Here is a 144,179-nt window from a genome sequence, read left to right as displayed (position 1 = left end):
ATAAAATGCGTTTTTCAACTCTTTTTTTGGGTAAGAGTGGAAAATGATTTTCTAGAGAAAGGAACTTAAAGAGACAAAGAGGTTATTTTTAAGATTCAAAGTTCTAAAAATTGGAAAATTTTTGGAGATACTTATGGGAATTGAGAAACAGTACTTCTAAACACCTTGGATTTGAGAGATTTATATATTGAGTGGTGGAGAGATCGGGAAACAATTGGGTAGAAAATAGGAGATGTTCTTATGAACTTGGAAAGCTATTTTCTTGTTACCTATTTGAATTATAAGGGACAGGGGAGTTTATATGTCCCCCAAAGTAGATTGAATTGATTGAACTAGGTAAATAAACAATGTATATACATGTTCTTTATTCCATTCTTGATCATGTGTATTTGCTTACACTACTTGATATGTTAATTTTGCTTGAGGTCATTTAATTAGTTGTCGTTATTCTTTGTCTCACGCACTAAGTTCTTAGTGAATTTTATTAAGAAATTTCACAACAAATGACGTACATCGTGAGATAAAAGAGTTAGGTTTACAAGTGGATACCGTGAGTCTAAATGGGATATCAAGAATTTTTTCGAAGACAACGATTTTGGTTTGTGAAAAGTGAAATTGAAAAAAAGATTAATTCAATAAAAATGTGTAGAAGCATTGAAACATGAGACATTGATACCGAAAAGCCTAATATAAGCAGAGAAGACTGAGATATTGGATAAGGTCAAGAGTGTCGTTATCTTGTGTTTCGGTGATAAACTCCTAAGGCTTTGTTTGAGAGTTTGGGAGGAGATGGAAGAATGGATTTGAAAGAAAAAGGAAAGTTTGAGTGAAAAGAATTGAGGGATTTAGGTGGAGAATATTTTTTAGGGTTTAATTTACTCATAATACAAAAATCTCTAATTTGGGGAACTCAAAAATTGTACTGGATGAGGGTTTGGAGGGTTTTGAAAGACTTATATAAATCCTTCAACTATAATATATTTTGTTATAATACTTTATAAATTAAAATTGTATTAGATAAACATTCATTTATCATCCTAAACAAAATCCTTCTTTCAAAAAATTTTACACATTTCTCTATTTTTTATTCAAATCCTTCCTTTGAGACCCTCTCTTCCTCTCCTAACTCGTAAACAAAACCTAAGAAAATTTGCAAGGGAGAATATTATGGTGGATACCTGGGTCAAGCTTGAATCATTGTAAATGAAAAATTCGTAGGCTCATAAATTATTATTGAAACAAGAACTCTACTTATTTCAAATGGTGGAGAACAAATCTATTATGGAGCAGTTGATATAATTTCATATGATCAATGATGATTTGTAAAATATTGAGGTGAAGCTTGTTGATGAGGACAAGCTACTACTTTTATTGAGCGTATTACCCATATCTTTTGAATATTTCAAGGATGTTATTCTTCATGATAAAAATGCATTATCACCTTGGAGGAGGTCCAATCGACTATAAGAACCAAGGAGTTAACTAAGATAAAATAGTTGAAGGTTGACAATAGTGGTGAAGAGTTGAGAGTTTCAAGAGGAATGAGTGAGATTATAGGAAACTAAAAGGGAAAAAATCCATGTCAAAGTCTGTTGCACCCCAAAATTTGCCCATTTATTTATATCCAATTGGCTTTCATATCACATTCATGTACATACCTCATGTAGGTCATTCATCTAATGCATTCATCCATATCACAGTTATTGCTCAAGAAAATTGACAAAAGAGGCTGAAAGTGGGGAATTTCTTGGTTAAGAAGAGTCAGATCTGAGGTCTTATTGAAGAGGATCATTTCCATGGGCATACTCCTAAAATCAAGGTTTCATTCTCTCCGAGTCAAAGCTCCGGTTAAAAGATACAATCCTCAAGCTCGTCAGGCTTTTCAAACTAGGGTTTTGACCAAAGTCAACCCAGTTGACTTCTCGGTCGATATTTAATCAGAAGATGATTTTTGAGCATGAAAATATGATTGCCCTGAGGAAATATTCCGTGGATTTAGGTTGATTGAAAATTGATTGAGAATCAGATCAGAAACGGATTAATCGGGGAATTCTTTTGAAATCAGAAAATCGGGAAATGTTGACTTTTGGTCAAAGTCAAAGTCAACTGTCAAATGTGGACTTTTGGTGGAAAATCGGTCAAAGAAAAGTCAACAAAATAAAGTAAAATCAAGAAATTGTTAAAGTTGCCATTTTTGGAAGCCATGCTAAAAAAGGAAAGTTCTCACACTTAGAAAATATTTTGACACTTTAAAGCATGATGATCAGTCCACTTCAGCACCAATTTACACGTGGCATATGGAAGAATTTCAAGACAAGCTCAACATAGAAAATGTTCTATTCATAGCCCTCAACAATATTGTAGTTGGGACTTTTGTCAAAAGAGGTATGAATCAAAAGATATAAAGGAGAGAAGTTTGAAGAATCACACTTGTGCAAGTCATATTGCTGGGCACAAATCCAGGTCACGCGTAAGCATTCTGTCAAACACATGGCGTGCCAACTTTGAGGATGATTATAAGGAATCACAAAAACCCATCAGGATCAAACTTGACATAAATCTCTTCTCTTCCATTCCCTCTCCATAATAAGCCAAGAAATAAGCCATTTGGACAAAAGATGAATCACTTATGATCCTCTAAAGTCGTTACTTCGCGAAGTCACGGTTGGATATCTGGCCAGGTCACGAGCCATAGAAAGAACGCGCATTTTGTCATACACGTGGTGAGCGTAATGTAAACTTAATTTAGAGGTTATACAATCCACCATTGGGTCCAAACTTGATGTCAATATCCTCTCCTCCAGGTCCTCTTTCAAATGGTACAAAAATGAAATCTTTTGGTCGAGTATGGAACAAGATACAAAACTTCAAAGTCACTTCATGGGAATGTGCATTACGACAAAGCGCCATGCTAGAAATTGTGCTGCGCGCGCGTGTTCAAGTGTTGTTGTCCTCCTTTGAGTTCCTTGCAAACTTTCTTCCACTTACAAGCGCCACCTCAAGAATTAACCAACACAAAATTTGTTCTACTACAAGTGAGCTGTGATGTGAACCCAAGAAGTAAGCATTTGAGTCATTGGTTGGCAAGTTTGAAGCTTGAGAAGTTCGCAAGTTGAAGCTGTAAGGGGTTCACGTGGAAACTTGCAACATGCATATTTTTCACCACCATTAGCTTTTTTAGAAAAAACCATGCAAAGTCTGATACATATGAAGCACGTGGAAATTCTTACCATAAATAACATAACTTGCTGCTGGTTAAGGGTAAAAGGGAAAAGATTCAGTGCAGCAAGTTGTACCATAATGCCATGTACGCCATGAACACAATATAAAAGCGAACCTGCTCCCATTTTCTCACGGCACGATTCATTTTCTTCTCACACTCTACTCTCCCATTCTCTCATCACTCTCTTCTCTCTACTCCACCCTCTCTCTCATCTTCATCTTCAACCAACCACCATAACAAACTCTTCTCTCCACCTTCCACCTCCATAATTAACCGTAACAAACACAACAACCACTTCTAACAACCATAACCGTTTTTCTATCCGCCACCATAGCAATCAACCTTACAGTTTCCTTCGGTCTTCATAGTCATCACCGGCAAGAACGACTCGTATCATCACCACCACTGAGCTACGCTTTAGAATATCATCAATATCGTATCGTTCCGCCAAGTTTCAGATCACGACAAGTCTTCGCACAAAAGCATGGCGTCTCAGAATTGAGTTCATTTTCTCATCATTCTTGTACTATATCCCGGAATCATACATCATCGTTATCAAGAATCAAAGAATCAACTTGTAGAGGTTCTCTTAAACTTTGATCCAAGAATCATTCAGGTGCGTGTTTCTGATCTTTCTCGGCATGATAGTTGAACATATTAGGGCATATTGTATGTTGCATATTGATTTTACATAATCTCTTTCTTGATTCATGCTGAGAGTTGATTGCTTCTTTTGAGTATACTGTGTATGAATTTAGCACATATGATTGAGTTGTTTTGTTAGTGTTCAATCTCCCTGGGGTGAAGCTTGTAAGAATTAGGGCTGTGAGTTTGTGTTCGTTTTGTATGATAGAGAAAGATTTAGAGGAAACTAATGGTAGATTCGTGTTCAGTGTTAAAATCCGAGCGAGATGAGGCTAGTTTCATGTTTTTCTGGGCGTGTGAAGGATCTCCGGCGTGGTGAATTCGCCGGAGAAGATGATCAGGACGGTGGTCCGGTGGCTGTTTGGTTTGTGTGTGTTAGTGCGAACGTGGCGTGCATGAACTGGGTATTACTCCACACTTTTGGCTATTTGTGTTTTGTGTTAGTGACTGGGAACGTGTGCTGCCACTGCGTGATTGGCCTGAGTTTATTTTGGCATTTTGTGACTTAAACAAGGATGACCAATTGATACTAGTTTTACTTTTACTCACCATATGATAAATAAAATACATGCATACTGATTAACTGGATGAAAAGTGAAACGGGTTGCTTTTTTTGATGGGCCATGGTTATGTTGAATGATATTGGGCTTAGGATTAGTTTACTGATCATACACCTACAATGCTAACGCCAGCGCATAGTTTGTTGTGGGCCTAATGCCAATTAATTTTTACACCCCAGGTCTTCAGGCCCAGGCGCAACACAATAGGTTTCTTTCTCTTTGTTAATTGCTAACTCACCCCTGTACAATTTTGTTAATTGTTTTGCTTTCTTTCTTTAATTTTTGTTTAGTAAATCTTTTTTTTTCCTCAAATAAAATGTGAAAAATATTTTCTTTACCATTTAGGATGTATAGATTTTTAGGTTTTTAATTGACCTTGTAATTAATTGATTTGCTTTTAATTGTGATTGGTTAATAAAAATAAGAATACATAGTTTTTTGTTTGATTCTAAAAAATAGTCTTAAAAACATGAATAAAAAATAGTATTGTTTGTGAATATTTTCTTTAATAGTTTAGAGTTTTATTTCTCTTATTTTTGTGAGTATCTTCTATATTTGTGAAATACCAAAAACGCCCCTAGTTGTTAATAGCAACTCTTTTTTAGTTAATCTCCTTTAGCTTTAGTTTAGATTTTGAATAGATTAGAATAACTCTAGGTTTAGAAAATAGGCTAGTCCCCCTCTTTTCCATTCTTTTTCTTTTCAACATTAAAACACTTAATAAATACTTGAAATAAAATCCCTTTAAAAAATACAAAGAAAACACTTAAAACATTAATAAAAAAGTGAAAATCTTAAAAAGGGAATGGAAGCTTGAACACCCCTTGCTTTAGGGAATGTTCGAGTGCTTGGATCTCCCTTGCTTTAGGGTTCCATTGGGGCGTAAGTTCCCAAATTCTAAAAAACACAAACCATAGAGTAACTCGAGTTTCCCTTGCTTTAGGGATTTCCTCGAAACGCTCAAACTCTCTTCTATCTCTCGCCCTCGTGGCATTCTTAAGAACATGTTGAATCCATTCCATAATTAGGCGTATAAGTCTCCAAAGGTCGAGCATCGTGGAGTGCGACTTTAACCTCTGTTCACCTAAAAAACACAAAAACATAGAAAATATGGAGCCGAACTACGGTCGCTCTGATTCCTTGTAAGGGATACGTAGGAATTGGGTCGCGGGGCCTAAGCGAGCACACTTGTAAATAATTCCTTCTTTTCCCCGTATTTCTTTTGCATTCATTCGCATTTAGTTTAGACATAGATACACCCTTTAGATAGAAACAAACATAGGTGGATACCATCGAGTACGATGGGCGTGAGGGGTGCTAGCACCTTCCCCTTGCGTAACCGACTCCCGTGCCCTGTTCCCTGGTCGAAAGACCTTGTTCTTATTCTGAGTTAGGTTTCCTGGTATTCCTTTCCCTTATGGGATAAATATATTGGTGACTCTGATTCCATTTTTCGCGGTAGCGACAGCTGGCGACTCTGCTGGGGACTACCTAAGCAAGTCGATCCTAGCCTTTGTTTGTTTTATTTTATTGGGTGTTTATTTGTTTTTATCTTGTATATATATTTGCATGTTTATTTTCTGCTTGCATATCATGTTTATTTCTGCTTACACATCATGCATATGGATTATATTCTGTGTTCCTTGGGGTCTTCTGTTCTGTTTTGCAGGTGGGGGGTTTTTGTGAGGTAAAAGGCCCACTACCCAGGCCAAGTGACACATAGGATTAGCGTGGATGCTCATGTTGACTCCCGTGGCCCTTGCTACGATCGAGTTCAACATGGGGTACCACAACTGGGCGAGGTTCTTTCATGGAACACTGTGTCTGGCACCCTTGCTGCCTCAAACACTTTGTACCCCATGGGAACTGTAGACCCTAGTGACCATTAGGGACCACCTGTCCGTGTCTAGAATTCATACCCGTGAGTTTGGGGTGGGACAGGATACTAGCCTTCATCATACCCGGATTTCTATATTGCAATCTGAAGCCGGAATTTTGAACCTGCATCATTCAGAAAGATCAGTATAATTCAGATATCCAGATTGCGAGGCGTTTAGTCTCACCACTTTGCATTGCATAACATCATTACTTTATCCACGTCATTTGTGGGGGATTCTAAAGTCTATTTCCAAAAAAAAAAGGAAACGAAAAAGTACAAAAAAGAAAAGAAAAAAGAAAAGATACTATATGCAAAAAAAAAGGGAATAAAAAAGAAACAAAAGTGTGAAAAGGCTTTAGGATCCCTTAGAAATGAAACACGCATTCATAATATCATGCATTTCATAGTTCTCTCGGAAGCTTATGGGGGCCCTTTCTATTCAGATTCTGACTTCGGCAACAAATTGACTTCTCACCGCTACGTGCTCGAAAGTTAATGATGGAACAACTTCGTGAGGACTTGAACGAGATGAGGACAGAAATGGGGATTGACATGAATCAGTGTATGGAGGTTATTCAAGCCTTTTTGACAATAAGAATTGAGACAAGTTCCTTAGATGCCAAATGACAATGTTAATTTCACCCCAAGGGAAGGTCTTGTGAATCGGAATGTCTGAGTACTGTTAAGATTCCTATTAATTTTACGGAGGGAACCCATCATGAGAACAATTTGGAAATTGAAGTCTTCAAGTTTCCGATTATTGAAAATGAAAAAAGGTTCTACCTCTTGGAGACAATGTTGAAATCCATAAAAGATTGTGACTCCGTTGATTTAGACATTGTTGGATTGTGCCTAGTGCTTGATGTCAAGAGCTGCAAAACTCATTCATTCTCACTCCAGATGGTTTGGACATGCAAATCAAAATGGAAATTATCCTTTGTACATGTGTGGAAGTTGCTTGGGGCTCCCGACCGAGGGATAAGCAAGACGTATTCTGGTCTTGAGCATTGCACCATTCGCGTTGCTCGAATCCCTAAAGCATTACAATTTTTTGTGCAACTTTGTCAGAATCTTTTGCCATGTGATAATAAAGAGTATTTCGCGGAGGCATTTCTCATTCTCAGGCTGTTGTTTCATATCGTGTGTCATCTCTTCTCAGAATTTTCTTCTCAATGGCTTTTGCTCGTCAATAGAGAAAGAGAGATTATGAGAAATAAATTGATGTGATTCTATTGCCTTGGGCCTATTCACTTCCCTGTTTGTTGGAACTTCAGTTAGTAGCTCTCCTGAGTTTGATAATCATACTAGCTTCTTCCATTCATGATGGTGATTATTGTTCTAGCATCTATATTTGGGGCTCCCGACCGAGGGATAAGCAAGACATTGTCTATCTTGAGTATTGCATCATTCGCATTGCTCGAATCCCTAAAGTAAGGCATAAATGCACCACTCTTGTACGCCTTTGTTGGAATATTCTTCTGGGAAGTAATCTAAAGTGGTGGAAGGAACATATGATGATGCTAAGTGGCTACCATGCTGGGGCACCTAGCCATTCAACTGAAGGTGGTAGGACATTCAAAGGCAGAATTCAAGTCCCTGTTAATTTCAAAACAACAACATCCAATTCAAGAGGTTTTATGCACCAATTGAAGTCTCGATGGAGTATTAGAACTGCAAAGAGCATTCAAGAGCAATAAGTCCATACGGAGTCAAGTCTCCTCAACAAGGGCATTCATTTAGTTCTTTATTGCATTCTCATTTGTAACATTTCATTGTTTGTTTAAGCATTGCTAGCATGTAAAAATTTGTTAATTTCTGAATGAAAGCCATAATGCATTGTTTATGTTTGTCTGGAAGTAATCCTTTCGTTTTCACTCATAAAATTTGTTTTGGCATTACGATACCAACTTTTACTTATCTCTTGCTTAGGCAACGAACGGAGGGAGAATGATGAAGAAAAATGCAAAATCCCTAATTGTGTGTTTTTGAATAAAACCCTACTGATGATGTACAGGCATTATTTCAAATCCCCGGACACCGGAGATATAAGGGAGATAGACCCTCGTTAACCCCTTTGAGCCTTGAAGGAGGAGTTTCTTTTCTGATCAGAAAAAACCCTTATTTTTTAACCCTGGGGCAGGGTAGTGTTCAGTTAATTTGACCAAGTGTTCAAAACTCACAAATGATATGCATCTGAGGATACAACAATGGTTATCCTTCAAAAGGTTGAGGAGAGTCAAAACCGTAATGGTTATCCTTCACCTACCAAGAGGACAAAAGATGACGATACCACAATGGTAATCCTTCATCAATCATGGAATAAGGCAGTCGTGATCACTTCTGACGAATCAAAGACAATGCGAGGTCACACGACTTGTTCAAAAAAAAAAGGAAAAGAAAAAAAGAAAGCAAAGAAAAAATGATGAAAAATGAAAAGAAAAGAATATAGCAATAAAAAGAAAAATGATGGTGAAAATAAAGCAAGAACAAAGTCGTGTGATAATGAATCAAAAGAATAAAAGGTGAGCGACTGCCACGTCCAAGAAAAACTCCATAGATTCCTCAACCGTTTCAAAATTCTGCGTGAGGGATGAACACTCATGTTGAGTTAACTGAATATAGGAATGGAGAACATCATGAAGGGGGTGGGCACCAAATAATTTTGAGCCTAAAAATCCTTTGTTTCTGAAAACCGTGAACCTGGCCAAATTACAACCCTTAAAAGTCCTAATTGAAGTAGGGTTTATTTCGAAGACGCACTCCCATGAGATAGCGTTTAGCTGACTCCCAATGAAGCGTAACACACATGTATGTTGGTATTGTATGCCCGCTTTATCATTTCATTCACAAGAGGTGGCCACCTCATTGTATAAAAAGTTTTAAACTTCAAGAATAGCATAGGCTTTGCATTAGAATTATCATTCTTAGAATTAACATTCTTTTGTATACAAAACATTTGCTTAAACATCAAGAAAGTTTCCATGATGAGAATCTGTAAAGAGCTTGATCATGTCAAAGTAAAAGGACTTGAGAACTCCTTAGAATAAAAAGAAATCATTTCAGAAATTGATATCAAGGGGTGTGTTGTCTGAAGACTCCATTGAGCATAATCAGTTGATACTTTCTTCGATTGGTTACCCTGAGGAGAGAAGTCTGAATACTCCGTTGAGCATATGCAGTTTGATTCCCTCGTTGTCCGATCGTTAAGGGGCATGTTGCCTGAAGACTCCATTGAGCATAATCAATCGATACCTTCTTTGATTGATTACCCTGAAGGTTTTTGAATACTCTATTGAGTGTGGTAAAGTTACCTCCACGATTTGTGGGATCTTAAGGGAAGTAAAACTCGAGGATTCTGATAAGATGTACATAATCAGGGGCAGTCACGACGAGGAATCTCTCTCGTGAGGTCAACCAATCTGGGGCAAGCAAATCAAGGTTTGACATCTCAAATTCGACCAATCAGGGTTAATCAAGCCGAGGAATCTCTCTCTTGATTTCAATCAATCTGAAGTAGTGATGTTGAGGAATCTCTCAAACTCACTCAATCTGGGGCAGTTACGTTGAGATTCGACAAGTCTCTTCAAGGATCCGTGGATCAAGAGAAAGAATATTTCAAACGCTTGAATATGCTAGGGCAGAATTATCTCAAGTAGTTGTGGTGTAGTGATCCTTTCGAGGCAAATGTCTTCGTAAACCAAATCTCTTCGTAGGTCAGGCAGCCTGGGGCACAATCTTTTGGGAACCGTCATTCACTTGTAAAGTGTAGTTGACCATCATGGAGTTGATAGGTATCACAATGCTCTTCCCCAACGAGTTAGTTCCATTCCTCAAGTGTAGGAGTTTATTTCTCCTAAGAGAAGTCTCTCCTCAAGCATAGGAGTTTATTTCTCCTGAGAATTCATTCTCTCCCCAAGTATAGGAGTTTATTTCTCCTCGGAGTTGTTCCAATCCTCCCAACAAGGGTTACTCATCAGGGTTCTCATCCCTAACATGGTAAATTGAGGGAATCTCCTCAAGCTAAAAATTCTCCAAGTCATGGCACATGGTGAGAAGTCAGAAGTATTCTTCAATTCAACGAAGAAGTGTATCTTGCAAGTTAAAGTCCAATGTCTATTGGCTCCCCCACAGAGTTCTTAACACAAAGGGGATTCTCCCTGGTGTTTACCTCTCCCGAGGTCAGAGACGAAGTTCAATCGACAAGCCAGTGCAATATTCTCTAAAGGGCCCTCGTTATCTCTACATATAGTAATCATTGCATTCGCATTGCATCCTCAAAAGCGTAGCATTTCCATGAATATGGAGCATTACGTAAAGAAAATTCAAACATGCATCAATGCATAAGCCAAGTTTGTATGTGCTCTAGAGGCACAAGATAATATATTCCCAGAAGAAGTCTTGTCCTCCTCTTCCAAGGTGGATTGGATACAAAGTTAGTCCTCATTAAGATCATGTTTCATTGGTCAGTTTTCCACTTGCCGTGTTCAATAAAGTCTAACTAAGGTTAGCACCTCCTTTTTCTAAAGTCTAACTAAGGTTAGCACCTCCTTTTTCTAAAGTCTAACTAAGGTTAGCACCTCCTTTTTTTCCAAATTCTAACTAAGGTTAGTACCTTCTTTTTCTAAAGTCTAGCTACGGTTAGCACCCTCTTTTCAAAGTCTAACTAAGGTTAGCAATTTGGTTGAGTCGTCCAAGGATGGTTCTTCCTTGTGGAGTCACGCTACGGTTGTGTCTTCTTTTCAAAGTCTAACTAAGGTTAGCAATTTGGTTGAGTCGTCTAAGGATGGTTCTTCCTTGTGGAGTCACGCTACGGTTGTGTCTTCTTTTCAAAGTCTAGCTAAGGTTAGCAATTTGGTTGAGTCGTCTAAGGATGGTTCTTCCTTGCGGAGTCACGCTACGGTGGTGTCGCCTCTTCTTCAAGTCTAACAACGGTTAGCACTCTCCTTTTCAAGTCTATCTAAGGATAGCAATCTTTTCAAAGTCTAACTAAGGTTAGCAACTTGTCTGGTCCACCTTTGATACTACTCATCACTCTTTGTTGTACCACAGAATGCAAATTTTGATGGTACTTTCGGGTATTCAATCCACTCGCACCTCAAATGTCCAGAACTTGTGTCGTTCGTACATTCAGGTTCAAGAAGATTGAATAGGGGCAGCTGTTGCACCCCAAAATTTGCCCATTTATTTATATCCAATTGGCTTTCATATCACATTCATGTACATACCTCATGTAGGTCATTCATCTAATGCATTCATCCATATCACAGTTATTGCTCAAGAAAATTGACAAAAGAGGCTGAAAGTGGGGAATTTCTTGGTTAAGAAGAGTAAGATCTGAGGTCTTATTGAAGAGGATCATTTCCATGGGCATACTCCTAAAATCAAGGTTTCATTCTCTCCGAGTCAAAGCTCCGGTTAAAAGATACAATCCTCAAGCTCATCAGGCTTTTCAAACTAGGGTTTTGACCAAAGTCAACCCAGTTGACTTCTCGGTCAATATTTAATCAGAAGATGATTTTTGAGCATGAAAATATGATTGCCCTGAGGAAATATTCCGTGGATTTAGGTTGATTGAAAATTGATTGAGAATCAGATCAGAAACGGATTAATCGGGGAATTCTTTTGAAATCAGAAAATCGGGAAATGTTGACTTTTGGTCAAAGTCAAAGTCAACTGTCAAATGTGGACTTTTGGTGGAAAATCGGTCAAAGAAAAGTCAACAAAATAAAGTAAAATCAAGAAATTGTTAAAGTTGCCATTTTTGGAAGCCATGCTAAAAAAGGAAAGTTCTCACACTTAGAAAATATTTTGACACTTTAAAGCATGATGATCAGTCCACTTCAGCACCAATTTACACGTGGCATATGGAAGAATTTCAAGACAAGCTCAACATAGAAAATGTTCTATTCATAGCCCTCAACAATATTGTAGTTGGGACTTTTGTCAAAAGAGGTATGAATCAAAAGATATAAAGGAGAGAAGTTTGAAGAATCACACTTGTGCAAGTCATATTGCTGGGCACAAATCCAGGTCACGCGTAAGCATTCTGTCAAACACATGGCGTGCCAACTTTGAGGATGATTATAAGGAATCACAAAAACCCATCAGGATCAAACTTGACATAAATCTCTTCTCTTCCATTCCCTCTCCATAATAAGCCAAGAAATAAGCCATTTGGACAAAAGATGAATCACTTATGATCCTCTAAAGTCGTTACTTCGCGAAGTCACGGTTGGATATCTGGCCAGGTCATGAGCCATAGCAAGAACGCGCATTTTGTCATACACGTGGTGAGCGTAATGTAAACTTAATTTAGAGGTTATACAATCCACCATTGGGTCCAAACTTGATGTCAATATCCTCTCCTCCAGGTCCTCTTTCAAATGGTACAAAAATGAAATCTTTTGGTCGAGTATGGAACAAGATACAAAACTTCAAAGTCACTTCATGGGAATGTGCATTACGACAAAGCGCCATGCTAGAAATTGTGCTGCGCGCGCGTGTTCAAGTGTTGTTGTCCTCCTTTGAGTTCCTTGCAAACTTTCTTCCACTTACAAGCGCCGCCTCAAGAATTAACCAACACAAAATTTGTTCTACTACAAGTGAGTTGTGATGTGAACCCAAGAAGTAAGCATTTGAGTCATTGGTTGGCAAGTTTGAAGCTTGAGAAGTTCGCAAGTTGAAGCTGTAAGGGGTTCACGTGGAAACTTGCAACATGCATATTTTTCACCACCATTAGCTTTTTTAGAAAAAACCATGCAAAGTCTGATACATATGAAGCACGTGGAAATTCTTACCATAAATAACATAACTTGCTGCTGGTTAAGGGTAAAAGGGAAAAGATTCAGTGCAGCAAGTTGTACCATAATGCCATGTACGCCATGAACACAATATAAAAGCGAACCTGCTCCCATTTTCTCACGGCACGATTCATTTTCTTCTCACACTCTACTCTCCCATTCTCTCATCACTCTCTTCTCTCTACTCCACCCTCTCTCTCATCTTCATCTTCAACCAACCACCATAACAAACTCTTCTCTCCACCTTCCACCTCCATAATTAACCGTAACAAACACAACAACCACTTCTAACAACCATAACCGTTTTTCTATCCGCCACCATAGCAATCAACCTCACAGTTTCCTTCGGTCTTCATAGTCATCACCGGCAAGAACGACTCGTATCATCACCACCACTGAGCTACGCTTTAGAATATCATCAATATCGTATCGTTCCGCCAAGTTTCAGATCACGACAAGTCTTCGCACAAAAGCATGGCGTCTCAGAACTGAGTTCATTTTCTCATCATTCTTGTACTATATCCCGGAATCATACATCATCGTTATCAAGAATCAAAGAATCAACTTGTAGAGGTTCTCTTAAACTTTGATCCAAGAATCATTCAGGTGCGTGTTTCTGATCTTTCTCGGCATGATAGTTGAACATATTAGGGCATATTGTATGTTGCATATTGATTTTACATAATCTCTTTCTTGATTCATGCTGAGAGTTGATTGCTTCTTTTGAGTATACTGTGTATGAATTTAGCACATATGATTGAGTTGTTTTGTTAGTGTTCAATCTCCCTGGGGTGAAGCTTGTAAGAATTAGGGTTGTGAGTTTGTGTTCGTTTTGTATGATAGAGAAAGATTTAGAGGAAACTAATGGTGGATTCGTGTTCAGTGTTAAAATCCGAGCGAGATGAGGCTAGTTTCATGTTTTTCTGGGCGTGTGAAGGATCTCCGGCGTGGTGAATTCGCCGGAGAAGATGATCAGGACGGTGGTCCGGTGGCTGTTTGGTTTGTGTGTGTTAGTGCGAACGTGGCGTGCATGAACTGGGTATTACTCCACACTTTTGGCTATTTGTGTTTTGTGTTAGTGACTGGGAACGTGTGCTGCCACTGCGTGATTGGCCTGAGTTTATTTTGGCATTTTGTGACTTAAACAAGGATGACCAATTGATACTAGTTTTACTTTTACTCACCATATGATAAATAAAATACATGCATACTGATTAACTGGATGAAAAGTGAAACGGGTTGCTTTTTTTGATGGGCCATGGTTATGTTGAATGATACTGGGCTTAGGATTAGTTTACTGATCATACACCTACAATGCTAACGCCAGCGCATAGTTTGTTGTGGGCCTAATGCCAATTAATTTTTACACCCCAGGTCTTCAGGCCCAGGCGCAACACAATAGGTTTCTTTCTCTTTGTTAATTGCTAACTCACCCCTGTACAATTTTGTTAATTGTTTTGCTTTCTTTCTTTAATTTTTGTTTAGTAAATCTTTTTTTTTCCTCAAATAAAATGTGAAAAATATTTTCTTTACCATTTAGGATGTATAGATTTTTAGGTTTTTAATTGACCTTGTAATTAATTGATTTGCTTTTAATTGTGATTGGTTAATAAAAATAAGAATACATAGTTTTTTGTTTGATTCTAAAAAATAGTCTTAAAAACATGAATAAAAAATAGTATTGTTTGTGAATATTTTCTTTAATAGTTTAGAGTTTTATTTCTCTTATTTTTGTGAGTATCTTCTATATTTGTGAAATACCAAAAACGCCCCTAGTTGTTAATAGCAACTCTTTTTTAGTTAATCTCCTTTAGCTTTAGTTTAGATTTTGAATAGATTAGAATAACTCTAGGTTTAGAAAATAGGCTAGTCCCCCTCTTTTCCATTCTTTTTCTTTTCAACATTAAAACACTTAATAAATACTTGAAATAAAATCCCTTTAAAAAATACAAAGAAAACACTTAAAACATTAATAAAAAAGTGAAAATCTTAAAAAGGGAATGGAAGCTTGAACACCCCTTGCTTTAGGGAATGTTCGAGTGCTTGGATCTCCCTTGCTTTAGGGTTCCATTGGGGCGTAAGTTCCCAAATTCTAAAAAACACAAACCATAGAGTAACTCGAGTTTCCCTTGCTTTAGGGATTTCCTCGAAACGCTCAAACTCTCTTCTATCTCTCGCCCTCGTGGCATTCTTAAGAACATGTTGAATCCATTCCATAATTAGGCGTATAAGTCTCCAAAGGTCGAGCATCGTGGAGTGCGACTTTAACCTCTGTTCACCTAAAAAACACAAAAACATAGAAAATATGGAGCCGAACTACGGTCGCTCTGATTCCTTGTAAGGGATACGTAGGCATTGGGTCGCGGGGCCTAAGCGAGCACACTTGTAAATAATTCCTTCTTTTCCCCGTATTTCTTTTGCATTCATTCACATTTAGTTTAGACATAGATACACCCTTTAGATAGAAACAAACATAGGTGGATACCATCGAGTACGATGGGCGTGAGGGGTGCTAGCACCTTCCCCTTGCGTAACCGACTCCCGTGCCCTGTTCTCTGGTCGAAAGACCTTGTTCTTATTCTGAGTTAGGTTTCCTGGTATTCCTTTCCCTTATGGGATAAATATATTGGTGGCGACTCTGATTCCATTTTTCGCGGTAGCGACAAACTCTAAATCCAAGGGTTTTGATAATTCGAAATTAAAATGTTGCACTTGTATAAAAACTGACTATTTCGAGAAAAAAAATTCTCGCGAAAGGGAGAAATGATGTTATGTTCGGATTCTGGTTGTCTCAGATGAAGATGTTATTATACTTTAGTAAGTATACTAAATCATTGCATGTTATAAAAACTATTAAGTACTGAGTGTCAAACTCAAAAATGTTAATTTCTATATAATTTATTAATTTCTATATAATTTATTAATTTCATGACTCGGTTAAACAAAAGTTCAGTGTTGGATTGATAGTTTTCTAAAATATAGAAATTCTAAATTTTCTAAGAAAAAGCATGATGATCAAAAGAAATGTCAAGAATGATATTGACTTTATTTTTCCTAACTAAATCAACTTTGCTAGCATAAATTGTCATCTATATTAGTATTGATTTCCTGGATTATTTATTCCTAATATATTAATGAATAAACTTTTAATTTTAATTTAATCCCTAATTTTTATAATGAATTATAAATAAGACCAAGTTATTCGATTATGAATAATTCGGTTTCAAGAATTTATCCAAAGTCCTGGGAGATAGAGAACAAGAATGTGGATGTTGGCTAGGGCGTATGTGTTGGGACGCTGCCTTGGGAGCACGTTCAAAAGCCTAATATTTTCACTAGCGTATGTATGCTACCTTGGGCATATGTATACTGGTTGGCAAAATTCCTTTTTCACTTTCATCAACATTCTAGATGGTTGTCATCTACAAAATAACTCAAGCCATTTCAAAATAGCAGGATTAAAGTATAAATGTTAAATATTTTAACAGAGCATAAATATAAATTTCTAGTTAAAATTCAAATATTAAACAAAAATGCCACAATTATTAAAAATACTTACGTAAAAATAATTATATAAGGGTTGCAAATAAGACAAGTTAGATCATATAGCCTTAGGATGCTCTTATCACATTTGTCTAAGAAAATGATACTTTAAAACTTTGTAGTTGAAAGAAGGCTGATAAGTTCGACTTAATAATAATAAATGGTGTAAATATGATATTGGTATAATTAAACTCAAGAGGTTAGATAAGCGTGAATTCCTTCTAGTTCTACATAATATGAGGTATGTTATCGAGCATAAAAGAATTTTTTGTCTATAAGCATATTCAATGATTTAGGCTAATGCACTGGAGTTACTAGTTTAATAAACATGAAACACGAGTGAAATGTTGAATGATCAAGTTCTACTATGCTATGATTGATTCTAACACTATCACAACCTTAGTAAAATTTTGTAGACTTGAAAAAATTCGATTATCTTGTATTCGACTTTTTTTCATTTACTTGTTTTGAATTCACATAATCTTCATTTGGTTGTGGGGCGTGGCTATTAACTCTCGGGTAAAGGTTTGTCATAACATAATGCGCCTGTAGGGAACGCAATGTGTCACACATTTTGTAAGGAAACACAATGTATTTTGTCTAATGTTAATAAAAGGCTTTTTTCACCCTTTTTTTGGGTAAGAGTAAAAAATAAGAAGTTTTTTTTCGAGAGAAACTTAGAGAGACAAAAAGATTTTTAAGATTATTTTTTTGAGAATCGAAAGATCTTTAGAGATATATAAGGAAAATTTTAAGTTTATGTTGGTTGAACGAAATATTGAGAAATACTTTGGTAGAACATAAGAGATATACTTATGAATTTTGAAAGCTACTTTCTTGTAACACAGCATGCAATCAGTCTCTTGTAATAACTCTTAAATCTAATATATATCTATAAAAATTAAATTATTTGAAAAAATCAAGTATACCCTTTTCACGTTAAAACTTTTCTGATTCCAGGGATCAAAATCTATTTAAAGCCTTGCTGCAACTACATTCATCTGGAATTTAATATTGCTTATGTGTCACTCCTACAATTTTTCTTATTTATTTTTATTTATTTTAATGTATAATGTATAAACTGACTATTAAACTTCATCAAGCGTGAAAACCAAATTCAAAATCGCAATCAATAACTGGGGACAATGGAAAGTCTCACATTGGAAACATGAAGAGGCACAAATAATACAATGAAAGTTGGAAAGCTATTTTACTATCAATTGGTAAAGCAACGCATGAGCTCTCTTTAAACACCAACATGCACTTCACCTTTCATATGGATACGGAAGACCGAAAGACTGAAGGATTGAGTCATGGCATTGAAGCAAGCAAATGCATATGCACTACACCATGCTTAACTCTACTTCTCTTCTTTGCCATAGTCACTGATTCCTTTTCTCTTTCCATCTCAAACCTTCAGTCATAGATTCACACTCACACATGTAATGTGATTTGTGAGTTTGAAAACTCTACCACAGAATACATTGTGTTAAATAGACCAGTTCACACAAAACAAAACAATTTGTTATTTAATCCATAAATTTTCAAGCAATCATAGAAACATCATTGACATTCATAGAATCAACATACCAATTGAATATTTAATAACAATCACAAATCCCACAATTTACAGAGTTGGGTTTTCATCAAATACATGTTCTGCATCATGAATTCCATTCATTAAAACCCTAACTTGTTTCAAATTTCGAATCCATCAAAATGTACCAAAATTTCGAATCCTTAGTGTGCAAGATTAGTACCTATTGATGGAACCTTAACCGCAGAAGACTTTGTAGCCTAGAATGAGTAAATGTTGTTGTGTGTTTCTTTTGAGTTTTGATTTTACTTTGCTCGGAGTGCAAAAGTTCAAGTGTGGGGGAATTTGATCAGTGCATCTTGATGCACGTTCTCCTATACTTTTACTTAGGCATTCCTTTACTTTATTTTGGTTATTCTTATGTTTTATTATGTTTTTATATTTTACTTTATTTTTGCCTTTAATTGATTTTCGTACTTAATTTTCAGCTTCAGCAGCTTTCACAAAAACGATCATAACTGAAGTTCCAGGAATCCGATTGAGGCGTTCTAATAATCGCCGGAAAGCTAAGAGAGAGAGAGAGAGAGCTACGACTTTCGTGTTGGAGTCAAAGTCAGATTCAGAACCTATAATTCCCAGATTTGTGTTTGAAGCTGCAACACTATTTTATTTTCAGTTTTTGGGTCGTTAAGTAGTGGGCCTGGGTTTTGTAATTTGACCCAGTTGGGTCGAAAACGTTTTTGGCTGATATACCTAGGGCTGGCCGCTACTGTTCATTGTCACATTACACTATTTCACGAATTTTTGAGAGCTTGACAATTGTAATGGAGAACTAAACCTCGAGGATCAATTCACTGTAATCAGATGTCGCTTTGAGGCTCTTTTATAATTTTCCATTAATCTGTTCCTTTGAATCAAATCTATAATTACAATTGCTTGCTTAATTTAATTGTTTTTATATGATAGAATTCTTTAATTTGATTGTTGTCTGTTCTTGAATCAATTTCGTGATTAGTGTAGCTTTTGCATTATCGCGTTCAATCATATTGTATTTGCTTAATTCACAATAGCTTTTAATCTGTTTGCTTTATCTGGAATTCAGGGACAGACTTCGTATAATTGCTATTGCGCTTATCAGTAGTTTTTATAGTCCAATAGGATCAGATCCGTTTAGGGAATTGGAATTTTATAGGGATCAATGATAAGTCCGAAGTTGATACAGTGAGTTGATTCGTTTCAGCTTATTTAGATAATCACTTTTTCATAATAACTTATTTTTTGCATTTTTATAATTGAACACGAAACAACCCCCCCCCCCTTAATTCGAATTCCAGTCGGTTAGTAATAACTAAGAATCCTTGTGAGATGATATCCGAGTTGTCGTTACCGCTAAACTACGTTTTACAAAATACTCGTTTTTGATCTGCGCGCGACAGCGGATCACCATGTTTCTTCCCAAATAGAGTTGGTGTTAGAAGTTGGAGATTTATTTGCTAGGAAAACTCAACATTTGGTGTTAGAAGCTGAAGATTTTGTAGTTTATAATGTTTGTGCTTAATGAGTTCAGTAGCTGAAATGTAGTTGGGATCTCAATATGACTATATTTTTGGTTGATTGTTCAGTCCATGATACCTCTAATGCTTATGTGGATGGTATTTGTTTAACTAAAATGATGTTTATGTATTCCTATTTAAATGAATTTATAGTTTTCTATATTAATTGACATTATAACTAGAGTCTAACACATGTATATGCCATATTAGAGTTAACCTTGCATTCTTGGACTCACACTGAAGAGAACAAAAGGCGAACATTTCAAAAAAATGATACTGCAGCAGCCATCACCAAAATTGATATGCCGCATTGACCCTCGACCCTCGGGAGGACTTGAAAGATGAAGTGCTTGCTTTAATACCAAGAGGGCCAATGCATGTTGGAGGGCCTGCTGATGGAATTCCTTATGGCATATGTCGTCTCATCATGCACAACAAGCTGGAAATCCCAGTCTCATGATGCATAATTCAAACATGTATGCTCCACAGTCTCATCCATATATGGCACCTCAAATGTGGCCTCAACCACCCGAGCAAACACCGTCACCTTCAGATCATTAGCTACTTAATATGGAAGTGTCATGCTTATTAAAGTGAACTTTGGTGCAATTAAATAGTTCTGTAAGGGTTGAAAGTTGAAGTTTATTTAGTACTGACCATTTCAATACATCATAGTAAAATTTAATTCTGCATCTTTAAAACTTCAGTAATTTTTCTTAATGGAATTGAATGTTATTGTAATGGAAATATACAGATTAATAACCAATTATGGTTCATGATTCATCAGTTATTAGCACAAGATATATATGTATACAATTGCCAGTCTCTTACTCTATTTTGATTTTGCAGTAGTGATCTTGCATTATTCCAAGGTATATAATAATTTTGTATGTTGTATGGAAACATGTGTTGTTACTAGGTGTCTATTAGGGTTGAGAAAACACACTGAACATGAAGAAGTTGATATGCCATCACTGCTTATCAACTTCTGTATTACAAAAATATATACCATCAGAAAATGAATACTTATAATTATCTCTTCTAATGTGTTTGTGGTATGCTAACCTTCATAAAATGAACACTTATAAATATCTCTTCTAATGCGTTTGTGGTATGCTAACCTTGAAAACATAATTATCACTTAATTTCTAATGACTATAACTTAATTACTATGTAATTGTATAGACATGATTGTGTATTATTGATATTATATCTTAAATTATTTAAGAAACTCTAACTTATAACAATGATTAAATTCATTCGGCATGCCAGAGCTCATCAACATGTTGTATGAATTTGGATCTTTTGCATATGCTATAAATTTTGTGAATAAGTGCAAATCTTTAATACCTAGAAACCACATTCAACAAATAATTTGTATAAAATTAGTGGAATCTATTTTTCTCTGATATTTATTTAAAAACATAATTAAAAATATGAGACACATATTTATTACTATTGAATAAATAAATTTAAGATGATATGACAAATATTTGGTTTTACAATTATAAGTTACAATAATTTTTATAAACTGGAATAAGTTACAAATACATTTATAAACGGAAAAAATTCATCTATTGGTACAATTTATAAACGGAAACAAGTTACAATTTTTTTTAATAAATATTCACACGAGTTCAAGACACTTACTATATTTGTAATTATATGATTGTTAACCAACTGAATAAATGAATGCAAATTTGACAAATGAGAGTGAGAGACGTATAACATTAAAGACTTAATACTTTATTGGTCAAGTATATTAATCTAAGAGTTCTTTTTATTGCTTATTTTATTTCAAAATTTAATAGTAGTAGATTGTTCATCATAATGAAGGTCCTTGCAGGCATAGATCCACGGGTAGATGTGAACATATCTATGATACATCAGATGTAGGCTGTTCATTTTAATGCCCATCTTTAAAAGTTTTTTGTTGTTTATATAATTAAAGTTAGAAAATCGGTTGTACGGTTTATTATAAGTACGAATCAATGCTTAAAAGTTGATACATATTATTATAAATGATGGTATGGTAGACGTATAACGTGAACCCATACGGGACTCGTGTGATAGCACGGGTTTCTTACTAGTTATAATTATAATAGATTAGAGAGTTGACTTCTCTTCCATAATAGATTGTTTTGATTGAATTGAATAAATAAATTTTATGTGTACATGTTTTTTATTTTATTCTTGTTTTTGTGAAATTGCTTGGACTATTTAATAGATTAATTTTGTTTTAGGTTATTTAATTATTTGTCCAACACATTAAATTTTTGATGTATTTGATTACTCAATTTCACAGCTAACATCTTATTTACTTTAAGGATAAAGCTAACATGTGCCTTTGGGGTACATGTTAAAAAACTTAAAGATAAAAAAATTGTATTAAGGATAAAGCTAACATGTGTTCCAAGGGCACGTGTTAAAAAACTTAAAGATAGAAAATTTATATTGAAAAACATAATAAACACATTACTTATCAACTTTTAATTATAAGAAAACATAATCTATCATATAAGAAAATTTGATGTTCTTGAAATGACCTAACTGCCCTACTGCTCAACCATGACTCCACGTGGATGCCTTCCTCATTCTTCTTTGCTTTTCTTTTATTTCTCACATGTTTTATCTCATTCACTGCAAAACTGGTGGTTGGAAAAATTAAAAAATATTATATTAATTAACTTTCTGATAGAAACACTACATTTCTCTCTTCCTTTTCCTTTTTCTCTCTCATTCTCTTTCCTAAATTTTCAACTTTTTCTCTCTCTCTCATTTTTTTTCTCAGGTCCTCTCTCTCTCCCTTCATTTTTTTCAATTATGTTCTCAGCTATTTCATCAATTTTTTGTTTAAATTTACTCATCTTTATTTAACAATATTCCATTACATATTTTTTTCCAGGTCTTACTTCATTGTTTAGAAGCTTATTTTGTTCTACTTCAGGTATGGTTTTATGGTTATTTTATTTTGTTAATGATGCACAAAGTTCTTCAAGTTATGTTTTAAGTATAAATTTCATGATTTGTACTATTTTATCCATCTCTGCTTAGATCTACGAAACTTTGGCGGCGGCTATGGCGTTTCCGGCGATTTTACAGTAGTAGGCGTTTTCACAATGGTAGATCTGTTGCAGCGATAACATGTTTCCGACGACGAGCATGGTGGAAGATATCTTGCGGCGCCAAGTATGATGGTAGCTTTGTTTGAAATGTTATATAATAATGTATTTTGGAATTTCTATTATGATTTGTATCAAATTATGGTATTTCTAAACAAATATTTGATTTTATATGACATATAGTTTCATTTTTTGCAGAGATGTTTATGGAATTTCTATTATGATTTGTATCAAATTACGGTATTTCTAAACAAATATTCTATTATGATTTTATATAATAATGTTTGATTTAAATTTTTGGGTTTTTAGTTTTATTTTATTTTATTTTTTTGTGTTTGGTTTGATTTTTTTGGGTTTTTTTTGATGAAGTTGTTGTGTGATTTTGAATGAAAATATTCTGTTTTTTTTATTTGTTATTACAGATCCAAATAAGAATAAGAAAAATGAGAAATGAGGAAAAATCTTAAAAGATAGTAAGTGAGAATTTAAAGACGACCAATAAAAAGGAATGGTTTTGGAGTAATAATGTCCTTTGATGCAAGAGATATGAGGAGTAATGATGGTCTTAAGAGATATGAGGAGTAATAATGGTCTTTGATGGAAGAGATATGAAGAGTAATAATGGTCTTTGATAGTAATAATGGTCTTTGATGGAGAACTGGATTGTGGAATGACAAAAAGACACGTGGAATAAAGAAAGAGAAAAGAAAAGAAAATTAATTATGAAAATTTGATATCCTATAATAAAGCTAATAGTTGTCTAGCATCAACAAAATACAAAATGTATTTTTTATTTTATTTTATCATTTGTTGGAAATATAATTATACATATTATTTATTAAACTACCATTATAAATACTATTTGTTACTTATTAAAACATAATAATTTTTTTAAGTTTTAAATTTATGTTTTTATTATTTTAAATCATTTATACTATACAATCATTATTATAATATTGATAAATTTTATTATTCTTTGTGAAATTATAGTTATCTTTCTCTTTTATTACCATTCAATAATTATAATATCTCTCTCATTATTACCATTCTTTATGAAAATATTGTAAAAAAATAGTAAGATAGTTCTATTTTGAATACAAAATCAAATCAAAGTCTCTCATAATAACTTCAACATTTTTATATGATAAATCTAAAAATTGGTATGTATAAATGAATTACATGAACTTCAATATATTGATATAAAATTATAGATTACTTTATAATAAAATTAATTTTTTTCTATAAATATATAGTAAAATGGTAAACTTTAATTAAAAGAATTAACATATAGTTAATTTGTAATATTATAGTAATTATTTGATATTAATACATTAAAGTCTATTTATTATGAAATAATTTATGAAAAAAATTGTAAATATGCTTTATTATAAATAAATTTTACGTGATACTGTTGTATTGATACTTAACTTTTTTTTTCTTCTTTTGTTAGATTAAATTATGGGAATAAAACAATGTATTGCATATTAAAATGTTTTTTTTTAATTATGAGAATATATTTTAACTAAGTTTAATATAAATCTCACATGTTTTTTCTATACTAAGTTTTAAAGAAAAAATAATATATAAAATGATTGTACAAATATTAAGTGTGATTGGATAATTCTATATGAACCAAAATATTAAGTGTGATTAGACAAATATATTAAGTGTTATTTATCTTCCCAATACAACTTTCTCTAACCCCATACTCAACCTTTCCAATTAAAATATTTTAATTAATTAAATTCAAATATTTTTACTACTTTACCTTATACAACTTATGAGGAGAATAATTAATTATTGTTTTTTAATTTTTTATCATTCACTATCGTAATAGTCATTTAATAAGTTTGGTAATAAGTGATTTTAAGACCAATAATTTTTGTGACAGAATAAACTTAGTCAAAATTCTTATTTAAGCAAATGGTTTTATAATAGATTATTTTTAATAAATATTTTTTACAATTTTGGATTTTAAAAATAAAATAATATATAAGAAAATTTATGCTTCTAAAATAAAATTAATAATATTTTTTTAAGTTAGATTTAGTGTATAAAATATGATGAAAAAATAAGATTAGGTTTTACTAAATCTTTTGTACCGGGAACATGAAGTTATTAATAAAAATATAAAATATTGATTATTAACGGGACATGAAACTATTGTTCAAAATATTGATTATTAACGGGACATGAAGTTACTGATCAAAATATTTTTTAAGGTTACACGGGGACATGAAGTTATTGATCAAACTAATATTTGTATATGGGAACATGAAGTTTTTTTTATCAAAATATTGATTATTAACGGGACATGAAATTACTGGTCAATTTTTTTTATTAATTACACATTCAATTATTATTTTTTTCACATGTAACTAGATATTTTTCTATTAAAAATATACATCTAAACCAAATGCGTGTCCCGTACCAGAACCCGTGCGGTTCGCACGGGTTTATTACTAGTTTTAAAAAAAAAAATTTACATTTATTTCTTAAAGGCACATGTTAGCTTACCCCATATTTTAAAGTGCAAACAAAAGTGCACAGTTCATTCTTGCATAGTAATAATTATTGTTATTACACTTGTGATGCATTGTTGTTAGTTTAGAGTATGCGAACTATTAGGTGATGAAAGTCAGTGAATAAGTGTTTTTGAGTTTGATGATAGATTTATGTATCATACTTTATATTTATATTTGATGATATATTCATGTGTGAATGTGTTTCACATATATTGTATCTTAGCAAGACAATTTATTATTTTTGTTTGATGTTCGGGATGACAGGTGCATATTACATAATTCATATGAAGTTAATGTGTTTGGCTGTTATGTATTATCGGAAATAAATTGAGTCGAGTCGAATTCGCATGAGCTCAATTTAATTCAATAAGAATTGATTCAGCTCAAAATTTAATTCGTATACACACAAACTCTTTTTTTATTTTAGACTCAACTCATAATTTTAAATTCAACTCATTAAGTTTATTTATTAAATTCAACTTCACTTTTTTAAAGTTAATTATTTTTCATATGTGATATTTTAAAATTAATATTTTTTAAAAAAGAAATGTTAAAATAAAATAAAAATTATAAGATTAGAATTTAACTGTCTAAAAAATCTATTACTTCAAAAATACACAATTTAGAAAAAAAAATCATTTAAAAGTCTAATTCAGAAACTACTCACTTGAATTTTAACTTTATTTGGAGAAAATCTATAACTTCTTCTAAATTTTTAAGAACCTTATAAATTTAATGAAATAGTACTCCAAAAAATTACTAAAAATTTATACATTCTTATCTTATTATATGATGTTGGTTTTTTTATAATTATTTTAGAAATATCTTGATGAATTGAGAACAAAATCATCCATTAAAATTAACAAAGGAAATAGAGAGTTAAGATTTGAAGTAAATCTTTAAAATTGATATAACTAATTTTTTCATATATAATCGAGTTGATTCATGAATCGAATTATGCATAGTTTAAATTAGGGTTAAATATGTATTTAGTCCCTATAAATATGCGACTCTACATTTTTAGTCCCTATAAAATTTTTCTTCAATGAATCGTCCTTCTAAAATTTTTATGCATGCAATTTCAGTCCCTGTTATTTTCTAAAATTTCAAAAACTACTTAATTACCCTTTAATTTTTAAATTTTTGAATCATTTTTTTTATATATGTTTAGAATACTGGAAAATATTTATTTACCAAGTTTTAGAATTTTTTAAAATCAGAAGAATTAAATATGAATTTTTCAAATTTCAAAAAATAATGATAAAAGTAATGAAAATCTCAACTTAGAAATTAAATTTTGAGTTTCTTTTTTTTCCAGGAACTTTTTAAAACATTATGAATACGTCTGCAAAATAATCATTCTAAAATACACATTGGTTTGACAGTAGGGACTGAAACTAGGTGCATAATAATTTTATAAGCACCATTTATTGAAGAAAAATTTTATAGGGACTAAAAATGCAGGGTCGCATATTTATAGGGATTAAAAACGTATTTAACCCTTTAAATTAAGTTTATTTAGTTAACGACCTTAATTTTTTTCTCATACTCATAAATATAGTTTAAGGATTTATTTATTGGATTAAATTTTGAATTATGTTCGAATTGCTTCAATTTATTTTTTTTTAAAATACTGTCTTTCAAAATCTCCGTTGAATTTATCTGATTTTATATTTTAAATAAAATATAAATACTATTATAAAATTGAAAGAAAAAAAAAAAAAGCTTTAAAGTTAAGTTTGGCGTAGAGAATTTTTTTTAAATAACTAAGTTTTAAAAAAAGTTATCAAACAAACTAACATTCCAAAAAAATTACCGTTTGGGTTTTTTTGTTTTTTTACATAGGCATCTTCCTATAAGGCCACCTATTTTTTAAAAAATATATTTTGTTACAGGTAGATTTAACTACAAATTCACCTGCGGAGATATTTAATATTTCATCGGCAGGTAAATCCGCAAGTGAAAAAAAATTTAAAAAAATAAGTGGCACAATGTGGAATGGCGCCTTCATAAAATTGGATAATTTTTTGAAATCTTAGTTTATTTAGTTTTTTAAAAAAAAAAATATTGGTGATAAGAAAAATATCTTCATCAAATCTAGAAGATACGAATAGGAACAATTGATTTTTTTTAATTGGCTATTAGTTGTCTTTATCTGATGTCGGAGAACTGGTATTTTTTTAATAAAATTTTGGTCCAATGTAAACAAAGGCTACCTAATTGATTTAGACATAATTTTACCTAGATCTTAATCTTCTTAAAGTCTGTTTTTAGGAGGAAGCTTTACAGATATTTAGGTCGGCAAGCTATAATATTGATCATTTTAATAATTGGTCAAAGGTGGGGAGCAGTAACAAAAAATATTTAAAATCACATAATTGTAGTCATTGAGAACATGTAAGATAGTATGGTTTAAAATTTACTCAAATCGTAATTAAATTAAATTTCATATCTTTTTAAAAAAAATGAAATTTCATAAAAAAAAAAGGTCACAACTAGATTGTGGCAAAATAAAATTCTGATTTATTATGTGGCACTTGAACCATAATTAAGTTACATAATTTTTCTATAAATTTAAGATAGTTATGCATAGTTGTCTTTTAAAAATATGTGGTCATTATTATTTTTATCTTTTATGATAAAGATAAGGAATTAATAGTGTACTCATAAATGTACACTAAGTATAACTCTACTAGAGAAGATAAGTAAAGTTACAATCAAATTCTCTTATGAGTTGTCTATATTTGCTTCTACCGTGCTCTGATCTGCCTTACATGAAAATCTATTAAAGATAATTTAATGTGATTGCTCATGATTGATATGACTTTTTAATGGTGATTGGAAATCATGTTTGATTGTTCCAAATCCTATATTGTGATATTCCTTTTATTGGCAAAAATGAGCTCTCAATCAAATATTGACATGCACTAGACTTAGGTTGGCATAGCCAATCTATCATATTAGATATTTTAACTCGGCCTTGCCAATCCATCGGGTCCGAGTTGACTCCTTCCCAATTCAGGACCCAGCCCAAGAAACCAGACACATATAGAACCCCTCAAGCACGAGTTGTGTATTGGCGAAGTGCTTTTCTAAGGCATACCACATGATTGGACATGTACGCAACCCTCAAGCATAAGTATTGTAAGTGTTATCCATTTAGAAGGCATTTTTTTCTATGAAACCAAGGAGTTAACAGGGGCAGATGGGTCTTGGTAAGTGTTATCCGCCGGATGAGCTATTTTCTCTCCTTATACATCCAAATACAAAAACTGGAAAGATAAGTTTGTCTGAATCAAGGGAAATGCTCGGTGTCCGAAGGTCATGTACGAAGAAGATGGGATTCATAGGTTCCTTTTGTACTGGACGAACGAGCCCTTGCTATAATGGGCTGTGATCTGGCCAAGTTGAACAAGACTGAGAGAAACGTGGTTGATCTTGTCATACCCTAATTTTTGACCCCCCTGAGATGGCATATCTTCAGGATTTTTCATCAGGTCAAGACAAGTTCCCAGAGCAGTCACTTCTCCATCTGGTATCCAATCGAGGATGCTCAAAGACAAGAAAGCTCAGGCAAAGGATCAATCAATACAAGGATTAGTCCCTAATACAATCATGAGGCTCAAAGACTTCACTTTTCTCATCTATGATTGATTAGACATCCAGTCATATGAGTACAGGTTTACTCAGGTCACCAGACTAGGGTTTTGAGCCTATCAAGGACTAAAATCAGGGATCATTTTTGGGAAACCCTAAAAAGCCTCAGGGAACCATTCAAAGACATCAATCATCTTCAAATAACTCATATTACAAGATCTACTGGACATCACACTTCAATTCAAAGTCTACAGTCATTATTTTCACATGGTCGACAAATTAGGGTTTTGACCTAATTCACCAAGATAGTTGACTTTTAATCAGGGCATGAATCCAAAACTCAAGACATGATTCAAGAATCTCTACTACCTCAATATAATCCATTTACATCATTCATTTGAGGAAAAGATCTTGTTTCTACACAAAAGCCCAAAAATTCACTTTGTCAGGAAAAAGTCAACTGTGAAGGATCATCATTGACTTTTAAGGTTTTTGGTCAAAAAATGACTTTCAAAGATCAATATCATCAATATATGGATGTCAAAGTCATTTGACCAAAGAAATTCAAAGAAATTCATCAAGGAGCGAAAAGTCGGGAATTAGGGTTTTTGAAGGCATGGTGAGAACTCAAAATTTCACCTACACAACTCAAAAAACTTCCAACATGAAAGTTGTAGATCTTGCAAAATAAAACAACATCTTACAAAGGAACTTTTTTCAAAAGATCAACCATTTATGAAGTTTTGGAAATTTTGAAGTTTAGGTCATAAACACTTAGAAATTTTTCTAAGTGTTTTAACCTAGTTTTCATCCAACTTTGGGCTCATTTTTCACAAATTTCCCAAATGATTCTGAAGAAGACATAAACTAATGATTTGAAGTAGATGTTTAGGGCTTTCCAAATTGTGTTCAACCTTCTCCAAATTCAATTTGAGCTAGGAGTTATGCTTGTTCAAAGTTGGCCTCATGAAGTGAAATTATAGGTCATGTACAATTTGAAACTTTGCAATTTTGTGCATTTTGCTTCACTAAATGATGCTACACGACCTCTAATACATCTGAAGACATGCCATACATTCAAATTCATCATTGCATAAGGATTAGAGAAGATTCCCAAAAACAAAGGCATGTGATTATGTAATGATTGCATTTTTGAATTTATGGCAAATGGTGAATCATCAAGGAATCTTGCTCTAAGCCAATTAGAACTCTCCTCTGAATCAGAAATGTTCCCTAAGATCATGCAAGATCAATGGTTGGGGAAGCTAGCCCGAAAATGCATCATTGCATTTGGGATATTTTCAAACTTTCTTCATAGCTAAGAAACCAAACTCACCTCATTAAGCAAGCTTACTATGATCAATTACTCTGAACCAATTCCCTATAAATAGAGGCCTCATTCTCATTCAGAAAACACACCAAAGCAACTCAATTCCTTGCTTTCTCTTTCTCTTCTCATGCTTATTGTTTTTCAAAGTTCTTTGGCAAGAAGAATCGTTTTCTTCAAACCAGAGCTCATCTTTGGAAAGTAAGCATTCTAACATCTCAAGGGAGGTCATTTGAGGTGATCCAAGCACCTGGATCACTTCTGTAAGTGGAGGAACACCATTGTTGCTCTCACTTTGGAGCATTTGCAGTTGGAGGTCCATGGAGTAATTCAGGAGGTTCTGAGCCAAGCCAATCATCCAGGCACATTCCTCAGGTCATAGTGAAGCTAACCAGATGGCTGCAGCTCATCTGTAACTCAAGAATCAACACCCTCCATGTTCACTTGAAGCTGAAATCGAGGGAGGACCATAGAGCAATTCAGGAGGATTCAAGCTCCAACAAGCATTCAGTTAGCATCATTGAGTCTCAGGGAAGCTATTGAGATCATTCATTCAAGCCCAGGTGCTCTCAATCATCCTCACGACCTCCATTTTCAGAGGTAAGTTCCTGAACCTCACTTCTCTAATTTAAGTACTCTTTGTGAAATAGCTCGATTCTATCTTGTTCAGCATCATCAGAGGATTGAAAACCCTCTATCATCATCCATTTATCTTGCAGTATAGTCATTTAATTTGATTTTGAAATTTTAGGGTTCTTCACGATTTCTGGTAAATTAGTTAGATGTAGTTAATATTAATTCATGTTAGTTACATATTTAGAATCGTGAGTGAATTTAGAGCAAGTTTCATGTTTACATCATTGCAAATGGTTGAGAGTTGAGAGAGTTCAGAAATTTGAATTGATGGAGCTTGAGGTTGAAGACGAAGATGGAGGGTGGCGCCATTTTTCAAATCTCTGAGCAAAGTTTGTTTTATTTTTAATGATAGGCATTCCCTTAACGACTGAACAAACTTGCCCTAGTGGCCTCCCATACGCCCTTAGTATCATCATGCCTCAAGTCTGGGGTTCGAATCCCCCTCGCCCCAGACTTTTTGATTCTTTTATTTTTCAAGGATTTGCAACTTGTTTTGAAACATAACCAAATGAAGGCAAGTCACTATCACCACACGCGCGTTGGCTCAGTGGTGTTTGTTTTGAGTGTGTGGCCTAGAGGGCGTGGGTTCAAACCCTCCAAGGGCCAAAACTATTTTTTTACACACAATTTCTTTCATTTTCTCACAAAACTTCACATATTTATTTAACCTATCAAATTAATTTATTTTCACTTCATTTTTCACACACTTATCATTTAATATACCTATTTTGTGAATAATCAAAAAAATCATAAAAATATTATGTATTTCTTGAATTTTAATTAGGTTTAAAATAGTATGTTTTAAGTGTTTTCTTAAATACTTTAATACATATTTTCACTTTGTTTTAACCTAAATCATTTTGTAAATAAAGTTCATGATAAAACCCTAATTGTTTAGGTCTTAATTAAGTAAAAAATCTTTATTTTTTACTTTAATTAAGTTGACTTTTGTCAATTCTCAAAACTGTTTTCAATCTCCAAATAAATCAAATGATTAGGGTTTTCAAACAACAAAACCTTGTATCATTCAAAATCATTTTCAATTGCTTTTACACCAGTACTGTAAAGTACTGGGCCTCTAATAGAGTGTAAGTCCCAAAAAAACCTTCTCTTCTTAGCTTGTTTTCAAAACTGTATTTTCAAAATCTTCTTTCTGTTTTCAAAACATTCTTCTGGTATTTGAAGGGCATTATTCCCGGTGAAACTCTTCAGATACCTATGTGACCTTTGTCCATCTTCACTTCTTCTGTTTTCAAAAAACCATTAACTGTTTATCCTATATATTCAACTGTTATCCATCAATTACTGGTAAGGCTCTGTACATACTTCTTCAATGGCCTCCACTCCATCCAGGTTAGGCTTTACAAACTTTCAATTTACAGTCTTTATTTAAATTACTGTCAAATATAAACTGTACATATATTTGTTTAGAACTACGTTTGAGTATAAACCTTAGGACAGTTAAACTATATATATATATATTATAGGAATATGGCCTAGGATTGAGAATGTCTTCCCGGTGAAGGCTCTTTCCTAATTAGAGATCTGTAGTTCAAACCCCCAAGATGAATTATTCCCGGTGAAACATCTTGGTAAAAACCTTAGAATCCAAATAATAGGACACATCCACCCAAAGAGGAATTATTCCCGGTGAAACCTCTTACCCATTTGCTTAGAGCCAAAATAAGTTCAAGACCACATAGCTTTCTCTTGTGCTATAACAAGGACCCTCGATGACCCTCGATTAGCCTCCTCTTGGGCTTTGTACAAGGACCCACAGGCTTCTTAAAAGCATTTCCAGCTTCCTCTTGAGCTTGTATACAAGGACCCATCAGGTTTCTTATAAACATAGGAACAGGTCTTTAGTCACCTTTTAGCCTACCCTGGTGAGTTTCTTCCAATTTAAACCAGACTTTAAACAAGCTAAGTTTGTCTCAATTTTGCATTGAGTACACCTTTTGGAATGAGAGACATGGATAGTGTAACACCCCATATTTTCTAAATTTAATTTAATTGGAAATTAAATTACTATTTGGAATTATTCGGTATTTTGGTGGAATTATTTGGAAAGAATTATGAGATGGGCTATTGGGCCAAGTGTGGTGTTAGTAAAGAGGGGGGTGCTATGTTGGTAAAGCCCTTTACTAATTAAAATGTTATTTTCATAAAACATTTTGGAATTTGGGAAAAGAAAGAAGAAAGAACGTGAAAGAACAGAGGTTCTGGGGAACACGAAGAACCGAAGGAGAGCTGAAGATGGAGAGACCAAAGATTGAGCACTCTTGGCTAAGGTAAGGGGGGACTCTCCGGTTATCATCTATTATTGTGTTCTTGGATAATGATGTTGATTAGGGATGTTGTTGAGTCAATTGGGTCGTATGATAGATTTAGGGATTGGGATAGAATTGTATGATGTTTGATCCCTATGTTTGAATCCATGATATCTATGTTGTTATGATCTCAATTGATGTGTAATTGATGTATTACGAAGTGGTTTTTGTGTTGTTTGTGCATTCTATTTCCCTAGGTTCGTACTGGTATGAATTGGATGGGTTGGAATGTGTAGAATGCTGTTTTCTGCAGGTTGGGGTTTCTGAAATCGCCGGTTCGCGCCGCGTGCACGGGGTTGGCGCCGCGAACAGGTGGGCATGATGCCAGGAATTTGTGATACGCACAGGTCGCGCCGCGTACCTGTGTTGGCGCCGCGAAGGCGTACTTATTTTCTCGCTTCGCGCCGCGCGCATTGGTTGGCGTCGCGAACGCGTTTGTGTGGTTCAGGTCGCGCCGCGAGCATTGGTTGCGCCGCGTGCTGTAACGTTAGTTGTTCTTGGGAAAGTTAATGATGTGTAACTTTCGAACCGTAGGTCCGTTTTTAGTGTCGTTTCGAGCATGATGAATCTTATGAGATAACCTACGTGTTTAAATGATAAATTGAGGTGTGGATCCAATTATTTTTAAATATGATTTATTTCTTGGTGATTGATGTATTGTACATATATGTGATGAGATATGTTAAAATACATGCTATGTGGAAATATTAATCATGTGACGATTTGTTTAATTGGATGGTATATTGTTGACATATATGATGAAATGTAACAATATAAGATGTTGTTTTGAGAAACATTATGATGTGATGAATTGTTGAGAATTGTATGATGTTGATTGATTTGCTTTGAAATGATGTGAATACATGTGTGTCCTTATTTTGATGATGATTGATGTGGACACTTGTATGTTCTTTAATGATGATTGATTGGATTGAATGATGCTAACGTATATAGACATACTTTGATGATGATGATGATGTTGATGATGATGATGAAATGAGTATTTGATGATGTTACTCATTAGACTTGACGAGGGTATAAGTATGTTGTATATGTTGCATTCATTCATATGCATTTGATGATGGATCCCGTGGATGAGTGGATCGTTGGTGGCTAATTCCCATTGTGCGGAGATTAGTAAGCAGTCATCGTGTGCCCATGGGGGTGTGAGCGATGAGGTTAATCGTGTGCCCATGTGGGGTGTGAGCGATTAAAGGGCAGTATCGTGGAGAGAAGTCCTGTGAATATGATTCACGAATTTTGGTACCACATGCATAGTGTCAGTTCATACATATGCATACGTTTATAACATGATTGGAAGTATTCCAGTGTTATAAATATTGATGACGTGTTGGTTGTGTGTTTTTGTTGAAATAATGTTGAGTATGCTTATCTGTTTGAAAGATGTGTTTTGTTGACGTGTGTGTAAATGATGGATGTTCCTGATAATCTGAATATGATGAATTGGGTGAATAATATAACTATGATGTGTTGTTATTTAAGATGCTATAACATTTGTTAATTGTGATGAGACTCACCCTTACTTTGATGATTTCAGATTGACGAGTAGCGGCTTTTGGCTCGGTGAGGATTAGCTCATGAGTCAGTTTGTTTAGTGTAGCGTCAGGTGTCATGCTCTGATATTGTAACACTGGGGGAACGTTAGATTAGAGTTTTATGATGATACTCTATCATGTTGTTGTATTAGATTATGTGGGATATTGCATAGATGATGTTATGCTTATCCGTCTGATGAAATTTTCCGCTGTGTAAACATGAGATGTTTGTGTATTATGACAGATTGTTCCTTAGTGAAAGCATGACAGTGAATTTATGATATTTGTTTTAAATTGAATTGTGGCACCCTTGTTATCATGTTTTACTCTGAAAATTATTTTATTAATTTCCGTGGGGTTTAGAAGGGTGTTACAATAGTGGTATCAGAGCAGGTCGGTCCGTCCGGCCAATTGTTGAGTCAGTTGAGTTGCGCGACAGTTGTATATTGTCGGCATTTTATTCCTTGGTACGCGACATGTGAGTGAATCACTGTCGATACTTGGTTGTTTGTTGCAGGTGTTGGATTGAAACAAGTGGGGGAGAAGCTTCGCTTCTCGGTTATGTTTCAGTTGAAGAAGATTGATTCAGTAGGCTGTTGTTGAAAACAGTGCGAGCGTTGTCGGAGTTTGTTGTTTCCCGAGTTGAAGGTGACTTGGAATTAAGACTTCACTGGGAATTGAGTTGGAACATCTTGAAGGAAGGTGATTAGAGGTAATTGACAGTTATTGTAAGAGAAGGAGATTGGAGAGTTGCGATGTGTCAGCTCTGCTGGTGTGCTGCGAAGTTGTCAGTTGAGTAGCCTTGCGTCTCGGAAGAGGTTCAGTTACGAGTTTGCAAGGAGGATTGTTGTCGTGATGTTGCAGAAAGCGGACTTCGGCGGGGGAATGTGTCTCTTAAGTTATAAGGGTGTTTGGAAGTGAAGAGATACGATAAGGGGCTGTTTGGAATGTAATAGAGTTGAAGAGAATGAGTTTTGGAGAAAGATTTTCGTAAGCAAAACGCAGGAAAATTGCTGGATAGCTGCGGAACTTCGAAAATTCATAACTGGAGTTCTGGACATCCGATTTGAGTTCCGTTTGAAGCGTCGGAAAGCTAACGAGATGAACTTTGTTATAAAAATGGTCGCAACAGCTGTAAGATAATTAATTGTGACAGGATGGCGTTGGTAAGAGGCGGAGTTACGGTTACTCTTGTTCCTATAACTAGACTTATTTATTGGTACTGCACGGGATGTCAGTGTCAGTGTTGAAGGGATCGAAGGAACAATTAGCAGGTTTGTTGAGGAGTAATTTTAAGAATTGAATTTACCAATTGAGGAGTTTTGGATATATCGTATAGAGTGTCGGATTAATGTGCCGTTTGAACCTACGAGGAGGAGGGATTGTGTTCTAAGTTATGGAAGAGTTATAAATACAGTAGAGAGACCCTATGAGGGGAGGTTCTGAAGTCGGTTATGGAAGTGTGAAACTTATTGAATAAGAATGCCTACTACCGTGATTATTCGGAACGAAGTTGAGTAAGACATGTTGTTGATGAATAAGTCGATGAGATATTCGGTAATAAAGATGATTTGAGTACCGATGGATTTTAGTGAAGAGTGAATTAGTAGTAAAGATGGAATAAACTTTAGAACCCTTGGAATCGTATTTGTGATGGCAAAATAACGATAAGTATAAAAGAAGAATTGTAGGGAATTTCTAACATTTGTTGACGTGAGGAAGACTTTGTTGGGATTCCGAGTGGGATGATATTTGGACGTGAAGGATGTAATGGAATTTGGAGTAAAACCGCAAGTTATGAATATTGTGTTATTGTGTTGCGTAGGGAGTCCTTAAAATGTCGGTGCTAATGATGAATGAGTTGGATTTAATTGGACAATTTAGAGACTTGAGCTGGTATGTGAAGGCACTCCTAATAGTGTTAGATTGGGTATGCTAGAAGGTGACTAGTAGTATTCTTGAAGAGATTAGAGAAGGTCAGAAAGATGATGTTGAGTTGATCGATAGGTTGATTTTGAAATTACCAAGGTAAAGGCGGTGAATTCGGAATCGACGAGAATAGTATAATGAGGTTGAGTGATTGGATTTGCGTAACTGATGTTTTGAACTTCTGAAGAATATCCTAGAAGAAGGACACCGTAGTGAATTATTGGATTATGACGATGTTAATGAGTTTGGGTGCAAACTCGGAAGGGACACTATTATGTAGTAACGACGGTTTATGCTTAAGTATGATTTTCAACTAATATTGACAAATTTAGGACTTGATCACCCTAAATCTCTTGTTGGTAGTAGATGAAATCATATAGAAGAGATAAGCTTGTTTTGTTACCTTAATAGTTCAAGATGTGATGAATACTAAGCCGTGAGAATAATCACTCACTATGTTGTGTGAACTTATGAAGAAGTGAATATGAAAGAGTGCGACATGGTGGATGATGACTTAAGATGGGTAATCAGAGTCGCGCAGCGAAATTGTGATGAGGAGTAGTGTTATGAGTACTACTCGCGGGAAGTAAGGAATTAATATGTCGGAAGCCTACATAGAGAATATGTATTGATCTATATGTTGGATTTAGAATTCAGTGGATGTAAGGATGTCGTGTCGGGGAATTATAACTCCTTTGAATAATTGCCGAGATGATGAATATGTTATTACGGTTGTGCGTAATTAACGAGTACGTATTCGGCGGAATTAAAACGAAGAGTTGATGCTATGTGACGTGTGGTATTTTTGTGTTGTTGTCAAGGGGTTATTGTAGATTCCAGATATAATGAGGAATTATACTCTATGAAGGGAGAAATTGATTTAATTCTTAGAAAAGAGCGAAACTCAAGTTGAGTTGTTTTGTAAGAAATGGTGTATTGAGGATGACGAGCGTGATTATAATTACTTGTGTGTGCACTCATTCCGAGGGTTGGAATGTTTAATAGATGAAGTAAATCAGGAATTTGGTTTTTGAGTACGAGTAAGTATTGATGAGTGGTGGATTAGTACCATGGATGGTAAAGAATGATCCTTGAAACGAATGAGTAAAGAGAGTCGGAATCAGGTAAAACTCAGAAATCTATTTGGTATAGATGATTGTGATGAGTAATCAGAGTATTGCGAAAGAAGCGGAATGTAAAGTACTAAATAATTGATGGTGTGACTTAAGAGGAGTCAGATAATTGGAATTCAATAGTATGGAAATATGAGTATTGAGTTTCTTGAGGGAAGCGGTTGGTGAAAAATGTAAGTATTACATTATCACTTAGATGGAAAAGTGTGTCTAAGGTTGGTATGTTTGGTAGATGGAATGCATTACTGCAGTGTTGATCAGTGTGATCATACTATGGATTGTGTAATTGTATTACTCAGTGGATGAGCGTATTGTATAGGTTGTACCTATGTTCTGTTGTTGCTAATCTTTTTGGAGATATAGCGGGTGGTATACTTTGGATAGTCAAAGGTGACATAAGAACTGGGATTTGAATGTGTGAAACATGCTTCCTGTTGGTTATGTCAGATGGATTTTGAGGATTGACTGATGGTACTGTTAATTGGGAGCTGGAGAGTCAGGTGAAGGACTCTTATACGAGCTGGTTACTTGAGATATGTTTTCGAGGACGAAAACTCTTTTAGTGGGGGAGAGTTGTAACACCCCATATTTTCTAAATTTAATTTAATTGGAAATTAAATTACTATTTGGAATTATTCGGTATTTTGGTGGAATTATTTGGAAAGAATTATGAGATGGGCTATTGGGCCAAGTGTGGTGTTAGTAAAGAGGGGGGTGCTATGTTGGTAAAGCCCTTTACTAATTAAAATGTTATTTTCATAAAACATTTTGGAATTTGGGAAAAGAAAGAAGAAAGAACGTGAAAGAACAGAGGTTCTGGGGAACACGAAGAACCGAAGGAGAGCTGAAGATGGAGAGACCAAAGATTGAGCACTCTTGGCTAAGGTAAGGGGGGACTCTCCGGTTATCATCTATTATTGTGTTCTTGGATAATGATGTTGATTAGGGATGTTGTTGAGTCAATTGGGTCGTATGATAGATTTAGGGATTGGGATAGAATTGTATGATGTTTGATCCCTATGTTTGAATCCATGATATCTATGTTGTTATGATCTCAATTAATGTGTAATTGATGTATTACGAAGTGGTTTTTGTGTTGTTTGTGCATTCTATTTCCCTAGGTTCGTACTGGTATGAATTGGATGGGTTGGAATGTGTAGAATGCTGTTTTCTGCAGGTTGGGGTTTCTGAAATCGCCGGTTCGCGCCGCGTGCACGGGGTTGGCGCCGCGAACAGGTGGGCATGATGCCAGGAATTTGTGATACGCACAGGTCGCGCCGCGTACCTGTGTTGGCGCCGCGAAGGCGTACTTATTTTCTCGCTTCGCGCCGCGCGCATTGGTTGGCGTCGCGAACGCGTTTGTGTGGTTCAGGTCGCGCCGCGAGCATTTGTAACACCCCAAATCTACCCGGTAATTATAATAAAAATCAGAGTATAAATTGCAAACAACATTCATTTGAGGTATCACATATTCGTCATTCAAAAACAATTATGGCTTAATTGCCTTCATATAGATACATAGCACGTAACTTAAAACGGACAATTAAATCATTATTAAAAAATCACTTTGTTTCAAATTAAATAGTTAACTCGCAGCGGAATCATCAAACTTCATAAATATTCTAATCAAATCGTAGCATCATTGCACAGTAACTTTAAGTTACAATTTAAAACATAATTCACTTAAAAATTCAGCAAACAAATTAATAAATAAAACAATCGCTTTATCCCCCCGAGTGCTACGTATCAGAGCAAGACACCAACTCGATTACCAGCAATTAAAGACTTCATAAAATCACTTCAAATTTCCACAGCTATCTTGAGTACCTGTCAATTTCCCATGGTAGGGAAACATCATTCAGAAAGGGTGAGATATCTACCAATATAAACAAACGCATGATAAATAATATATTAGAATTAAATCATACAAAATTATCATGTTACAGCTTTCAGACAATAGTTATAATAACAATTAACCTGAACAGTTATAATAACAAAATCAACAACAACATATTAATAGTTATAACAACTATTTCTCATCTCCCAGACAATACATGTCACAATACGTCATTAGTATAACAACTTATAATTTCAACTTCACATTATCACAATTCAACAACAACTCAAGTCACAACACATCACAATTAAATCACACTCATGCCACATATAATGAGACTCTATCAAATGCACATGCATGTGGTACCCAGGGCTTCAGCCCCCATCGCCAATTGCCAGTTAAACAGAGGCATCAAGGCATAAGCCTTCGTCGCTAATTTGCCAATCCAGGCCGTCACCAAAATGCATATGTATATGAATGCAACAAACACACACAACAAACAAAACAACATCACCGTCACAAAGGCATAAGCCTATATCGTCGCTATACCAATAAATAGAGGTATTCATCGTCACTGAAACATCCTGCAACTTCGCATAAAACCACGACAGTATACACATCGCTCAGAAATCACAAAGAAATAACAACACAACGTACTCATCATAATTCACAAAACAAGCCAAGCATAATCACCTACTAACATATGCGAACTACCTATACAATTTTCAATTAATTCCAGTTAATTAATTATACCGCTTAAATAGGCTAATTCGGCTAATCGATACTAATTTTATCTAAATTCAACGTACCACTTATACTGCTTCTGCTAATTTAATTAAACACTGACAATTAAATTACACCTCTAACAACTCTATCGAAATGGAAAATAATTAAAATCAACTCATTAATCTAATTATTTATCTCTAATTCCAAAAACGCTTAAAATATTATACTAATAATATTAACATAAGAAAGTAACCTGACGCTCATCACCGCAGACTAATAATATTAAAATAGGGCATCATGTCCATCGTCACACATCATGGTGACCGCCACCAACAAACCCCGCCGACCGTCACCGAACAACATGCCTATCGGCATGTCCTCTAACCACCTGTGCCGATTCAGTTTCTCTCATCCATAATTTACACAATTAATCATCAATTCCGGTTTCCAAGTATTCCAATAATTATTTTGCACCACAAATTTAACTACACTATCGATTCAACAACAACAAGATTCGACACAACAGCATAAAAATTATTGTTTTGCAACATAAATCACACACAAATAAACAAGAATAATTTCCTACGAATTTAAACCCCACATATCATTCATCATGAGTCCGGTTATAGAGTTAGAACCCCACCCCTTACCTTGTATTCGGAGTCCATTCTACAATTCTACCGATCGAAGCCATCTAGCCTTAGCTCCCAAACATTGCCTCTTTTAATCCGAATAAAAAGCTGAAAATTTTCCTTAATTTGCAGCTACAGTGCGATGATGATATCTCACAACTCAGACCTTATTTTGAAGATCCCAACGGTCAAAAGTTAGCTATAGGTGTTGCGAACCTACCCACAAAATTTGGAGACGATCCAACGGTTAACGAATCGGGGATCTTCGATTTAGTGAGACTGCTGCAAGAAAAACGGGAATGAATTTCTCTCCTATTTTCTCTCTTCACTACAACTTCCTATGACCAATTCCCCAAGACTTTTTCTCTTCTAATTAGCCTAATCCTTATCTTAACCTAATTTCATTAAACCTATTGGGCCTAACATTCACACCCCACCTTTTACTACCACCATCACTTAATTAAGTCCATATAGTAAATTTAGTATTTCTTCAATACTATTTCTACAACTTAATCAATTAATTAATCAACTAATTAATCATAAAAACTCATGTCAACAATTCTCAACACTCCACAAATTCAATAATTAAATTCGAAATAATTTGAATGTATATAATTAAATAATTAACTAAATACCGGGTGTTACAACTCTCCCCCACTTAGAATATTTTCGTCCTCGAAAATTTATCCGATACAACCATCATCAACTTCACCTCCACGTCCAACCATCCAACATAACAAACCATTAACACATCTCAAATCGATTACACATATGTCGACCATTCCGGTACTTCTTCAACATAACCGTTACTAACTTGTAAACTATTCCAACGCTATTCGAAAGTGCGAACATCGATGCCATGCGACAACACTCTTTACGGTATCTCCAAAACTTCTCAAATGGTACACTAATTCTTAAAATTTATTTTCAACAAACCTATTAATTACTCCTTAAATTCACTCAACTTTGACGCTGACGTCGTGTGCGGCACCAACAAACAAGTCCAGTTCCAAGGACAAGCGTAACCGCAAATTCCATCTCTTTCCAACATCATCCTGTTATAAATAAGTCTATTACAGCTTCTGAAACCATTTTTAAAATAAATTTTATCTCGTTAGCTTTCCAACGCTTCAAACGGGACTCAAATCGGATGTCCAGAACTCAAGTTATGAATTTTTGAAGTTTCACAAAAAATTCAGCAATTTCCTGCGTTTTGCTTACGGAATTTCCACTCCAAAACTCATTTTTCTTCAACTTAAACATATTCCAAAAGAACTCTTAACATATCTCCTCACTCCCAAACTTTTTATAACTCGAGAGACACATTCTTTCGTCGAAATTCAGTTTTCGAAACACCCAGACAACAATCCTCTTTGCGAACTTGCAACTGAACCACATCCGAGAAGCAAAGCTTCTCCCCCACTTTGCTCAAACTAATTCCTGCAACAACCAGAAAGCAATAAGTACTGACAGTGTTTCACACACTTGTCGTGTACAGAGGAATAAACAACATTAGACAACTTGGCCGGACGGACCGACCTGCTCTGATACCACTAATGTAACACCCCAAATCTACCCGGTAATTATAATAAAAATCAGAGTATAAATTGCAAACAACATTCATTTGAGGTATCACATATTCGTCATTCAAAAACAATTATGGCTTAATTGCCTTCATATAGATACATAGCACGTAACTTAAAACGGACAATTAAATCATTATTAAAAAATCACTTTGTTTCAAATTAAATAGTTAACTCGCAGCGGAATCATCAAACTTCATAAATATTCTAATCAAATCGTAGCATCATTGCACAGTAACTTTAAGTTACAATTTAAAACATAATTCACTTAAAAATTCAGCAAACAAATTAATAAATAAAACAATCGCTTTATCCCCCCGAGTGCTACGTATCAGAGCAAGACACCAACTCGATTACCAGCAATTAAAGACTTCATAAAATCACTTCAAATTTCCACAGCTATCTTGAGTACCTGTCAATTTCCCATGGTAGGGAAACATCATTCAGAAAGGGTGAGATATCTACCAATATAAACAAACGCATGATAAATAATATATTAGAATTAAATCATACAAAATTATCATGTTACAGCTTTCAGACAACAGTTATAATAACAATTAACCTGAACAGTTATAATAACAAAATCAACAACAACATATTAATAGTTATAACAACTATTTCTCATCTCCCAGACAATACATGTCACAATACGTCATTAGTATAACAACTTATAATTTCAACTTCACATTATCACAATTCAACAACAACTCAAGTCACAACACATCACAATTAAATCACACTCATGCCACATATAATGAGACTCTTTCAAATGCACATGCATGTGGTACCCAGGGCTTCAGCCCCCATCGCCAATTGCCAGTTAAACAGAGGCATCAAGGCATAAGCCTTCGTCGCTAATTTGCCAATCCAGGCCGTCACCAAAATGCATATGTATATGAATGCAACAAACACACACAACAAACAAAACAACATCACCGTCACAAAGGCATAAGCCTATATCGTCGCTATACCAATAAATAGAGGTATTCATCGTCACTGAAACATCCTGCAACTTCGCATAAAACCACGACAGTATACACATCGCTCAGAAATCACAAAGAAATAACAACACAACGTACTCATCATAATTCACAAAACAAGCCAAGCATAATCACCTACTAACATATGCGAACTACCTATACAATTTTCAATTAATTCCAGTTAATTAATTATACCGCTTAAATAGGCTAATTCGGCTAATCGATACTAATTTTATCTAAATTCAACGTACCACTTATACTGCTTCTGCTAATTTAATTAAACACTGACAATTAAATTACACCTCTAACAACTCTATCGAAATGGAAAATAATTAAAATCAACTCATTAATCTAATTATTTATCTCTAATTCCAAAAACGCTTAAAATATTATACTAATAATATTAACATAAGAAAGTAACCTGACGCTCATCACCGCAGACTAATAATATTAAAATAGGGCATCATGTCCATCGTCACACATCATGGTGACCGCCACCAACAAACCCCGCCGACCGTCACCGAACAACATGCCTATCGGCATGTCCTCTAACCACCTGTGCCGATTCAGTTTCTCTCATCCATAATTTACACAATTAATCATCAATTCCGGTTTCCAAGTATTCCAATAATTATTTTGCACCACAAATTTAACTACACTATCGATTCAACAACAACAAGATTCGACACAACAGCATAAAAATTATTGTTTTGCAACATAAATCACACACAAATAAACAAGAATAATTTCCTACGAATTTAAACCCCACATATCATTCATCATGAGTCCGGTTATAGAGTTAGAACCCCACCCCTTACCTTGTATTCGGAGTCCATTCTACAATTCTACCGATCGAAGCCATCTAGCCTTAGCTCCCAAACATTGCCTCTTTTAATCCGAATAAAAAGCTGAAAATTTTCCTTAATTTGCAGCTACAGTGCGATGATGATATCTCACAACTCAGACCTTATTTTGAAGATCCCAACGGTCAAAAGTTAGCTATAGGTGTTGCGAACCTACCCACAAAATTTGGAGACGATCCAACGGTTAACGAATCGGGGATCTTCGATTTAGTGAGACTGCTGCAAGAAAAACGGGAATGAATTTCTCTCCTATTTTCTCTCTTCACTACAACTTCCTATGACCAATTCCCCAAGACTTTTTCTCTTCTAATTAGCCTAATCCTTATCTTAACCTAATTTCATTAAACCTATTGGGCCTAACATTCACACCCCACCTTTTACTACCACCATCACTTAATTAAGTCCATATAGTAAATTTAGTATTTCTTCAATACTATTTCTACAACTTAATCAATTAATTAATCAACTAATTAATCATAAAAACTCATGTCAACAATTCTCAACACTCCACAAATTCAATAATTAAATTCGAAATAATTTGAATGTATATAATTAAATAATTAACTAAATACCGGGTGTTACAGCATTGGTTGCGCCGCGTGCTGTAACGTTAGTTGTTCTTGGGAAAGTTAATGATGTGTAACTTTCGAACCGTAGGTCCGTTTTTAGTGCCGTTTCGAGCATGATGAATCTTATGAGATAACCTACGTGTTTAAATGATAAATTGAGGTGTGGATCCAATTATTTTTAAATATGATTTATTTCTTGGTGATTGATGTATTGTACATATATGTGATGAGATATGTTAAAATACATGCTATGTGGAAATATTAATCATGTGACGATTTGTTTAATTGGATGGTATATTGTTGACATATATGATGAAATGTAACAATATAAGATGTTGTTTTGAGAAACATTATGATGTGATGAATTGTTGAGAATTGTATGATGTTGATTGATTTGCTTTGAAATGATGTGAATACATGTGTGTCCTTATTTTGATGATGATTGATGTGGACACTTGTATGTTCTTTAATGATGATTGATTGGATTGAATGATGCTAACGTATATAGACATACTTTGATGATGATGATGATGTTGATGATGATGATGAAATGAGTATTTGATGATGTTACTCATTAGACTTGACGAGGGTATAAGTATGTTGTATATGTTGCATTCATTCATATGCATTTGATGATGGATCCCGTGGATGAGTGGATCGTTGGTGGCTAATTCCCATTGTGCGGAGATTAGTAAGCAGTCATCGTGTGCCCATGGGGGTGTGAGCGATGAGGTTAATCGTGTGCCCATGTGGGGTGTGAGCGATTAAAGGGCAGTATCGTGGAGAGAAGTCCTGTGAATATGATTCACGAATTTTGGTACCACATGCATAGTGTCAGTTCATACATATGCATACGTTTATAACATGATTGGAAGTATTCCAGTGTTATAAATATTGATGACGTGTTGGTTGTGTGTTTTTGTTGAAATAATGTTGAGTATGCTTATCTGTTTGAAAGATGTGTTTTGTTGACGTGTGTGTAAATGATGGATGTTCCTGATAATCTGAATATGATGAATTGGGTGAATAATATAACTATGATGTGTTGTTATTTAAGATGCTATAACATTTGTTAATTGTGATGAGACTCACCCTTACTTTGATGATTTCAGATTGACGAGTAGCGGCTTTTGGCTCGGTGAGGATTAGCTCATGAGTCAGTTTGTTTAGTGTAGCGTCAGGTGTCATGCTCTGATATTGTAACACTGGGGGAACGTTAGATTAGAGTTTTATGATGATACTCTATCATGTTGTTGTATTAGATTATGTGGGATATTGCATAGATGATGTTATGCTTATCCGTCTGATGAAATTTTCCGCTGTGTAAACATGAGATGTTTGTGTATTATGACAGATTGTTCCTTAGTGAAAGCATGACAGTGAATTTATGATATTTGTTTTAAATTGAATTGTGGCACCCTTGTTATCATGTTTTACTCTGAAAATTATTTTATTAATTTCCGTGGGGTTTAGAAGGGTGTTACAGATAGTCTCTGTCACCCTTATCTTCATCAATCTTCCTTAGCAGAGTCTAGGATCCACGTTTGATCATCCTCAGCATTGAGTCAGCCTTCATCTTGGGCTTTAAACAAGAAGTCTCCACTAGATAATCTTTCTGCCATTCATAAAACAAAATCCCCTGGAAAGGGTTAGCCTCCAACATCTGTCTAAAACAAAATCCCCTGGAAAGGGTTAGCCTCCAACATCTGTCTAAAACAAAATCCCCTGGAAAGGGTTAGTCTCCAACATCTGTCTAAAACAAAATCCCCTGGAAAGGGTTAGCCTCCAACATCTGTCTAAAATAAAATCCCTGGAAAGGGTTAGCTTCCACACATTCCTTCATTTTAATAAAATCCCCTGGAAAGGGTTAGCCTCCAACATCTGTCTAAAATAAAATCCCTGGAAAGGGTTAGCTTCCACACATTCCTTCATTTTAATAAAATCCCCTGGAAAGGGTTAGCCTCCAAAGTCAATTAATAAAAAGTCAAAAAAATAAAGATTCATTTCTCTTAGGAGATAATTTCCCCAAAAGAGTCAAAACCCCTGGAAAGGGTCAGCCTCCAGAAACATGATAAAAGTCAGTCTTTTAATAGACAAATTCACCAGCTGAGTCAAAATCCCTGGAAAGGGTTAGCTTCCAAAGAAAAACAGTCTTTTTAATCTCCAGTAGAGTCAAAACCAACAAAAACAGTTAGCCTCAACCTTGGGCTTCATACAAGGCACCCAAACAATAAACTCCCCTGTCAAGAGTCAGCCTCAACCTTGGGCATTGTACAAGGCAGATAATAGAGTCTCCCCAGTGAGTTCTTCATCACTCAGTAGCCACAACCTTGGGCTTTGTACAAGGCAGATAAACCATATTTTCATGTGTCAAAGATTCCTAACACCTAGGATCTTTTCCCCATAGAGTCATCCACACTCAGTTTATTTAAGAGTCTGCCACAACCTTGGGCTTTGTACAAGGCAGAAAATAATGTTTTCCCTAGCTAGAGTCAGCCACAACCTTGGGCTTTGTACAAGGCACATAAATAGAGTCTCCCTCAGTAGAGTCAGCCTCAATTCTGGGCTTTGTACAGAACACCAAATAAAATCCATCAAATAAACACTCTCCAAATAGAGTCAGCCTCAATTCTGGGCTTTGTACAGAACACTAAAATACCCTGTAATTAATCCTCAATGGAGTCATCTCCCAGAGTCAATAATATTAATTAATCAATCAAAAAGCCTCAAGCTTGGGCCTCATACAAGCCAGCTAAATTCAAATCTTTTATACAGTAGATAGACATAGCTTATCTCTATAGAGAGATATTTTTACTACTCTACCACATTCAAACAAACAAACATTTCAATTTCAAATTCAATCAAAGTCTCCCATTTAGGACTCTGAAAGACATGCTCTGGCACATCCCCAGACTGGTACACTTTCCCTAATTTGGACGAGCATCTTTCTTTCATTTAAGAGGCATCTGACTGGCATACTTGCACACACAAGTAAGGTCCCCCTCTTGAATGAAATGAATTCAGTTATTCTGTCACTCTTTCAAAATGTTTGTGGTAGAATAGTACAAATACCTCTCTGTAGAGATGATTTCATGTCTCTTTACTGTAAACAGAGATTTAATTCCAAGCTTCAACCTTGAGCTTCAAGCAAGGCACCAAAAAAACAATTAATTTCCCTAGTTAGTTCCCCGAACTACATTAAGCTCTGACTTCCACTAGGGATATGTAGGCATGAGGTTCACAAGGAATCTCAGCGAGCTAATAAAATACCAAAAATAGTCAGTCTGTCTGTCTGTCTGTCTTTTCAAATCAAATCAATTCCTTCTCCTAACACAAAGGAGAAACTTTCCCAATCATTAGCAGCAAACACAATCACAATGAAACAGAGAAGGTTCCTGTAGAGTACTACAGATATGTAGGGTGTTTAAACACTTCCCTATGTATAACCGACCCCCCGGACTCCAGAATTTCTAGTCTAGGTAAAATCCCCACACTTAGCAAACTCCTAGGGTTTAGTTGAGATCTTTTTTTTCCCTTTCCTACTCGTAGGACAATAAGAAAGTTCGTGTGATATCGTAGGAAGAACTGAAATAAAATTCATCCCGCCACGGGCGCATTCTCCTTCCAAATTTCGCGTGAAGGGTCTAGCGTGCCGTCCTCCCAAGTGAAACGGGGAGGTAAAAGAAAACGACACCACAGATCTTCTAAAGCGATTTTCCATTATAGAGGTGCAATACCTGCTTAGGCTTAAAGTGGATCATCCAACACTAATGAACTTTCTATGTAAGATGTTTTATTGGAATCCTTCTTTTGTATTCTATTCCTGATAATTTCTAACTTGTCTTTTTGCTTTCTCTTCATTTTGGATGGAGGATGACACCTTTATCATTACAGGAAAAGAAAATAATGATGGTGAAGGCCAAACACAATCATGGTGAGATAGAGTTGATTCATCAAAGTGATCCCTCTGATTTCGAAGCTCAAGTGGCCATGAAAAGGAACTCGTCCATGGAGTGAAAATTCATCAAGTATGTACCCATATTCACCATATTTCCACATCCTTTTAAGATTACCTCGTCTCCTCATGCGGAGAGGAATAAAGCGGATCTCAGAAAAAGTCCGATTGATGTGGATGTTGTTGCCTTATAGGTTTACATATGGGAAACTTTATGGGAAATGGTGGTGCTTGTGGATCTATGTTTTTGCAGGTATAATATATTCAACATTCATTTAACTTATATGGTTTTAATGATGACAACACTATAAGGTGAAGTTTTCATTTGAAGTAATGATCATGATCGTTATACTTGGGAGATCAAAATGTCAAAGCCAATCTCTAAAGGATAACACCTTCGGTGGAATCCCTGATGATATTAGACAAGCAATCATATTGATGATGGTGTCTATCAAGTATGAGTTATGTGCTTGCAGGTATAATGTCTATAGATAACCAGTTGACCTATATGGTTTTGATTATGACAACCCTATGGTGTGAAGCCTTCATCTGAAGTGATGATCAAGTTATTTTACTTAGAGATCAATTTATCAAAGCTTATTTCTTAAGGAAAACACCTAATGTCAAGTGGATTTCAGTGGAATCCTCGATAATCTCAGTCAAGTAATCTTCATGATGATGGTATCTATCAAGAAGCCTTATCAAGCTTAATCAAGCATCATCAGATAAAAGTAATGTCAAATCCCAAAAGAAGTGTTGAATAATTGTTGTATTAAGCAAATGATCTTGGATCTTCAAAGTTGTGAAAGATAGGAAGTGTGAAAGTTTGCCTTATCCATGTGAGTGGTATGTGTCTGTAAAGGTATAAGATTAGCTCTTGAATTACTAAGGCAAATCAATCACACACTTTCAAATGATTGGAAAGCCTCGTTGACATTGTTAAATCTACCAAAAACCCTTTTCTACACTTAATTAATGGATTAGGGGCTTGTTCTAATCAATTAAAAGGGTTTTGCATGGTATAATTGATTAAACCATTATGGTTGATCGATTATAAATTTTGTAACACACATAACCAATTTGAGGAGGCTATAATCGATTAGTGACAGCGCCATTTAAAAATCTTTCTTTTGTAGCTTACCTAATCAATTAACCTTGGTTGTTAATCAATTAGCCGCTTTAAATAACCCATGGGTTATTTCCACTTTTGAGCCATAATTTCTCCTATAAATATAGATCTATTTTTTCATTTCATATGTACGAGAAACCACATTTAAATACTCTTTCTCACTCTCCACTCTCTTATCTCTCTTTATTTCTTCTTCACTTTTGCCTTAGTGCTTTGGAGTGAAATCTACCTGTGAAGTGTTTGATTATGGTGTTGGGGAATTTTCATAATATCTCTTGTGAGATTTTGCTGTTTGGTTTTAAGCTAAACTAAATTAATAAGCTCTTATTTGGGTTATGAGGTTGTCCATAAAAATCTTGTGTTTGGTTTGTGAGTTTCGTCTTTTATAAAATCTCTCATTAGGTTTGTGAGGTTGTCCATCAAAATCTTGTGTTTGGTTCATGAGTTGAGTCTAGTATAAAAGTTCTCATCTGGTTCGAGATTATCCTAGTATGAAATATCGTGCTTGGTTTGGAGGATAGTATCAAACTCCAAGTTTGTTTGTAAGAAAGTTCGCAGGCATAACCTATGAAAAGCTCACACATATAATGAAATTCTTAAGAAGAAAATCTTTGGGAGAGAATGTAAGGTTAGACCGAACTTCTATAAATCTATAGTGCAATATTTTAATTCTTTAACTCTCTTTTTTTCTATTGTTTGCGTAGTTCAGTTGTGTTCAATTTGTTTTTAACTCTAATTTTATTCTATTAATTTATTTGTTGCTTAATCTTTTCAAAATTGTTTTAAGCAATTGCTTTTTAAAATATTTTTAATTTGGACATAGTTTTTAACACACAACACAATTCACCCCTCCCCCTCCATTTTGTGTTTGGATTCACTTGTCTAACAAATGACATCATAGTCTAACTTTTGTTATAAGACTAATTGTCTCAAGAAGTAGTATCGTGACTGCAAATACTTCTGTTTTTAGTAAAGGGGTTTTTATGAATACACCTCCACCATTTGATGGTGAAAGGTTTGAATCTGGAAATCAAGATTTTAAATTTTTATTTAAAAAAATGGTTTTAAAATATGGGATTTTTTAATCAATAATTTTTTATTCTTATTTTTTGCTTTGATGATAAAGTAATAAATAAACCTAATTTTCATTGGACCGAAGAAGTCAAGAGAAAAGTAAAACTTGGTTTTAAAGTCAAACGCCTTTTCATAAGTGCTTTAAGTTCTAAGGAATCTTTTACGTTTTTAGTTGTGATTCCGCCAAGGAAGTGTGGGACGCTTTTGAGAAGGTCGATGGAGTTTCTTCCAAAATCAAACATGAGAGAATGAACACACGAATCCATGAAGTTAGAATTCCAAATGACAACAACAACAACGCGAATCAATACAATCATTAATCATTCAATATCAATATATAAATGTCTCAATTAACCATTTGTACCACTTACTTTAGGGGTTATAAATCTCAGCCTTTTACTTCTAAAATTGTGCAACATATAGTATGCCTCCAAAGCACTACATGTTAAAAAATATTAATAAAAAATATTCAAAATTAAGGTAAACATTTTAGTATTATAAATATATATATATATATATATATATATATTATTAAGTCATCTAAAATATTTACTTGTTTGTTTTCTCATTTTCCTTCTTGATCATCATAATGAATAGCATGCACATCATCTAAATCATTTTTCTTCATATGAGGTACGCATGTGTATTGCAAAAGAAGGGGTCTCGGAAATATAAAGAGCTAAATCTTGATTTTCAACAATATCAGGAATGTGTTTTCCTTGTAGAACAATTGGCCATCTATTTTTAGAAGGTTCGATGACATTAAAACTTGTTTTCTTGGGGATGCCATGATGAATGAATTGTTCATATAAGTTGCCTTGTGAAGGTCAGCCCGTGTGAATCCTAATTCATCGGTCTGTACATCAAGCATAATATCAACACACTTGCACTTAAATCAAACCACTTTAAATATAACATAATCAATTACTTTAGATAAACATCTATGACACTTCCTGGTTGTTTTGGACCTTAAATCATCATAAATAACATCATATATTTGCGCTTCATGCACCACCACAAATATAGGTTAGAAAGCATGAGAAGAACAATTTATGAATTATGGTTAGTACTCAGATTATCAAACGAGCTTATTCCATCAGTGGCAAGTGAAAACCTAAAGTTTCTTTGGTCATGGCGAAAATTCAAAAATAATAAGTCAATTTTCTTACATTGCAAAGAATCAACTACATTGCGAATTTTCTCATCACCTTTTTTTTTCATATGCATGCCATCTAATATTCTCTGGGTCATTTATATTAGCAAAAAAACCACTTGAACCTTGGAATTATTGGTAGGTATCACCTCGCTTTTGTAGAAGGACTCTTTCTACTTACACCACCATCATCATTAGCAAAATCATTGTCCTTCAGCTTGTAGTGTGACTCCCCGCACCTCGAACACCTACTCAGTTTTTCATAAGCTTTCTTTTATAATATGCAATCATTAGGACATGATTGTATTTTGACATAGTCCAAACCCATTGGACATAATATCTTCTTGGCCTCGTAATTACGGTTTGACAACATATTACCTTCAAAAAGCATGTCTTTTAACAATTTATGTAATTCAATAAAACTTTTATCCATCCACCCATTTTTTGCATTTAGATTAAACAGTCTTAACATAGTTGACAATCATAAAATAAAAATTGTACTATAAAAATAACGACTATTTTTTGTCGCTGTGTAAAGTATCACACACATGGGCTTTTCTAAAAGAACCTTCTCTAATATCATGGATCATATCTTCTAGTTTACCATCCATATCTTCATCAATTTAATCTCTGTTGTGAAAAACAATGTCAAGAACAAAGTATAAAACAAGGGATGAATAAAGGACAAGGAAGAAGAGAAGAACACAAATATTGATTATAACTGCTATTCTTTTACTTTCTCTTAAAACAAGATTACAAGTTTACAAGAATAACAAATAACCTCTCTCACCCTAAATTAGGATTTGTAGCTTAGCAATGATGAGAGACTAGTATGCTATTTATAATAAAACCTAACATACTAACTAATAGGCTTTTTCCACAAGGCCCATTACACAAGCCAACTTAATAAACAAACTAACTTAACAAATTAGGGTTTAAACACTAAAACCTAATTTAACATGCTAACAACCCTAGCATCTTCGACACAAGCATGTGAACAACCTTCGACTTCATGCTTAACCCTGTCGAACCAAGAAGCTACCCTTCGGCCATACTAGAGTTCGATCCAATATCTCACAAATCTCCACCTTGGATCTAACTCTACAACATCAAGGGAACAAACTAGCTTTCTTCATGCAGCTTTATCAACTGCATACACTGGAAAAACTTGCAACTCGACAATGTCTTAGTGGTCATATCAGCAGCATTGTCTTCAGTCGAAACCTTCAGCACTTGGACTTCTCCACGCTCGATTACTCCTCTGACGAAATGCAGCCTCACATCAATGTGCTTAGTTCGCTCATGATAGGCTGAATTCTTCGACAGATGTATTGCACTCTAACTATCACATTTAACAGTGATACTCCGACCTTGAAGTTTCAGCTCCTTTGCAAAACCTTCAAGCCACAATGCTTCTTTCACAGCTTCAGTTAAGGCAATATACTCCGCTTCAGTGGTTGATAGAGCAACAACCTTCTGAAGTGTTGCTTTCCAACTAATTGCTGTGCCAAACATAGTGAAAACATATCCAGAAATGGATTTTCTGGAATCCATACAACCTGCATAATCAGAGTCGACATATCCTTCGATTACTGCTTTACTATCTTCACCTAAGGCTCCACCATAAATTAGGACTCTATTCAGAGACCCATTTATGTACCTTAAAATCCACTTCAATGCTTGCCAGTGAGCCTTTCCAGGATTCGCCATGCACCTGCTTACAAGACTTACTGCGTATGCTATGTCGGGTCTAGTACAGACCATAGCATACATCAAAGAACCAACTATATTAGCATATGGGATGCTATTCATATAGGCTCTTTCGACATCAGTACTGGGACACTGATTAATACTCAGCTTGAATTGAGGGTTTGTTGGAGTCACAATTGGCTTCGAATTCGACATACCAAACTTTTCAAGAATCTTCCGTAGGTATGCCTCTTGAGATAAACATAACTTAGACTTCTTTCTATCTCTTCGAATGTCAATTCCAAGAATTCTGGAAGCAGCTCCCAGATCCTTCATATCGAACTCCTTATTGAGTTCAGCCTTCACCCTCATCACATCTTCAACATTGTTGCTTGCTATGAGAATATCATCCACATAAAGCAACGAAATAACAAATGAATTACCAGGTCGAAATCTGAAGTAAACGCAGTGGTCAAACTGACTTCTAATGAACTTGTCGAATCTCCTATTCCACTGTCGAGGAGATTGTTTCAGCCCATACAAAGATCTCTTTAACTTGCATACATAATCTTCCTTCCCCTTTTCGACATACCCTTCAGGTTGCCTCATCAGGATCGTTTCATCTAGATCACCATACAAGAACGCAGTCTTCACATCCATCTGTTCCAGTTCAAGATCGAACTGTGCTACCATGGCAAGTAACATTCGAATGGACCTATGCTTCACAACAGGAGAAAACACATCATTGAAGTCGACACCTTCTTTCTGAGTGAAACCCCTTGCAACTAACCTTGCCTTGTATCTTTTCGACGTCACTCCTTCAATTCCTTCCTTAACTTTGAAAATCCATTTACAGCTGACTAACCTTGCCCTAAAAGGTTTCTTGATCAGTTCCCAAGTATGATTATCATGAAGAGATTTTATCTCATCATCCATGGCCTTCAGCCATTCAGTCTTATTTCGACTCCTCATAACTTCCTTGTAGTCTCTAGGTACTTCGTCTAGAACCTCACTTGCAGAGATTACGGCATAAGCTATAAGATCTGCATACCCAAGCCTCTGAGGTGCCTTTATGACTCTTCTCGACCTATCTCTCGACAATAGGTAGTCATCGTCAGTTTCCTCAACTTTCTCAGCATCTTGTGCTTCTTCTTCGACTTCATCAGGGATATGCAAATCAGCATCAACATGCTCCACCTCAACAGGAATCTCTACCTGTTCCAGCTCTTCGTCAGATGTTTCTGTACTTCGACCAACATCATCAGTTTTCTTAAAAGCCATTTCAGCTTCATTGAAAACTACATCTCGACTGGTGATACACCTCTTGTGACCTGGCTCTAGGCACCATAGCCTATAAGCTTTGACTCCTTCTGGGTATCCCATGAACATGCATTTCAGAGCTCTAGGTTCGACCTTGTCTTGCCTAATGTGAGCATAGGCTACGCAGCCAAATACTCTCAGTTTGTCGAGATCTGGTGGATGTCCCGACCAAACTTCTTTAGGTGTCTTCATATCTAACGCTGTCGAAGGACATCTGTTTATCAGATATGTTGCTGTCGAAACAGCCTCAGCCCAGAACACCTTCGTTAACCCCGCACTAGTCAACATGCGTCTGACTCTCTCCAAAATAGTTCGATTAAACCTTTCAGCCAAACCATTTTGCTGTGGAGTAGCTGCAGTAGTTCTATGCCTTGCAATACCAGAGGCAGCACAAAAACTGTCGAATGCCTCATTGCAAAATTCAATGCCATTGTCGGTTCTCAACCTCTTGACCCATAATTTTCTGGAATAATCATCTACTATGGATAGAAAATACCTTGCTCCTGAATGTGATGGACACCTTGCAGGCCCCCAAAGATCAACATGGATGTAATCAAGGGATCCATGTGTTCTTTTTTTGCCTTTGTTGAACTTCACTCTGCAAGATTTTCCAAGTACACAGGGTTCACAAAACTTCAGCTTTTCGACTTTGTCTCCACCAAGCAGATTTTGTTTCCCTAATTCGACCAGACCCCTTTCACTGACATGGCCCAATCTCATGTGCCAGATTTCTGTTTTCGACAAAGGTTTCGTGGATGCAACATTTGTCGAACCACTTACAACTTCAGCCTCAAGGGTATACAAGCCTTGTTTCTTCACGCCTCTCAAGACTTCCTTCGAACCCTTCATGACTCTTAGGACTTTTCTCTCCTTGGAAAACATATCCTTTCTTATCGAATTCACCAAGAGAAAGCAGATTTCTCTTCAAATCAGGGACATACCTGACTTCAGTCAACAACCTTATTGACTCATCATGGAGCTTGAATCTCACAGATCCAACACCTGCAATCTTGCAAGCCTTGTTGTTTCCCAGCAATACTGATCCACCATCTTGATCACATAATTCCTCGAACAAGTCTTTGTTTGGAGTCATGTGCCAAGTGCAACCTGAATCCATAATCCACTCCTTCTTAGAGTCACTGCTTGAAACCACAAGAACATCAGATGATTCAAAATCATCTTGAACAATGGCAGCGTTGCCATTATCCTTACCTCCATGATATTTCAGGCGTTCAGGGCACACCTTTCTTGTGTGACCCTCCTTCTTACAATGGTAACATCGAATGCCAGATGCTTCGCCACTATAAGACTTCGACTGGCTTTTGCCTTTCTTCTTGTCGAACTTACCATCCTTTCGTAAGAGTTTTCCTTTAACGGCCAAACCTTCGCCAACAGTCGAAGGTTTATGCTCCTTTCGTTCATTCAAGTCCTTAGAGTAGAAGGCTGATTGAACTTCTTCAAACGTCAGGGACTCCCTTCCATACAAGAGAGTTTCTTTGAAGTGAGCATGAGATCGAGGCAAAGAACACAATAGTAACAGCGCTTGATCTTCATCATCGATCTTCACATCAATATTTTCAAGATCAAGATTCAGCTTTTTGAACATATCCAACTGCTCAGCCAATACTTTGTCTTCAATCATCTTGAATGAATACAAAGCTTGCTTCAGGTAGAGTCGATTTACCAGCGATTTGGTCATATACAAACTTTCAAGTTTCACCCATAACCCTGATGCCGTCATCTCCTTTGATACCTACCGGAGAACCTTATCACCAAGGCTTAACAAAATTGCGTTGTGTGCTTTCTCGATCATATTCGTCTTCTTCGCTGCCGTCAATTCTGCATTCATGGCTGCCTCTCCCTTCAATGCTTCCAAACAACCCTGCTGTGTAACACCCCATATTTTCTAATTTTAATTTAATCGGAAATTAAATTATTACTTAGAATTATTTGGTATTTTTGTTGAACTAATTGGAGGAATTATGGAATATTGGTCCTTGGGCCAAGTGTAGTATTTAGTAATGAGGGGGTGTTAAGTTGTGGAGTCCATTACTAAATTATGTTATGCTTTCATAAAACAAGGAAATAAGAGAATATTGGAATTTTGGGGTGTGAGGGATAATTAGAGGGTGTATGGAGTAAAAAGCTCTACACTTAGTCCTAATTCTATTATTATTTTATTATTGGAAAAGAAAAGAAAGGAACAAGAGAAGAGTTGGGAGAAAAGATTTTGATCGTAAAGTGAGAAGAGCAAAGGAAGGAGGAAAACCCCAAAGCTCAAGGAGAATCAAGAACCTAATTCCAGGTAAGGGGTGATTACTCTAATTATGTAGTATTATGATTTTGATGATGATAGGATTGAATTAAGGGATTAGAATCTCTATTTGGGATGTTAGGTTTTGTGAAATACCAACACTGACATGTATGATTTGATGAATTAACTGCAATTGATGATGTAGTATTGTTACATGGTGTTATGGTATGTTGTTTGTGCATTAGAATCATGTATTTGGAGTATTTTGATGTTATTGGTGATCAATTTCGTAATGGTATGAGTTGGTATGTGTTTGGGATGCATAAAAGCCTTAAAAATCATGTTTTTCAGCTTCTGGGTTCGTGGGAACCGGTTCCCATGTGGGAGGAACCGGGTTCCACTGTGTTAGAACGTTAAAAATAGCATTTTTGGGTCCAGGAACCGGTTCCCATGTGGGACGAACCGGGTTCCAGTACAAATTTTCAGCAGCACGTTTTGAAAACTATTCTAACTTCAAACAACTCTAATTTTCAAACCGTAAGTCCGTTTTAGACGCCGTTTTGGACGTTGTTTCTTAAATTAAAAACTCTATAATATAAAGTAAAGAAAACAACAATAACTTGATTTTATTTTGGAAATCTTGATTTATTTCATTTATGGCGTGTTTTGTACATTGTGTGCATGATTTGGTTAATGTGACAATGTGGTGATGTTATAATGATATAACTGTGATTTGACGTTATATGTGGTGTGAATTATATATGATATAATTGTAGATGGTGCTGAAATCGAATATATTATTCGGTGTTGCTTTTGGTGAGTTATTGATAATGACATTGTTCATTTTGATCATGTGGTGATTGTTGTGATCGTATAATGATGATTGATTTGTTTTGAATGATGCATGATACATGTACATGCTTATTGGTGATGAATTGGTGATAATAATGAGACGATGTGATACATCGGATTGGTGATGTTGTAAGCATGTTGTATGTTGCATACATTCGCATACATTTTTGGTGATGGATCCCGGTGATGAAATGGATCAAAATGGTGGGCATAATTCCCATTGTGTGGAATTTGTGCTGGTTAAAATGTACCTCGGTGATGAAAAAGATCAGTTGGATGGGTGTATCCCATGTATGGTACCACATGCATAAGAGTCTTCATGGTCTTTGTATAAATTATTACATGTCAGGATGAATTCCGGTGTTATGATTGTGTTGTGTTATTGGTGCATACTTTCGACTTGTGTTTGTGATTGGTATGAATTGATAAATCTGAATATGCTAAGTAGGGTGGATAATTTCTTATGAATTCTATATCGGACGATTTATAATGCTATTTAATTATGATGTAGTCTCACCCTTACTTTAATGATTTCAGATTGAAGTAGCGGCCTAAGCGATCAATGAGGATGACTCGTAGAGTTTATCCGGTTATGTTGGGTCGTGTCGGTCATGCTCTGATCTTGTAACACTGGGGGACGATAGTCTTAGAGTTTACTAGTGATACACTATTTTTCCATTATTGTATAATGTACCGTTGATTTTATCGGAAATGTTTTATAACATTGTTGAATGAATTTCCGCTGTGCTGAACATGTATTTTGATATTTTTGGATTATTCTTAATAAAGCATGACAAAGGACTTGGTATTCTATTTCTTTTATTAATTGTAACATGCTTGTTGTATGATTACTCTGATTATTATTATATTTTCTGCGGGGGTTTTAGCAGGGTGTTACATGCTGAACCAGTAGGGCTTTCATCTTCAAACGCCACAGACCGAAATCATTCACTCCGGTGAACTTTTCAATCTCATACTTTGTTGAAGGCATCTTCTTCACGCTCACCGCACCAATTTGTTGTGAAAAACGATGTCAAGAACAAAGTATAAAACAAGGGATGAATAAAGGACAAGGAAGAAGAGAAGAACACAAATATTGGTTATAACTGCTATTCTTTTACTTTCTCTTAAAACAATATTACAAGTTTACAAGAATAACAAATAACCTCTCTCACCCTAAATTAGGATTTGCAGCTTAGCAATGATGAGAGACTAGTATGCTATTTATAATAAAACCTAACATACTAACTAATGGGCTTTTTCCACAAGGCCCATTACACAAGCCAACTTAATAAACAAGCTAACTTAACAAATTAGGGTTTAAACACTAAAACCTAATTTAACATGCTAACAACCCTAGCATCTTCGACACAAGCATGTGAACAACCTTCGACTTCATGCTTAACCCTGTCGAACCAAGAAGCTACCCTTCGGCCATACTAGAGTTCGATCCAATATCTCACAATCTCTATTGAGGCAGTTTGGTTTTTTTCTTTCACTTCACCATGCCACACCCATGTCATATAATTTTGACAAATTCCATCATAACATAGATGATTAAGTATTTCTTACTTTCCAAGTTTTTTTTTAATTTCCGCATATAATACAAGGACAATAAAAAAATTCCTTTATTGTTGGGAAGTTTTCTTTCGTAAAATTAAAGAAATTTAACCACTCCATTCTCATACTCATTAATTAATCTATTGCATTTTATCCAACTACGATCCATAACTACGTACTTTTTAAAAATAAAATAAAAAATCTTACACAAATTAATTATGCATTTTGAATGATACTTTGATAAGTTTAAAACTTTTCTAAGTAACATTGTAATAATTCTAAACCTATATAAACTACACATTACCTTTAAAAGAGATGTCAAGACTTTTGTAAGTTAACACAACAGCAACAACAACAGCAACAACAACAACAACAACAACAGCGACAACAACAACAACAGCAACAACAACAACAGCAGCAGCAGCAACAACAACAACAAGAACTTCTACTACAACAACAACAACAACAACTACAACAACAACAACAACAATGAACATTCAATCTCAACAACAACTACAACAATAACAACAACTACTACTACAACAACAACAACAACTACAACAACAACAACAACAACTACAAGAACAACAATGAACATTCAATCTCAACAACAACAACAACAATGAACATTCAATCTCAACAACAACAACAACAATAATGAACATTCAATTTCAACAACAACAACAACAACAACAATGAACGTTCAATCTCAACAACAACAATAACAACAACAACAATGAACATTCAATCTCAACAACAACAATAACAACAACAATGAACATTCAATCTCAAACAATAACAACAACAACAACAACAATGAACATTCAATCTTAACAACAACAACATAAAACCTTCAAGAACAATGAACATACAACCATCAATTCTATGATTTGCACACACATCACAATTCATTCACAACATCCATAAACACATTAAAACCTCAAATTCCTTACACATTCATGGATATAGGATTATGTAATCTAACCTCTACCATATCCATTATCATGCCAATCCTTAGAGAGTAAGAATCCCACCCTTATCTCGGATTGAAGGTTGCTCTAAGCTTCCAATTGATTTTGCCCTAGCTCTCTGCACTTCCCTCTTCTACGTTTTTCAAAATTTTCCGAATTATCTCTCTTTCTCCTAATTCCCTTGTTTTATTTCCCCCCTAATTTCTCACTTTTACTAATGGGCTTAACTTACACCCTCACTAATACTGCTTCTAACCTCATAATAGGCCCAAGGTTCATATTCTTGTTTTATTATCAATACTAATTAATTAACTCAAGACAAAACAACTTAATCCTAAATAATTCATTAAGTTAAAACAAATAATTCACAAACACACCATAAAATAGCTAATTAGATAAACGGTCGTTACAACATGTAATATGCATGTGTCGACCCAAATGAAATAGAGGCCACATGCTTCGTTATTGAGTTGAATGTGTCGACCTAAAGGATGTATGTGCCGACACATAAAACTGAGGTTTTAGTATGTGTCGACCTGAAAGGGCTTACATGTTGGCCTAACCTTGACAGAAGTTGCATGCTTTAATATTGAGTTACATGTGTCGGCCTGAAAAGCGTAAGTGCCGGCACATGCAATGTATTTTTGTGCAGAAGACTGTTTTTCATTATTTTGGCCAGTTTCAAAGTGGTTCTTTAATGATTCCTAATACCTCTAATGCAAGGGTGCCACACAAACTCAGAGATACCATCCAACATACAGTAATGCTAAGTTTTCCTGTAGTTTTGACATCATGAAACATCTAATGGTGAAGTTGCACTCACATGAATGTGTGAAATTCATGCCAATTACCATGTTTGATATATAATTTCGTGCTCTCTTATATGTTGATTTCTACACATCTTGTGTTCATATGAGTTCTGAATTTTTTAGTTGTCATGGTTGTGTCTAAGAAGTTTGGACATAACCTTGAAACCTATGAAATGTGGTGATTTTAATGTGTTTTGATTCAATGAAGTTTTCGGAAATGTGACTCTGAAGTCACCCTTTTTATAATTAAACATGTGGCTTATTCGGATATGTGACTCCGAACTCATCCTTTTTGTAATAAAACGTCTTGTTTATTCGGATATGCATTCCCGAATTTTTACCTGATACATGATAAGAATTTTGTGGTCCAAAGTTACCGAATACTTGTATAAATAAGGTGTGTCTCAACCCTTATTTGCTGCACCAAAACACTAAAATTAGAGAGAATGACTTTATATCCCCACCTTGCATTTTTGTATTTCAATGGTCAGAAACCACCGCTTCCGTTTAGGGTCACGGAGGAAACATCCCTTGCAGATCTGATATCCAAACTGAATACTCTACTGCACTTTCCAAAAAATCGCAGAGTTGTCAAGTTCGAGTATCGCTCACCCTCATTCGACAGCGAGAGGAATGTCCATTTCACCAACCTTAAACTGAAGACAGGTGAAAATCTAAAGGTTATGTGGAATATTTTTCTTTGTTGTGAATCAAAGAGTCCGATTGAAGTGGATGCGAAAATTCAAAGATCTGTCAGGGATATAATTATTATCTTGCAACGTCCTGATAAAATGGTTATTTAATGTTGAATTTTATTTCGTGACTACCTATGTAATGAATGTTTTTATTTAATGAAATGTTGATGTTGTGTTGGTGTTGGTATGTTTTTGATTTTCCTGTCATATTTCCATTCATGCTGGTTTGGTTGAGTTCTGGAAGCAGGTCTAGTTCGGAGATGCATCTCCGAACACACCCTTAAAATCACTTCGAAAAAAATTAATTTTTAATGCATCCGGGTATGCATCACTAAAAACACATGACATTTAGGCTATGTTTGGGAGTTTGGAGGGGAAGGGAGGGGAGGACTTTGAAAAATATGAGGAATTGGGTGAAAAGGATAAATAGATTTTGGGTAGGATGGTTTTGGAGGGTTTGAGTTTATTCATAACACCAAAAACCCCATAAAATGGGGGAACTCAAAAATTATATTGAAGGAGGGTTTTGGAGGGTTTTGAAGGGCTTACATAAATTTTCGATATATCTTTTAGGTGGTTATACTATTTTGAAAATTAAAAATTTAGTAATGATAATAACTCTTTTATCATTCTAAACAAATTCATTTTTTCAAAAAATATCAAATATTTTCCTACATTTTTTTAAAATTTTGTTTTTGGAAGCCTTCCCCTCCCCTCCCCTCCAAACTCCCAAACATAGCCTTAGGAAATTTTGCACGGAACTAAAAGAATGTATAAGAGTGAGACGAGAAATTGTCAAAAATAACTAATGCCTATATTTATGGGCCAGATCATGATACTAAGCTCATCATCAACCCACACTTAATTTCTTTTCAAATAAATTTAGTTTAAAAAATATCAAATCACATTATAAAATCAATTTTATACATTACTTTAGAAAATATCTTTTAAAAAATGTCGTTTCATAAATTAAGCCAAAAAAATTAATCTCCAAAGTACTTCATCAACCTACACATTTAAGACATTAATTAATTAATCAATTAAATCATCTTATCTTACACACTTACATAAAACAAAGAATGCCAGCGTGGTTCGTCCGAGCATGTTTTTTCAGCCGCATTAGGCATTACACTTTGTCCAAGTCCAAAACGCTCAATTCTACTTCTGAATTCCCACTTCCCCAATAATTCTCTCTGATCCAATGATAAGTCAATCCCATTTCTAAAATCCAAACCCGCTAGATTATCTCCGCGCGTTTCGATCCCGCAATGGATCCATCACCACTCCACCAAAACGATGCATCTTCATCTTCTCCGTCTCCACTCTCTCACACTCATCCCTTATACTCTCGCTGCTCCTCTTCCTCCTCCGACGACGATGTCTCGTCTTCCAATTCAATTCACTCCACAAACAGACGCCTCGACTGCATGCTTCAGTTCCTCGACCGTAAACTCACGATCGCCGACCACCACGACCTCCGCCGTAACTCAATTTCCGGTCAAACCTCTTTACCGGAATTCATCGCGAAAGGCGGCGGTGCAGGTATCTTCAAACCTCCAATTCGCGCCGCGGTGCATCCTTCCCGACCTCCGTCTCTCGAATTGAGGCCGCATCCGTTACGCGAGACTCAGATTGGACGTTTCTTGAGGAACATTGTGGCGACGGAGACTCAGCTTTGGGCGACTTCTGAGAGTGGAGTTCGGTTCTGGAACTTTAAAGATCTGTACTCGTCGTGGTACGGTGTTGGAGGAGAAGGCGCGGCGAGAAACGGAGATGAAGAGAGTGCGCCGTTTCGTGAATCGGTTTGGACTTCGCCTGCGCTTTGTTTGGTGGCGGATGAAGGGAATAGGTTGATGTGGAGTGGACATAAAGACGGGAAGATTCGGTGTTGGAATATGGATTATCTGAGTTTGGATGATGGTGATAACAAATGGAGTAATCGGTTCAAGGAAAGCTTATCTTGGCAGGCTCATCGTGGACCTGTTCTTTCTCTTACAAACACCTCTTATGGTTATTTTTCATTCTTCATTCTCTCTTATTATTACTTTGTATTTGCTTTGTTATTATGCAGATGCGTGTTTGGATTGGAAAATTAAATTCGTTTTTACCAAAATACCAGCTCTCTCAGTAAGATTTTGTTTACATGTGTTTTGCGTAGTAGTATTTAGTAAGCAAGCTAGTATTCGTTTATTAGTATTGTATTCCCACTAGAATGAAATACAGACAAAAAGTATTTGAAAAGTTGGTATATCTGAGCCCCCAGGGGTTGGCTTAGTGGTGAAGGCGTGGGTCGTAAGAACGTGCGCCTTTCAGAGCCTGTTTTGTTCTGGCTTTGAATGGATCTCGCAAGTGAGCGGTGGAATTGATCCCCTTGGATTAGTTGCCAGATGCCAAGTTTTTAAAAAAAAATTGGTATATTTGGTTTTAAATTTTGATCAAATACATCAATTTTCCACCTATAACTTTTGTTTATATTTCATTCTAGAAAGAATAATTTGTAATTGCGGTTTAAGTCTAGGAATAGGTTACTAATAATAGTATTAAAAGATTTTCTAATAAGTTGGCAGTGTGTTATGATGTGTAATTGTTTGATTTAGGTCCAATTTGGATTTGTTTCTTTTCAATTTTTAGAAAGGCAATTTTTTATTAGTTTTTGTCTTCATTAAAATAATTTTATGGTTTTTTATTAGCTTATAGATGTTTATGGAGGAGTTAGACAAGAGAGTTTTTGGCAAAATTGAGGTGAAAAAGATAATTTCAACACATAGGAGAAACTGTTAATTGAAAAATTAATTGTTATTGCAAATTTATTTTGATTATTTTTTATTAATGTTTCTTGAGAAGCTTATCTGAACTGATTTTACATGCTTGTTGTGAATGTGATACATTGTTCTTTCTTAACTTGATCTAGGGGATCTGTGGTCGAGTTCTGAAGGAGGGGCTATAAAAATATGGCCTTGGGAGGCTGTTGAAAAATCTATTCACCTGACAGAGGAGGAAAGGCACACGGCTGTCCTATCCATTGAGAGATCCTATGTTGACTTGAGGAACCAGCTATCTACAAATGGCTACAATAATATGCTAACTTCAGATGTGAAGTACTTAGTATCAGATAATTCAAAGGCAAAGGTGTGGAGTGCGGGTTATTTTTCATATGCTTTATGGTGAGATTTAATCTCCTTGCATGGCCTCCCTAAACTGCTTCATCCTAATTTTATGGGTAAAACTGTTTTGCTATATTTAGTAGGTGATAGTATTAGTTAAGCACAGTATAATATAATAGTTATATCCCAAAGAATAACCTCTAAGATCAAGCCCAAGAGTCTTCTGTGTGAAACGTGGTCTGCTAGAGATGTAATTCTCCGTCATCCACCTTACTGCTTATGGTTGTTCCTTAATCTAGTATCTGAAATAAAATTTTCCTTAGGTGATGTTGCTTTTATGGCTTGTTGATTGAAGTTTAGTAGATCAGCCACAGTGACATAGACACACATACTTATGTCCTCTAGTAGCGTTCTATAGATGGGATATTTTATCAATCCAACTATGGAATTGAAAGTTTTTATAAAGTAACTTTATATTATCTAAAATTTGATTCATGTGAACAAAGAGATGATATCTTATGACTCAATAATTGGATTGATTAAATCTGCAATCTATAAAAACATTATTAGGCAGTGTTAGTATCTAATCTTTAGACTTGCTATCAATATGTATAGTTATTTCATAGGGTCTAGCTTGCTTCTTTCTTGCTAATAACTGTACATTTGTTACATGATATGAACCCTTATCAAATAAGCACGTGTAAGAACTTAAGTGCGTTACTTTTTTATGTGGTTCTACATTCTGAATCATGTGTCCTTTTTTATTCTGATGTATGCTCCCTGGGTGGTACCCTCCGTACGTGAAATGAATTAAAAACATCCTTAATAGACTCAGACCTCATTCTTTTTTTATCCTTACTTAGATATTGCTCCCTTAGTCTCTCCCTGTTTCTTAGATATATTGCTCGTCATGGGAGTGTAGTTTTCAACCTGTCAATTTAATACAAGCCACTGCTTATTAATGTATAGGGATGCCCGAACAAGGGAGTTGCTGAAAGTTTTCAATTCAGATGGCCAGGTGGAGAATCGGTCAGAATCGTCGTCAATACAAGACTTTTCGGTCGAGCTTGTTTCAAGTTTTAAGAAAGACAAAACACAAACTTCCATTGGCTTCTTTCAGCGCTCACGTAATGCTATAATGGGAGCAGCAGATGTTGTTCGTCGAGTTGCAACAAAGGGAGGCTTTGGGGATGATAATCGGGGAACTGAAGCACTTGTAGTAACAATTGATGGAATGATTTGGACAGGATATTTAAGTGGTTTGTTGGTGCAATGGGATGGAAATGGAAACCGCATACAGGATTTTCTTTACCACTCATTTGCTGTTCAATGTCTTTGTACTTATGGCATGCAAATTTGGGTAGGTTATGCATCTGGTATTGTCCAGGTATTGGACCTCAAGGGTAATCTGGTTGGGGGTTGGGTGGCTCACAGCTGTCCAATTGTAAAACTGACAGTTGGAGTTGGCTATGTATTTTCATTGGCTAACCACGGTGGCATAAGAGGATGGAACATCACCTCTCCAGGACCTCTTGATAGCATTTTGCATTCAGAATTGGGTGGCAAAGAATTTTTATATACTAAAGTTGAAAACATAAAAATATTGAGTGGCACTTGGAATGTTGGACAAGGAAAAGCATCTCAAGATTCCCTTACTTCATGGCTAGGTTCTGTGGCCTCAGATGTTGGTCTTGTTGTTGTTGGGTTGCAAGAGGTTGAAATGGGCGCTGGATTTCTTGCAATGTCTGCAGCTAAAGAAACTGTAAGTTATTGCAATATGTAAAAATACTAGAAACTTAGAACATAACTTCTATATTATCTTTAGACAACAACTTCATTATTTTGAAGCAAAGCATAGTTGTTAGAGCATGAGAAGTGAGAGGCATTAATCTTTGACCATGCAACAATTCATGGACGATCGGATTAATTTCTCATGAGATCATGCTCTCACCTGTTATATATTTTACACACATGCACACATGATAGCTTTGCCTAACCTTTCTTTTTCATAACCCTCTCCTAACCCCTATCTCTCATAAGCATATAGGTGGGACTGGAGGGTAGTTCTGCTGGGCAATGGTGGCTGGATATGATAGACAAAACATTGGATGAAGGCTCAACATTTGAACGTATTGGATCCAGGCAACTTGCAGGCTTGGTCATTGCTGTGTGGTGAGTACTTATGATGAGGAATACACATGAGCTGGCGAAGCCATTAATATATCAGAAATAATACCCATTGTTTGTTATAGTATGAATAGATATTGGTTTTTTAAGTTGGTTGGATATGAGATGTCAGATTATTTCTTTTCTGCTTTCCTTGTTATGAATTTGATTTTGGTTTGAAATATATGGATGTACCATTAAAGGCTAGACTCTTCACTTAATTGTATTTTGAAATGAAATATCAACTACTTTGCTCAATTAGTTTGAACTTATATCGTTGTTTTCTAAATTCTTTCTTGTTTGTTCATCAATAGTAGTTGACTTTGTATTCTTCAGGGTTAAAAAGAACATTAGAATTCATGTTGGGGATGTTGAAGCGGCGGCAGTTCCATGTGGCTTTGGACGTGCTATTGGAAATAAGGTAGGCATGTTTGCTCTGTTGCTTTGCTTTTCATGCTAGTCTGGCTTCTTGGTTTCTGTTAATAAAGGATATATTAGGCTATAAGATCTGACCGTTTTTCTTGTAGGATTATGAGAATTCTAAGGTAGGTCATTAATAATGTGACTGTTAGCTTTGGTTCTTTATAACAGTCCATGTATGCTTAAATATCAGATCATTGTCAAGACTCTGCTAAATTTTATGCTACGCTGCAATTCCAATTGTGTGGAATAGCAGGCTGAGTCATAGGTCTGCAAGTAAAATATGAGATACTAATAAAAACTGAGTTTTCTATAACCGTGTATACTTAGAGGAAACCAGTATAATATCCGTTGAAATCTTTGGCTTGAATTTCAGGCAACATAAAACTTCGAGTCCCAAATAGGATCTATTAGTCTTCTCACAGATATTTGAAGTATTACTGCTTCAGTCATGAGATATCTCAGTTATGTTATGACATGATATGAGTCTGTTAGGTATAGGGAATTTGTTAGGTATAGTAACCTTGTTCAAAGCCCTATAATCAGTACAGAACCTCCATGCACCATCTTTTTTTTCCACCAAAAGTACTGAGCTGGAAAAAGGACTTGTGCTGTGCCTAATGATCCCAGCCTGCAACATATCTCCCACTATCTTCTCTATCTCATTCTTCTGGTAAAAAGGGTACCTGTAAGGCCTGAGATTTGGAATCTCAGCATCAGCCTTGAGCCTGATGGCATGTTCATGCTCTCTCCTTGGTGGTAACCCTGAGGGTAGATTGAAAACCTTCTCAAAAGGGATCAAAATCTCTTCCCACTCTGTCAGTTCCCCTGGTGTTCTAACTGTGTTACTCTCCATTGAGAGCACTTAGAACCCCATACCTTCATCACTGAGGGCCTTAATCATAGCCTTCCATGAGGCCTGTCTAGTACACAGTGCAGGGTCACCCTGTATGGTGTGTTTCTGACCTCCCATTTCAGGTAAAGCTCCCAAAAGTTTGCCTCTATGCTCCCTAGACTGGCCAACCAGTCCATCCCCAACACCATGTCTATCCCTCCCAGCTCCATCATGAAAAAATGTTGACTAAACTCCACCCCTTGTATATGGAATTTCAGCCCTTCTCATACCCCTTGGTTCTTGACTCTTTCTCCATTCCCCACTTCAATAATATAAGTGGGTGTTTTCACAACCTTCAAGGTCTCTCCATTCCCCACTTCAATAACATAAGTGGGTGTTTCCACAACCTTCAAGGCCAGCTCTGTTGCAATTTTAGAATCAATAAAATTGCTAGTTGCCCTTGAGTCAATTAGTGTTAATAGCTCTCTATTCTCCACAGTCACCCATACTTTGAAAGATTTGTTGGAGGTAAATTCATCTCTACTTTGCTTAGACAATTGCAAATTCTGCTTCCTCCACTACCTCTCCAATCATCCCTGGTGTCTCCTCTACTACCTCCACTTCTTCCTCCTCACCACTACTATCTTCACATAATTTCAAGCTCATGTGTTTGAACTTGCAAATGTGCTCCCTATTCCACTTGTCTCCACATCTGAAACACAGCCCCTTTTTACTCCTCTCCTCTAGTTCTGCAGGGTCTAACCTCCTCCCTTTGAATTTTTCATTCCCCTTTTCATTCTCCTTCAAGCTTCCCAGGATCCTTGATCCTAAGGGTGCCACCCCCTTTCCCTCCATGAACTACCCTTCTTCGTGAGCACATCATTTTTTTCCTCAATGAGCAAAGCTCTGTCCATCAACTCAGCTAGATCCTGGCTCTCATGAAGCTTCAATTCAGCCTGGATCTCTTCCTTAATCCATTCAAAAATTTGGAATCCAACATCACTCTTTCCTCCCTCCTCAGTGGTGCTACCATCATTTCAAACTTCTCCCTGTACTCTCCCACTGTACCTTTTTGTCTCTAATAGAAAGAGAGAAAGAGATCTTCATTGAGTCTCTGTAATTTCTTATTTGATCAAAAGTTAGTTACAAAATGTAACAAACTTGCTTTTATATTACAAGAGGGTGACCTGCTATTGCAGGTTAGGGATGCTGACAGGTGTCAGTCATCCTTACAATATCAACTAGTATATCAACTACTTAATGCATCTAATAGTCTCAAACTCAACAAGGGTCCCATGGGATTGTGTAGAAGCCCTGGCTGAAAACGGCGCATCACTGCTATCTGAAATTCGTCCCACGTTCTCAATGGTGCTTGCTCTTCCCACCATTGATACCAGTTCAACGCCTTATCCTCCATCGCTAACACCATCGCGTCCATTTTGTCTTGTACCCTGATTCCGTTCAACTGGAAATATCGTTCTATGCGTACCAACCACCCATACGCATCATTGCCTTTGAACAACGGAATCTCCAGCCTTCGCCTACTCCCAAAGAATCGTGCACGAACTCCACCCCCATGACGGCGACGGCGCTGTCGCGAGTCGCGCGAAATCGTACTACGATCGCTCCCTTCCTCCTCTTCGTCGTCATCGTCACCTCTCACCCTTGGATGACCATTTCTCCCTTGATTCCGCGCTGGTTGCTCTTGAATCAACTGACGAATCTGCTCCACCGTGACTTGCGATCGTGATAGTTGCTCCATCACCAGCTGGCGAGTGTGTTCCATCGTTCCTTCAAAATTGCTCGTCCTCTGCTCAATGATATCTACTCTAATTTCCTTGATGCTGCGTGTAATGACCATTCACTAACATGTAACATGCAACCAAGGCTCTAGATACCAAATTGATAAGATCAGTTTAGCATATTCAAGGAATATTAACAACAGCACAGAGAAATTAGGATAGAAAACTGATGATTATTATAAGAATCTACTAGAGTTCATATAGGATCTAGTAAGTACATGATAGATAGTATGAAATAATGATTGAAGAGAGAAAAATGGGTAGTCAACTTCGAGAGGCCTTGACTCTCCAAGGAATTCAGTACCAAATTCAAGCATACTGACACGCTGAATCTAGCTTGCATTATTTCCCCAGATCTAGATTCTCTCTCCATTCTATTATTGCCACATGGCTCAGCCATGTGCTGCCTCCAACAGAATTTGTTTTACTTGCCTTGTAGTCCTCTCTCACTCCTCTTACGTGTCTTTTTGTAAGCTTTGCCAAATCTACTAGTGTCAAACACCGACTCATGTCGGACACTGCGGCACGTCTACTCCTAGAGGTGTCCGTGCTTCGTAGATCATAAATTCATATTTTTATTAGTATGTGTTTATTTACCATTCCAATCCCAGTTATGCTAATAAATCATACAACTTTGCCTCACAGACTGGTTAGATAAAAAAAAACTTGACATGACTTAGCTATTAGCAACTTCTGTCTCTGTAGTGTGCAAACTAGTTTGCTTTTCAGAAAATAATATTTTGTTTTTAAGGTATCATCTTTGTGTTAGCTTTTGTTATTCTGACCATTGATATGGGAATTTCTTGTCTCACCAGGGCGCTGTTGGTTTGAGGGTTAGAGTGTATGCTCGGATTATGTGCTTTGTGAATTGTCATTTTGCTGCACATTTAGACGCAGTTGGTCGTCGCAATGCAGATTTTGATCATGTATACCGAACAATGTCCTTCAACCGGCCAACAAACCTCGTAAATGCAGCACCCGGTACATTGCCTTTGCCTATTACTGTTTCTCACTTGTCTTATCCATGTATTTATATTGACGTGTTTATAGATCTGGCTTGCCATTGGTCCTTTATGTTGCAGCGGGAAACTCGTCTTCTGTTCCAATGTTTCGTGGTACAAATGTATGTGCATGCTGTCCACTTTACTCTTTTTAAATAATGCATTATACACTCAAACAGTTGAACAAAGCACTAATATTGAGATTGGTTTTCAGTCTGCAGAAGGGATGCCCGAGTTATCTGAGGCAGACATGATTGTATTTCTTGGTGATTTAAATTATCGTCTTGATGACATTTCCTATGATGAAGCAAGAGACTTTGTGTCTCAAAGATGTTTTGATTGGCTTAGAGAAAGGGATCAGCTTCGTGCAGAAATGGAAGCTGGGAATGCATTCCAAGGAATGCGTGAAGCAATTATAACGTTTCCTCCCACATACAAGTTTGAACGGCACCAGGCTGGCTTGGCAGGTTGGCACCCCAAAACACGCGCACACACACTCAAATGATCTCTGAAAACTGAACTTGAAAGAAAACTTAATAAATAAAAAAGCCAAAGAAATGAGAGTCTAGTCTAAAATGTGGTTTGAGTTGTTGTATTTTTCTCTATTTATGGAAAATGAAGAAATTCTGCTAAAAACGCAGCTCCAATTACTAAGACCTTTTTATCTGTAGTCCATAGTAACATGCATAGGATGCATCATATTAGACAACAAAAAAGAATGAAAATATCCACATTATATGAACTGACAAATCATGGTCACTCCTCATAACAATGATTTTTACTTTTCTCTTTATGCATGGCATTTGTGAAATGCCGAGGGTTGAGATGGGGATGGGGAAGAAAGAATAGCAGAAACTCTGAATCATAGGACTTAATTTTTCATTCTTTTAGGGTGTGCAAGCTCACAATATTATAATAATAATAATAATAAATTGAAAGGTAAAGAGACCATTTTAAGCCAAAAACTGCTGTTTATATTTTAATACTGTCATCAGCACTGCTTTAAAGTTTCTAATACAGGCATGACATTGGATTTGTATGAAATGCTATTTTGAAGGTTATGATTCTGGTGAAAAGAAACGCATCCCTGCTTGGTGTGACAGAATTTTGTATCGTGATAGTCGCTCTTCTTTGGTTTCTGAATGTAGTTTGGAGTACCCTGTTGTCTCCTCAGTATTGCAGTGAGTGCTCTAGTTTATATTTTTATTGCATTGGGTATAGGGGTCAAAATACCCTACCGTATAAGATCATTTTACCTTTTGTTTTGATTAAGATCATCTTACCTTCAATAGGTATGAAGCATGCATGGATGTCACAGATAGTGACCACAAGCCTGTGCGCTGCATAATTTCTACAGATATTGCTCGAGTAGATGAACCAATACGAAGACAGGAGTTTGGAGAGATTCTAGAGTCAAATGAGAAAATAAAATGTCTTCAGAAAGAATTGTACAGGATTCCTGAAACTATTATAAGTACAAACAACATAATTCTTCAAAACCAGGACACATTAATTTTGCGCATTACTAATAAATGTAAAGAAGACAATGCTTTGTTTGAAATAATTTGCGAAGGGCAGTCTACTATTATGGCAGATCGTAAGGCAACAAACCATCAGTTGAGAGGTTCCTTTGGCTTGCCTAGGTGGCTTGAGGTAATATTCACTATTTAAAATATTATTTTATAAATACTGAATTATTTATGGTTATGGATGGATTTTTGTTTCAAGTATTTTCTTTCTATTGGTGTATGGTATTTATACTACAAATCAGTTTAGAATAGATTAAGATTAGATCTTCACATTAAAGTGGTGGAGTTAAGAATACTAAGGTGGATGAGTGCACATATATAAAATAAGATTGGGAACAAATATCTGGGATTAAGTTGGAATAGAATGGATAAGTGCACATATACAAATATTTTTGATGTTTTTGCTGTAACGTGTGGATTTTTAGAAAATCCATTTCATGGAGTCATTATGAAAGTTAAAATTAGTCACACAAAAAAAGTTCCAACAATTGGATTTAGAACTACAAATTTTGAGTGTATATACTAAACTTGTTTTGCTTTAGAGAAGACGCTGCCTTTGCAATGAACCCATATGTTAATTACCAGCCCATTTTATGATTCAGGTCAGTCCTGCAACTGGTATTATAAGACCAGATCAGATTGTTGAGGTATCAGTGCATCATGAGGAATTTCAGACTCAGGAAGAGTTTGTTGATGGTGTTGTACAAAACTCTTGGTGTGAAGATTCCAGAGACAAGGAAGCAATTTTAATTGTTAAGGTGCATGGGAATTACACTATCCAGACAAGAAATCACAGAGTCCGTGTTCACCACTGTTATTCATCCAAGAAAAACCAACTCACGGACCCTCAACCAAATGACTCCAGGCATGTCCAAGGAAGTGTACTTCACCGATCTAATATCCAAAGGTTGAGTAGTTCCTTTGATGTGGTTGACCAGCTACATAAATTGCATAGCCCTTAAAGGAGAATTTTGAGGTGAGTCCATGTGCATGAAACAGTTTTATTCTATTATTTTGGTGGAGGAACAGATGATTGATAGACAATCTTGTAATGGATGAGTTCCTGTTTATGCTTTCAATGATAAGCATCTTAATTATATTGGTAATGGTTTTTTTTTTTGTGTGGTTATAATAGGGGAGCTTGTGGCTGTGATTCAGCTTTCATCATCGAACTGATTGAAATGTACAGAGTAAAAGCAAATGCAAGGCTGCAAAGAGTATCGATAAAGCTTTTACAAGATCCATTATTTGATTTACTTGGAAACAAGCTCAATTTAACCTGTAAATGTCTGTCTACCATACATACTAAACAGTGCTAGCTACAATTAAAAGGGAAAATCCAGTGACATGTTTGGGCAGCTGAAGCTGCAATTGTTAAGTTTGTCTTTGTCCGATGGCTACTTCCAACAAATATTTTGGGACTTTTTTACCATCTCATTATTTGCTTGGAATTTTGTATAATGGAAGTTCATTTCTTAAACTACTTCCTATTGTATGTGAACTTCATCAAATACAATATACATAATAAAAGAAAGTGTGTTATTGCTAAAAAAAATCTGAATTTAGTGTCCAATACATAATTTATTACATCACAATGTTCGAATATGAACTGAAAAAATAAGTTATAACAAGGTTATTCTCATAGTCATTCGTGAAACAAACTTGTTGAAAAGGTAACTATTTTAGAATTTAATTTTCAAATTTAATTTGTAGAAGTAAACATGAGCCTATAACTTGAGTTACTCTGATAATTATTGAGCATGTAAGAAAAATAGACGTTTCAGTCATTTTGAGCAAATTTCCATTTCTCTACATAATATCTTTCTAGCCAGGTGTTCTTATAACGAAAAGCACTACTTTTTTTTTGTTGTCATTACTTTTAATTGTGCTTGCAATTCATTGACAATTTCTACTCCAAATCCCTTTCAACTAACATTTAAGATCAATCCAAAATATCCAAGTGGCATTTTCAGGTTTGGTTGAATAACTATAATAAGAACAGACTTTTGGAGCCGCTAAAGTATCAAGCCTAAGACGAACAACAACCCTTTTTTGACTCCCCTTCTGCTTCTCGATCCCCTTCTTGTAGAACAACAGTCTTTGCATTTTCAATCCAGGGAGTATCATCTTTCTTGAGCTCTTGCGACATCATAACCTTCCGGCTCAATATGTTGTAGATTTCTTTCACAACTGTTTGAAAAGCAGAAACTACATTTGATGAATCAAGTGCTGATGTCTCCATGAAGAACAAACCCTGTGCCTCAGCTAAGGCCTTGCCTTCGGGCGTAGGTACTTCCCTGGCATCCTTAAGATCTGACTTGTTCCCAACAAGTATTGTGACAACGTTCATATCAGAGTGAGCTGTTAAATAATACACCAGTAAACTTAATCATTGTTTCATCATATATTCAAAACCACCAATCTTTTTGAAGCAAAGCAAAAAAAAAAAAGGCAAAGGAGTCAAACATAATTATAATTCTTACTGTGAAGTTCGTTAAGCCATCGACCTATGCTATCAAACGTTTGGCGCCTACTAATGTCATAGACCAGAAGTGCACCGACTGCACCCCTATAATATGCAGAAGTAACAGCTCTGAACCGCTCTTGCCCAGCTGTGTCCCATATCTGCGCTTTTACTTCCTTTCCATTAATTTCCATTTTCTGAGTTTGAAACTCTACTCCTATAGTTGACTTAGAATTAGGATAAAATTCATCCCTGGCGAATCTTGCAAGTAAATTTGATTTTCCAACAGCAGAATCACCAATTAAAACAATTTTGAAAAGGTAATCCTCAGTCTTCTCTTCTTCATTATAAAAAGCCATCTGTAAGTCCCGAGGGTTGCTGGTGGGAAGAAACAAATCAACAACAAATAATCACCATGGATTCTAGCTCTCCAATACTAAAATGTCACCTGACATGAGAACAAGGATCAGAAACACAAGAACACCAACTAAGAAAGATATCCTGAAGATAGATCGGGTATATATTAGTGACAAATTGTATTTCCAAAAAAAATCATAAGATTTATATATACCTTATGAAGCAACAGTTGACTGTTTCTAGTGTACAGAACTACATCCACCCACCATCAGCATCCAGACCTAAATCCAAACGAACCAAAATTTTCTGGGATACCTGAAAACCAAGGTAGTTGAGATCGAGATTTTAGGTAAATTTGATTTTATGCAAAATCGGGAAGGGGAAGTAAAATCGTAAATCATGGAATCATAACACTAATCGTAAGATTATAAAAAAATTTAAAACTCATTTATTCATATAAATTCAAATATATATGTATATAGAAAATAGCATTAGTAAAAAAGAAAACCTTAAATCACTTGAAATACTTGTATAAATTCACAAGCATTGCTCACAAATTAAAACCTTAAATCGCACTTCAAATACTTATATATAAATTTAAATTCATTCATAGCATAATCTTATAAACGTTTCAAAGATCGTAAGATTATATGATTCATTGATTAATAGGGGATTCTACCTAATTCCACCAAAATAGGATTATGTGTATACTACTATACTCATAATTTTAGGTGAATAAAACCAGAAAATATATACCCTTTTTTAATTCTGTGACAAAGGTTATAAAAAGAGGCATAAAACTTTTCAACTTTTAACTGATATATCTAAAAACAATCAAGTGATGGAGGAGAGGGATATCATATGGTTACTTTTCATGTCATTGTTTTTCTCCTTGGTGTACGTACGGATAACACCAAAACACATAACAGGCGGATGACTTAGCAGTTAGCACCCATGGGTTTCCTTGTTTGCCTTTCTAGCCGGGGTGGATATATGGGAAGAAAAACTAGAGAAATATGAAAAGGATTATCAACAGTAATAACTTTTTCAGGAATGGAAAAGGATTGATCAAAAGATCCAGAAGACTTCCAACTAGGGTTATTTAACTTCCCTGGAAAAAATAATTCCATATATGTTGTTTTTAGCCTTCGTTAAAACACCATGTAAGGTTTTCTATATTATGTTTGCTTCCTAGCATAAAAATATTTTTAAAAATAGCATAGACTGCTGAGTCTTCTCTTAGCATAACAAAAAATCAAAGAATGGATGCTAAATTTGTTGATGAGATTTATGTGCGTATAGATTGTCCAAATTAAGGCTGATAGTTATTTTAGCTTGCAAAAACTCACTTCGCACAACCTAGTTATGGTTAGATCAATGAAGCAGCAAACTTGATATGAAGCTCTATAGTATGCTAAATCATTTAGGACAGTTACTTTCATAGATATCTAGATATGAAATTCTGCAGGAGGTAAAGTCATCATATGGAAATACCTCAAACAACTTCTCTCCTTGTTTTCCCCTCAGTCCCTTGAACTCCAACTTACTCTTTCACTATATAATATCAAACCCTGTTAATATGTAAACATTTATTAGATTAGATCATTCTTACCAAGAAATCAAAAAAGGTGAAACTTTAAGCATTAAATAAGCCAAGTAGACCCATATACACTACTATAACCAAAGGCGAGTCAATATCAATATTCAAAGAAGATGACTTCTATGGTTTCAGTAATAACACTAATAAAGTGTCTTGAGCCAAATAGCACAAAAGTTTATGATACTCGGAGAAAACACCCGAATAATTTTATATCTAGCGCATCCTTGGAAATGAGATCCCTTTGGGCTTGAAATTTGGCAAGGCAGAGGTCTTTAGACCTCTAAATAAAATTTATCTTCATAGCCAACGTAAAGCTTTGTGGAATCTCTATGACATGAATCAACTACGAAATAATGTGAATGCAATCTAAAAAGGATGTAGCAACCTTTTACAACAACCAGCTAAAAAAACCTTTGTGTGGCAGTGCAGTGATAAAGGAAGATATTATCAGAACAGAGAATGATAGATTGAAAAACAGGAAAATTACTCGCCCATCAAAACAAAGGCAATCCTAAGTAGATCAAATAAGTGGGATAAACTAAGTAGATCAAATAACAACCTATAGCAATCTTATAACAAATAATTAGATGAAATGACACCCTATAATAATCCTATTACAAATCATATAGAAAAACATCCCATTAAAATCTAAACCTCTTTTAATGGTTTGACTTATGCTTTTCTTTATCCCCTTCTATCACAAACTATCAAACTATCCTCTATCTGGTCTACCTTCATAACCGGTGCTTCAATGTGCTTTATCCATACATACTCATGCAACCTAAGACGAGACTAACATGTTTTCCACAATGGATGCTAACCCAACTTAGTCTTTAATACTTTCATTCCAAATCCTACACTGCCTTGTATGATGTGACCACTCATTCATCATAATAATGCTCTACCTCTTTGCATACTCTCTCGTTGACATTTGATTACAACATAGCATGTTTTATAACTGTGATAAAATCTACATTTGAACTTGATAGATAGTTTTATTAATATCACAAGTTAAACTAGAAGCATTATTCATCTCATTATTTCATCCACTTTACTTAAACCCCATTATCAAACAATACCAACTATATCCTCATTCAGAACACATATGCATACAGAATTACACACAACAAAGAAACAAAAAAATGATTTATTTGGCAGAATAAGTTGGGTGGGTCCAGAGGAAAGGTGATGATGATATACATATAAACAACCAATCCAACAAGAATAATAATAATATAATAATAACACCGACAATAATGAAAAATAACGGAAATAATAAAAAAGCAAAATCGAGTTGATACAAGTTTGCAATGTAAAGTGAAATTGGACGAGACACATACATACATTAATCAATGAAAACGCGAATTTCATTTCAACAATAAAGATAAAGTTGAAGAGCGAAAAAAAAAGAAAGGAAAATGATATTATATATATACCGGGAAATATGAATGATATATGATTGAAGGAGGAGGAGAAGGGGATTGGGTTTGAAGAATTGGGGAAGGAAATCAAATGAGAGAGAGAAAGAGAAGAGAGAAGAGAGAAGAGAGAGAAGGGATCTACCGTTCTATGTGATTTCAACGTTTGCGCCTCCGCGTCGTTATTAATATTTTCCTGCAATTCTTCGTATCTTCTTTTTTCTTTAATTTTTAAAATTTGTTTTTTAATTTTTCTATTTTATAAATTCTAACATGTCTTATTGCTCTTTAAATATGTATTTTTTTTTAATTTATAAGTGACGATCATTTAATAACCACGTCATTATTTTTTAAATAAATTATATATAAAAAAGTTAAATAATATCTAAATAAAATTATAAAAAATTATAAAAATAAAATAAAAATATTTATTTATTCTCGGAATTCAATTTTTCAATTCAATCATTCAAGAGACAATTAAACTCTGGATTTATTTCTTTCTTTTATAAAAATCATCAACCTAAAACTTTAATTTCATTAAAACTCATGTTCATATCATCGTCAAAATTCAAAACCATTTAAAATCAACATTCATTCTTCACCATAAAGTCAAATGAATATTTAATAAAATCCATATTCATTATTCGTTATAATTAAAGGTAATTAAAATTCATATTCATATCATCATCAAAAAGTCAAATGAAATTGGAATTTTATTTTATTTTATCTCCATTTTCATTCATTTTTTTATAGTTGCATTCATTAATAAAAACCACAGAAGATAATTTTTTTAGTGACAACCCTTGTGGTCCAAGATTATCATCGAACCAAATTTTTAGGATTAAGAGGCTGACTTCTTAGTTATATTTTACATTCTCTCGAATTTAATAAAAAGATTATTATAACTTTGTTTAAAATTTTCACAATTTTTACAAATGCAAATTTCAAATTTTTAGATGATACCAAAAATTTAGATAGCATACCAGAAATTCTTTGAAAATAGTAAGTAAAATACTAGAAATTTAATTTCAAATTTTTAGACGATACCAAAAATTTAGATAGCATACCAGAAATTCTTTGAAAATAGTAAGTAAAATACTAGAAATTTTATTGTTATTTTTTAGAAGGTTATTTTTTATATTAAAAGAATTGGGGACGACAAATATAATTTTGAAGGTGACATCTTAAATTCTCCAAATTTTTTAAGTACACTCATTTGCGAGCCCAACTAGCCTATGAGCTTCACTATTTTTATTTCTACCAATAAAACTAACCATAGTGTACTTAATTTCATAAATAAGAGTAATGTACACATATAATCAGTTCAATTTTTATCATGACTCGTCTTCTCTGGATGCACTCTGCCACTAGGGATGTCAACTTGCCTTCGTTAGCGGGGATTTTCGTGGGGATTCTCTATTTGGGGCCCCAAAGACGGGAAATTTTTTCTCCACTGGGACGGGGATGGGAAACAAAGTCTTCCCGAAGACACTCCGGAAACGGGGGAGGCGTAAATATCCCCCGCCCCGTTGAGTCCCGCCTAAAATAACATAATATCCTTAATTTGTATAAAAATTTAAATTATTATGTAAGTATATTTGCCATTTCATATAATTAATCTTATACACAAATTTAAAATATATATGTATTGTTAGTAAAAGAATGAGATCTAAATGATTATTTTAATTTTTTTAGTTTGAAATTTTGCTTGTCATGACACTCAATAAGTAAATATTATAAATTAAATATTGTTAAAACAATATATTTATCATAAAAAAATAATTTATAAATTTCTTCTGGTAGTTTTTGAAGCTTTTACTATTAATTTTGTTTAAAATAATAAAATCATGTTTCTGGATCTCCGTATGAACCTTGGGGATCCGTGGGGACCCGCGGGGGTGGGGGATAATCCTTCCATAGCGGGGATCCAAAGCGAGGATGGGGAATAGATTTGAGGGCGGGGATTGTGGGGAATGTATCCCCCGCCCCCGCCCCACCCCGCCCCATCGACATCCCTATCTGCCACCACCATAGCATCTGTCTAGACCACGATTATTTTCCAAGTAAAGTCTCTCCTAGTTGCAAGCACTATTTAACCTCTTATGCCTCTACCAAACACGGGTCAATTGTATTACTCTATTTCTTACAGGCTTGAAACAAGGTTGCACCTGACCTAGTCTCAATGACGTAGGCTCAAATTATTTGGCTATCAGGAAAGCACCTTGCATCAATGTTTGCAATAAAATGAACATTAGGTTTAGTGGCCGTGTTGTGATCTTGATGGTCCAATCTCCTTGGTTTGGCGACAAGAGTTAGCAATGGTGAAGTCCTTAACTAACTCAGCAGCTCCTCGCACCACATCTAAAGGGTTAAACACTTTATGTTGAAAGATTTGGTGATTCCTTCCCTACCATATTTTCAAAAGAGTTACGCACGCATTTCGAGCTCTTCTTTGATCCCTGCAATTATACCAGTTTAACAACCATATTTTTAAACCAACATGTCCAAGGACTTGAAAACCCAGAGGTGCTACAAACCACATGCGCTTCACAGTATGACATTTCAGGAATATATTGCAAATGTATATCTCAAGTAGTTTATTTTGAGTGATGTCAAAACTAGGTCTTTAGAAGTAGAATGTATTGGACTTTATCATCTTAGCCTAAGGTGCACTCTTGTATGAAAATGTTTTCAAAATCATTCTAAACTTGTTCATATGCATGTGGATCAGTTTCACAAGTTAAAAACATGATTTTGGGTGAGTATGCATGTCATAGGTCGATGCATAGATCTTGGAGGTCGACCTCCACTGTGTAAGAAAAGTAAAATTTCATGAAAAACAATTCTTCCAACTAGAGGTCAACGCATAGGTCAATGCACAGAGCTGTAGGTTGACGCATAAGTCAACACACAAAGTTGTAGGTCGACGCATACTATGTTGCTCAGCTCCAGAACCTCACCGCCTTGTAGAGGTCGACGCATCGCTCAATTCTAGGCATTTTTGTGCACAAATTTTCTAGTTTTTTCCTCCTTTCTCACACACATATAAATACATTCTTGCATCTTTTTCAAAAGAATTTTCAAACCTAAAACAGACAAAATTGCTTCCCATCTTCATTCTTTCTCTTGTTCATTCATCAAATACACATAATTATTTTTCTTGAGTGACCATAGATTGAGAGTGATAACTTCCAAGGTTAGAAATTTGTAGATTCCGATTGGGTGAAGAATTTTGGGGGATTCATTGAATAAAACCATTGGGGTTTTGTCCTCCAAGATCGGATTGATTTGGGGGTTTTTGACAAGAAGTTTTGGATTCGATTCAGCCGAGTGAAATCATTGAAGAACGGTGGGTTAGATCAAGGGAGTAATGGTAGACGGAGGATCAATCAAAGTTCTTAGGTGACAACAATTGGGGATTGCAATTCAGCCGAGTGAAAGTCTTAAAAAATGGTGGGTTCGATCAAGGGAGTGGCAGTAACCAGAAGATTGATTCGAGATTATCGGGCGACTTGATCTTACTTAAGAATGAGGGAGGAGAAGATAAGAAAATCATCATCAAAACTGAGTTTGTGTGTTTATTGCTTTAGCTTCTCTTCTAATAACAATTTGCTAAGTAATAAAAACTATCTCAATTCTCGTTTGGAATTGGGGGAATACGTAGTCGTAGCGAGGACGAACGATAAACTGCCTAAACAAATCTTTGTGTTCCTCTATCCCTATTTCTCTATTACTTGCTATTGATATTGGTCTACAATTGTTAACTCAATAATAATTCTAAGTGTTAAATTGTGATACAAACTGTTTTCGTATAGAGAATTGCAATTGTTAATTGCTATTGGATTTCACAATTAACCACACTTAGATCACATTGACTTGTTAACTATTGCACGCCAATTGTTTGTGAAATTATTTGTGTATAACAACATTTGCATAACAAGTGTTCGATAAATTGACCAAGTCAATTTGTCAAATATATTTCATTGGAAGTATGTGCTTGAGTGATTAAATTATTCAAACGAATATGTTTGTAAAACCAATTGATTCAAGCTACTTCTCATCTTTAGTAATTCTCACATTTTTTTAAAGGTTTAGCCACATATCTTATTCTACCAATATTGGTTCGGAATAGACGCAAGTTGATCCTAGAGCGCTTCTGCTAGCCATCTTTAAAAATAATTTTTAAAAGCGAATAAAATTTTAAAGAGATCTATTAACGCCCTCTAGATCCTAAGACTAGCGCCTAACACATATGATCCCCAGATTCAATATTAGTATGAGATAAGAGACAAACTGGGTCAATCCACATTTCTTTCCAGTGTAAATTAGCTTTTGTTAGGAGAATCCTCTTCACGAGTCTTCAAAGGAACTTCTCAGTAGTGTTTGGAAGGGGTATGTACCATATTCATTTCCATAATTTGCTATCATTCTCACCAGAGGCCTTTGCTTGTACCTTTTTTTCTCTTCTCCAATGTGATGGTAAGCTGACTTAGTTGTATATTTTTCATCTTTCTCCACATACTAGATTAGTTTATCCTCATTTAGTTTAAAAGATAGTGGTATACTTACAATTCGCTTAACCTCAAACTATTTGAAGCAAGAAAAATGATATCCTTGTTCTGCTGTTTCAAATCACAATCTATTAGCTCTGCAACAACAACATAATAGTCTAGGCTATCATTAGAACTTTGACCCCTAAATAAGTTAGAAGCTATTTTTCCTGCCAAATCTTAACACTCCTCCATTTCCATTTTTCCATCTGCATCCCTCCTCCATCAGGTCCCTAGCGTTCATCATGCTCCTCCAAGCATAGCTTGGAGTATTCCCTACCTTTGCTTTCATGAAGTTACTTCTTAAAAAATACCCTACTTTAAAAACTTTTACCATAAGGGTTTGGTCTCCACTAGTAAATCTTCAGCAATGTTTACCTATAAGAGATTTGTTGAAATCAATAATTCCTCTGAACCTCATCCCCTTTACACTTTGCTTTAGACAATCATTCTCAGCTCGTCTAATGAATTTTCTACTCGCATTCCTTCTCCCCATTAGAATTTTGCTAGCATCCTTTATATCTCTGCCTAATATCCTTTTGGAAGCTTATAGGAGCTCATAATGTAGCTTGGAATTGCTTGTGCCATTACGGCCACCCATATTGTTTCCTCTTTTTTCACCACCCATAAATTCTATTTGTGATCCTATTTTTATTGCCACCTTAACCATTTGTCTCTTCCTCAGCTCCAGTTCTATCTTTCTCTCATTTAGATTTGTTTTCTGGTTGCCATCCTTGTGCCTCTTCCACTTTGGAGGTTCCTTCTTTTTTTCCTTATTTCCCACCTCTTTAGCTCTTTTTTCATTACTTTAGATATTATGAGTGCTCCTAAGGATTTTCCACACTTTCAACTTCTCTATTACCCCCCACTAGTTCTAGATTTCTCTTTAATATTCTCCTTCATCACATCTCCATTCACTCCATAATTTGGATCATTTCTCTCTCTCTCTCTCTCCCTCTCTCTCTCTCTCTGTTTCTCCATCCTTCTCTGCTCCATTGCACCTTATTTGACATCTTAGGAGTTATTGCTCGATTCCACATAATTATGCATTCAATTGAACTACCCAAAGGTGACTGACTTTACATCCAAAAGAGCAATCGGATATTGATAAGGTACCATGCACATCGACTGTCACTTCAATTCCACTCTTGGCTTATTCTTAATCCAACGCAAAAATCCTGCATGCTTCCCTGTATGCTTTTTGAAGCGCTCTTATAGAATACTTCCTTACTATATGGAATTATTCTCTTTGACTATAATAATGTTTCCTTGATCCAACTCGACATCTTCTAAGTTGGCGTCTCTCACAGGACTAACACCTACACTGGTCTCGCCATTTGAAATTGCTTTCTTTCTATAGGTTCTCTTTGGTTTCCATTTTTCGACCAGCTCTGCCACAAATCCTTTAACCTTACTTGGGTTTCTCTTTATCTGGCTCAATTTTTATCCGACTAAGCCCGACGATGTAGTCTTGACTTAGCTGTTATGACGGCTATTGGACCACAGATGAACTTACACCATGCCTCATTTATTCTCTTATCCCGAATTTGAGTGGGTTGATATCTCAATTCCCTCCTAGGACATAAGACATCTGATTGGAAAAGGCCACAATGCTTTCAAACCCATATGCAAAAATCCACAACCGAGAGCACTCAAGGTCAAAGTCACATAGGTTTTACCTTTTCTCCAGACCCCCACATTACTTAGAATATACCTTTTCATTTCGTGTAATTTTGAATAATTTCATCACAACCACAATGATTGAATATAACATCCCTTGAATGTTTTTGCGTGTTATAGCAATTCATACAAGGACACCAAAAAATCTCATTGTTGTTAGGAAGGTTTTTATCCGCAAAATCAAGAAATTGTAACACTCTTTTCTCATACCTGCTACTTAATCTATTGAGTTTCATCCAACTACGATTCATAATCAAATAAAGCTTTTGAAAATAAAATAAAAAATAGTACAAAACATAGCTTTTCAACAACAACAACAACAAAAACAACAAAATAATGCACAGAGAACAACAGTAATAGAGAACAACAAGAACATACCGTAGAGTTCCTTGGAGAAGAAGTGTTCTTTCGTTCGCTAAGTTCCTTGGAGAAGAAGCATTCTTTCGTTGGCTAAGCTCCTTGAAGAAGAAGTGTTCTTTCGTTAGGGCTCGAAAATTGAATTAGATGGACACGGGAGTCAAAATTAAAAGAAACTTTATCTCGGTTAAACTTAAAAAACAGAGGTAGATTAGTCGACGTAAAATATATAAAAAAAATGTGTCTTTTTGGTCGTCCATAGAATAAAAAATTAGGATGTATTTATCTCAGTTTTCAGGAATATTGAGGAAACATATCCGACGTAAAATTTACAAAACATAATGGCGCCTTTTTGGCACCATATATAACATTAAATATCAGGAGTTGGAAATCGAACCTCAAACACTTAGCATATATTTATGTTGGATTTCTAAATATCTGAGGTAACAGTTTTATTAATACATTTTTTTAATAAAATAATTTGCTATGTTCACATGTACCCGCAGTTTTGTTTTGTACGTTGTGAAAACTTCATCATAAAAAGCGTTATTTGTTGTAATGGAGTCAATACGGCTGCCCTATGATGGTCACTAGGATTGACCTAGGACACAACATCATGTCACCCTTTGCATTCTATATGACGAGCAATTTCAGCGTCACTAGGGTCATTACCAGCTGACTCCCAGTATGCTTGGACAAAGCGACCGAAACATTTCCTCCTTTGACGGACAACCTCTATCGACAAGATTTTTTACCACATTGAATTTCACAAGAAATATCTAGATAAATAGCTTCGTCTGAAAGAGATTATATATATATATATATATATATATATATATATATATATATATATATATATATATATATATATATATATATATATATATATATATATATATATATATATATATATATATATATATATATATATATATATATATATATATATATATAAGGGTCATGCTAACATGTGCCCTAAGGGCACATGTTAGGAGCTAAATGTAGAAAAAATTTCTTAGAAATTGTACATTATTTTCATAACAAGTTTATAATTAATGTGTTTATTACATTTTCCAGTACAAATTTACTATATTTAAGTTTCTTAACATGTGCCCTTGGGGCACATGTTAGCTTTATCATATATATATATATATATATATATATATATATATATATATATATATATATATATATATATATATATATATATATATATATATATATAGAGAGAGAGAGAGGAGGGTTATATTGACTCCAAGAGTAAGCACTTTGGATCCTCTCCTTCCCTCCATCCTTCTCCTTCACACAAAACATGTTTAAGATGAAAAAGAAAATGAAAAAAAAATCATAAATTAAAGAAGAGAGATAAAATATAAGAGAGAGATAGAGAGGAATTAGTGAAGGAGAGAATTGGAGAGGAAATATGGAAGGAGATGATCCAAGCCCAAGAGTAAGTTATAATAACTTACTCCACATCTTTACCATTAATTCTTTTCAATCTAATGGTTAAAAATAATAAGTGACCCACAATGAGTGACCTATCTACTTTTAATATAATAAAGTACAATACATATGAAATCCTATAATTATCCTTATAATCACCAATTTGAGGGTAATAATCGGGGACATAACGGTAATTGCATCTCCTTTATTATTTTAATTAATAAATAAATATTATAATTATTTAGTAACAATAATTACACCCTTAACCAATTAAATTACACAAACCCTAATTATTACTAATTGTTACATTGGAACACGCTTTGTAACCAAATTCACACGGGTTTTGTTTTTCCATGCATTGAAAAATACACCAGTTTTAATTTTTAGTCCATTCCAATTCTTTCTCACCAGTTTTAAATTATTAAATGTCTCTAAAAAAAATAAATCATTAACTATTATTAAATGTTACCTTTCCCAATTTCTTATTCCAATGTGAATTTGAACGTATGTTGCATTGGAACCACTCAATTATATTACTTGAACACTCATTGTTTATTGGAATACTGAATAGTCTTTTGTACTTCCAATTCATGACACGTTTTGTTCTTACTTTCCCAATCAATTTATTTCCAACTTCTTCTACCTCATTTCCTAATTTTCTCTTCCCTTCATTTGTTCTTCATCTACCTCATCTACCTCATTTCCTATTTTTCTCTTCCTTTCATTTGCTCTTCATTCTCGGATCCGCAATCGTTCATATTCTCTCCCAATTTTCAAAATCCAAAATCTCCGATTTCGATTTCCAACTTCTGCATATCCACAGTTAGGGTTCCTTAAATTTCTACTTTATTTATTTCCCTCAATGGCTTATGTTACAGCATATATTCTATTATTAAAGTTTAGGTTTTTGTTTTCACTTTTGTTAATCTGATTTGATTTGTGCATATTCATTATTTGGAGTAGAAATTAATTTGAATTTGATTTCTTTTTTCTTCATTTTCGGTTCCTGCAGAATGTATTGCAATCGATTCAGTTTTTAAATCAAAAGGTAAAGTTTTTTTTTGTTATTCTTCTCATAATTGGTTTGTTTTCAATTTTTCTATTTCTTTCCATTTTTGAAATTGAATTCCTTTTCGTATATGTTAAAAAGTCATATCTTTTAAAACTCTCAATTTGGGATATGTTCTCTATTTATATCGTTTTCGCTTAAGCTTTTTGGTTATTCTTCTAAATTCTCAATTTTATTTGCAGACAATTCATTTGAGATATGTTTTCTGCAAATACTTATATTTGCATAATGTTGTTACAATTCGTTTCAGTTCCTACAACTGTCACATAATCCTATTGGGTTTTCAATTGAAAAGGTAATTTTTTTGTTATGAGAAATTAAAATGATCAAGGTTTGAGGAGCTAAAATTTCTAAATTTTTTAAACTTTAATGCTATTATACTCTCTAAATTACTGAAGATTTGATCACTTATACTTTCTATTGAGGTTTTTACTTTATATCCTTTCTAAAATTAGTTATGAACGCTATCATCATTTTTGAATTGTTTTTTGGTGTTGTTGTTCTTCATCATCTTCAAGTTGTTTTTCATGATTTTGTTTTGAATGAGTTAGATTCATGACGTTCTTTATCATCCATCTATTAGGTGAGGCTGTGTTGCATTAACAACATTTCAATTTCAAAGTTAAAAATGTAAGATCTTTGATTTATCCTTCTTAGAATCATTTTATTTTATTTCAAAATTGCAAATGGATTTTGATTTTATGTATTAAAAAAATCACAAATTCTTTTTCAAACTTGCCAATATATTAGTTTATGTAACTTTCTAAATATGTGTTGTTTTTTATTTCCAATTTCAATTTGCAAATCAATAAGTAAGTTTATTGTGTTATATTACTACAAATTGTTTTGTACCAATTGGCAAATCAATCGTTTCGTTTCATTAACTTTCAGAATCTGTGTTACTTTCATTTTGCATATTCGATTTGCAAATCAATAGTTAGCTTTATTATTTTATGTTATTATGAAGTATATTGGTTCATTTCTATAACTGTCTAATTATGTGTTTTTTCATTTTATCTACGGAAATGTTATATAGTATTTAAAGGTTAATCTTTTTCAAATTCAAAATGATGCTATTATGTGATGATATGCATAATATCTAATTTAAGTTATCTATGTGCCGATTCTACGGTAAAAATATATCATATTTGACTTGATTTTATTTTTATTAACTTTATTTTATTTTTTAGTTAAATTTTTGAAAATCACATGTTTCTGGTGATAAAAAAAGTTATATATTTTTTTAGAATTGAGATTTTTTTTTAAAAAATTATTAACTTTTTTATTGTTAGTTTAATTTTCTCTTATTTTTCATTTGGATTGTGTTACTACTAATCGTTTCGTATTGATAGGCAAATCAATGATTTCCTTTCTGTAACATTCAAAAATAGTAGTGTTTTTGGTTTTTAATTTCAATTATTTATGTTTATTTGTACTGTTGTTATTAGATGTTTTAAATCTGAGAATCTGAGAAATTAATAGGCTTTTTTGTTTAGGTTAGAAAGTGTACATTGTGTTTAGGTTAATTTGAAAATTTTGTTAATTTTGTTATTTGGTTTTACCAGCTTAATGATGTGCCTCTTGGAGATTACATCGGAGTTCAATAGTCCAAGAATGCTACATATGTGCCTCACACTACAGGTAGGTACTAAGTGAGGCATGCCATGGAAATCTTTCACTTGCTAACTGAAAATGAGGATTTATTGATTTCTTATTGGTTTGATTTCCTGGATGATGGCATTTTTGTAATAGCTTTTGGAGTGGTTTTATTTGAGTTGGAGTATTTACTCATTTAATTGAATTCTATGGCATCTTAGCATTGTGATCTTATGAATGGCTACTTGGTTGGCAAATGTTTTGAGAAAGGTTCATAATTTATGGATACAGGTTGATCTATGTTAGTCTAATCATTGTGCAGATACTTTAGTTTTTGGACAGAATTGAAAGTAATGTTGATTTGTTGGATATTCATGGAGTTTATCTCACTTTGATATATGCATGTTTTTGTCTATGCACATGACATATTGATATTCATTTCACATCAGAAAAACTTAGTAAAAGTTTTGACAATCAGTTATATGATCATTTCTTCTTTAGATTTTTTTTAGATTTTTTACATTTTGAATTAGTTGTATTTGCATTTTAAACGAGTTGTATTTGCATTTAATTAATATAATTGAAATTCACAATAGTATAGTTAATTTGATACAAATTTTAATTTAATACTACTTATCACATTAAATTTATATAATTGATATTGTTAATACATATTTTACTATGATTATGGACCATTGGTTTTCCCAAACATTTCTTCTTAGACGACGTAAAGTCCCTCATTTTGTTCATTTTTTGATACATGTATTCCAATAAAAATAATAAAAATAAATTTTTTATTTTATTTTTTAATATTGTATTTCATCCATATTCAAAATCAACAATAATCAATCCTTACATTTACATTTAACGTAATCAACAAAATTAATAATGTGATATGGGGCCAATAATGATATATTTACTTTGTATTAAATAGAATGAGATCTTTATCATATCTTTTTTATTCCATTTATCAGTATATTTTTTATTTACTAATTATAAAATCATATTAGTATTATTGTCAAATTCAATACAATATTCGGACAAGATATGATAATGCCCTTAATTGTAATTTAATACTAAATTGCTAACCAATTTTCAAAATAATAAATATTATACCCTACATTAGAGCCCTTAATGGTAATGGCTTTGGTATAACGTCCTTAATTGTAACGCCCTTAATTAGGGTATAATAACGCCCTTAATTGTAATTTCATACTAAATTGTTAACTAAGTTTTATTAGGCCCTTAATTATAATGGCTTTGGTATAACGTCCTTAATTATAATTTCATACTAAATTGCTAACTAAATTTTAGAATAATAAATATTATACCCTACATATTAGACTAATTCGTTATCTTAGATTGTTTTTTTTAGACAATTCATTATATTAGAATGTCACATTCTAAGTTAACATTTTTGGGCTAATTTTTAAAATTTATTAAAAATTTGATCATTATAATTGATCATGCCATTAAATCTATAAAATATTAAATCAATTAAAATTACCAATTATTATTAAATGAATCAATTTTATTAAATTAACAATATTTTGGAAATTATATCTGGATCTTCCTTAATCAATTTTTTATCTTCTTTTCCAATTATTTTTTAATCTTTAAATTTAATTAATTATAATAAATGTATTATCAATATGTTTTATAGTTATGTAATTTTAGATTTGTAATAAATTGAAATAACTTTTTTGATATTAAAGAATGCAATTTTAATTTTATAATTTAAATTTGTACTATGACTTTATTTTAATTTTTTATAATATAATAAAAAATAAATTTGCAAGCTTAGAACAGTTATTTAGTTTTTATTTTGTTTTTTTTACTTTTGAGATCATTTTTTATGATTAGATTCAAACTTAGAATAAAAACTTAAAGGGTTTGTGTTTTTTTTCTTATCATTCAAAAAATCTAAATTTTTATCTCTTTTTGTTCCTTAATTACCCTAATCACAATCAATTTAAAATGGTTTTACATACCCCTGAGAGTAATTACACCCCTAAACTTATTAAATTACAGCAGCCTAATTATTTTAAATATTTTATTGGAATAATGCAGCCGCCAATATAATTATTTCATTGGAATATGAAAAAAAAACTTACAACACGCTTTACTCTCATTTCCTCCACCTTCCTCATACTCTCTCTTTCTCCTCTGAAAAAAAAAATTCCCAATTCTCATTTTTCCTCCATCATCATTCAACACTGCACCATCCTTCATTCTTTTTAATTTTATTTTTGAAAACACTGTTTCTCTCTACAGTTTTCCTTCATCTTCATCCCTTTCATCTTTGTTGCTTTCATTTTCTTGATGCTTTAATTTATTCGTCTATGTTGCTTTTAACCAGATAATAAGTCGATAATTTTCCTCCGTTAAGGATAATAATGATTATTAACATCATTTTGAAATATTTGTATTTAAAAAATAACATCATAGTTATTCTTATCTTTATATAATAATAATAATAGTAATAATAATAATAATAACAATATAACAACAACAATAATAAAAATACTTTCTATAAAAAATAAAATAATAATATTATTAATAATAATAATAATTTATTAGTATTGTAAATGGTGAATATTTATAAAATTTATTTTATATATTTATTACATATTAAATATTATAAAAAATTCTTAATTTGGAGAAATTTGCATGTATTAAATTGATAAAAAAGATGGATAACACAATTTTCTTATGAAAAACTCAAATTTGTTATTATTTTTATTTAATTTATTTTATTATGTATTCAATATTTATAAAAAAGATGGATAAATTCATACTATATTTTTGCATATATAAATTCATAATATATAAATTTTATATTCATATGAATTTTATACTCATATGATATCTTTTACAATTTACTTATCACATTGCATTTTATAAAAACTTTTTCTTTTAAATTTTTCAACAATGATTATTTGTTTAAGATTTGTCAGAGATTCCTTATAAAATTTAACTGTGTTTAAATATATTTTCTATTATATGATAAAATTATATATTATCAATAGAATTAATAAATTTACAATACAGAAAATTTAAAAATTATACGCATGCCTGACGGACCTAACCTATTATTTTGACGGGCCGACAAAATATTTACTTAAATTGAACAAGTATAGAGATCATATATTAATGAATTCTGAATTACTATAGCATATAACTTCTAAATTACTACACAAATTTAACAAACATAATCAAATTGTGTTATGCATCTTTTTTTGGTAGAACTATTAACAATTATAAAAATTATTGGCATGCCCGACGGGCCAAACCTTTTTTTCCACCATATATTTGGTTTAATAGCAATTAAACAATCTATCTATATCCTAACAACTACTACATAATAAATTAAATTAATATTTATATGACAATTAATATTGATTTTTTTCTGTTAATTCGTATAAATTAAAATACATTTTTTAACCATAACCATATTATATTTATTTAATATTTATACCGACTTTACGTGACCCGTGCGGGCGCACGGGTCCTTTACTAGTTTGAAATAAAATGATATCCCAAAATGAGTGATTCATTTCAATTTCCAATACACTTTTTCCAATTCTACCCTCTAATTAATATATATATATATATATATATATATATATATATATATATATATATATATATATATATATATATATATATATATATTGTAACACCCCACACATATTTGTCTAGAATAATATGCATAAAGTATTATAAATGGTTCATAAGACAACAATTACATAATGTTTTGCAGCGGAAATCAGAAGTGTACGAATACAAAAGCCGAATGTATCATGGCCAAAACACAAGTACATCATAATAGTACATGTCCAAAATACATAAACTAACAAGCACGATAAAAACTAAAAGAAATATCCAAGCATCGCCAAGAGATCTAATCCATCTTTCCCTTACCGCGATCTTGCCTCGAACCACCTGAAAAAATAATTTGAATGGGATGAGATTACTAAATCTCAGTGAGTCCGCCTATCCTATTAGTTCACTCGGATCTAAAGGGAACATACAAGCAAACGGATCCACCGTGGGTCCGTGGTTTTCCTCACGGTCAGGTACAAATACACAACAAGGACAATATCATCAATGGAAGTCCCACGACTAACCAACGAGATATTATTAAGTACGCAAACAACACACAAGTGAAAAGTTGCTAGCACAATCACGTCGCCATGATTGTACCAACCCACCGGAGAGGACCTACTGATATTGCCTATGTGGCATCACTAGGGGTGAATAAGCAAGTGATCTTACCGATATGGTATCACTATCACACCGTACCAACATCCGATGTTTTCCTGCCAGAGGAAATGCCTTTTTCAGTACATGGTGAGTATACACCAGATCATTCCCACCAAGCACTAGCATTTCTTTAGGTAACACGATGAGTATACACCAGATCATTCCCGTCGAGTACCCACATATGTCATACCGATCAATGAGTATACACCAGATCATTCCCATTGGCGGCCATCCACGGAGTATACACCAGATCATTCCCGCGTGGAAGGGGGCATAAAGATGACAACATATATGCAGCAATAATACAGCCATCAAGAATAAAGGAGAAATTCAGTCCAAAATACATATGCTTCACATGTTATCAATGTCGCACATAACAGAAGGTACGTCAGATATATCGAAAAATATCATTTTTACACCAAAGCTAATTTTCCTAGATACTACATCTAACTAGCTTTCCAACGGTATATGGTACGCGTCAATCGGACGTACGAGGTGGGAGATATGAATTTCCCAAGTTTCTGAATTTTGCTTCTGCGCCCAGTGTAACCGGTTACGTATATATATATATATATATATATATATATATATATATATATATATATATATATATATATATATATATATATATATATATATATATATATATATATATATATATATATATATATATATATTTATATGAGGAGGGTTATATTGACTCCAAGAGTAAGTGATAATAACTTACTCCACATCATGACCATTAAATCTTTTCAATCTAATGGTTAAAAACAATAAGTCATTAAATGTGGAAAGAGAAAACTATTCCTTATTATTTTTAACCATTAGATTGAAAAGAATTAATGGTCAAGATGTGGAGTAAGTTATTATAACTTACTCTTGGAGTCAATATAACCCTCCTATATATATATATATATATATATATATATATATATATATATATATATATATATATATATATATATATATATATATATATATATATATATATATATATATATATATATAATACAAGAGAAGGTGTCAGTTGTGTTTTGGTGATGATTATAAAAATTACAATTAAAGACGAGTATTAAAAAATATTTCAATCTTGTGCATTCATTTGATTGAATCGAAATTAAATAGTTATAGTAAAAAATGAGAAAAATTAATCTTGACAATTCCTACATATCATTTGAATAAGAGTTTAATGGACATACACGTAGATTGTCAGGTCTCGACCATCTCTTGTTAAACAACACGAGCAATGGATGGTGACGCATGGAATCACATATACAAATGATTCCGAGAAGGTAAAATGCTTTCAAATATTCAAGGAGGATTTGAAATACATAGAGAACTTTAATAATCAAGGAAACCAGAGTTACACAGTTGGGTTAAATTCATTTTCTGATTTAACTGAAAAAGAATTTTACGGTAAATATACTAGAAACAGTATTCCAGACAATTTTTCTTCCCACAAACCGAAAATTATACCCCGTACCCCTACAAAAAAATTGGACAAATTTACCCCTGTATAAATAGTATAAATTTTAAATTTTTTCACTTTTCACTCATTCAGACAGTTTTTGCTTCACCAACCGGATAACCCAACAATGAGTTTTCCGGTTCTTCACCTCCTCAGCCGGATAACCCCCCCTTGGGGTATCCGGTTCTTATTTTTATTTTTTTTCGTTTTTTTTTTTAATTTTTATTTTGATTTTTTTATATTATATTTAATTTTTAATAACATTTTATTTAATTTTTAACTATATTTGATTTTTTATTTTTTAGTGGTTCGTAGAAGAGGAGGTGCGATCGATGGAATACGTCAAAGAGGAAGACAACGTCGAGAGGCTGATGGCGAGGGACAGCAGGGAGTTGCACCTGAGGTTGGTCCGCAGCACCCGGCATTTCCCGGAGGACCGACTGATACTTCTTTATTGATTAGATATCGGAATCATGTTGCCTGTCATTTATGGTTGGGCGAGGTACGTAAATGTTTTCTTTTAGGTTCAATAATTTAAAAATTTATATTGAATATTTTTAAATTATATGTACTTATATATTAACACACATATACTACAAATTATTTTCAGGAGAGACGACCAAAGTCAACCTTAAAGGTTGTTGCACATGGCAGCAAATTAATAGGATGGGTTCCGGCAATGCTCCCAAGGCAGATGAATGATTGGTTAGTTGCATATGGTCTATCATCTTTGCAGTATACTAGTTTGGCCAGGGTAGATACGCATATTTTATCTACTTTTGTTGAGAGATGGAATCCTGAAACATCATCATTTCATATGTCGTTCGGCGAGATGACCATCACGCTAGATGATGTTTCATGTCATCTTCATGTACCGATTAGGGGCGAGCTAGTTGACCCCAATTTTGTTGTCACTGATTATGATGCTATCCATCTAGCTGTTGAGTTGTTTGGTGTTTCACTGAGTGATGCAACTAGGGAGGCTTATTCTGTTAGGGGTCCTTACTATAAATTGGATTGGTTGAAGCAAGTTTTTAAGCAACAAAGAGCTGCAGATAACTTTACAGGTGCTATGAGAGCATACATGATGTTGCTATTAGGTTGTACTATTCTTGCCGACAAGACTTTTACTCTTGTCGAGGCAAAATATCTACCACTATTGAGATATTTGGATACTTGTGGAAGATATTGCTGGGGGGCAGCTGCAGTGGTTACTCTATACAGATACTTAGGGGATGCTTCATTTTATTCATGCAAGCAGCTTGGCGTTTATGCCTCTCTTCTTCAGGTACAAAATTTTACTTATGATTTAGTTATACTTAATTATTTAATTTTTTTGTTTAATTTAGTTTATTATAATTTAGTTTAATTTATAATAGTAATGTTTTGTTACAGTGTTGGATTCATGAGTATTTTCCAACTGTTGGAAAGAGAGGTACTTCTGGGTTATGTGGCATTGATAGTCCAATGGCTAGGGCGATGAAATGGGAATATAGGCAGGGGACGCAAAAAGTGGATGACATCCAAGTTGTGTTAGATCAGTTGACCCCTCGGGATACCGTCTGGCTCCCTTTTGAGGATCATAGGGAGCACCGTCCTTTTGATGATATCTGTTTGTACCGGGGTGGTTTGAAGTGGTATGGTACTGTAGTTCTATATTTACCTGAAAGATGCATGCGTTAGTTTGGATACAGACAGTACATACCGATTGCTCCTCCTAATTTAGACACACTTGATGTGGATGTTGAGTGGGCTACATATATGCAGAGTGTGTTGCAGGTGATCCGATCCCACGATGCTTCCCCAACTGTGTTTGCCACCATACCATATGAGACAGACGATGATTATTTGGCGTGGTATTATACGGTGTCACATCCTCGTTTGAGAGCACCACGAGGTGATCAGCCGATGGAGGTACCAGTGCCTGTCTATGACGAAGGACCGTCTGACCCGAGGTTATCATTTATATCTCATGAGCTTCATCCTTACTTACAGTGTCATCAGGCATGTCCTGAAGACGAACAGTTTCTAGAGATATTTAGAGCACTCAGACTTGCACAGGGCGGACCATTACCTAGGGAAGGTCCAATTACTTATGACAATGAGTCTGATTGATGTCACATTTTATGTTTATATTTATGTTTTAGTTTGAGACTTATGTATTATTATGAGATTTATAGAGTTATGTATTATTATGAGACCTATAGTTTGAGATTTACTATTTATAATCCATTTGTCAACATATTAAAATTCAATATCATAAAATCAAACTAAATAGTACCAATGTTGTAATATCATAAAATCAAACTAAATAGTACCAATGTTGTAATATCATAAAATCAAACTAAGCTGACATATTTTGGCAGTATAGGCGTAAGCCGTTGCCAATGTTGTAACTGCCCGGCAAATCCTACCATCCAAGAATTTGCATCTTTTGTGCGATATTTCTTCCAATCAGTTGTGACGGGTGGCAACAGGAATCCTTCATTCATGTTTACCTGCACATAAAATAAATATTAGAAAAAGTCAAATAGGGAAAATTGTGTTACTAATTACCTGAACCCAATGATTTCCATTGACAAATCTGATGCAGTAAATGGATGCATTAGGTGAATGTGCACCCGTCATAGGAAAGTAACTCAAACTAGGGTTACCTAATGAGACGAGAACAACGTTATACCAATTAGCTATTACATAGCCCAACTCAGGTAACGTCATCCATTTATTTGGTGGTTGTTGTCCTAAAGTTTCTATCACCAACGATGATCTCACTGTTGGAAGGTGTTTACCAAATAAATCCTCATACAACTTGCTTCTAGGACCTATAATTTCTTTCTCCAAATCCCGACGAACCATTGACCATCCATCTGTGCCATAACCATGCAAAGATGCAATGGCTCTAAACCCACAATTTCCATCATCTCTTACATCAACAATGTCATCAATAAATGGTCTGATGTAATCTAGAAATTGTACAATGTATTTATCAAATTCTTTATTTTTTGAGGTTTGGGATAGTTGTGAACATAACCTCTTTGAAGATTTTTGCGAACCCGAATGTGCTTGATCAACATACTCATATCCTGAAGGATCACGATAAACATCATATCCCACAAGTCTCTTCCCTTTCTTCTTAACCCCTCCTTTGGTTTTAATTTTTTCAGGCGGTGGACACATCTTTGTTGTAGTCGGATAAGTAATCTCACACACTCTGCTTTTTAATGCTCTTTTTTCGACAACATCTAGTGACCTACACCTTTTCCAAATTTCATCGATTGCATTTGTCATGTCTATTTAGGATCCATCATCTGCATCTACATCTTGATTTCCTTCCATACTTAGTTTTCTCCAATGAATATGAATAGTCTCAATTGGTATCGCATCACCACTCAATGTATATCTCCCTAACTCACAAGCACATGGTAACCCATATACTTTTCTATGATTACATCCGCACTTTTGAGTATCGGTACCCACCATGTCAATCCTCAACCACTCTTCAGCAATTTGCCTCAATGCAGCTCTTGATACTGAACCACGCAAATTTGAATAAAAAGGACTAGTGTGCTCATGCTCAACTTCATAAAAACTATTCTGAAATGAAGCTCTAACGTTGCCCACTTGTATCCTGATATCGTCATTCATAGCCTCCCAACATTTGCATAAATCACCTAAGTTATTATCTAACATTTGCTTAAGTTTCCAATGTGGAGACTCCACCCTTTAAATAAAACAAAACAACTAATTATCCGTAATATTAAGATAAAGAAACAATGTCGATAAAATCACATAAACATACCTATTTGTTGTGGTGTTGCCCAAATGTAACACTTGATTGATCCATGCTTCGACAAATCGATGTATGTGCGGTGTCAACCATGTGTCATTCACATAATCAATAAAACCTTTGGAGTCAACACATGCATCCTCAAGTTATTTCAACCTTTGATGGTACTCCATCTCATCACTAGCCCTTGTAAGTTCAAACCACATTTTCTCCACTGTTTCTCGCATATCATCCACAACATGTTCCTTACACTTTGATTTCACGTTTTTGTTGATGTGAAATCGGAAAAGCAAATTAGTTGTCTTTGGAAATACTGTTTCAATGGCTTTCATTAAAGCAAGATCTCTATCAGTCAAGATTACTGAGGACAATCATCCTTCTTGATAAACAACTGTTTCAACTTATCCAATACCCAACAAAAAGTCTCTGTCTGCTCAGATTCCATATAGACAAATGCAACAACAAATGTTAATTTAGTTGATGTCATACCAACTATTTCAAACAACGGTTGCCTGTACTTGTTTTTCTTGTATGTGCAGTCCAATCAATACAATAGGAAACATATTCAACAACTTCACTGATTCTGGATGAGCCCAAAAAATATCTCTCACAACTTCTGACTCATCCTTTTTCCTACTCCAGTAAACATAACATGATTCTTCAACCAACTTGAGTAATTGTTGCATTTCTGTTCTGGGACCCCTTATGTCTTTTGGTATCTTACTCTTATGTTTGTATATTTGCGTGATCCGAGTGACATTCTCCGGGTCACGCTCTTGCAATGACAATAATATGTGTCTAGGTGGAACATGGCGTTTTGTCAAATCAACAATATGTTGCTTATCATCTGTATTTAGTCGACTTACGAAAGCATGACCTTCAAATCTATCAGGTAAGCCGTGGTTGTGTACTCCGCATTTTACATCAATCTTCCATCCAGAACCATCTTTCGATGGTGTTAACCTAATTTTGAAAGGACAACCACATCTCTTACTAGCGCTTTGGGTTTCGCTATCTGTTTTTTTGTATTTTCCACTTTTATCACAACCAAATACTAATTTATCACTTCTTCCTCTCTTGCCTGTTTTGGTATCTGAACGAGTTATTATAACTGTCATTTAATTCCTGATTCCAATCTCCTTAATCCAACTTATCGCCTCTTCTCTTGTAGCAAATTTTTTACCAGTTACAAAAACATCAGTTGTATCCACACATGTTTGATTTACATCGCATTTCATCAAAGGAGGATCCACACCTAAATATATAAAATTAATTTAGTTTAATATATAATTAAAAAAATTTAAAAAAAAAGGAACCGGAACACCCACTAAGGGGATATCCGGTTGAGAAAACAACAAACCGGAACACCCATTAGTGGGATATCCGGTCGAGAATAATGGGAACCGGAACACCCAAACCTGGGTTGTCCGGTTTTGAATATTTACTAACCGGAATTTTGCATCTTTGGATATCCGGTTGGAGCAACGTAACAGTTTCCAGCCACTCAGGTGTCCGTACAAACAGTAAAAATAAAAAAATAAAAATTAAAAGTTGAAAAGGACAAAATTGGAATTTTTTAAAATTGTAGGGGTATTGGGATAATTTTCCTACAAACCTAGAGTATTATTCAACCTGGCTGATGATATTCTAAAAAATCTAGACTGGAGATAGAAGGGAGATGTCACCCCTATTAAAGATCAAAAAGATTGTGGTATTGCATATGTTTTCTTTCTTTCTTTTTGTGAACTATAACTTGAGATTTGTATCCTATAACATAAGTGTGTTAATTTAATGAATGTTTTATGTTTTAGATGCTTGTTGGGCTTTTGCAGCTATGGCAGCTGTAGAAGGTATTTGGAAGATCAAGAATGGCAGTCTGCTCACATTATCAGAGCAACAGTTAATTGACTGTGATCCAAGGAGTCATGGGTGTGACGGTGGTTATACTAAAAACGGCTTTTGACATATAATAGAGAGCGATGATATTCTTGAAGAATACGATTATCCATACCATGGAAAACCTCGAGTTAAATGACGAGAACACGCCTGATATTTCTATAAGTTCTTACTAGGGGTGGCAAAATGGATGGATTGGATGAATGTGGATTGGATGGTTAATGGATGGATCAAACAAATCCACTAAACTCTCTTAATAAAAATTCAATCCAAACCATCCATTAAAGAATAAAATCCATCCAATCCATCCGTTAACCTATTTCTAATGGATAGATATCCATCAATTCAAAACATAAATAAAAAATTCTTAATTTGTTTTTAAATTTCATAAAAAAATAATTTAAATATTCTAAAATAATTTTTTCGTTTTCCAAAAAAAACTCGACTTTTCGTTTTTCCGAAAAAACTCTTTTTTTTTCCGTTTTTCCAAAAAAAAACTCGTTTTTTTCGTTTTTCCGTAAAAAACTCGATTTTTCATTTTTCCAAAAAACTCGACTTTTTTACTTTTCCGAAAAAAAACTCGATTTTCCGTTTTTACGAAAAAATCCACCTATTTCGTTTTTCCGAGAAAACTCAATTTTTTCGTTTTCCCGTAAAAAACTCGACTTTTCATTTTTCCGGAAAAAAAACCCGACTTTTCATTTTTCCGGAAAAAAAACCCGACTTTTCGTTATTCCGAAAAAACTCATTTTTTTTGTTTTTCCAAAAAAAACTCGACTTTTTTTGTTTTTCTGGAAAAAAACTCGATTTTTTTGTTTTTCCAAAAACTAGATTTTTTCGTTTTTCCGAAAAAACTTGATGTTTTCGTTTTTTCCGAAAAAAACCTGACCTTTTGTTTTTCCAAAAAAAAGCTCGACTTTTCGTTTTTCTGGAAAAAAACTCGATTTATTATTTTTCTGGAAAAAAGCCCAATTTTCTGTTTTTACGGAAAAAACCCGACTTTTTCGTTTTTCCGAAAAAACTTTATTTTTCGTCTTTCCGAAAAAAACCCAACATTTCATTTTTCCGAAAAAACTCGATTTTTCGATTTTCCGGAAAAATACTCTATTTTTCCGTTTTTCTGGAAAAAAATCCGACTTTTTCGTTTTTCCTAAAAAACCTGTTTTTTTGTTTTTTCGAAAAAACCTTGATTTTCCAAATTTGTTTATTTAAAAAAAAACTACTTTAGTTATTTTTGAAAAAAAATTAATTTAAAGTATAAAATAAAAATAATCCTTTGGATTATCAAAATGTGTTGGATGGATTGGATTTATCCATGTATATAAATGGATGGATTCAATCCATCCATTAACTTATTTTTTATGTGGTGGATGAATTGGATGAATTTTTTGGTGGATGGATTTAAATTTAATGGATCCAATTGACACCCTAGTTCTTACACATTTGTACAAAGTAATGATGAACGTCAATCACCACGGGTCGTGGTACAACAGCCAGTATCAGTTGACATTGCTGCTAGAGGGAAAGCTTTTCAAAAATACAATGGCCGGATTTTTCAAGGACCATGTGCGCTGCGTATCACCCATTTTGTTACTATAATTGGTTACGGTGAAGAAAAAGGAGTGAAATATTGGTTGATTAAAAACTCTTGGGGTAAAGCCTGGGGTATTAATGGGTACATGAAGATAATAAGACAAGCTGGTGGTTCTGATTGTCACTGTGGAATTGCTATAAAACCTGTGTACCCAACATTATAGTATTCTACCTTCAATGTGTTCCTTCTTAGTATTGGTGTTGGAATTTAGCTTTTTTTTATATCTATAAAAAGAAATAAAGTCCTACTAATTCAAAGGACTATAAAAAAGCATGGTGTGTTTTTTTGAAATGACATATATTAGTGTTGCTTTGCATTAAAAAGATTATTTAAATCAATGGTTTTTGTGCGGTGGTTTTTAGCTTCTACTCAGTAGGTTTAACATTGATTGTTTATCTGTGTAGCTTTGAATGTGGTGTTCCTTTTCTTGTATTTGTTATTAGAGCAGTGGATTAAGTAAAATCTGATCCTTTGATTTTCTTACAGTGTTCAAGAGTCTAATCATCCTAATCATGAAGTATCTTATTGGTGTTTGCATCATCGTCTTGTGGGCATTTACATATCCAACTATGTCTCGAGTGTTGGATGAATCATCTCTTATTAAACAACACGAGCAATGGATGGTGACGCATGTAATCACACATGCAAATGCTTCTGAGAAGGCAATGCGCTTTCGAATATTCAAAGAGGATTTGGATTATATAGAAAAGTTTAATAACGAATGAAACAAGACTTACACAATTGGCTTAAATGCATTTTCTGATTTAACTGAAGAAGAGTTTTACAATAAATATGTTGGAAAACTGGGGTAAAATTGAGATATAAATGGCTACATTAAGATAATAAGATAAGAGAAGCTGGTGGAGCTAAAGGTTATTGTGGCATTGCTATAAGTGTTGTTTACCGAACTAAACAGTATTTTCATTTCTATTGTCGTGGCAAATTTGTCCATTTTATATTAATAATATATATAGTGACTGAATATCTGTCGCTAAGGTGAACTCCATATTAAAAAATTTGAATTTATCGCTAATTATATTGCTAAGTAGAACTCTGTCGCTAAATTGTGTCAAAGATGAATGTAATAACCCAATTAAATGAGTATCTAGAATCACATAATTAAGTTGTTAATTTAGGTACGGAAACAAAATGTAGTAGTAGAAGAATTACACAAGTACATATGTCTCGCATATATTACATCATATGCCCAAAAAATTATAAATAGTAACTCAGAGTTATCACAAAAGTACAACGGAAACAACAAAAACAATTTAGGCAAATCTTCCAAAGAATCCCGTTACACCATATTTCCTTTACCTTTAGCTAATAGAACATGATAACAAGGTTGAGAATAAACTATCTCAATGAAGTTCTTCTATCTTATGAGTCCTCTCAACAATAGGATTTTTACCTACCAATTTTTATTCTTAGGATCCTCATCTTATTTATTCTAGATTTACGCAACACATAATACAAAGGGTGTTTCAAGATAGTTTCCGCTAAACATATCTTAGTTTTTGTTAGGCACTGATATATACCATGTGCCATATGATGTTTTTTTATCTTGAACATGTATATAAATGATGTCGTTAGGCACTTATGTTGTATCGATGGTTGGAGAAAGGTTGGTTCTGCAACTATCCTTGAGTTTTGGTGATAACAATGTATACAAAATATAGAGTACAATTTTATACTGTATTGTTTTATTAAGTGCGCAGATTCTGAAAACAAACTGTAGACTCTGAATTAGGAAGTTATTGACTCTAGACAAGTGAACTCTAGACTCTGGACAAGTGAACTCTGGACTCTGAAAATCAAACATGCGCCAAAGAAAGATACAAAGATGTGTTTACAACAAAAGTCAAGCATCTAAATTATCAAGTCAATGCTTCTGAAAGATATTCATCCAGAATGACTCTGACGAAGACTCTGATCATTCAAGCTTCTAGAATCTCAGGCCTTTATACTCAAAACTTTAAAGTCTAATTTCAACTAGGAACTAAATCATTGATCTGAACTCTGATTAAGCTTTATCATCTAATATAAGAAGCCTTTGATTCAAGAGGATAACTTCTGAAAGAAAAAATAGTACAAAATTAAATATCCTTTCCACTACCCTGTAAATCATGAAAAAGAACCATACTATTGTACCAACGTTGTTTCCACTTGTCCCATCCTCTCTCTCACCATGGGTTAAGCGTCACTTTACTATGGTACAATGAAGCGCTTTCATGCAAGTTGTGACATTGAGGATATTCCAACTTCATTATCCAACAATATTCTTCTTCTATTTAAAGAGGTCTTGGAAGTTTGGAAACTATTGAAGTAATGAGAATGAAAAACAAAGAAACTACAAAAAGAAGAAAAACTATTGTTATCAAAGTTTTATATCTTTTATTTTTTGTTAAAAAATCTTGTTTGTATTAAACTCGTGTATCTGCTCATTTAGAAGCAACTTTGTAAATACAGTCTTGTATTGTTAATCGTGGGTTGATTTCCTTGAGGGACTAAGGTATAGTCAGAATCCTTGAGAAGTCATTGACGATTAGTCTTTGAGTTGTAATAAATTTTTGAGTTGTGGATTAAGTACTTATTGAGAAGGAAAAATAACTTTGGCAGTGGACTGGAGGTAGTTTTGTTAACAACGAACTAGGATAAAATTCTCATGTCTTATTTTTGTTATAAGCTTTGATGTTTGGGTTCTTGGGTGGGAAAAAGTTTTAATATTGAAATCCAAATCAATCCCCTCTTTCTTGTGTTTATTTGAATCTTCAATTGACATCAAAGCTCTGGTTCTAGTATTGAATTTTTTATATCAAACACTTAACGGTGTCAGAAAAAGATCATGTTGTTGCAAAACAAAATGGTAGTTATTAACAATGATAAAGATCATTACTCTACTAGACCATCCGTCTTTGATGAAGACAAGTTTTATCATTGGAATGATAGAATTGAAAGTTTCTTCCTTGGTTATGATGCATATTTGTGGGACATGGTCACAGATGGCTACACAGATCCTCTGAATGAAAATAGTGCCAGAATGGAAAGAAGCAAAATTAGTGATCAACAGAAAAAGAACAACAAAATCTTCATAGGTCAAGAACTATTATGAACTTGTTCAAATTCTAAAGTTGGTTTTCATAAGTAAAAAATTCACTATGCATAATTCAACCCCTCTTCTTGTGTATTTTTCTCACCTTCAAAAGCCACCGAAGCTCCATTTCATTGCTTCGCCGGACCTGCATTACCTCCACTTTGCATTTACACTTCCTTCCCTTCCCCTTCATTTGCTTCCCAATTTTATGAACAACAGTACAAGGTCCATCCTCTCTAGCAACATTGGACATGCTTCACTTCCATCATCAGAACGGTTTCTCATACCTACTACATCACTAATACCCTTTGATACCAGTTTGATATTTGCAACCATCTTTATAATGACCAAAACGTCCATAACTCAAACATAGCAATTGCAACCCTTCATATTCAATCTTGTAGATTCTTAAGTTAAAAAATTAGAGATTAAAATTAAGTTTTACAATATGTTGACAAACTGTAAATTACAGCAGTTACAGCTCTTAACTGGCAGAAAATAATTCTATCTGTAAATAATTATTTTGTTCCTTTTCTATATAGTTTATTTTAGGTAGTTTCTTATTATGATTTATTCTTTCTTTAATTTAGGATTTCCTTCCTAAACTATAGTCAATCACCTGTTGTAATTCCCTCTATATAAAGGAGGAATTCTTGTACAGTTATAATATAATACCATCAAATATTTCAACTTGGTATCAGAGCAACGATCTCTACGCCTCTGATTTGCAGCCATGGTTGATAGTTCCTCAACCACCAGCGATGATCAGAATAAAGAGGAGATTGTCGCCCCCAAAGACCTGCTGCGAGTTTTTTCGGCTTCTGTCCAAATCACCACCTTTCGACTCAATGGGTCGAACTACTTCCGGTGGCACCAATCTTTCCAGTTTTATATTCGTGGCAGAGGAAAACTCGGATACCTCAATGGTGAGCGACCCAAGCCAGATACTGCTGATCCACAATATGCTGTTTGGGATGCTGAAAAATCCATGGTCATGACTTGGGTGGTAAGCTCCATGGAGGAGGACATTAGAAGCAATTACATGTGCTATTCCACAGCCAAAGAGCTATAGGATAGTGTCACAGAAATGTATTCTGACCTTGGAAATAAATCTCAGATTTATGAACTCACCTTGCAAGCCATAGAAATTCGGCAGGGAGGTAATAACGTGACAAAATACTTCCACTCTTTGAAGCGGGTTTGGCAGGACCTTGATCTCTTCAACACTTGCAAGTGGAACTCAGCAGAGGATGTCAAACACCATCAACAGACAGTGGAAGAAGGTAGAATATTTCAATATCTTGCAGGTCTAAATGAGGAACTAGATGAAGTTCGTGGCAGGATCATTGGGAGAGCAACCTTACCTTCATTGGGTGAGGTCTTTGTTGAAGTCAGAAGAGAGGAAACTAGGAGAAGTGTGTTGATGGGAAAGATCAAAATTGTTCCACCTCCTCCCGAGACCAATGCTCTTGCTGCAGAAACTACTGCCCTTAAAAGTTCAACTAACCAGAAGAATTTTTCAAACCTCTGGTGTGACCACTGCAACAAACCACGTCATACCCGGGAAACTTGCTGGAAAATTCACGGGAGACCAGCTCATCTAAAGGGCAACAAATCAGGCCCTAAAGTTCACAGACCCTTTCCTACAGCTCGTGAGGCAGAAAAGACTTCTTTGAGAAAGGAACAAGTTAAGGAACTCATAAGGTTGTTAAATTCTAATTTTTTTTATCTGGTACCCCAAGTGGTTCCGTGGCACAAACAGGTAATTCGAGTACACCTAGCTCCTTCAATTGTACCTCAAATATGTGTGTACCTTGGATCATTGATTCAGGTGCCTCGGATCATATGGCCAGTCTTTCTTCTTTATTTGAAACCTATTCTCCTTCTTTTGGAAGTGAAAAATTAGAACAGCAGATGGTACTTTCTCCGCAATTGCAGGGAGAGGGAATATTACCTTATCTAAAACCATTGACTTAAAAACTGTTTTACATGTACCTAAACTTACCTATAACCTTCTCTATGTTAGCAAAATCTGCACTGATTCCCATTGCAGTGTGAAATTTTTTTACACTCATTGTGTTTTTCAGGACCGAACTTCGGGGAAGATGATTGGCAGTGCTAAGATGATGGATGGACTTTACTGCTTTGAGGATACGTTCGAAAATAAAGAAGCTCGGGGTCTAAGTGATATGATTTTCGTACCTGTTAGGGACCAAATAATGTTTTTGAATGTGAAAGTTGTGTTCTTGCTAAAAATCAGAGAGCTCCTTATTACTCTCAACCTTATCATGCATCTAGACCTTTCTATTTAATCCATAGCGATGTTTGGGGTCCTTCAAAAATTACAACACAATTTGGAAAAAGGTGGTTTGTAACATTTATTGATGATCACACCCGATTATGTTGGGTCTATCTTATGCATGAAAAATCTGAAGTTCCTAGTATATTTAAACTTTTTTCACAAATGGTAGAAACTCAATTTGACACAAAAATCTCCATTTTGAGGAGTGACAATGGAACTGAATATTTTAACAAAAATCTCAATGAGTTTCTAAAAAATAAAGGCATTCAGCATCAATCGACATGTCCAAATACTCCTCAACAAAATGGCACTGCTGAGAGGAAAAATAAACATCTCCTTGAAGTGGCTCGTGCCATCATGTTTGAGAGTAATGTTCCAAAATATTTGTGGGGGGATGCTATCCTAACAACAAACTATCTTATAAATAGAATGCCCACTCGTGTGTTAAATTACCGCACACCTTTGGACACTTTCAAAACAATTTTTCCAGCATGTCGATTACATACTAAAATGCCTTTAAAAGTGTTTGGTTGTACTGTTTTCATGCATACACCCTCCATATCTCGGTCTAAATTGGACCTAAGGGCAGAAAAGTACATTTTTGTTGGATATTCTCCAAACCAAAAAGGGTACAGAGTATTTAATCCTATTACAAAAAAGCTTTGTGTTAGCATGAATGTTACCTTTCTAGAACATCAACCTTTTTTTCAAAAAAATTCCCTTCGGGGGGAGAATGATAATTTGAGTGAAGACAATTTTTTACATTTGCATGAACCATTGCCTATCCCTGTTGTGCATACTGAAAATACAAATTTTATTGATCAAAGAAATGAACACAACAAGGAAGACCATGTGGAAACAAGTCCTAAATTTTCCAAAGGAAATCCTATGCCAGACTTAGGTGGAGCCCGAGCAGGGAAAGAAATACCACAGTCAAATAAAGAGTGTCGTGTTTATATTCGGAAATATCCTAAAAGGATCAAAGACCAGTCCATCATCTCAGCAACAAACCAAGCAGAATTTCCGGAGGAAGGCCAAGGAGAAATACCAAGAGAAAGTCGAGGTAACACTGAAATTCCAACTTCTACTATTGAACTGCCCATAGCTATTAGGAAAGGAACCAAAACCTGCACTAAAAACTCAAAAAAGACTACCACAAACCATCCCATTTCTCAATATGTTTCTTATAAAAATCTTTCCCAAAATCACAGAGCCTTTACCTCTAAAATAATAAATCTATTTGTGCCTAGAAACATTGAGGAAGCATTAGATGATCAAAATTGAAATTTAGCAGTCTTAGAAGAGTTGAATGCATTGAAAAAGACTAGGACTTGGGAACTTGTTGACCTACCACGTGACAAAAAACAGGTGGGCTGTAAGTGGGTCTTTACTATTAAGTGCAAGGTTGACGGGAGTGTAGAAAGGTACAAGGCGAGATTAGTAGCAAAGGGATACACCCAAACTTACGGAGTGGACTATCAGGAGACTTTTGCTCCAGTCGCTAAACTTAACTTTGTTCGAATTCTTCTATCCCTTGCTGCAAATTCCAACTGGCCTTTACATCAATTGGATGTAAAGAATGCTTTCTTGAATGGGGAACTAGAGGAAGAAGTGTTTATGAGCCTTCCCCCGGGCTTTGAAGAAGAACTTGGAAGAAATAAGGTGTGTAGACTAAAGAAGTCATTATATGGCCTAAAACAATCTCCAAGAGCATGGTTCGAAAGGTTTGGAACAGTGGTAAAAGGGCTTGGATATATCCAAAGCCGAACTGATCACACATTATTCTATAAACATTCAACAAATAATAAGATTGCTATCTTGATTGTTTATGTTGATGATATTATTCTAACAGGTGATGATAGTTTAGAACTAAACAATTTAAGGGAGAAACTTGCTAAAGTTTTTGAAATCAAGGAACTTGGCCCCTTGAAATACTTCCTTGGAATTGAATTTGCAAGATCAAAGGAAGGTATATTTATGAACCAGCGAAAGTATATTCTGGATCTTTTAAAAGAAACAGGATTACTTGGATGCAAGGTTGCAGAAACACCTATGGAGCCCAACTTAAAACTACAACCAGCTGAAACAGAAAATATGGTGGACAAAGGAAGGTATCAGCGACTAGTGGGAAGGCTAATATATCTATCTCACACGCGTCCATACACAGCCTTTGCTGTAAGCATGGTAAGTCAGTTTATGCATGCACCAGGTCACGAACACTTGGAGGCGGTTTTCAGAATCCTAAAATATTTGAAGGGATCACCTGGAAGGGGACTTCTTTATAAAAATCATGGACATCTTCAGGTAGAAGGCTACAGTGATGCAGACTGGGCTGGGAGTGTAACAGACCGAAGATCAACATCAGGCTATTGCACCTTTGTTGGAGGAAATTTAGTTAGTTAGAGAAGCAAAAAACAGAATGTTGTAGCAAGGAGTAGTGCAGAAGCGGAATTTAGAGCACTTGCTCATGGAATTTGTGAGTCATTATGGGTGAAAAAACTTCTACAAGAGTTAAAGGTTCATAGTTCTCCTCCAATAAAACCATATTGCGACAACAAGTCAGCAATATCTATTGCACATAACCCGGTCCTACATGATAGGACTAAGCATGTCGAAGTTGATAAACACTTCATCAAAGAGAAGAAAGAAAGGGGGCATATTTGTATTATATTCCCACTACAGAACAATCAGTAGACATCCTAACCAAAGGATTTCCAAAAAACTCATTTGACAACATCACTAGCAAGCTGTCTATGGAGGATATCTTTAAGCCAGCTTGAGGGGGAGTGTTGACAGACTGTAAATTACAGCATTTACAGCTCTTAACTGGCAAAAAATAATTATGTCTGTAAATAATTATTTTGTTCCTTTTCTATATAGTTTATTGGGTTAATACCTATTTTCACCCCTGCCATATGGAGTTGGTTTGAAAAATCCCCCTGCCAATAAAAAATTGCAAGAATTCCCCTAACAATTGAAGATTCTCTCGTTTTAAACTTTGTAAAAAATTTATTTTTAAAACCAACCTTGCCACTTGAAGGACTCTATCATTTTGAACCCTGTAAATTATTATTTTTTAGTAAAATCAACATTGCCCGTCATATTCCGGAGGATTTAAAATGACACAATCTACAAGATTATAAGGTTTAAAATGACTGAATCTTCAAATTGCAAGGTTGGTTTTAAAAACAAAATTTTTATAAGGTTTAAAATGAGAGAATCTTCAAATGTTAGGGAACTCTTGTAACTTTTTTTTTGACAGGGGAATTTTTCAAACCAACCCCATATAGTAGGGGTAAAAATAGATATCAACCCTAGTTTTATTTTAGGTAATTTCTTATTATGATTTATTCTTTGTTTAATTTAGGATTTCCTTCCTAAACTATAGTCAATCACCTGTTGTAATTCCCTCTATATAAAGGAGGAATTCTTGTATAGTTATAATATAATACCATCAAATATTCCAACTCAATATTTTCTAGTGTTAGTTATATATTTAAGAGAAAATCACACTCATTTCCTCTGGTTTTGCTAAATTGCACACATCCCTTCTAATTTGTAAACAGTGACCACTCTTACATTTTTAAAAATAGTCATGCTATGTGTACACTGGTTTTCATACACCGTATGGCATGTACACCTTATGCATACAATTATTAAGTGCTGCACAAAAACCAAAGCATACAAAAAAATTATTAAAAAAGAAAAATGTATACCTAACCGTCTTTTTATAAGGTGTTAGTGTAACTTTAAATGTACACTTAGCATTTCTCTTTTAAAAAACACTCACTGCCCCCTCTCAAGTTAACGTCAGCCTATTTTGATAGAGAACTTTAACGAACTTTTTTGCCTAAAAAATACAAGTGATAAATAAACCAATGTATAAAATAATGAGTCTTCATTTGCATTTTTGTAGAAATTAATGTGAACCCAACAGCTAAAACTGCTCATACTAAATAAACTAATGTTCTATTTCTAACTTTCAACTTTCACTGGAGTGGTCTATCCATTAACACTTCCACGGGACAAACAGTTCAAATCTAACTACATTGTCCTGGATCACAATATGCATATGATTTCGATGCTGCAAGTGACGATGTCACAATTTTCCAAGTAATATGTAAAGGCCAAATTAGTAAAGTTCTTTCCTTCTCTAATTTCTTTTTTCTTTTACAATGATACAAGGAGAACTAATATATCATTGCAAAATGGCAAAATGTGGTGACATTGACATAGTAATCCACGAGCTGTTCTTGCAATATTTTAAGGCCTGGACTAATTAGGAACTGCGAATCTGGTTCAATACTATTCTCATCAACTTATTCACCTTCAAGTTCCTCACCAAATTGCTCCAATCGCTTGGCATCTTCATCCAGATCTCGGACTGTGGCATGGTTTATTAACCCATCATCTTCACTGGCATGTACCTGTTTGCCACCAAACCTGATAAATAAATCAGCATAAGCATGACAAAAGTTAATATCTACACGAAAGGTAAAAGGAAATACAAATTCAATATTAATGCCTATGATTATCCACAATGAAAATGTTTCCCTATATTCCACTTTACTGATATCAATGCCTGACCCTTGAAAAAGATCAAGGGCCTTGCATATCCAGAGTTGGTCAAGAAAACAAGTTAGGGTTTTATTAAAATAGTACCCTAACTTGATTAATAACAAAAACAAGATCTACAGATGGTCAACAGAAGAAAGTCATCATGCCTAGGTATGGTGCTTATATAGTAAGGTAACTTATTAAAGCATGAAAGCCACATCGAAAGTGAAGAGGAAGAAAATGGATGAACTTTCAAGGATTTAATTACCATCTTCCATTCATCAACTCTATGCACGCCTGAGCCCCCTTCCTATCCTTGAATTTAACTAAAACAACACCCTGAGGATGATTCTCGCATACCTGCAGGAAACATGGAACAGAAAAAAAAATTAAAATCAAATACGATGTTAAACGGATACGAGTACAGAAAATAGTCACTGTCTTTGGTACAGGTATGGGGTACAGCAAAATTCCTGAAAATAGGGCATGGTTACAGGAGGTTATGTTGTATAAAAATATGAAAGTACAAACAACCAAACAACATATCCAGATGAAAAATACAACTGCCGTAACATTTTAAGTCAAGTTATCAACAAAACTATCTCATGAAGTAAATCCAGAAATTAAAATATCTTGAAAGAGAGTGCATAACTTGAAGGGTTGAATAGGAATTACTTTCATTTAATAGTAAAGGCTTGGATTTTGTACAGATAGCCCATTGTCATGCTTAATTGAAATGAACCCATGCTAAAAGTAGACTCAATAGTGGTAGGTGAAACTATTTAGGAATGTGCGTCATATTTACCTAGACCTTCTAGTTTCCTCTAGCATGGCAGAAAGTTAATATGGGCAACACCATAGCGATAGAAATGAAAGCTCATACTCATACCAATGGAGATGTGGAAGAAACAATTTTTCAGAATAATGATGTGACATGATATGAAAAGAAAATGGAGGAATACTTTGGGCATGATATGAAAAGTAAAACACTTCTTTTTAGCTTAAAGAAAAAGTTATTTTACAATTTTAAGATTGACGATGTTGTATAACACTAGATGTTAGGTGGTAGAAAGCCGATAAGAAAAGAAAATTGATGTTGAAAAGATGAGAAGGTTACTGTAAGAGCAGTTAAACAAGACAAGAAACAGTCATTAGAGAGAAAATTGGGTTAGCCCTCAACAACAATAATAACCATGTCGTTTCCGACTAGGTAGGGTCACCTACATACATGGATGAGATTACCCCTCTCCATAGTAGCGAAAATGGTAGAATCTTGTCTTAGATGATTTAGTCATGCAAACAGAAAACCGGTAAAATCATCCGTAAAGAGAGTAGACCAGACATGATTGCACAATAGTTACCAAGGAGAGACTAAGGAAAACTAAGGGCCCAAACCATAAGGAAAGATTTGGAGGTAGATGATCTATTTTTTAATACACACGCATATAGGGGATAAAAGGTAGCTTGGTTGTTGGGGTTGTGGAGTTGAGGAACCGAGTAATAGTGAAGTCCAGAGTTCAGCCCCCACCCCCAGCATATTACTAACATAATATAACACATATAAGAACCATAGAAGAATAACTTTTATGTCACTTTATCTTAACAAGGAATCAGACGTCATCAGCCCATATGGAAATGCGCACTACAACAAAGAATTAAAACATATACATATATTTTTCATTTAATTGATGAGTATTTGTTACAAAAGAGAGAGGAGATGGAATATGAAGAGTATCAGTTACATTATCTTTTAAGGCGTAAAGGATTGATTACCTTGACTGCGTCTAAAGGTCCAAGCTTCGTGCATTCCTCTTTAACATCTTCTTCGAGTTCTATGCGCAAATTTTCATCAGCCTGAACAGATTAGGTAATATCAGAAAGTGTCTGATATGAGAAGTTGACTGTGATATGAGAAATTGACTGTAATAAAAGAATTAGAAAATCCTACTATAATCATGTAAATAGCAGTCAGAACTTGCTAAACAAATTTAAACAGAAGTTTGTTTCTATAATCTTTATGCAGCATAACCATGTCCAAAATGAGGGTTAGATATGGTCACATGTTTAGCAATGTACTAGTATGATAATTGTATCTAGAACACGAGAAAAATGCAGAAACATCAACCCTCATCTCGGCAGGAGTGAACATATAGCGAAGGACAACAGTTGTTGGAATAGAAATTTTTGCATCATCACGACCACCTGTGCCATACAAGGAAGATCGCATTAGTATATATGATGCATGGTAAATAAGAAAATAAACTCTGAAAATGAATTCAGAAACTCCAAATTAGCCAAAATCTCTAGACTTAACATACAACTGAGATTGAAATACTTTTAACATGAACCACAACATGCTTTTTTTGCTTCACAATAATCAGAAGGAAATTGGAAAACGTAGATACATTCTAGCACAAATCATTTTAAACAATTATCAAGTCTAAATCTTTGCAGAAACTCTACTATTCAAAGACCAAAGCCCAGTATAAATTGCTTATAGCTTATGGGGGTTTCTTAATTGAGAGATAAATATGTGTTTGCTAACCTATGAAATATTTATAAATTTATAGGCACTTGTGAAGAAGTTAGATGAGGTAGCTTCTTAAAAAGCTGAGATGCAAAAGTTGATATAAAGGTATGGGAGAAGCTATTAATTAGAAGACTTGTAGTCAGGACAAGAACATGTCAGTTTTTCTTTTCCTATCAGTGTTTATTGAAAAGTTTATCCAAACTGGCTCTAAGATGTATAAACTTCAATGAAACATTAACTAATTAGCTCCAAAATGCACTCAGTGACCTCCAAGATTAATGGATATGGGTGAAAGAATTGATCCACTTACACCATCTGGTAAATTGGAAAAATATTTCCTAGAAAGTAAATCTCTATTAAATGTAAAAGGGAAATTCGGCTAAAATTTAAATTGAAGTGGGAATCAATCAAGTTTCTGAAACATCAACTTGAATAAAGTTGGCAACCAAACGTACCCCATCCAAGCATTTTATCTTCCAACTTTTTCGTTCTCTTTTTCTTTTTATTGTCTACTTGCTTGGATACAAACTTCTCTCCTGCATATTTAAAGAAAGCTCTATCAAGCACCAGCAGGAGTGATCAATAACTAAACTATCAACTTGACTGAAACGTAGATTTACCATAGCCAAGTGCAATTATAAAAGCACTGCTTATGAAGCATAAAAAAATTGAGTAAAACCTACCTTTCTGCTCGAATTTAGCCAGAGAGACAGACATCGGAGTCTTATCGCCAGGCCGAAAAGGCGCACCATCCAAAATTTGGATTGCTAGAGCCACCGATGGTTCCTAATGTACACAAACATATAGTTGGAAACCCTGACAAATTCAGCTCTATATGTCACAGGCAGAACTAGAGAAAGAGTTACCTTAAGATATGTAACCAGAGCGTCACCCTTTTTCCTTCCTGTCCCTTTATCAACATAAAGCTTAACACGAGGTCTTTTGGTTTCTGGGTCCTGTTTCAGACAGTCATGTAATTCTTATAAAGCTGGGATGAGCTACCTAAACCTCAAAAATAGCTAGTCTGATATTCTCATGAGTATCCACCGATTTTCATCTTGTAGTGAACTTTTTGAAATAATGATCTTTTGCAAGACACTTTTGGTGAGAGCTAATTCTAAAGAGTTGCTTGGCCCTGTGTTATTGTTTTTTGGTCAGAGTATTGGTAAGCACATGTGCCCAGAAAAGGGAAGAGGCTATCCAAATTCTCATAAAAATATATGGCTTATCATTAAAAAATCATATGAAAGCATTTGAAAAGATAAACATGATAAAATGCAATATATTTTACAGTGCCGACTGTGCTTTCCTTAATTAAATATAACAGATACTTTTAAGGTAATCCTAAACACGGAAAACAAATATATACTATAGATCTTAGTTTTACAAATCAATAGGGAATATAGGAATAAAAAGGTACCTCTTTTATAATTCCATACTTGGAAAATGTTTCCACAACCTACAATAATGCCCAAGTTAGTCTTTGCAAGGAAGATAAGACTTTCAGGTAAGGGGAGACAAAAATTAATGCTTACTTCATCAACAGTGACATCCTCGGGCAACCCAGTGACATAAACATGTGTATTGATCTTTAATTCAAACCAACTGTCAGGAGGTTTATTAGCTTCCTGAAACAGAATGAGGTTAATAGAGATGTTACTTGTCTCCCAAAAGAGGTACTCACTTCTAAGTGAAAGCAACAAAGATAAGAAAATTAAGCAGGTTGATGCCATTTATATTAATAAGATGACCAGATAATGGACACCTTCTTTTCTTCTGGTTTATCTGAAAGCTTCCTCTTTCTATCAGCTACCATATCAGTACTTTCTTCTTTGCTTTCTTCCTTTAAGGCAGTTGCAGAAACATTCAATTCTGAACTATCTTCAACAATTTTAGAGGTATCGGAGTCAGGTACTGTCGGAAAAACTTCCTCTTCTTTCAGGAAGGTCATCTCTTCAACCCCATAAGGCAAAGCACTAGCAGGCGTACACTCCTCCTATCACATAACAACTTCATTAATCCCACCCAAGAGAAAAAATAAAAACAGCTTAACTAAAGTTAAATACAAGAATCAACAAGCTTGATTTCAATAGCCCAGATAATAAAAACCATGAGCAATCAAGATTAATGCAGATCACAACTCTATGGCTACACATGCAGACAAAATTAATTATAATGAACCACGATGTTCAAAAGAAAATATTTTGAGCTGTATGTACTAAAACTAAATGGAAATTTAGAGTGAAAAGAAGTTGTAATTTCTTATGAGTGAAAAGAATTCCCTGACTCATTTTGGGGATCTAGTAGCCAACAGAAGGCGTTGAAATTTCATATCTAACCACCTCTTGCATTAATAACAGCAGACAAAATTTATGGCAGTCAAACATTAAATAGATTCAAAGAAAGGAGGATGACAGCTGCATCTATAATTATTTAATATTTGTGCTCGATATAAAAATATATACTAAGTAACAGTAGATCTATTTTCTGAATAAGTACTTCTTATTTTATCCATCAAAACTTTAGTTATAGACTTGATAGAACAAGATATCCTTTCGTATGGATACAGTTCCTTAAAATGTTGTTTCAGACTTCCATTAACACCTTATAGCAGTGTCTGTTTTGTTTAGATTTTTTTGAGAATTATTTAGGAAGTGTGCACTTGTTTTCATATTCTTAAACAAAACCAATTGTCAAGAGAAAGATTTCCGAAAACCGCAGAAACAAAATTGAATAACACGAGATAACATAGAATCACATTAACATGGCAGAAGCTTCGAATTTTTCCTTTTGATTCCGCCAAGTGAACGGTGTGTGCTATACAGAGTGTGAAGAACCATTCTACACGATGCCAAACATGAAATATTGCAGCTTAGTTTGATTCTTGTAACTCAAATACCTATTTGACGTATGCAAAATCTATACAACAAGACCCTATCATTTCAAAACCAATGTTGGTGTTGTCGAGACACCTCTTTAAGATATCAACATTGTTGATATATCATAACAGTGTGCTCAAAAACGGAAACAAGTACAAAAAACAGTTTGAAAAATAGAGGACTAGCTCTATGAGGCCCATAATCTTCGAGAATAATAGATAAAACTTTAAGGTTTGCAACTTGACTAAACCAAACTCCAAATCCTAGGCATCAAATTTTCGTTAACCTTCAAGCCTACTCCTTTTAATCAAATATAACAAAGAACACCACTTATTGCATAGATGAACAAAATAATAATGATGTAAAGATCATATACCAACCTGCGGAACCCAAGCCCTAATATTCCTGTCCCACTTATATATAGTCCCATCATCATCGGTAAATTCCTCTTCACCATCAGGCGGTGTAGAAGGTCTCTCAGAGTCTTCCTCTGCTACTCCCCCAACAACAACATCCCCAGAAAAGGACCCTAATTCTGAACCTTCCACTTGTGCCTCTGCCTCCTTAATCTCCTTTTGCCATTTCTCAAACTCATCAACATCATCAACATCAGCAGACACTACACAACAAGTCACATAGTCTCTAAATACACGAAACACAAAAAACCAAAACAATTAAGAAGAAAAAAAAACAAGCTATACCCGCAGTCGAAGAAGAATCAGGTCGAATTCGAAGCCGATCAATTTCATCCCACAGCTCAGAAATTGAAGACAAAGGTTGCCACTCAGTTTTACCTTCAGACCATAAAAGTGTGCTTTCGGACAAGTATCCATTTAAGAAATGCTCTGCAATGTAAATCACAAAGTCAATAAAACTTTCATTTCAACCTAAAATCAATTTCAATTTTGTTCAAAAAATGCTGTTTCGAAATTCCCAAAATCAAAATACAGAAGAAAGAACACAAGGCTTTGGTGGTTAGTATCGGAGAAGTGAACTCACCGCGCACCTCTGAGAAGACGTAAGGACCGATTTGTTGTTGATTCTCGCCGAGAACGTACCATCCAACTTCTGAAACATTTTCATCTGCGAAATGAGCTCAGTTAATTTTCTTTGTTATTTTTTGCGGCGGATTGTGGTTACTGATGAAAAGGGATAAAGAGAGAAGTTAGCGTTTACCGGTAGGTTGCGGTTGTTGTTGATGAGTGTCGTAGCCATTTTGAGAATTCATGGTTTTCTGCTCTCTGCAATGGCAACAAGGTTACGATACAAAAGCCCGTAGTTTCTAGAGAGAAGATTAAATTTGGGTTGCGACAATGGGAAACAAAAGGTAAAACCAATTCGAATAATTAAAATAAAAAAAAATTCAACAAAACAACAACAAAAAAAATCGAATAATTACAAATTAAACAGAAACTCTTAATCCACCATTTTGATGCGTGTTGTGAAAAATATCTTCCTATTTTTGAAGTTGTGTATCATCGGAAGTATTTTATTTTCAAAGTCCATCTGTTTCGTAGGTGCTATAGAATGTTTTTAATTATGCACCTTCAAAATAATTTGATGTTAAACTCGCGTGAGATTTTTTCCCTCCCTTATTCTCACACTTTTCCATTTTCTCTACTCTCTCATTCTCTCTTGACGTTAAAAATTTAACTTCCACGAAATTTCATTGTTTTTTTCTCTAGTTCGGCATTGAACATCAACATCAACATATTTCAACTCGTTCAAAACTCAATTTAATCGATAAGCTTTTGAGTTTTTGAGTTATTTTCGAGCATTTCCCATTGTGGAGTTTGAATACACTTTTAGGTGTAGAAATTGTTAGGTAGTTTTAGAAACATCGTTTAGAGACGTTGTAGGTATTATTAGATGAGTAAAACAGACGATCAAGCCATCAAAATGAGTTTTTCAATGGTTGGAACAGTAACAGGCGTCATTGTTGCGTTTTGAAGCTTCAAAATGTTCTGTAGGTGCATCTACGAAACAAATGAAATGTTAGATAGTTTCGTAGATGCAGCTCCGGAACAAACCCAGTTTTTTAGAATAATGGGTGCTTCCGTAGGTACATCTACGGAAGCTTTCCCTATTTGCGCCTACGAAGCTAAAATTGATTTTTTTCCTTTTTTGTATTAATTGTATTTAATTCGACTTTATTTAATACAATACATATATTATGGTCGGCCAGACAGACCAACTTATATCTGGAGCATGGCTACGTGCGACGTGCATGGGTGCAGATAGTCTCACAAGTGACAGATGGCACCTCCGTTCCAGCAGATGTAGCTGACACCTCCGTTTCAACAAAGGTTGACAGATGGAGCCATGACGCAGACTCACCCGGAGCATAGTGGAGAGATGCCTTCCACTTCTACTTCTTAATCTCGGAGGCGTCAGAGTGATGGTGAGGGTACTTCACAGACGCCCTCCATCCACAAACGTCATTGGGATACTTCTGCTTCTCCGATGCCACCTCCGACCGATGTTGGATCTCCTGTGCCACCTCCTGAGAGTGCAGGTTCTCCAGTACCACCTTCTGATGATGTTGACCCATTGCATAAGGAGACTGTTGCGCTTGAGGCTCCTGAGGGTTACCCAAAGGTCCTTCGAATTTATCCCTATTGACAGGTGTCATACCCCAAATTTGTCCTACCCTTTCAATATTAACTGGCTCAGGCTTTGCATTCATGTACATACCTACATTAGGTCATTTAATACTTCATGCGTCACTAACCGATAATTTGAGACATGGGATCAGAGGCCTTCTAGTGAATTAGGGTTTTATTGGGTTGAGGCTCCTACTTCAGATAAACTTGTTTCAACTGGTCATTCTGTGCGCACTGGATTATGGAATCAGGGTTTCGATTCATGGATATTGTGGATTTCCTCTTCATCAAACTTCAAAGTTTTTCTTCATCCATATACCACAAGTTCAACGATTAAGGGTTTTATTTCCCTATTTTCGTGGTGATTCAAAGGATGCTGCGCATTTGTGGAACTACAAGTCATTGACATTGGGTTCATGCAAGAATTTGGATCAAAGTCACTCTTGAGGCTTTTGGGATTAAAGGTATGAATGGAGAATGCATTAGGAGTTTGAATATGAAGCATGTGGGGGAAAGTTACGTTTCAGATGTAAGGGAATTCAAACGCACTCATTCATTCAAAAAACATTTGAACATGGTTAAGAAGAGGTCCTTCAAGCTACAATCAAAGCCTCCTTTCAAGAACTCCAAGATTAAAAAGGAGGAAAATAAATTTCAAAGTTCAAATTGGAAGAAAGTTATTACAAAAGGAGCAAATCTCATTACAAAGTCAATTACATTGCACTTCCGTATATTTTCCATTTCATTACACCCTATCCAAAGTCATTACAAAAAAGAATTACACAAAATATACATTTCCTATGTGCTGACTTTCTTTGTGCCGTTGACTTTTAAGGTCAACCGTTGACTAAAACTTTGACCAGACCCCTGGACCTATCTCTCTTCAGTTCGGCAGACCATTTCCTCACCTCGCTCTTCATATAACTCCCATGATGCTGAGTGATTTCATTTGTCACTTATCCTTGCCTTGGCTTAAGTTGGTATGAACCTGCACAAATAACTTAATTTAACATCAAGTATACACACACACACTTCCAGCTCTATCATAACAGTAACAAATTCAACCATGCTTTTAAATCAATTCAAGGGAGGAGAATAAGCACACAGTCCAGTACATTCCACTAATAGCCCCACCATTCCCCAAATTCAAACCATAAGCTAACATTCATACCAACCTCATCAAAACATAAAACTAACAGCTTCTCCATATCCATACCTGAATATGCTGCAGTGTCAAACGAATTCAAAGCATTTGAATGAGTCGACCTCACTTGTAGTATTCAGCCTCAACAAATCCTGCATACACATTAAACCAAATTCAGTCAAAACTCAAACCAAAACCATACAATTCAACCTACATTCCATTGTAAAATTACCTACTGCATTCAATTCAAAACCATTCCACAAACCAACAGCATTATTCATCACTGTGCAGTTTGTTCGAAATCAGTAGCGCCTACCGAAATTCACTTACCAAACATCCCTGCAGCAGAAAAGAAATATTGAGAAAGTCATTTACAAATTCACTAACATTTTCCAAACAGAATTCAATAACAGATCCTCACCCTCTAATGTGTAACTAACTCAGCAAATCCAATGGTTCTTATCCTTCTTCCTGTAACTAACAAACACACTTATAACTAATTCCCTAACAGTTTATAACCACCCTAACCAATAGATAACAGAAACAGTTACGCATCCTAACTACTATATAACTAACATCTAACAGAAAACTCAGGGGGAGAACTAACCTGAAAAATTCTATAAAGCAGAACTCGGTTTTCACACTTCAACCTCTCCACCATTTCTTCATTCATCTCCTCCATAATCATTCTTCACAACTCTCTTCATTCTTCTCCCACCTTCATCTTCATCTTCGTTCAACCTTCTCCATCTCCTTCAATTCTCAGAATAAAAATCGCCTTCATCAATCTTCATTCTTCATCCTCTTCAAGCTTCAGCTTCAATCTTCATCATCGCCAATATCATCTCAAACTCTTCAACACTCATCTTCCATCATCAACCTGTAGAAGAACAAGTAAGAAGATCAGAAGAGAAGAAAAAGAATTCTCGGAACGGGAAACAAAAGAGAGAATCGGAAAAGAACTCACCATAACCGTTTCTCGGAGCTCCAATAATCAACATTGAGTCTTCAGCCTCGCATCACCGTTCTCAGCAATCTCAATCTTCAGTCCATCACGCCTTCAATCGGCATCGGATTATTCATCGCAACAACACTCTATCTTACATCATCATCGATCGATATTCAATCTTCAGTGCCGTCACCGATTCGTCCATTCTCAGACCCCACTGCAGCAATCATCATGAGCACAATCGCACCATGAACGCAGTCTTGTTGCCGTAATACCGTTGGAGCACCGTCTGAGATTGGCGAGAGGACGTTTGAGGTTGAGAACGAGATGAGAGAAGGAGATTTCGGACGAAAGAATCCATGTCGTTCGAAGTATCGCTGAGTGAACCTCGCCGGGGAAGGGTTTCCGATCGCCGCCGATTCGTTGTGAGAAGAAGAGAGGTGCGTTCAGATTCAGAATAAGTTCAAACGGTACACAATACTAACCCTAATCCCAATCTAATTCCTTTTTTATTTATTTTATATTTTATATTTTTATTTGTTTTTGAATAATAATAAAAAATCTGATAAACAAATATGTTACTATAGACCTTGGGCCATGTACACGAAATTGCTGTATCTACCCCTCTTTGGCCCATGCAGCACGCCATTTTTGGCCAAAACCTGAACAACAAAAAACGTTTTGGGCCTCGGTACCAGGCCTACGCATGTACTCTTCACACCCCCATTTTCAACTTTAAACCTCCCTGATCACACATTTTTCCTATTAGAATTTAGGATTTTTGACATAGTTTTGTTCTATTTTTTTTTAGATGATAAAAAACGCATAGAATCAATATTAGATATTAGTTCATTCCACAATAATTTTCTTACTTTTAGTTGACAAAACATGATGAAACCTTTAATATTTGTTAGATTTTTAGGTGATCTTTGACATAGAAAAGCTTATAAAAAAATAGTAGATTTTCTTAGGTTAATTTTGACATTTAAAGTTCTTTTATAAAAACCCATAAAAATAGTAGTTTGTATAGGTTAATTGTTGACATAAAAAAGTCATAAAAAAGTTGTAGTTTTTAATTTCACTTTGTACTAATGCTTGAATTGTTTTTGTAACCATTTCCATGCGAGTTTTTGTATAATTGTTGTGTGACTTTGTTGCTTAGATTTTGGCCTTATTTTTGGCCTACCTTGTTAATACCACTTGTATGCTTCTTTAGGATCCATCCCATGTTCACATTAGGATTTAGACTTGTATAGACAACTTAGACTAGAATTTATATATAGTTCCCTATTGCATTCTTTTTCTTTTTCAACTCTTTAAAACATTAATAAACGGAAGATGCGAATCACATTAAGCAAGTGATAGAGAAATGAGTGGGATTCATTCCCTAATCTATTTCTCAATCACTTAGTGGCATAGAAACGAGTGGGATTCATTCCCTAATCTGTTTCTCGGTCACTACTTAATGGGAGAGAAACGAGTGGGATTCATTCCCTAATCTGTTTCTCAAACATTAATTAATGGGAGAGAAATGAGTGAGATTCATTCTCTAATCTGTTTCTCAAACATTACATAATGGGATGGAAGTGAGTGGGATTCATTCCCTAATCTGCTTCTCGATCATTATACATTTTTATGTGATTCGACTCGCAGGCAAATTCCCCTTTAAAAAAATACACAACCAAAAACATTTAAAACATCTAACAATGGTTCAGACTAAAGCAAAGTAGAGAAAGTGGTGAGTGGCCCGGTATTGGGTACTGTTCATCACTCATCTACCCTAAAAGACACAAACCAAGCATTTCTTTTTCTTTTGCCTCGTTGGCACCTAAGGGCAATGTCATTTCCGTTCGTACGCATCGTAGGTCTGTCCCCTTATGCAAGAACGTGAACGTTGACTCCGCCCAATTAAAAAACACAAAAACAAACAGAAAATCTTTAGCCGAGCTACGGTAACTCTGATTCCTGAAAAGGATACGTAGGCAGCGGGGTAGGGCCCGTGCGAGTACAATTCTTTCTTTTCCCTACATTTTGCATTCATTTAGCATTTAGACATAGACATAGTTTTACACCCTTTAGATAGAAACAAACATAGGTGGATACCATCGAGTACGATGGGCGTGAGGGGTGCTAATACCTTCCCCTTGCGTAACCGACTCCCGTACCTTGATTCTCTGGTCGCAAGACCCTTGTCCTTCCTTTGTTAGGTTTCCTGATATTCCTTTCCCTTATGGGATAAATATATTGGTGGCGACTCTGTTCATTTTTCGCGGTAGCGACAGCTGGCGACTCTGCTGGGGACGTTGCTAGACCTATTGCGGGTCCATCCTTAGTGAGTCGATCCTAGCTTATCCGTTTGTTTGTTTATTTACTGGGTGTGCTATGTTTTGTCTATACGTGCATTTATTTATTTTATGTATTTATTTTATGTTTCGCATGTCCTGTTTATTTTCTGCTTGCATATCATGTTTATTTCTGCTTGCACATCATGCATATGGATTATATTTTGTGTTCCTTGGGGTCTTCTGTTCTGTTTTGCAGGTTGGGTGGGATGTTCTATGAGGTAAAAGGCCCAATACCCAGGCCAGAGTGACACATAGGATACCTAGGATAGAGTGGATAGTCATGACGCCAACAGAATGTCAGGTTCTGTTGATTGCGATCATGAGACCCACGACCAGTCGAGGTTCAAATGAGATACCGTTGTTGGCATGTATTTGCGACAATGATGGTGTTTCAGGAGAACTGATAACGCTGGAAGCCATTGACCTACCTTGACCTAGATTCACCTGTGAGTGGGGTGGGATATACATGACAGGTACCGTTGGTGACTATTCTGTTCTGTTGGTGACTATTGGTTTTCCTGGTATCCAAAAAGGCGTCGGACCTTTGATCCTGTGACATTTGACCTGTATCAGTTATTCAGAAGTTTGTATGGTGGTTACTAAGATTATATGGACCTTGATCCCATGCTTTTGCATTGCATAACATCATTGTTTTATCCACTCCATTTATGAAAGATCCTAAAGTCTATTTCCAAAAAAGAAGGAGAAAAAGAAAAAGGAAATAGAAAAGGAAATAGAAAAGGAAAAAGAAAAGAAAAGATACTCTATACCAAAAAAAGAAGCCTTGATTCCAAAAAGAGATAAAAAAGAAAGAAAATGAAAGATTGTGAAAAGACTTTAGGATCTCTCATAAATGAAACATGCATTCATATTATCATGCATTTCATAGTTCTATCAGAAGCTTATTGGGGTCCTCTTTCAATCCAGATTTCTGCTTCATCAACAAATTTGACTTCCCTACATCCGTATCATACAAGGATTAATCAGAGGATAATCATGGACCGTCTTGAACAAAATCAGGTTGAACTTCGTAAGGACATGGATACTATGGGGGAGAGGATGAACCAACTCTTTGAGACTCTCCATGTTGTTATTCAGGGGCAAGAAGAGCTCAGACAAAGTGTTGCTAAGTTGGCTAATGGTACTCCGACCACTGTTGCTAATGGGGGGTCAAAACCTGTGCCTGTGGAAATTCATAACAAGGAGGATTCACGTCATGAGAACGATTCTGAACTGGAGGCTTTCAAGTTCCCGATCGAGGAAAATGAGAGAAAATTCCATCTTCTGGAAGAAAGGTTGAATGCTTTAGAAGGTCGAAGCTCCTCTGGTTTAAATGCTATTGATTTGTGCCTAGTGCCTGATATCAAGATTCCTGCTAAATTCAAAGTCCCCAGTTTTGAGAAATACAAGGGTACTACTTGTCCGATGAGTCACATCAAGGCATTCTGTAACAAGATGGCTCCGTATGCAGAAAATGACAAGCTTCTAATGCATTTCTTTCAGGATAGCCTAAGTGGGGCATCTCTTGAATGGTATACACGACTCGAACGAACTCATGTCCGCACATGGGATGAACTAGCAGAGGCTTTTCTCAGACATTACAAGTACAACAGTGACATGGCTCCTACTAGACTACAACTCCAAAGTTTAACTCAGAAAGTTGATGAGTCTTTTAAAGAGTATGCACAAAGGTGGAGAGAATTAGCTTCCAGAGTCCAACCTCCACTTTTGGAACGAGAGCTTGTAGACATGTTCATGAATACTTTGAAAGATCCCTATCTGAACATGATGGTTGGATGTGCTTCCTCCGAATTCTCAAATTTGGTTGTCGTAGGAGAACGAATTGAAAACGCCTTAAGGGTTGGTAAGATTCAGGATATTGCTTATGTTTCCGAACTCACAGAAGAAGAGAAAAGTGAAATAAATGCAGTTTCTGAGATCGCAGAAGAGGAAATCCCTGCTTATCCTCAAGTTCAGGTTCCTAACTATCAGATGGTACTAGTTTCTCCTGGCCAATATATTCCACAAGCCTTTGCCACCACTATCAATCAACAACCCCAGATGGTCCAACAACAACCGGTTCAGTATCTGCCACAAAAGCAATGTGCTCCACATCAACAAGGTCATCCGAATCAACGCCAACCTAGAAGTAATTTGGAACGAAGAAATGCTCCTTTGGACCAGATTCCTATGACATACACTAAACTTCTTCCATATCTAGTTCAAAGCTCATTGGTGGTTCCCAAATCTCTAAAGCCTCCACCACAACCGTTTCCACCTGGGTATGACCCTAATGTGCAATGTGGATATCACGCTGGATCAATGGGGCACTCAACTGAGGACTGCAATGCTTTCAAAGCCAAAGTACAACAGTTGATTGATGGGAGGCATATAACCCTTCAAGAAGGAAACATATGGGTGAATGGAATTCCTTTGCTCGAATAAATGCCTAGATTTCAGAAAGTCTCCAGAATCAACAAATTCTTTCCTCACAACATATAGCTTTTCTAAGTTTGACGGCCATGCAAGGTTCCTCCATGTTTGATGGTGATTACCACTCTAGCAACTATGCTTGGGGCTCCCGCGCGAGGGATAAGCAAGACGTACTCTTATCTTGAGCATTGCATCACTCGCATTGCTCGAATCCCTAAAGTGACACAAAATTTACAACTCTTGGGTGACTTTGTTGGAATTTTCTTTTGAAGTAACCTGAAGTGTTTGGAAGGAACTGCGGAAGGTATCCAAGATCAATAAGTCCAGACGGAGTCAAGCCTCCTCAACTATGGCAGTCATCAATTCATTTCTGCATTTTCATTTGTAATTTTCCTTGTTTTGTTAATTGTTTCTTCCATGTAAAACCTGTTTGTTTTTAATGAAAATAAAAATACATTGCATATGCTAGTTTCGAATCAATCCATTCGTGTTCACTCACATATTTATGTCTATCGATATCAAACTCTGGTTTAAGCAAAAAAATATCAAAAGGAGAATGATGAAAAAATAATACAAATGCAAAATATTTAATTATGTGCTTTTGAATAAAACCCTGCTGAGGATGTACAGGCATTGTTTCAAATCCCCAAACACTGGAGATATAAGGGAGTGCAACCCTCGTTAACCCCTTTGAGCCATGAAGTAGGAGTTTATTTTCTATACCAAAGAAAAAACCCTCACATTTAACCCAGGGGCAGGGTAGCGTTCAATTAATCTGATCGAGCATTCAAAATTCATCAGGAGTATGCATCTAAGGATACGATAATGGTTATCCTTCAAAAGGTTGAGGAAAGTGAATACCACAATGGTAACCCCTCATCAAACAAAGAATGAGGCAGTCACAATCACCTCCCGCAAATCAAAAATTCAGGATCACACGACTTGTTCAAAAAAAAAAAGAAGAAAGAAAGAAAGCCCGCTAAGTCAACAACTTGAAAACAAGTGACTTAGGCAAAAATTAGGGCATCCCGCTGGACTCCAAAATAAAATTCAAAAGAATTTGTCCAGGCAAAAGTTAGGGAAACAAAAAAAAGCAAAGCAAAAGCGAAAAACAAGGATTAAAAGAACAAAGTCGTGTGATCAGACACCAAATCGGAAGGTAACGTGACTGCCATGTCCAAGAAGACTCCATTAATCCCTCAATCATTTCAAACTCTTTTTGAAGGATGAACGCTCGTATCAGGTTAAGTTGAACTTAGGACTGGAGAACATCACGAAGAATGGGTGGGTTAGGTTAGACTTTGAGCCTTAAATCCTTTCTTTTTAAAACCGTGAACCAGGCCACGTTACAACCCTTAAAAGACCTAATTGAAGCAGGGTTTATTTCAAAAGCAATTTATGTAAAACTGACTCCTAGATGTGTGCTTACCATTCATGTTGGTATCGATATGACAAATAATTCAAACACTGAATGTCACAACTTTGTTTTAATAACTTTGATTTCGAAGCTAGCATAAGCATTGCATTTAGATTGTCATCTTCAAAACAAATATCTTTTACTTGTGAATAAACACTTGACATCAAGGAAGATCAAACAATGAACAACTGCAGAAAAAGTTGATCGATTCCATGAGCCATTCACTTCAAAGGCTGATTACTCCAAAGGGCGAGTTGTGTGAAGACTCTGTCAAACTGAGGCATCCATTCACCATTGGTCAATCTGGGGCAATCAAGTCGAGGAATCTCTCTTGAGTTCAACCAATCTGGGGCAGATACGTCGAGATTTGACAAATCTCTCCAAGGATCCTTTGGGGCAAATTCCCTCGTAGTTCACGAAGCTTGGGGCACAATCTTCTGAGTTTTATTGCCTTCTCCCTGATCATAGGAGTTTATTTCTCCTGAAAGTTTTGTCTCTCCCCAAGCACTGGAGTTTATTTCTCATGGGAGGACGTTCCGCTTCCCCAACCTGGGTTCCTTATCTGAATTCCTCATCCTCAACATGGTGAATTGAGGGATTCTCCTCAAACTCACCATCCCCAAGCAGTTCAAGATGTAGGGAAAGTCAGATGAAGTTACTTCCTCCTCAACAAAGCTACATTTCAACCCTCAGTGCAGTTTCCAATGATCTTTTGCACTACAGGGTTTCCAACACCGATTCATATTGACATCTCAAGACAACAAGCAACGGACCCCAATGATCCTGCTTCTCTATCTCACCAAGGCCTTTATTTGGCACTCTGCATATAGTTTTCATTGCATATAACATTGCATCCTCAAAAGCATAGCATATCCGTCAAAGCGGATCATTACGCCATAGAAAAATTCAAACATGCAAAGCATAAGCCAGATAATACAAATCCGCACTCAATCAAGACGATGGTACTTCCCCACATAAAGTGTTGTCCTTACAAACTCCAATTGATATCTGCTACTACATCACAAATCTCCTCAAACCATGGTGCCAATACCTGGTAATCACCTTTCAAAACCCAGTTCCTGTCCTGATAATCATTCTTCAAAGCCCAATTCCCGCCTTGGCAAACTTTTTCAAAGCCCAGTTCTCGCCCTGGCAAACTTTTTCAAAGTCCAGTTCTCGCCCTGGCAAACTTTTTCAAAGTCCAGTTCTCGCCCTGGCAAACTTTTTCAAAGTCCAGTTCTCGCCCTGGCAAACTTTTTCAAAGTCCAGTTCCTGCCCTGGCAAACTTTTTCAAAGTCCAGTTCTCGCCCTGGCAAACTTTTTCAAAGTCCAGTTCCTGCCCTGGCAAACTTTTTCAAAGTCCAGTTCCCGCCCTAGCAAACTTTTTCAAAGTCCAGTTCTCGCCCTGGCAAACTTTTTCAAAGTCCAGTTCTCGCCCTGGCAAACCTTTTCAAAGTCCAGTTCTCGCCCTGGCAAACTTTTTCAAAGTCTAGTTCTCGCCCTGGCAAATCATTTCCATCATTTTCAGTCCTCGTCTGATATCTTATGGTGAAGTCAGTTCTCGCCTGACAATCACCATTCATCCATAATTTCTTACCGTAAAACCAATTCCCATCCCCAACAAGTCATTATTCTCTTTCCCCATTCGACCATAGCATCCATAAATCATTCCACCTAAAAACAAAAATTCTCTCTCCCCAGCAGATATCAAAACAAAACAAAACAAAAATAAAGATAACACTTACACCATCCTCTCTTCAGGACAAATTTCTGGTACTTTGATATTTAATCTTCTTCTACCTTCGATGTTCGAAAGGCTAGCGCCAATCTCACCTTCAGGTTTAAGACGATTAAATAGGGGCAGCTGTCATACCCCAAATTTGTCCTACCCTTTCAATATTAACTGGCTCAGGCTTTGCATTCATGTACATACCTACATTAGGTCATTTAATACTTCATGCGTCACTAACCGATAATTTGAGACATGGGATCAGAGGCCTTCTAGTGAATTAGGGTTTTATTGGGTTGAGGCTCCTACTTCAGATAAACTTGTTTCAACTGGTCATTCTGTGCGCACTGGATTATGGAATCAGGGTTTCGATTCATGGATATTGTGGATTTCCTCTTCATCAAACTTCAAAGTTTTTCTTCATCCATATACCACAAGTTCAACGATTAAGGGTTTTATTTCCCTATTTTCGTGGTGATTCAAAGGATGCTGCGCATTTGTGGAACTACAAGTCATTGACATTGGGTTCATGCAAGAATTTGGATCAAAGTCACTCTTGAGGCTTTTGGGATTAAAGGTATGAATGGAGAATGCATTAGGAGTTTGAATATGAAGCATGTGGGGGAAAGTTACGTTTCAGATGTAAGGGAATTCAAACGCACTCATTCATTCAAAAAACATTTGAACATGGTTAAGAAGAGGTCCTTCAAGCTACAATCAAAGCCTCCTTTCAAGAACTCCAAGATTAAAAAGGAGGAAAATAAATTTCAAAGTTCAAATTGGAAGAAAGTTATTACAAAAGGAGCAAATCTCATTACAAAGTCAATTACATTGCACTTCCGTATATTTTCCATTTCATTACACCCTATCCAAAGTCATTACAAAAAAGAATTACACAAAATATACATTTCCTATGTGCTGACTTTCTTTGTGCCGTTGACTTTTAAGGTCAACCGTTGACTAAAACTTTGACCAGACCCCTGGACCTATCTCTCTTCAGTTCGGCAGACCATTTCCTCACCTCGCTCTTCATATAACTCCCATGATGCTGAGTGATTTCATTTGTCACTTATCCTTGCCTTGGCTTAAGTTGGTATGAACCTGCACAAATAACTTAATTTAACATCAAGTATACACACACACACTTCCAGCTCTATCATAACAGTAACAAATTCAACCATGCTTTTAAATCAATTCAAGGGAGGAGAATAAGCACACAGTCCAGTACATTCCACTAATAGCCCCACCATTCCCCAAATTCAAACCATAAGCTAACATTCATACCAACCTCATCAAAACATAAAACTAACAGCTTCTCCATATCCATACCTGAATATGCTGCAGTGTCAAACGAATTCAAAGCATTTGAATGAGTCGACCTCACTTGTAGTATTCAGCCTCAACAAATCCTGCATACACATTAAACCAAATTCAGTCAAAACTCAAACCAAAACCATACAATTCAACCTACATTCCATTGTAAAATTACCTACTGCATTCAATTCAAAACCATTCCACAAACCAACAGCATTATTCATCACTGTGCAGTTTGTTCGAAATCAGTAGCGCCTACCGAAATTCACTTACCAAACATCCCTGCAGCAGAAAAGAAATATTGAGAAAGTCATTTACAAATTCACTAACATTTTCCAAACAGAATTCAATAACAGATCCTCACCCTCTAATGTGTAACTAACTCAGCAAATCCAATGGTTCTTATCCTTCTTCCTGTAACTAACAAACACACTTATAACTAATTCCCTAACAGTTTATAACCACCCTAACCAATAGATAACAGAAACAGTTACGCATCCTAACTACTATATAACTAACATCTAACAGAAAACTCAGGGGGAGAACTAACCTGAAAAATTCTATAAAGCAGAACTCGGTTTTCACACTTCAACCTCTCCACCATTTCTTCATTCATCTCCTCCATAATCATTCTTCACAACTCTCTTCATTCTTCTCCCACCTTCATCTTCATCTTCGTTCAACCTTCTCCATCTCCTTCAATTCTCAGAATAAAAATCGCCTTCATCAATCTTCATTCTTCATCCTCTTCAAGCTTCAGCTTCAATCTTCATCATCGCCAATATCATCTCAAACTCTTCAACACTCATCTTCCATCATCAACCTGTAGAAGAACAAGTAAGAAGATCAGAAGAGAAGAAAAAGAATTCTCGGAACGGGAAACAAAAGAGAGAATCGGAAAAGAACTCACCATAACCGTTTCTCGGAGCTCCAATAATCAACATTGAGTCTTCAGCCTCGCATCACCGTTCTCAGCAATCTCAATCTTCAGTCCATCACGCCTTCAATCGGCATCGGATTATTCATCGCAACAACACTCTATCTTACATCATCATCGATCGATATTCAATCTTCAGTGCCGTCACCGATTCGTCCATTCTCAGACCCCACTGCAGCAATCATCATGAGCACAATCGCACCATGAACGCAGTCTTGTTGCCGTAATACCGTTGGAGCACCGTCTGAGATTGGCGAGAGGACGTTTGAGGTTGAGAACGAGATGAGAGAAGGAGATTTCGGACGAAAGAATCCATGTCGTTCGAAGTATCGCTGAGTGAACCTCGCCGGGGAAGGGTTTCCGATCGCCGCCGATTCGTTGTGAGAAGAAGAGAGGTGCGTTCAGATTCAGAATAAGTTCAAACGGTACACAATACTAACCCTAATCCCAATCTAATTCCTTTTTTATTTATTTTATATTTTATATTTTTATTTGTTTTTGAATAATAATAAAAAATCTGATAAACAAATATGTTACTATAGACCTTGGGCCATGTACACGAAATTGCTGTATCTACCCCTCTTTGGCCCATGCAGCACGCCATTTTTGGCCAAAACCTGAACAACAAAAAACGTTTTGGGCCTCGGTACCAGGCCTACGCATGTACTCTTCACACCCCCATTTTCAACTTTAAACCTCCCTGATCACACATTTTTCCTATTAGAATTTAGGATTTTTGACATAGTTTTGTTCTATTTTTTTTTAGATGATAAAAAACGCATAGAATCAATATTAGATATTAGTTCATTCCACAATAATTTTCTTACTTTTAGTTGACAAAACATGATGAAACCTTTAATATTTGTTAGATTTTTAGGTGATCTTTGACATAGAAAAGCTTATAAAAAAATAGTAGATTTTCTTAGGTTAATTTTGACATTTAAAGTTCTTTTATAAAAACCCATAAAAATAGTAGTTTGTATAGGTTAATTGTTGACATAAAAAAGTCATAAAAAAGTTGTAGTTTTTAATTTCACTTTGTACTAATGCTTGAATTGTTTTTGTAACCATTTCCATGCGAGTTTTTGTATAATTGTTGTGTGACTTTGTTGCTTAGATTTTGGCCTTATTTTTGGCCTACCTTGTTAATACCACTTGTATGCTTCTTTAGGATCCATCCCATGTTCACATTAGGATTTAGACTTGTATAGACAACTTAGACTAGAATTTATATATAGTTCCCTATTGCATTCTTTTTCTTTTTCAACTCTTTAAAACATTAATAAACGGAAGATGCGAATCACATTAAGCAAGTGATAGAGAAATGAGTGGGATTCATTCCCTAATCTATTTCTCAATCACTTAGTGGCATAGAAACGAGTGGGATTCATTCCCTAATCTGTTTCTCGGTCACTACTTAATGGGAGAGAAACGAGTGGGATTCATTCCCTAATCTGTTTCTCAAACATTAATTAATGGGAGAGAAATGAGTGAGATTCATTCTCTAATCTGTTTCTCAAACATTACATAATGGGATGGAAGTGAGTGGGATTCATTCCCTAATCTGCTTCTCGATCATTATACATTTTTATGTGATTCGACTCGCAGGCAAATTCCCCTTTAAAAAAATACACAACCAAAAACATTTAAAACATCTAACAATGGTTCAGACTAAAGCAAAGTAGAGAAAGTGGTGAGTGGCCCGGTATTGGGTACTGTTCATCACTCATCTACCCTAAAAGACACAAACCAAGCATTTCTTTTTCTTTTGCCTCGTTGGCACCTAAGGGCAATGTCATTTCCGTTCGTACGCATCGTAGGTCTGTCCCCTTATGCAAGAACGTGAACGTTGACTCCGCCCAATTAAAAAACACAAAAACAAACAGAAAATCTTTAGCCGAGCTACGGTAACTCTGATTCCTGAAAAGGATACGTAGGCAGCGGGGTAGGGCCCGTGCGAGTACAATTCTTTCTTTTCCCTACATTTTGCATTCATTTAGCATTTAGACATAGACATAGTTTTACACCCTTTAGATAGAAACAAACATAGGTGGATACCATCGAGTACGATGGGCGTGAGGGGTGCTAATACCTTCCCCTTGCGTAACCGACTCCCGTACCTTGATTCTCTGGTCGCAAGACCCTTGTCCTTCCTTTGTTAGGTTTCCTGATATTCCTTTCCCTTATGGGATAAATATATTGGTGGCGACTCTGTTCATTTTTCGCGGTAGCGACAACAGGGTACGTTACAGCCAGATATGTCTAGAACAGAGAGGTAACATTGCTTATACTTATTACTTTTTTCTCCTCAGTAAAAATTTATTATTCTAACTTTGCTTGTTAATAACAGTGTTTTCTTTGGAAATTTTTAGGATAGGGCTTCCCAGAAGTTCTACAACCACGGACGGAAGATTTTATCTCTGCAGCAGCCTGCAGAGCCGTGTGAAATTCCGGTATGACAGAACCTGGATGTCATATATGATGTCGTGACATCTAGTCTGTTATAAAAGTTGCAATGGTAAAATAGGATCATCTTCAATTTTGGTTCAACACTGGAATGCTTAATAGATCATAAGAATTCTGGAACCATTTATGCATAATGATAACACAAATATCACATGCAGGTTTTGATCTGGGGTGGTTCAATAAACGCACGGACTTAAGAAGTAATCTCGGATGTCGTATTCGATGTTATGACATCCATTACGTGACAGATTAATAAATCAGTGCAAAAAGTAAATAACACAATGAATTGTTTACCCTGTTTGGATTCACAATCCTACTTTGGGGGCTACCAAGCCAGGGATAAGTCCACTAAATAGAATCAATTCATAGACCCTCAGCAAACAACAAGTTTGCGATCTAATTGAAGGATAGAAAAACACTTAGAAATGGGGGTTTGAATAAGTGTGACTTTAAAAACTCTTAAGATAAAAACAATGAACACAGTTATTTTTATCCTGGTTCGTTGTTAACGAAACTACTCCAGTCCACCCCCTTAGAGTGATTTACCTCAACTGAGGATTTAATCGACTAATCAATCTGATTACAATGGTTATCCACTTAGAAAACCTCTAAGTCTTCTAGAGTATACTGATCACAACTTGATCACTCTAGGAAATCAACACTTAGATAACCTCTAAGTCTTCTAGAGTTTACTGATCAACCGATCACTCTAAGAACCTTTTACAATCAATGTAAAATAAATGTTTACAAGAGTATTGTTTTGCTTCTAAACAATTTATAATCACAACAGTGATATTTCTCTTAAGTTCTAAGCTTAACAATCACTAAATATTACAAGCGTTTGTGAGGTTGAAGATGAAGTTCGTGAGCTTTGAAATTTACAGTGTTTTGGTATAATGCGCAAGTGTTGTTATGAGCTTCACATCGGAACTTCTATATATAGGCGTTTGAGATGATGACCGTTGGGAGCATTTAATGTGTTACATGAATAGTACAGCGCTGCATTTAATGTTTCACACTTTTGTCAACTATCTCGAGCCATGCTTTTGTTGCTTTTATTGACTTTGCCTTTTGTAGCTTCTAACGTTCCTTTTGTCAGTCTTAGTAGCCTGTCATCTTGTACTTGCTTCTGAACTCAGATTTGTAAATACAATGTTTGAATTATCATAGTCAAACAGCTTGTTGCAGAGCATCTTCTTGTCTTCTAACTTTGAAGAGCTTGAGCGTGATACCGTTCAGAACTTCAATGCTTCTGCTTCTGACTTCATGTTCTTCTGATGCTTTATAGACCTTGTTCTGATTCTGCTTGACCATCTTCTGATGTTTTGCCAGAGCATGTTCTGATGCAGCCATCCAGAACCTTTGAGCCATAGCTTCTTAAGCGCTGATTTGTGCATACTCTTTATATATTTCCTGAAATGGAAAATGCAAATGATTAGAGTACCACATTGTCTTATACAAAATTCATATATAATGTTATCATTAAAAAAATAATATTGATCAGAACAAATTTTGTTCTAACAATCTCCCCCTTTTTAATGATGACAAAAACATTTATAATTGATATGAATTTGCAATCAGAATAACAGATGACAAAAGACAATTACACAGATCTAGCATAAGCATATAATCAAAGTGTGTGAATATGTCTCCCCCTGAGATTAACAATCTCCCCCTGAAATAAATACTAGAATATTTTATAAATAAAAGACTTCCCTGAGTATTTTCTATTTCAGTCGAGACTTTCACTAGCATGGAACTTTAGAACATTTAGAGCTCCTGCTTCTTGCTTCCATAGGACAGCTTCAGAGCTATGAATTTCTCTTTGTAATAAAATGAATCAGAGCATATGGGATATATCAGAACATCTTTGAAATAATCAGAGCGTTGTTGAAAGTATCGGAGCTTTATATGAAAGTATCTGAGGCTTTCTTCTTGCTTCTGATCTTGAAGCTTTATAGCACTCAGCTTGCTTCAAAACTTTCAGAACATGCTTCTTTATATATTTGCTTCTCATGTTAAGCTTTTTCAGAATATCTTCAATCCTGCAAAAACTATCAAAAACATAGAACTTGCAAATAATGTTAGGAATGTTGAGACTTAATCCTAGCAACTGATATAATAAACCAAATCAATTATCATGTTTCTCCCCCTTTTTGTCATTACATCAAAAGGCATTAAAAGATTCAGACGAAAAAGACATAGAGTGAAGAAGATAATATTTCATTGATTAACAAAATATCAAAAGATACAAGAAAATGGGAAACAGATGCAAGTCAAACACATGCAAGAAACAAGAAACCAACTAAGACCAAGACAGACTACGATGGGCCAAGCCTATTAGCTAACATGGCCAGAAGGGTTTTAATCTCAGTAGAGTTCTGATTCTAAGTCTTCATGAAGGATCTGAATTCTTTATGCGTATTCTCATGTTTGTCTAGACGAGTAGCCAAGTCAGCTTGATTTTGTTGAAGAGCCTTCATAGTGTTCATCAACACAGAGGTAGAAGGTCCAGCAGAAGAAGCATCAAAGCTATTAGCCACGACACGAGAATGCTCAGCATTTGCATTGACCATGAGAACATCATCTTGATTTTCCTCAGCAGGAAGTTTCTCAGCAGGATGCTTCTCAGCATCTTGATTCTCAACAGCAGCTTCTGACACAGAAGCATCTTCAGCATAAACAGGAGCAGGGATATCAGCATCTGGATTTTCAAGAGTCAGAAAAATGTCAGCCAAGTTCCGTGGAGGTGTTGGAGCAGCCAGTTCTGATGGATATTTAACTTCTGGATATACCATACTTGGTGCTTTATCAGAGGGATTCTCCCTAAGCCAGTTGAATATATACTGAAAATCTCCTGTCAGAACGTTGTACTGAGGCTTCCATACAACCATAGCAAGTGGATACACTTCTTCAAGCTCATCAACAGGTTCTTCTCCTCAAGGGATTTCCAGCATCTGATAGGAAAGAAGTAGTTGTCTTCGAAATCCCTCAGAAATCCCATAGGACCAGGAGCTTCTGCTTCAACAGCTTTATGAAGCTTCAGAAGATCAGAGTTGAGCTCTCTTCTGAAAGTCCTAAAGAGGCTCCTTGTTGCCACATAATTCGTCCTGGCATTATGTGCAACCTTCAAGGCTTCTCAGCCTGTCTGTACCTTAAGCTTTAAGAATTCAAAACTAACACCAACATAAAGTTCAAGGTTGAGGTTTTGAATTTGGTGGTAGAGGAATTTGGGTTCAGAATAAAATAGGGTTTGAGAAGAGAGAGAAAAGGTTGCAGAAAATGCATAAACAAAAGGAATGAATGCGTGAAAAGAGAAAATGAAATGATGAGGGCAGTTTAAATAGACACGGATTTGAAAACAAATGCAATTAAATTCTGAGAATGAACAGTTACAGAATGCAGAGAATCAAATGCATTTAATGAAAAGTGACATTAGGTGGGATAATGTGATATTTGAAATGATTTGCACAGTTACCTAGGGTGGCGTCTCATCAACTGCACGCATGCTTGTCCAAATAGAGTGAACACGTGTTCATCATCTAGAGTAGATGGTGAGCTGTTTTGCTTTAAAAGAGATTCTGAATCAACTTAGACATATGAAATGTTAGCAAGAACAGAATCAGAATATCTAATTGATCAACATTTTTAGAACTTCTTATAAGAAAATAAATGATCATTTCAAATCTAATTCATACGTCAGATCTTCTCATCTTTTCATTCTGGGCATAAATCCATACTGATGTTCTTTAGAATTAACTTAAACCTATCTTCAGCAAGGGGTTTTGTAAAGATATCAGCCTATTGATGGCCTGTATCCACAAAGTTTAAATATATAACACCCTTTTGAACATAGTCCCTAATGAAATGATGTTTAATCTCATATGTTTAGCTTTGGAATGAAGAATTGGATTCTTAGATAAACAAATAGCAGAAGTATTATCACAGAAGATAGGAATGTTACTCTCATATATCTGATATTCTTCTAGCTGACTCTTCATCCAAAGCATTTGTGTACTACATCCAGCAGCAATAACATATTCTGCTTATGTTGTAGAGAGGGCAATAGCAGCTTGCTTTTTGTTGTACCAGGAGATCAGATGACTTCCAAGAAATTGATAACTTCCAGAAGTACTTTTCCTTGCAACTCTATCTTTAGCGTAATCAGCATCACAATATCCTACTAAGTTGTATTCTTCAGATCTTCAGTAGACTAAACCAACATTAGTAGTACCTTTCAGATACCTCAGAATTCTCTTAACAGCAGTTAAGTGAGATTCTCTAGGATCTGATTGGAATCTTGCACACAGACAAATACTGAATAAAATGTCAGGTCTAGAAGCAGTAAGATATAAAAAAGATCCAATCATACCTCTGTAGAGCTTCTGATATACCTTCTTACTTACCTTATCCTTACCTAATATACACGTTGGATGCATAGGAGTCTTTGCTTATTTGCTTTTTGAAAGATTAAACTTCTTCAGAAGTTCTTTCACATACTTTGTCTGATGAACATAAGTTCCTTCAGAAGTTTGATTGATCTAGATCCCAAGGAAATACTTGAGTTCTCCCATCATGCTCATTTCAAACTCAGCTTGCATAGACTTAGCAAACTCCTTTCCAAGTGTAGCATTAGATGTTCCAAATATAATATCATCAACATATATTTGACAAATTAAAATATTCTTTTTAAAGGTTTTACATAAGAGAGTTATGTCCACTTTTTCTCTAGTGAAACCATTATCCAGAAGGAAAGAACTTAATCTTTCATACCAAGCTCTAGGAGCTTGCTTCAATCCGTATAATGACTTCTTTAGTTTAAAAACATGTTATGGAGACTTAGAGTCTTCAAAACTAGTAGGTTGATGGGCATAGACTTCTTCATCTATATAACCATTTAAAAAGGCACTCTTAACATCCATCTGATATAGAGTGATGTTGTTCTGAGTGGAAAAAGAAATTAAAAAGCGAATAGATTCTAACCTGGCCACTGGTGCAAAGGTTTCTGTATAGTCAATACCTTCTTGCTGACTATAGCCCTGAGCAACCAGTCTGACTTTGTTTCTTACAACTTCTCGTTTTTCGCTTAGTTTGTTTTTGAAGACCTACTTAGTACCAATTGTTGCACCCCAAAATTTGCCCATCTAATTTCACTTCTATTTGACTTAAGCATTGCATTCATCTGGATACACTCATTAGGTCATCCAATACTCATGCATCACCAATCAATAAATCAGGTAGAGGATCAGAATCTTGTGGACTTGAAAGTCTTTATTGCGTCAGGATTTTTTATCTGTATTCAAGGGCTATTCAAGATGTCCACCTCACTCAAGTTGATTTAAGATTGAATCAAGGGTTTCATTGAAGAGGCAGATTAATTGAGAATTTGTTCATTGAAATTCAACTGAGTTTGAGTTCAAAGATAATCAAAGTGAATTAAAGTTCTTAGGGGATTTGTGTGATTAATATTTGATTAAGGGGTTTATTAAATATTGCAATGTGGAGAAATACTTGAGAATTTAAATAGAGGCATATTGGAGGAAAAATACTTCAAGTTGATATGTAAAGTCAACCCGTGGAGTTAAAGGTCAACATACATTCATGAAAAGGTTATGCAAGCTACATTCAAATGCATTTAAATGTTGATGTCAAATACATGTAATATCCTTGAAATGAAGTTGTAGTTGAATTTACAAGAGGAGCGCTACAATTGACTTTTAATCCTAGTCTTATGGTACACTACTAAGGTCTTTCACCAAGTTTCAAGACCATTCCTCTTCACCATTTCCCAAGAAAAGCTACTGGTGTTTCATAACTTTAATCCAAATGTGAACCATCTTCCTAACATTAGCCACCGGTTTAACTTTCTAATTAACACACTTTAAAACCCAATTTCAATTATCATTACATACACGAGAAAGTTCATACAAAAATCTTTACAAAGTCAATTGGGATTTCCTAAAGTCCTGTCCAGATCTTCAAAACTGCCTTCATCATAATTCCATCTTCATCATCATGCCTTCACGATCATCTTGTCTCCATGTAGACTACACTGCCTGTAACACCCTTCTAAACCCCGCGACAATTTTAATAATTAATCAGAGTAAAAACATATGCACAAGGGTGCCACAATTATTTAAAATAAATAAATCAACTAAGGTCAAAGTCATGCTTCATTAGGAAACGGTTCACCAAAACATAATCATGTTTATCACAGCGAAATACTAAACATCCTCAAATACAACAAAAAGGAATCATATCTCAACATCAAATAAAATGGATAATTTCATAAAAACTTCTATAACTATCGTTCCCCAGTGTTACAGATCAGAGCATGACCGACACGACCCAACATAAACGGATAAACTCTATGAGTCATCCTCACCAAGCACTAATGCCGCTACTCCTCAATCTGAAAATGACAACATGTAAGGGTGAGTCTCATTCTCAATTAGTAAATATTATGCAATTCATAAGCAACAAGCATCATAATATACCGTTCACCCAATTATACATATTCAGATTCACATCCATTATTAATTCACATAATAATAGATCACATCACATACTACAGAAATCCATACAATCTTATTACGACCAAATGTATATGACACAACTGACACTATGCATGTGGTACCAATAAACCGTGGAATCAATCCACCTAACCGATCTACGCCTCATCGAGATACGGCCCACCGACACAATTTCCACACAATGGGAAATATGTCCACCAACGATCCAAACCTCACCGGGATCCAACATCAATGCATATGAACGAATGAAACACATATAACATACTTAAAACACACTAAATCACGATGAGCAACTCATCTCAACACCACATCACCGAATAAGTATGTACATGTTTTCAACATCATTCAAATAATCATGCATCCATCACAATCATAATAACAAATCATACCAATTCATCATCACATCAAACACATTGTCACACCTATTTCATATGCACACAATGTTCAATTCTCATCAAGTAATTAAATCGAGTTTTTAAAGAAATAAAGTCGGCTAATGCCAATATTCGTCATTCATCATATAAAACATTTAATTACTTGCACAACGCCCAAAACGGCACTAAGAAATGATACACGGATCAAAAGATACATTATTTTGAAGTTTGGAAAAATTCACACACAGCAAGGTTCGCTCAGCGGAGCAAGGCAGAAGCGGAACCCTTCAGACCCCCGCTTAGCGGACCTCAAGCGACGTCAAACAGAAGCAACCCATGTTGTGACCTCCGCTCAGCGGACCCCCCTCCGCTCAGCGGACCTGCGATTTCAACAAACCCCAAGTCTGCGACAGACCCTGCGATTTCACTCCCCTTTCACCCAAAAACGATTCCAGACATCACATACAGGCATACAATCATCATATATTCAATTACACACCACAAAACATCATCCAAACTCATTATTAACCAACTATTTCACACAATTATCATCAATTCAATCCAATTAGAATACCCTAACGTAACAATCCCAATATCTAATTGAACCAAACCATACATCAATCTACCCATCACCTAAGACCACATAAGAGATACTAAAAGGAAGAGTCCCCCCTTACCTCGATGAATCTCTTGAATGCTCTCCTCCCGGTTTCACGTTCTTGCCTCTTTCTCTTCTCTTGCTCTTTTCACGTGTTCTTCCTTTTCTCCCCAAATGGTTCCCTTTTCTTATTTTATGAAAAATAAAATAAAATAGATTAACCACAACTTAGTAAAAGGCCTAACTAGTTAGCACCCCCCCTTTTACTATCACCACACAATAAGCCCAATATCTCATATTCCATCATTTTCCAATTAAATCCAATTTAAAATTCCAAAATTCCAATTATTTAATTTAAATCCAAATTAAATTAATAAACTGAAATTATGGGTGTTACAACTCTCCCCCACTAAAAGAGTTTTCGTCCTCGAAAACATACCTTAGACGAAAAGTTCCGGGTATGAGTCCTTCATCTGGCTCTCTAACTCCCATGTAACATTTCCACCGGCTGGTCCTCCCCAAACCACCTTCACCGTTGCTATATCCTTACCTCGCAACTGCTTCACTTTACGATCTTCAATCCTCATAGGTAACGTCTCTACAGTCAGATTATCTCGCACCTGTATATCATCTACCTGAATCTCATGAGACGGATCCGCAATGTATTTCCTCAACTGGGATACATGGAACACATCATGCAAATTAGCGAGTGCAGGCGGTAAAGCAATCTGATAAGCAACCTTCCCAATCTTCTTAGTAATCTGAAATGGACCAATGAAACGCGGAGTTAACTTCTTCGACTTAAAGGCTCTTCCAATACCAGTCATCAGAGTAACTCGCATGAATACATGATCTCCTTCCTTAAATTCAATATCCTTCCTTCTTTTTTCATGGTAACTCTTCTGACGACTCTGAGAAGCTCTCATCTTTTCCTGAATCATCTTGATCTTTTCCGTAGTTTGTTGCACAATCTCCGGTCCAACCACCGTATTTTCTCCAGATTCGTACCAACACAAAGGCGTTCTAC

At 35.1% G+C, this 144,179-nt stretch overlaps 6 protein-coding genes and 2 long non-coding RNA genes across 11 annotated transcripts; 2 read left to right on the top strand and 6 right to left on the bottom strand.

Moving 5' to 3' along the window:
• Positions 1–63,631: 63,631 nt before the first annotated feature.
• On the top strand, positions 63,632–74,883 carry LOC131644235 (type II inositol polyphosphate 5-phosphatase 15). Its single transcript, XM_058914676.1, has 12 exons — positions 63,632–64,556; positions 65,458–65,710; positions 66,620–67,412; positions 67,698–67,822; positions 68,153–68,237; positions 71,689–71,854; positions 71,956–71,996; positions 72,089–72,341; positions 72,932–73,055; positions 73,167–73,527; positions 74,006–74,379; positions 74,539–74,883. The coding sequence occupies exons 1-11, from the start codon at positions 63,815–63,817 to the stop codon at positions 74,363–74,365; spliced, it is 3,303 nt and encodes a 1,100-aa protein (XP_058770659.1). The 5' UTR covers positions 63,632–63,814; the 3' UTR covers positions 74,366–74,379; positions 74,539–74,883.
• A 355-nt stretch (positions 74,884–75,238) lies between these two features.
• Positions 75,239–79,438, bottom strand: LOC131644236 (ras-related protein RABA5a). 2 transcript variants are annotated; one of them, XM_058914678.1, is made up of 5 exons: positions 79,388–79,438; positions 77,719–77,795; positions 76,439–76,539; positions 75,887–76,315; positions 75,239–75,764 (listed from the first exon to the last, which is right to left on the bottom strand). In XM_058914678.1, the coding sequence occupies exons 4-5, from the start codon at positions 76,224–76,226 to the stop codon at positions 75,433–75,435; spliced, it is 672 nt and encodes a 223-aa protein (XP_058770661.1). In that variant the 5' UTR covers positions 76,227–76,315; positions 76,439–76,539; positions 77,719–77,795; positions 79,388–79,438; the 3' UTR covers positions 75,239–75,432. The 2 variants fall into 2 exon arrangements, with proteins under 2 accessions (XP_058770661.1, XP_058770660.1); XM_058914677.1 differs by having other exon boundaries at positions 79,261–79,394.
• A 14,695-nt stretch (positions 79,439–94,133) lies between these two features.
• Positions 94,134–97,786, top strand: LOC131654722 (protein MAIN-LIKE 1-like). The gene is made up of 5 exons (XM_058924671.1): positions 94,134–94,290; positions 95,977–96,173; positions 96,282–96,959; positions 97,067–97,313; positions 97,398–97,786. The coding sequence occupies exons 1-5, from the start codon at positions 94,134–94,136 to the stop codon at positions 97,784–97,786; spliced, it is 1,668 nt and encodes a 555-aa protein (XP_058780654.1).
• Positions 97,787–98,010: 224 nt separating this feature from the next.
• On the bottom strand, positions 98,011–98,959 carry LOC131654712 (uncharacterized). The gene is made up of 2 exons (XM_058924660.1): positions 98,228–98,959; positions 98,011–98,169 (listed from the first exon to the last, which is right to left on the bottom strand). The coding sequence occupies exons 1-2, from the start codon at positions 98,957–98,959 to the stop codon at positions 98,011–98,013; spliced, it is 891 nt and encodes a 296-aa protein (XP_058780643.1).
• Positions 98,960–99,955: 996 nt separating this feature from the next.
• LOC131654702 (uncharacterized) lies at positions 99,956–100,576 on the bottom strand. The gene has a single exon (XM_058924653.1). The coding sequence runs from the start codon at positions 100,574–100,576 to the stop codon at positions 99,956–99,958; it is 621 nt and encodes a 206-aa protein (XP_058780636.1).
• Positions 100,577–112,225: 11,649 nt separating this feature from the next.
• LOC131644234 (splicing factor U2AF-associated protein 2) lies at positions 112,226–119,644 on the bottom strand. Its single transcript, XM_058914675.1, has 14 exons — positions 119,487–119,644; positions 119,310–119,393; positions 119,012–119,155; positions 118,691–118,929; positions 117,197–117,427; positions 116,967–117,059; positions 116,852–116,890; positions 116,298–116,387; positions 116,115–116,217; positions 115,887–115,967; positions 115,027–115,103; positions 114,675–114,755; positions 113,170–113,261; positions 112,226–112,787 (listed from the first exon to the last, which is right to left on the bottom strand). Exons 1-14 carry the CDS (start codon positions 119,536–119,538, stop codon positions 112,664–112,666), a joined length of 1,530 nt encoding a protein of 509 aa, XP_058770658.1. The 5' UTR covers positions 119,539–119,644; the 3' UTR covers positions 112,226–112,663.
• A 1,998-nt stretch (positions 119,645–121,642) lies between these two features.
• LOC131617165 (uncharacterized) lies at positions 121,643–122,459 on the bottom strand. 2 transcript variants are annotated; one of them, XR_009288466.1, is made up of 3 exons: positions 122,290–122,459; positions 122,130–122,209; positions 121,643–121,901 (listed from the first exon to the last, which is right to left on the bottom strand). It is a non-coding gene; the product is annotated as an uncharacterized LOC131617165 (long non-coding RNA). The 2 variants fall into 2 exon arrangements; XR_009288469.1 differs by having other exon boundaries at positions 122,294–122,459.
• A 9,313-nt stretch (positions 122,460–131,772) lies between these two features.
• On the bottom strand, positions 131,773–132,589 carry LOC131617153 (uncharacterized). 2 transcript variants are annotated; one of them, XR_009288457.1, is made up of 3 exons: positions 132,420–132,589; positions 132,260–132,339; positions 131,773–132,031 (listed from the first exon to the last, which is right to left on the bottom strand). It is a non-coding gene; the product is annotated as an uncharacterized LOC131617153 (long non-coding RNA). The 2 variants fall into 2 exon arrangements; XR_009288458.1 differs by having other exon boundaries at positions 132,424–132,589.
• Between the last annotated feature and the right edge of the window lie 11,590 nt (positions 132,590–144,179).

The sequence above is a fragment of the Vicia villosa genome, linkage group LG1, assembly GCF_029867415.1.
Source record: "Vicia villosa cultivar HV-30 ecotype Madison, WI linkage group LG1, Vvil1.0, whole genome shotgun sequence".
In the NCBI taxonomy this organism is placed as follows: Eukaryota; Viridiplantae; Streptophyta; class Magnoliopsida; order Fabales; family Fabaceae; genus Vicia; species Vicia villosa.
The sequence above is the reverse complement of the archived record's forward strand: the minus strand, read 5'-3'. Positions and strand labels throughout refer to the sequence as shown.

Coding starts and splice junctions, on each gene's coding strand:
- LOC131644234 (XM_058914675.1), bottom strand. CDS start 119,538: ATGAATTCTCAAAATGGCTACGACACTCATCAACAACAACCGCAACCT. Junction 118,930..119,011: donor TGATTCTTCTTCGACTGCGG/GTATAGCTTGTT, acceptor CTTGTTGTGTAG/TGTCTGCTGATGTTGATGAT. Junction 116,388..116,851: donor AGTATGGAATTATAAAAGAG/GTACCTTTTTAT, acceptor TGTCTGAAACAG/GACCCAGAAACCAAAAGACC.
- LOC131654712 (XM_058924660.1), bottom strand. CDS start 98,959: ATGACAAATGCAATCGATGAAATTTGGAAAAGGTGTAGGTCACTAGAT. Junction 98,170..98,227: donor ATGGAAATCATTGGGTTCAG/GTAATTAGTAAC, acceptor TTTTATGTGCAG/GTAAACATGAATGAAGGATT.
- LOC131644235 (XM_058914676.1), top strand. CDS start 63,815: ATGGATCCATCACCACTCCACCAAAACGATGCATCTTCATCTTCTCCG. Junction 72,342..72,931: donor GCACCAGGCTGGCTTGGCAG/GTTGGCACCCCA, acceptor GCTATTTTGAAG/GTTATGATTCTGGTGAAAAG. Junction 73,056..73,166: donor GTTGTCTCCTCAGTATTGCA/GTGAGTGCTCTA, acceptor TACCTTCAATAG/GTATGAAGCATGCATGGATG.
- LOC131654722 (XM_058924671.1), top strand. CDS start 94,134: ATGATTGTACCAACCCACCGGAGAGGACCTACTGATATTGCCTATGTG. Junction 94,291..95,976: donor AATGCCTTTTTCAGTACATG/GTGAGTATACAC, acceptor TTTATTTTTTAG/TGGTTCGTAGAAGAGGAGGT. Junction 97,314..97,397: donor GGGTGGTTTGAAGTGGTATG/GTACTGTAGTTC, acceptor CTCCTAATTTAG/ACACACTTGATGTGGATGTT.
- LOC131654702 (XM_058924653.1), bottom strand. CDS start 100,576: ATGACAGTTATAATAACTCGTTCAGATACCAAAACAGGCAAGAGAGGA.
- LOC131644236 (XM_058914678.1), bottom strand. CDS start 76,226: ATGGCTTTTTATAATGAAGAAGAGAAGACTGAGGATTACCTTTTCAAA. Junction 75,765..75,886: donor ATGGCTTAACGAACTTCACA/GTAAGAATTATA, acceptor ATTATTTAACAG/CTCACTCTGATATGAACGTT.